Genomic DNA, 144,179 nt, shown 5'->3' with positions numbered 1-144,179 from the left:
AATTCTTTATCACTCTCTCTCACTCTCTCAGTCTCTCTGCGATAACAGTAGCAGTCTATATGTGCTGCTGACATGAAGTGAAGTGGCAGAAAATAGCACAACAGTCGGACAACACATACTCAGAACCTGAACAAGCCACAAAAGAATGTCTTTATTCACTGAAAGTCATGGAAAAGGAAGGACGCACAAGGGGTTCGAAACACAGGAAAAAACGAGAGAAAAAAGCCACACTTTTCAAATGTAGAATGCCATGTTAGCTTAAGTGACATTTATGCATCTTTATGTCTTTTTTCACGCTGACCCTAGTAACATAATAGCGACAGGTGACTGAACAGATGAAATATGCCCTAGACTAAATGCTCTCTCACATATATTGGCACTCCGCCTTCATTAGTCCAAGTTTTCATATCTGATCAAGACGGTTTAAGACTAAAAGACTTTTGTTTCTTTGAAGGACCTAGTCTTCAAAGGCAGACATTAAATGTGCTTTTGCCTGCTTAATACAAAAGAAACGCTGCATGAGAAACCAGCCTTAGTGTCATCAGAAAGATGCCAGGGATAAAAAATCGTATTAGTTTGACAAGATCTGAGACAACCGGGAAAGAGCATCCAGAGTATCTCAGTCTCGTCAGACAACACCTAAGGGGTGAAGGTAGATGTGGTGTTCCTTATACTGATTAAAAATTCAGGGAACATGTAAAAGATTAATTTAAACTGACATGGCGTGGTTTAAAGAAAAAAGCCTTCTACAACAAATACTCTAGACAAACCTTGATACAAAAATACCTGACAGGAGTTTGAGGCAACACAGAAAAAAACATGCTATGTATTATTCTCTGAAGTCATTAATCTACATCTATAGATCACTTGGCAGGTTACAATACTGTAACACTTTACATTAAGAACCCCTGGACTAACATTAATGAAATGCAGTAGTTAACATAAATGAAGCATTAACTACAGCAAAAAAGACCAACTTGATGTTTTACCGTCAGAGATAATGGTTTGTTCCTGTAAACTCATGCACTGAATCATGTTAGTTTAAGAGATCTAGGATGTAAAGAGTAATGCATTTGTTAGCCTTAACAACAATAAACTTAAGTATTTAAAATCGATTAGGGTCTCGTAACACTGAAGTTAACAGTTTGTTTGTGTTAATTAATGCATTTATTATGTTAGTAATGTAACTAATGTGTAGTGTTACCACAATATTCACATTTTGGATAGCTGGCATGTTAAGAGTGGTTTGAGGCAGATATATTCTTATATTCTGATCTGATTAGCCTTTCTTTTTGCTATTTAATATTTGGCTAATATATCCATATCTATTTCCTATACAACATTTCAACTATGTTTCAGATATGTGGATCTACTGTTTTATCTCTCTATTGGCTTCCAAAGGGTCTGTACATTGAGTATAAGTTACTTCTCAGTATTAATGTCCCCTAGAATAACACAAGTGAGTATCTGGCTGCTACATTTCTTGGATTTTTATTTTTTTACTGCTCTTTCAAATGCTTTTTTTTTTGCCTAATAACCAGGAGTTAACTCAATGTCTCGAGATGCAACAGTCACAAACACTGTCAGCATCACCAATAAAAGAACTGGAACAAGATATTCCAATACTTCTGGTCATTATAACCTGTAGTCAGCATTATCTAGTATTTACAGTGTTTCACATTAATGGAGCATTTTCTTTTTCACAGTTATGAATTTCTGCCAAAGTAGATGGCTCTGCTCGCTACCATCAGAGTCTGCTAGCACTTGTGTACCACCCCATCCATTTGATGAATAGAATCATTTCATGTGTACATCGGCCAACTAACAGGCTGATACAGGTTTAAATCCGAACTCTTGAAACTTTTACCCACATTCAGATCCACATAGTAACAACACAGACTTGAACACATACATGCACCAAACTCATCTGTTTCATTTCAGCGACTTCCTCAACCACATCTGGAAACCAATGCAGTTTAACCTCACTGAGACACACACAACCACACTTAAAAAAATAAATATCCTTACTGACAGATCAACACTTCAGTAGTGCATTATTATACACAAATACTTGTACGATTTATGATTAAATAAACTGTTCCTAATGTGTTCCATATTTTACTCATTAAAATGGAATGGCAACATCTACATAGCCTCACAACTTCACAGTGGATTACAGCATTTGCCCTTAAGGATTTTACATGAGATTAATTTGCCTATTTCATTGGCCCTACCCACTGCTGAAGGTTTTTCAACCTTGTTACTGTATAAAAATGCATATCGGATATATAACTGTAGATGAGTATCATAAATACATGTACAATGTACTCCAATACAAATATATTCCTTTAAGTACATCCCTCCATGTAGTCTGAACACTAGCTGATAGCACGTTTCATTTGAGATAGCCACCCACAACAAAGGGCAAACACTAATGTTGCACTTAAAAATGGAAACTTACCACCAGAGGTCATAGACAGAAAGGAACAGATTGTCGTGCAATGAACTAGTCTTGATGCATCATGAAATCCTGTGCTGCACAACACATTGAGATGCACTTGATGTTAAATATTGTTTTCTCTGCTACTCAGATGGGAAAGAAAGTCATACTTTGACAGTATCACAGTACATAAAAAAAAAACCTCTTGTGTCCTGATGCGTGAGAGGTGTTGAATGAAAGCTACATTAATCTACTGGATGCCTCCAGCTTCCAATCTCCTTTATGGCTATGCAGAAAAAAACACCTCTATTCGAATGGCAAATAAGTCATTCGCTGTGTGATTTTTTTTTGTAATCTCTTTCCAGTTGGGTTTCATCATCACTACACTTGAGTTAAATGCACAGTAACACACTCTCGTCTCGTTGCTTTGAAACTAACACTACATTTAGCCACTGGTGTTACACTTTTGAACACAGATTCTCTCTCTTGTCACCTACCTGTAAAGTACATGCAGTAACATGAATAAGTAACACTGTCTTTTTGTACATCAAATCCCAATGTTTTTAAACCAAAAGATATTTGAATGACACGGATAGCGACAGCTGACAACAAAACTGACCTACCATAGTAAGGTTAAACACTACAAAGTCAATAAGACACTATATTACGCTAAAAATCACACTGATAAAAACATTCAAAAAGAGAACAGGAAATGTAACTATAGGGTTCGTGGGAGTATCAGATAAATGAATATGCAGTGGTTGCCAAATTATGCTGTGTAATGAGAGACACTAGCCGGGCTACTGCATCTGCACTGGTGTTTCTGGGTATTTTTGGGGGGGGCTTATATTTCTCAAACACCACACTGCTAAGGCAAGGCAGGGCACTAGACCCAGGACAACACACGTGTAAGCTGGAGAGGATCAGCAGCGCCCAAAGACTGATTTCTGGAGCACACATTCAAAAAGGCACACCGTTTTGTCCCCTGAAACCACCTTTCTCTTTTAAAGTGGGGTTATACTTTTTTTTAAGAGGTGACTGAACAATGGAATACGTGGACAGAGCCACAGGATTCCAATGTGCGATCGTGTTAGGTCAGTTAAATGCAGACAGCAGGAATTGAAACGGATGATAATGAGGGGCTATGAATTCAAAATCCATGCAGCAGACAGTATGTAAGTGGAAGTAAATGTGACGATCAAGGATGATGGAAAAAACTGAGGGGTGAATAAGGACACACATTTTGAAATGCACTGAACGACACTGAAGGGAGTATCTAACTCAACTAAACTGTACAAATCCTCATGAGCTACTGTCTGCAAAGTGCAGAGTTCAAATCATACCTGCATGAGAATATCTGGAGTGCTACTGTACACACATGTATGCAATGAATGCACACAGACACACATTGTGCGTAAGCATACATATGCACATCCCTCCCTGTATGTATATACTGTATATATACAACTGTGTATATACAATGTTTGCCTGAAACACAATTCTATGTAAATGGGTTTGGCTACAAGAGATTTTCCTGGCAGTGTGAGTTTGATCTCCTCTGTGGTCATTGAGCTGCCACATCAGGTCATTTCTGGGGGTTGGTCTTCATAATGGGGTTCCTGTTCACATAAGTAGCCCAGTATGCCAAGTTGAAAACAAAAAAAAGTACAGGGAAGATTATTCTGGAAATTTTGTCAACTTTGCTGACTCGGTTGTACGATTTAATGCCTCCCTCTTCGGGGACATATTCACCATCCATCCTGGGGAGCCGCAGTGGTACCGGTGTTGGCCCAGGTGGCGTCACTGCACTCTTAGTTATGGTGGTCAACACGGGGTCCTTGTCCACATTCATTGTGTACGTGGTCCCCACAATGTTGAATGTGTTGTTTGTCTTCTTAGCAAGGGAGGATGACTCTCTTCTCTGAAAAAAAGAAGCCATAAATAGGAACAGTATCAGTAAAATGTCTTAAGAAGGTCATTATTCAGATCACATCCACAGGGGGAATGTCAGAAAAAAAATGTCCAATGTCCTGGAAAAACCTAAAATGCCCTGAAAATACAAGTTGTTCCAAAAAGGCCAGCTTAGTAGGCGGAAGTTGCCGTGTCAAGCAGCTCTGTGTAACACAGTGTTAAATTATCTATTCATATCCTTTCGTGTTTCAGCTTCAAGCCTTTGAGCTAACAATTGTTCCCTCAATTGTTGTGGCCAACCAAGCAAAACGCAACAACTTAACATCTTGTCTAAAGCTGTGATCAAATGTGAGATGTGGTTACTTGAGTCGACTTGAAGTTTCATTAGGCTTTTAAACTTTTTGCAAAAATAAGCCAGTTTGGACAGACAATATCATGGCTTTATTTGTTCACCATGTTAGAAGAATTTCCTTTATTGTTTCCCTGTCAAAACCCTTTCTACGGTTCTTTGTGAAAACTACAAAAAGTCATCTCCTGCAGACTTATATTGGCCTCACATTGGCAGTAGATGTATGAAATCTGTGAATGTGTGAATGCTTTACAGTTGTCCCTGTAATATAGCATTCATAATTTTGCCAGTTTCTTAATTCAAATCAAAGCGTTTTAGCATATTCTCAGCTGTGATGTGACTGACAAATTAGTCAGTCGGGATAATTGTACATCCTCCATGAAACATATTCATAACTTCAACACCGAGAGAAATACAAACGAAGAAGACTTAATTAAGAATTATACAACTAAAATGTAAGGTTTCTACATAGTCTGTGCACTCCACTTCTGTGTATCTCTTAAGGGCTGTCACCAAAATGTCAATAATGCAGAACAAATGAATGACAGAAATCATGTTTCATTTTTGGTTTCTTTTCATAAGCGTGTTGACAAGAAGCAACAAAACTATTTACAAGCAAAACATGTCACATACAAGTCTAAAACGTTTCAATGCAAAAGGAAAAACTGAAAGACCAACAGTGAACCAAAAAGAACAACCAAAAAAGAGAATGCAGTGTTTCATCTAAAATATATAAATGTCAAATAAAACCATGATTAGAGTAAAAGTATTCTGACAGATGGATGTAGAAGACATGGGTATAAGTGTGCCGATTGTGTCTAGCACAATTTCTGAGTCTCTACAGATGTTGTCTGTACCAAGTTCCAAAAATAGCCTCTGATTGATGTGACACTCAGAACATTCCACAGGTACCACAGTAGAGGAGCGTCCTTTTAGAACCGAGTTTGGAGTGCACTAGTCCTGCACCGGCCAGCATTCAGGAAGTACAGTCTACCCAGCAGAAACTGTGCTGACAGATGGGCCAAGTGTTATTCAGATGACCCTGAGAGAGCCGAGGACCACTTACAGGTATATGCAGAGTGGTGAAGCTACATCAGACATGCTGTGTCATGTGGGGGCTCTTCTTTTATAACTACCATCATTTTGGTGTAGAATAAATGTTATGGCAAAAGCAAAGTGAAATGTTAACACATTCTTGTACCATTTCACGGCTCATCTCATAGTAACCTGACATTGTATCTGTGATGGGTCATCTCTACCTCTGTGGGAGATGTAGTTCTTCACTGCGGCAGGGAAAGGGGAATTTCAGTTGGTCAATGCCCCATTAGCAGCCTTCACACGCATGCATATGCCTGTGACATGCGTTCTACCCTGCATGCTAAATGCAGCAAGCTTGGTAGGGGACACCTCTCTGGTGTCAATCTAGTACAAGTTGTCATTGCTGAAATTGTCCTTGATGATCCTTGCTTGATCTGAATGTCTAGACATGCCATTGTCCAAAGTATGTGGGGAACCATGTCTATTGGGTGGAATGATGCCACGTGCAGTGGTTTTCAATTCCAATGAAAAGAGATGTGCCTGTATTGAAATCCTTCACAAAGAGTCTGTATCCCATCCCCACCAAAGATTTGTACATCAGTGGCATGGCAGTATCATTAATTAGCTCCCTTTCCAGTTGCTTTACCCTAATTAAAAAAAGATGCATTACGACACAAATCATTTTGATAGAACAGTTTGTACCCCATATTATTGGTTTCGCTTGCATATACTGACTCAGTCCAATTATTGACTAAGATGCTAGCATTCATTCATCAATGATTTTAGGTTGTATAAAAGTCGGTGTGCATCAAGTCCAAGTAACAAGGTTTGATCTTGCGGCGTCTTTAAGTTGTAGTACCTTTCTCCTCATTGTCTGGAGGGTCAGTGAGGTTGGGTGTGTGAGAGATGCTCGGAAATCTTTCCCTATGTTTCGCACAGCAAGGGAATGACAGATGGTACAGATCGGAGGTTCTCCAGTGATCTGTGAAGTCTCTTGACCAAACCAAAGGTCAATGACAAATGCCACGTGCTAAACTGGGGGGCGACAGTGGTACAGGAGGTAGAGAAGTCGTTTAGTAACCAGAAGGTTGCTAGTACGATTCCCTGTTGAAGCGTCCTTGAGCAAGATACTGAACCCCTAATTGCTCCTGATGATGTGCAGTGTGCCATCAGTGTAAATGTAAAATGTGTATACATCCTTGTAAGTCGCTTTGGATAAAAGCGTCTGCTAAATGACTAAATGTAAATGTAAATATGCTAAATGACTAAATGTAAATGTAAATATGTCACCGAAATTCTGTGCCAGAGATCCCTCTTCTTATTCTCCTTCTCAGCGGCATAATGGTTGGTGTTTACTTTCGAGAGTGCGCAGCGCCGAGACCGTAATTAAGAGTTGGATAAGCTGAAACATGTTACATGGAGCTGCGGTCCTGCTGTGTCTTAAGTCTGGATGAAAGCTAAGGTGGTTCTATGTCTCTCATTAGCACCGTGTTCTACTTCTCTGCATCATGTGGCACCTTTGATGTTTGCGTCCCGTCTGTGCCCCTTGACACACTTACTTTCTATTAATAATCCACAAGGTCCACTACGGATGTATGTACATGTATCAAAGGGCGGAATTAATTGGACATGCCATCATCTTTTTTTGAGAACCAATAATTGTTTCTGAAAAGATAGGCCTATATAAATGCTCAAAGGCTTGCTGATGCTTCAGATTTGTAAACAGTCTGTCACTCATCTTGTCAAAGTCAGTGAACAGTCTATTTGGACAAAACAGGGCTTATTTTAAGAACGCTTTGTTTTGAGAAAACGTTGCTCATATGATATTCTAGCTTTCTTTTAAAAGAAGTAGAATGGTAAGATATTGCACAATAGGACAGCAGTCGAGACTCAAGCCTTCTTTTGGCATGTGGTCCCACTTGTTGAGAGACTGCTTCTTGTTTTCTATTAATAATCGGCTAAATTCTCCGAAGACCAGTTATCGGAAATGCCATAATCACATTTTCAGAGGCAGTACACTAAACATGTCTAGAAATGATGAAAAGAAACAATGTTCTGAATGCTGGAATATCATATATAACCTTTTATACACCAGTCTGCTGTAGTAAGATGAAGAACAGACTCCAACTCTCCTATATAATACAACTTCAAACTGTCCTGTACAATATGGCGTGGACAATTTCAGCAATTTTTTTATACAAAACAGCGTAATCTCTATTTTCAAAAAACTGACATTACTGTTGCTATGGTCTCTTAAAGAAATATGCAAAAGATACACAGACTTACTCGCATCTCTTGGGCCTCTTTCTGGCCATCCCAGGCCCAACTGCGCTTGGTGAAGTAGTTTACAGTGGCAAATTCGATGAGTGCAGAGAAGACAAAAGCATAACAGACAGCCATGAACCAGTCCATGGCAGTGGCGTAGGCTACTTTGGGCAGTGAGTTTCTGGCACTGATGCTCAGTGTAGTCATGGTCAAGACAGTGGTTACACCTAGACAGGACATTTGGAAAAAATCTGTCATGTGTGAAGGTAACACAAACATTGAAGTTGCTTTGTAACTATTTATTTGCAGGACCCGTTTGTAAATGAAAATGACCATTGGAAGGGGCTAGTGCATGTGCATGTTGCCAAAGTGAAAAAAAAACTGGCTTAGGTGAGAATAAAGAAATTAAATTTGTTTGGCTATTATAAATCCATTATCTTGAGGAGAAATGTTCGGTACTGTATATCCAGTGGGATAATTTCCAGTTCCTTTGCCTGTACCATTTAAAAAAAAATGACAAAAGTGATATAGTTCACACTATAATTAAATTCCTTTCTTGAATAACCTCTGCAGAGAAACCCACAGGACAAAGTGTCACATTGAAACAGTCTGCACATGTGTCAGTGCATGAGTGTGTGTTCATGTGAGGCTTTCAGTCTGAGTGTGGGTGTGTGTGTGTGTCAGTGCATGAGTGTGTGTTTATGTGAGGCTTTCAGTATGAGTGTGTGTGTGTGTCAGTGCATGAGTGTGTGTTTATGTGAGGCTTTCAGTATGAGTGTGTGTGTGTGTCAGTGCATGATTGTGTGTTCATGTGAGGCTTTCAGTCTGAGTGTGGGTGTGTGTGTGTGTCAGTGCATGAGTGTGTGTTTATGTGAGGCTTTCAGTATGAGTGTGTGTGTGTGTCAGTGCATGATTGTGTGTTTATGTGAGGCTTTCAGTATGAGTGTGTGTGTGTCAGTGCATGAGTGTGTGTTCATGTGAGGCTTTCAGTATGAGTGTGTGTGTGTCAGTGCATGATGGTGTGCGTTTATGTGAGGCTTTCAGTATGAGTGTGTGTGTGTGTGTGTCAGAGTGTGTGTCTGTTTCCGTTTGTGTCAGAAAAGGACCAAATGAGACTCACCAAAAACCGTCCGTGCCGGAACAGACTCCCGATTAAGCCAGAAAGAGACTTGAGAGAGAATGACCGTCATAATGCATGGTAGGTATGTCTGGATCACAAAATAACCGATTTTTCTTTTCAAGTGGAAATAGGCTGTCATGACAACATACTCTCCTGGAAGAGAACAAGAAGAGGAGCATCATGGAAACACTGCGCACTGCTTTAAGCACATCATACTTGAGTGAATATCCCCTCTGTAGAAGTATGCTTAATATACAAAATAAAATATCAGGAAATGTAGAAAGAAAGCACAACTGAACAACCAACCTGAAGCAGCGTCTCATAAATCAACAGTTAAAATGCCAATGGACCAAAGTAGCGCTTTGTGAAGTGAGTTTGAGTATGTGTGTCTGTGTTCCAGTACACTTACAAGTAGTGTGTTGATGGCCTAAATATTAGGATTGTTGTCAAGTTCAGATTGTGTTTGGTGGACGGGATTTTTAAGAAATTCAAATCGGACAATTTGACTGGTGAGATCTAATATTTTCGGACTTTTACATTTTTGGCAATTACACTACCTCGTTTGCTGCAGTGTGTTGGTGGGCTACCTGTACTGGAGCTGATGATCTCATTCCCGATGACGTGTCCCAGCAAGTCATACTGATTGAGCCTTGAGCAATCCTCTGCCACGGATAGAGACTGAGTGTCACGGTTCCAGGTGTAAATCACCTCATCATTGGTGTAGGCATCTGAAATTAAACAGTAAAACATTTTTTTTGTTCAACCTTAACTCTCCCTCTGAACATCAAATCTGCTCTGTTCAATGGTGTATTTTAGGCTGCTTTCTCACTTGTTAGTATTTTTATCCAATCGTGAATCTACGGAGCACTAGGAACCCAAATTCATTAATTGATTGAGTACTGTAATTTATTTATCAATTCATTATATAAATGCATATCAGATTGTATGACTCATTAATTGTATACACAGCAGATTAATACATGTGATAAAAAATATGAAATTGCATATTATTAAACAATATATTAAAAGGTCATGAGGTTTACATCTAAAACTAGCAAGCTGATAAGCTAATAGAAAAACACTCAGTTCAGTTGACACTAATGAAATCTAGTTATAAAGGCTATTCATACACATACATGCTAATGTAAAGTTTGCTCTACTGGACAACAATTTGTTTGCTGTGCTGTAAAAGGGCTATAAACCAAACTTTCCACAACGCAACAGTTTTACCCTATGAAAAGCCCAAAACAAACATGGACGCCTGCTGGCATATTCACTGCACCTTTCCCAAGAAACTCAATTTAAAACTCACAGCTCCCAAATTTTAGGGGACAGGCATGGGCATCCATGGGGAAGTCCTCCAGGTGCATGGGACACTCTGCATGAATGGTTAATCTGTACGGAATTTCATTTTTAGAAACATAAAACATTCTGAGTCCATTTATTTTGAATAAATCAACAAATACTGTAGATAAGAATCCAAATCAACCTGTGATGCACTACTCGAGATAACATGGTTTGAGTGTGTTTTTTTCTGTATTCATTTTTCAAGGCAATCTGTTAACTTTTTTGTGATAAAGGTTTGACTGACCAAATGTCTGATAAAATAATTGGTGAATTACGAGAAGAGAATAAATGTAGCACTATTCTCAATTTTGTGAAAACAAATAGAACAGACTCACCTCATGGTGTAGAGCAAGGTGCCATTGTCCACCAACCGTAACAGTTTATTAGGAGTGGTCATGTTGTGAGCTACTGACTTCTTGCCATTGTGGAAGAATGTGTCTGGTGTCCATATTTTACTGGCTAAAAGGTTGTTCAGGGGCAGAACCTGCATTGGTCCATCAAATTTGAGTCTGTCGTCCCTCCAGCTCTGGCGGAAGAAAACATCAATGGTATACTCCTGAAAAAAGAGAAGAAGAAAACATCAATGGTATACTCCTGAAAAAAGAGAAGAAGAAAACATCAATGGTATACTCATGGAGAAAGAGAAGAAGAAAACATCAATGGTATACTCCTGGAGAAAGAGAAGAAGAAAACATCAATGGTATACTCCTGGAGAAAGAGAAGAAGAAAACATCAATGGTATACTCATGGAGAAAGAGAAGAAGAAAACATCAATGGTATACTCCTGGAGAAAGAGAAGAAGAAAACATCAATGGTATACTCCTGGAGAAAGAGAAGAAGAAAACATCAATGGTCTATCCTGGAGAAAGAGAAGAAGAAAACATCAATGGTATACTCCTGGAGAAAGAGAAGAAGAACACATCAATGGTATACTCCTGGAGAAAGAGAAGAAGAAAACATCAATGGTCTATCCTGGAGAAAGAGAAGAAGAACACATCAATGGTATACTCCTGGAGAAAGAGAAGAAGAAAACATCAATGGTCTATCCTGGAGAAAGAGAAGAAGAAAACATCAATGGTATACTCCTGGAGAAAGAGAAGAAGAAAACATCCATGATATATCCTGGAGAAAGAAAAGAAGAAAACATCAATGGTCTATCCTGGAGAAAGAAAAGAAGAAAACATCAATGGTCTATCCTGGAGAAAGAGAAGAAGAAAACATCAATGGTCTATCCTGGAGAAAGAGAAGAAGAAAACATCAATGGTCTATCCTGGAGAAAGAAAAGAAGAAAACATCAATGGTCTATCCTGGAGAAAGAGAAGAAGAAAACATCAATGGTCTATCCTGGAGAAAGAGAAGAAGAAAACATCAATGGTATACTCCTGGAGAAAGAGAAGAAGAAAACATCCATGATATATCCTGGAGAAAGAAAAGAAGAAAACATCAATGGTCTATCCTGGAGAAAGAGAAGAAGAAAACATCAATGGTATACTCCTGGAGAAAGAGAAGAAGAACACATCAATGGTATACTCCTGGAGAAAGAGAAGAAGAAAACATCAATGGTCTATCCTGGAGAAAGAGAAGAAGAAAACATCAATGGTATACTCCTGGAGAAAGAGAAGAAGAAAACATCCATGATATATCCTGGAGAAAGAAAAGAAGAAAACATCAATGGTATACTCCTGGAGAAAGAGAAGAAGTAAAAAGAAAAAGCACAACATGACTGCAAGTACACTGTCTAATGCTGAGCCTTCTCCCTGCCACCTCACAAGCCACTCTGTCATCTAAACCTGTCAATTAAAAGTTTATAATTATAATTCTTATCATTCATCTCTAAGGTACTATCATTGATTTTGAAATCTTGTTCTAGCCGAATGTTAAATGCATTACTTCCTTATTGAGTAGTCTATGCTTGAAAACCTTTACACCGATAACATTTCATACATTTATCTTGGCAAATGCCAAGCACAGCTCATATACATAATCTAAAGTAGCATTTTACATGATGTCATTATATATTCGCTGTGGCCTAAGTACTTTTATTTGCAGCAGCCTCTCCACTTTGCCTTGGGTTCCAGTTTATTACCTTAGTGTGCATTTTTTCTACCTCATCAACTCTATGGTGTCAATTAACATTAACACACTCACTATCAGCCATGTCCATACGAAGGGCTGTTTTTCATTATGCTTCTAAGTATTCATTGCAAATGCAGCCTACACTGTTGTTGGAAAGCAATTGTAAAAAAAAAAAAAAAAGCTCTTGCATTTTTTTATGGATATTACTTTGTTGTTTATATGGCTTTGTTACTTGGTATAACTCATGTTTAATTGTCTTTGCTGCACAGACATCCATTTAAACCCTGGATCCAGTGGTTTGGTGGGTAGGCGGGGGAGGGGGGGGGGGGGCAGGCGGGGGAGGGGAGGGGGGGGGGGTGCTTCTCTGACAGCTGTCTCTCAGCTAGGTCAGGCTGACTAATGCGCTCGGTGTCGCAGCAACCGCAGAGGTGAGCAGGCACCCATAATGACTGGCAATCAACCTCAGGGATGTTCGTGCATGACCCTGCTGTTGCTAAGGAAACAATCCCACCCTGAGCTCCAATAATGGGATATGTAAGAGCCCTCCCCCCCCCCCCCCTCATGCCCATTGAGATGCTGCAGCTCTTCCTTTCTGTGTCTGCACTGAAAGTGAGCAAACAGCCAGCCTCACAGTGTGCGCCCCTACAGCACATCCAATCCATCCCCATACAGCTAAACCAGGGGGGACTCTCTGCTATTGATCCCCAGCTTCTGGAGCTGCTGAGCAGACCCTGCATTGAGCGAGCAGCTCCACAGAGGAATGGCCATCTGTGTGTGTGTTGTGAACGGAGGCGGTCCTTCTTACCCCCCTGACCTCTGACCTGCCCAATCCAAGTAAGTAATGGAATATCGAATACCGAGAAGCGGGAGGTGACAGGGGTTTTACAGCAGGCAGCTGCATCTGAGTCGATGAACACTCTCTTCATGCATGCTAATTCCTATAGAGCCAATCTGTGAAAGCCCTTAGCATCAGCCACTGTTGACCACAGCATTCATACCTCAGATAGCCTCACGCCTTTCCATCCCAACCGAAGTAAACCTAATTTTTGCCCAATTAATCTGGAGTACAAATGACCTATTAGGATGATACAGGCTGCAACACCAATCTATCATCTATGTAAATAGCCAAGTAATGAATCTGTGGTATTGGTATAAACACTTATTTCATCTGGTAATTTATTGGTCTATTTTTTAAGTAGTGCTATTGCTGTGTTTGTAGTAGTTGACCTGTTGTTTTGTATGAGTACTATAGATTTTTGGACTGTTACTAGCCCTGTTTTGTTTGATAGGTTTGGAGACCCCGGAGAATATTGGTCACATGGGTATGATTTCATATTGGCTAAAGTGATATAAAATGACACTTACCATGTCTGTGTCTGACACTGGTCCAAAGCTAGTGACAAAAATGTTGGTTCCCACCTCAGTGACAGTTTCTGTTGGGACAAAATAAGAATGTAAAAACCCAATTAGATGACAACGACCTAGGGTGAAATGTCACACTCTTCATTATATCCAACTTATCCAGCAAACAGTTTAATAGACTTAACAAGGCTGCTTGCATTCGTGGCTGAATGTTATGTTAGGGACTGGATGATTCACTGGGAGGTAATAACCATCAACTAGTATAACTCCATCAAAGACTTTAGATATAAGAGGGGAGTACCGATGATGACGTAAAGAGGAAAGGTTTCTAACCTCCAAGACCAGGTCGAAGCCGGTTGTCATAGCCATCCAACAGCCTGTCCAAGATCCTGGTAAAAATTGTGATATTGTCCTTGCTGTCATCGTGGAGGGGCTCTCTATGCCCAGGCACAACTCTGTTTGAGAAATGAGATGGCAATGATGGGATGGCGATGAAGGACGCAGAGACAGGCTGTAGTTAAGCATCGTGCCCTCTAGCCTTGTTTAATAATTAGCTTCCTAACTTTGTCCTCTCGTGAGTTAGCTCATGCAACAATCCCTTTAGGGGGAAAGGCCTCTACCCCTCTTACGAAATGTTCTATATGTCATATTTTTAGCAATTCCCCCTTTCTCCCCTCCCTTCTTCCCCTGTGAGCGGTCATGATTCTTGAGTTCATTTTTTTTTTTTTTTATAAATCTCAAGGATTTATGCTTACAGAGAAACCATGCTTTGCTCTGACTAAGGTCCTTATTAAGCGACCTCACATGGGACTGTGCATCTCACTGCGCACACAGGGCCCATGCAGGGATTCTGTTTGCACAATTGCACCCCCATGCATCCCTTTGGTGGAGGAAGATCAGGGGGCAAAAGGAGAGTAAGTGAGCCTGAAGAGCGTGCTATGGCTGTTCTGCACAAACAGACGGAAATGCAACGATGAATCCCAACATTTCAACACACTATAAGCCATTCCGCATAAACAGTGCGCCATCCAATGTAGTATACGTATAAGCATAGTTTTTGGTTAGTATAATATCCCATCCAACCCCATCGCAAGCTCTGAGGCAAAAAATTATTCAAATGAATGCATTTGAGTTCTAAACAAGAAAACATTCCTAGCAGAACTGAGAACAAAGAATGAGGCTTGTTTTCTTTGCTGAAAACATTTCCATTAAACATCATTTTAAACGGGACTATTTAATGAATCAAATGTTCTTGCAAAGGTGAATATAGGAGACTATGGTGTAATCATTGTGGGTTGTGATCAAATAAGCCTATTCGGTCAGTCAGTAAAGCAAGCCAGGCAGCCAACCAAAGCCTCTGGGTGCTCTCTGGGTGCTCTCTGGGTGCTCGAGGGTGCTGGCAGACAGGACTACAGCTGCTGACACAGGAGTGTCAGAATCAATTGCCATGCTAAATACCCACTGACAGAAGGGTACTGTGGCTCATTTGCGATAATGAGGCTGAGGAACAAATACTCTGTGTTGGAGGCTCCAGTGAAATCTGCCAGAAGCACGCATACCATAAGCCAGATGTTATTAAAGTAAGCTGTAGAAGGCACTACAGATTGGTATGGGATGTCAAATCTTATCCTGCATTTTTTCTCAGCCTCCTCAATAATTTGGATGAAAAGTGTAATTAGAAATGCAGACCACTGTAACCTGAAAGCCGGTGTTTGTTGGACATTTTGTAAATTGTGTCATAGGTTTATTATAATGACTGTATAGAGTACATACTGCATGGCGTCATACCCTGATGTTATGTAGAAATGAAGCTCAAATTAATCAAAATGTTGGTCACTATATTTTTTAACATGAAGTTGTCTAGACATAGCCTGCCAATTTGACTGGGTTTGTTCCAGGACCATAAACAATGACACCGTCAGGAGTTAATAAGTCAATATTTGGCATCTATCCTGGCAAACACAACGCAAACAAATTACTTTGGGCATTTGTCCTGGCATTGTTGTGGTATGGCTACAGCAATCACATAATCAAATCTGAAAGCTGAACCAGACTTACTCATAATCTGAAATATGTAAGGTCTTTTTAAATCACTTATTCACAATAGGCTCGGTGCTGTCTCCCACCTTGGGTATGTGAAGGCATTCCAGACCCCCCCGCCCACCCCTTCTACACCCACACCTGTAAAGTCCTTTAACACTACTCTTAGTGACCAAACCCCCAAACCTAAATCCACAGGAGGCATTGCAGTACATTTAATTGCAAAACCTCTACCCCCAATTTCTGCTGTTTTTAAGTTTGCTTGTCAATCCGATCCCCTTGCTTAAGCAACCAATGCAGCGTGTGGCAGTTTCTTCCTTCAATGGCTCCTCAAATGATCAGTCAAATTCAAAAGTCTTGACATGCTTGATTTTAAAATGTAACATGACGACATAAAAAGGCAGTTGATGAATCGTTCTAGGTAGAAAAAACACAAGACCTGGGGAGTGTTGACAGAATGTTCTATCGTTTCCCCCATTTGAACAGCACTGATGGACAGTTTGATTCAATCCATCATTTAAACAGGTGAGGAAAGTGAGGTGGGTCTAACCTGTCTAACATTACTTATTGTGGTTCTACTGTATGGAAAGGAAACAAGGAGCATTAACTGAATGGCGACCAATGACATGCCAAACTGCCTTACAAGAAAAATGTATTCAAACCAATTTACAACAACGTAGTGTTTGTTACTTTACAGATTTCAATGACACTGTTCAATTTATTTGAAAGGATAGTTCAAGAAAACAGTGGTATATGAGGCTTTTATATGGAGCATAGGAGATGAACAAAGAGGTTTATTGGAAGTAAATAACTCACCGAGTTTGAATGCTTGGGTCAAGGAGCATCAGAGAGAACCACACTCCTGGAATGACTTTCACAACAAGCATTTGCAGCCAGCCAGCCATAGCACTAGGCTTGTATGCACCCTGCAAACACACTGATGGGAAAGACAAAGTGTGAGTGTTGGGGGGAAGTGGCTAGTGTGTGGTTTTGGTTCAAGTGTCATTCCATATTGAGAGGCTCAATGTTAACCAGTGTTGTTAAAATGCCTTATAAAGCTTTCTGGAAATTGACTCAAAAGTGACTCAAGTAAATAGTCAAGTTAACTAAAATAAAGTAAAGGTATAAGTAAATGGCATGAACCATGGAAAGCAACTGGGTGTTGTTTGGTCTAAAAGTCCTTCTTACAAACTGTGAACAAAGAATGTTATAACATTAAATCTGAACAATAATTCAAACAAAACATACTTTTTAAACCCATTTCAAAGTTAATTCTGTCCGTCCCTGACATTCCTCCATCACTATGACTAGACACTAGACAATTTGATTGTTTTGGTGGTATATAAATCTAATTGAATTGACTACCATCTATTCTCCCTCTTGCCATCTTTCAATCCACCCTATCTTCTTCCATCTTCTTCCCTTTGATCCTCTTTTCTCATATATTTCTGTCCTTATGTAAACCTGGAGAGTTATGTTAATTTGGAGGGAGATGGTTTCAAAGAACTTCTGACTGTCAACAAAATGAATGCTTTCTTTGTGCCTAAACAAAATAGGTTGCAAATTAAAACATAAGCAATAAGCATTTGTAAAATGCCTCGGTTGCAAATACCATCTCTGTCAGTTTCCTTTGACCCTAAATCATTCTCCGTCTTAACCGGCATCTCTTCCTTTCTCGCTCCATTCATTTTAGGGTCATCCTCCTATATTCTTTGTCTTATTTCTCTTATTCCTTAGCCCTTTTGAAAAAATTGAATCTGTTTTAAAACAAATATACATATATATCAATAGTTGTAATCAAAATTGTTTAGACATAGTTTAATATATATACATAACCTTTACTGTCATTAGGATGCTGTTTCTATGATCTTAGCCCTTGACTTATTTACAGATAAAATCAAGGCGCCGGTAAGAGAGTGAAGCCTGAAACCAAACAACAGAGGGGCACCACAGCGCTAACCAAGCATTGAGGTCAAGACAAAATGATTCAGAGTTGATCAAAGGAGGAAGTAAAGGATACTGCTTAGTTTGGGAGTTTTGAAAGCGTAACAACAGATTGTAGGAGGTTTTCTAGTGTTATGGAGCAGCTAAAATTGAGGCAAAAGTAGGCCAGTGTCTAAGTGAGGAAAATGGATGGAGGAGAAGGAGGTGATATTCTAGGGTTAGGGAGCCAGACTGGAGATGGCTTTGGAGGTTTGGAAAAAGAGATTAGCTTTATATTGGATGACTGGCTTTATATTGGATATGAAAGCGTAAAAGTAGCCATTGCAGTTCAAGAGGCTGATCTGTTGGTGTGTATGAGGACTATGTTTGGCTTGTATAAGACCATCTTGATATTGTGCCATACAGTTTACTGCAAGTAAGATCTGATTTGTGAATTAAAAATGATGCAAATATTGGATGGTATTGCATGGGGGAAGCATAACCAGAATTTCATCAGTTCAAAACCAATCAAACCAATGTGACACTATATGAGTTTTATGCCCATTTACACCATCTGTTTTAGCAGTGTTGAGTGTCTCTAGAAATGAGTGCTCAACCAGGCAGTTAGCGAGGGAGGAGGCAGGGGAGTAGAAATGATAGTGCTGATAGGAATTAGCATCTCATCTGCATAAGGATAGAAGACCATGATGATGAATTATACCACCAAGTGGGAGTATATATGAGGACGAGTGGGCCAGGACCCTGGGGCACACCTCGGTTTGAAAGGCGCAATTGAGAATAAGTGTAATATGTGATGTAATGCTGCCTCGCTGAAGGGGTAGGAGTGGATCACACAGAGGAAATCCAAACGGGTCAGTAACAGGCAAGTGGGTTGTGAGTTCATCATAGGTGTCTTAGGAGTTCCTGAAGAGTAAAGGGAACCATTATAGACATAACTAGATGTTAAACTGGTCTGCATTTTAGATGCAAAACATCTTCAAATGAAGGTTGGGTTGAGGAAAGCTAGATCAGCTGTATCCACATATGAATATTTTTTTTTGAATGAAAGGGCACATAGCCAGAGGTGAGAGATCTGTTTATCACGAGAGGAATGACAACAGATGAATCAGAGAGACGGTTTTTAGATTGTGAAGTGGGGGAAGTGTCTGAGCTGGCACTATACTGAGTGTGAGTTTTTGATTGATTCTGTAATAATGAATGGAGTCGGGCGGAAGTCGGGGGATAAGTCAGCTATAGTGCAAACAGAATGTTCAGGGAGTTAGAGATTCATGTCATAGTTTGAGAGATGGTTTGAAAGAACAGAAAGAATCAGGATTTAGCTGAATGAGATGCAGGGGATTAATTAAGTTGTTGACAGCTCTTGGCCTACACCTAGCACAACAAGTTATCATTACTGACAAGAAAAGGGAAAAACTTGTTTTGTTGATAGCAGATCTATAGTTCCGCCAAGAGTTAGTAAAGGCCATATAAGAGATAGTTGGGCCAATTTTGATAAGGCCTCAAGGCAAAAGTCGTACTTTATACTCTTGCAGTGCTCAGGAGTAAACCAGTGAGATAAGACAGAGAGGGGGGAACATACCACGCATCCAATATATGGGCTTTTACAACTCATAGCTTATGTGTCGTTCAAATGATATTACGTGCTGGTCACTTGTTATGTCATGGCTTTGGTGTGAAGTCCAACCTTAAAACTGAGAGTGATGGAGGACTGTCACTTCCACTCTGTGTGAAGTGCTTGGCTAACAGTCATACAATAACTTGATTAGCATGAGAGCTAAAGGAGCACATGTTGTAAATAGATTTTAAGATCATGTCCAACACTGGTTGTCCTATCATATCCCAAAAGTGTAATACAGTTCAGGGAAATCCCATCCCAGCCAGGGGACTGACACCTCTTTCTGTTCGCTATAAGTGCTCTTGTCTCGTACCGTCTGCCAGGCTTAAAGTCATTTGGTCTCCTCCTCTGAAAATCTAATTATAATGGTGAAAGGTGTGGCAAGTCCTTTTATTAGAAGTGATGCTTGATTTATACAAGGACGAATACAGGGCTCTAAATTCAGCATTGATTTTCCTTGCCTATGACATGAGTTAACTGGCAAAACGTGGGTATTATCACATCTGAGCCTCAAAGTTATGAAATGATTATTACCAATTTCACCTATTTATTTTTTATATTAATGTTTGAAAAGTCCTTTCATAGCATTCCACCTCAACATGGGTATCTGACACAACCTGTGTTTGACGCCATTAACTGTGAGAGATTTTCTCAGAGGAAAAAGCAGAAGTCTAGACCCTTCAGTGTGTTAAAGCACCTCTATGTGGCTTTGTCCCCCAGAAAGTAACTTTAACTACAGACACTGTTGATCTGATAACACACACTGCTGGATATTCATGCTGTGTGTTTTAGGGGTATGGTGCAGACACATAGTCTGCATATAACAAATAGTCTTTCATGTCCAGCTGAGAAAAAGCCTGAATATATGATTGCAATCACAGTACATTGATGATGAAGGTAGAGCACACCTCCATTAGGGCAGAGCAATGCAGTGTGGTCTCCAAACCTACATGGAGTTGATGAATTGCACTTCAGTAAGGGTTAACTGGCCTGGTAATTGTCAATCTTACAAAGGTTGCCTAATGAACAAGTGGTTTTGCACTGTGCACTGTGGTGCAATGGCTCTAGAATCCACCGTTTCTTCCTCAAAATGAAACTAGGATGTATCAAGCTTGAATAAAGATTGAAGATGAATCATCCCACTTAGCTATTATGCGGTACACAATTACTGTGATGTCTTAGCTGGTATAGATTGCTACAGTGACTATCACAGTCTTAAATTGCTGCCTATGTATTTATATATTTTACCCCATTCCAGTTGTGTGAATTCACTTTCATCCCTTCAATGGTCCTTTATTGCCTTACAGACACCTACAGCCTTATAGACAATGTAACCATTTTTGAGGAAAACCTTTATTTAATAAAGAGAGTCATTACTTTTTTCTTGGTACACTTTTTCCTCTTCTCTGTTTTTGTAAATCTTCTCATTTGTCTATTAAGCATCTATGTTGTTCACCGCTCAAGTGTCCTACTTCACATGAACTGTTTGGCTGAATAGCTCTGAGTTAGCTGTGTCTGGTGCAAGTGAGCCTCTGTGCAAAGAGAGCAGGCTCCATTCCCCAAACATCTGTTTAAAGTAGTGATCCTGGCTATGCAATCAATTCCTGACAGTCCTGCAAATCCTGTTAGTAACAGTAGCAGTAGCAGTAGCAGTAGCAGTAGCAGTAGGAGTAGGAGTACCAGCACCAGAAGCAGTAGCAGTAGCAGTAGGAGTAGCAGTAGGAGTAGCAGTAGCAGTAGCAGTAGCAGTAGCAGTACCAGTACCAGTACCAGTAGTAGTAGCAGTAGCAGTAGCAGTAGCAGTAGCAGTATTAGTAGCAGTAGCATAGTCATATGTTCTAAATGTGCATGTTCATGTAAAGTTATAAACTAGTAAAATAGGTCATATCATCAACTGGTATTTACCCATGCCAAGTGTTTGTGTTTGCGTGGTAGTCTACATTGAATAGACTTATTATGCATAAAGCATAATATTGATGCTAAGAAACTGTACCAATAATCTAGCTACTGAAACAGATAAGACAGTCTTGTGAAATCTTATGTTGACATCTCACACACTAAATGACTGTCAAACATGTAGGAAATCATTACAATCACTTACAATAAACTTAGTTTGCTTTTATAGCCAGCCTTGGTGTTGGTCAACTACTTTTTTGGTTGATAGGTGTCCTGATGGTAAATTCATTCATTCAACCATTTACGAGGACCAACCAACTGTACCCCAAGTCTCTAAACACCTCCATGTTACTTCAAGCTGATTCATGAAATGAAGACAAACAAGTCAACAGATGACTTGCTGACTTCCTCAATGACAAATTGTCTTGAAATTCCATGTGTCAGTAGAATTGGACCTTCAGTTGTTGCTGATGAACTGGTTTCATGTGTCAGTAGTATTTGACTGTCAGTCGTTGCTGATGAACTGGTTTCATGTGTCAGTAGTATTTGACTGTCAGTCGTTGCTGATGAACTGGTTTCATGTGTCAGTAGTATTTGACTCTCAGTCGTTGCTGATGACCCCAGTTTTGGTGAGCCTCCCCTTCCTCTTATCCTAATGCTTTGGGCTGGGGTGGCATAATGCCCTGTTCAATGACTGCTGTACTGCTGTGTTTTTGTTTCTTGGGCTTCTTAGGATTCTCAATACCCTCTGGGACACTGCACCGCCTGCCTTCTCTCTCTTTCTGCCAGAGTGTGCTCATCATTGCCACGTTTGATTAGCTGGATACCTGATTACCAAACTCAGGGTAATTACACAGACTTTAAATAATGTGAGGGGAACAGTGAATTAAATAACCTGAGAATGGTGAAGACCCAAATGTTGAGAATATTGTCAAAATGCATATATTAAAAAGATCTGTGTCTATCTATGATCATCAAGTGACCTTTTCTGCCTAACAGTGCTGTGCAGATACATGCATTTAAAGCATCCTGTTTAACATGCTAACACTCCATGGCATGGTGTTGCCATCTGGCAATAATTCATTTTTGGCTTTAACATTACCCTAGGTTTGGCAATTTTTTAATACTTTTATTTGTAACTGATAAAATATATAACTGATTTGTGTCCATTCAACTGACGGTAATGTAATAGGACACTAAATAGAATATATTTACAACTTTTGGTAATAATTTTAATTAAAAAGCGTTACTTATATTTGTAATTTCAGGCATATTGCAACCTTATAACATATTGTCATTGTTTACCAGTTTGCAAATAATCTGTGAAACATGGTCCAGATAATATGATAATTGGAACTGTTGGCTGTAGGCTGTAGGCTGTATTCTGTGTTATTGTTCTTTAAATAGACAGCTTAGACATGCTGTTTTCATACTAAGAAGATGCCTGCATAATCTTTGAATGGGAAAGGGAAAGATAAAAGCACTGTGTAAACTCTTCCACCACAGTAGGGTAAGGATGAGGATGAGTGAGTCGGCAGTGATGAGGATAAGGACATTAACAGTGTGCAGTGGATGGAGACAGCAGTTACCTGGCTGGGCTCTTTGGCTGCAGCTTTATTACCTCGGAGACCTGGGGGTTTATTACCTTCGAGGCCCGGGTGGGGTGGGGTGGGGTGAATGCTCTCTCCCTTTACTGCACACATGGTGTGGGAAGTGGGATGGCATGCCCAATGTGTGCCCCGTACGAACCACAGGGAGCCCCAGGAGAGCGTGACCCGTCTGTGAGGGACCCCACAGATGGTGAAGCACTAGTGGATGGGGCACCCTGGGATGGTAGATGTATGGCAGGGAGATGTGTGAGCAGCGGTGCAGATGGGATTTTTAAACTGGGGGGGGGGTCGCTAACATCGCCTAATCAGCTGTGCAGAGTTATTAACTGATGATTGTTGCCTTACGTAGGGAGAGTGGGGGGGACAGATCGGGCCCACTATAAATCCCCCCCGTCCCCAGTGCTATCTGCGCCCCTGCGTGTGAGTGATGCCTGTGTGTCCCTGCCTGTGTAAAGGGCCGAGGTGCGCCTCCTGATGGCAAGGGCTGTTGATTGTGTGGCATCACTACGGTTGAGTCACTTTGACACTTTTGAAAGGAAAGTGAAAACAGACATGAATGACATCTGAATGATGACAATCTTCAGTATAAACTTCTGATCAGGAAAATTATGTCCCTGTATGTCTTTTTTGGCACAAAATGACCATGTGATCATTACTGTACAGCACAAATGACAATTACATTATTATTTTAGATTTCTCAGAGTATAAGTAAGACTTTATTTAGTTAGATTTTATGGTACTTTCCACCATTGCACACTGTTGCTATGTGGAAACGTTCCCTAAGGTAATAAAACACATAGAACATAAACACTTTTTGTAAGTAGGCTTAATCATTTATGCAATAGAGGGCTATTCAATATTATCTTTTCTGCTCTGAATTTGGCTTGTTCGATAGTTTGGGAGGGACGTTTTCAGATGGTATTATAAAATTGCAGTTATCACACATTTTGCATTTGTGCAAAGGCACCTGAGGCTGTCTTTACAATCCACTCTGGCAAATGAGACATATGCAGGAGGGGGAGGAAAATCATTATGGTTCTCCTTTATCATTTAGATTTAGCACCAGAGGGCTGCACTTAGAAACACACTTTCGACTTTGTTAGTACAATGATAAAACTACTTTTTCCTTCTCAATTTAACTAATGCCACCCCAAAACCTACTATTTCCTGTCAGTGACTTCAAATAGGCTACCCATACTGCCAGTAGGCTTCAGCCTATAAATTGATTTGCATGCTTTGAGTCTAAATCATGACGTAATTTTATCTAATGTTTTATAGGCAGATCAACCATGCAACATTTCAAAGGGACTAGATGGTTACATTACGTTATTGTTTTTTTTATTTTTAGATCAGTCTCCTAGAAGGTGAACGACTGCAGGACTGTTTGTTTTTTTGACGGTGAATGGGCAATGGCATTACACGCAATGTGAAATCAATGGTCGGGACTAGATAATACCTTGATAGAAAAACACGTTTTCATTGACCTCGTAGACAACGGTGTTTCAATCAAAGAATGCTACCAAATGATTCAGGATTTACACTTCAGCGTTGGCTTGATATGAATGTTTCAGACATTGAGAGAAGATGGGCTAGAAGCACGCGTTCACTAGGCTGGGTTCCAAGATGAGTCAGCTGCGATCTGGTTTATTTGGAGCAACAGATAGCCTAATAATGAAAACATCCACAATTACATAGCCTACGATTAATGATCCAATGCTTTTTGAGGGGAAGATGTGTAACTGTGTTATAGGCGAGTAGCGTACCTATGGGGAGCACTGGACTCACAATAGCGTTACTTGGATGTAAAACTGTGCAGTCAATCACGGTAATACAAATGCAGATGCTTCCCATGTAAAACAAATGGGAGCGTAAATATTTATAGCATTGCAAAACAGCGTTCCAAATAGTGATTTAAGACAGAGCAGTCTAAGAAAGGACCTAATTACATCTAATACAACTTGTCTTACAGCAAACGACAGCCATTGTCAAAACGCACTATTCTAGTCTGTATGATGAGGGGTCAGTACATGATGAATGAAACCAAATGTGGATATAGTAAGTTCTTATATGCTGCATTTCCATATAAATATAGCGAAAGAGACATTAGAGACACATTATTCGAATAGAAGTTTCCCCCATTTTCAAGGTTATTCACCTATGTGTTAACAAACATGTGCCCCTCTATGACAGATGTGAGTGAACCGCATATTATTCGCCAAGTATACAACATATATGATCTAGCATAGTCAATTCCGTACAAGTAGCTACCCTATATTACATGTCGCATTGGCAAGCGCATAGCTAAATAGCGCACAGACAGGTCGGTAACGCATTTCTTTCATTTACTTTAATTTATTCCAATCTCATGTTCAATTCCATTCTCTCTGTATCAAGGATCAAGCTAGCGCAAATAAGATTGTCAGTCATTTCCACCAAAAAACAATTCATATTGGCGCAGAACATGGTGCCGATTATGGCAATGACAACACTGCATTCTCCGCCAGAGCGGACTGTAAGCATCGATGCACTTTCCCCAGCTGCCATAGCCTCCTGCGAGGAAACCTGTTAAACCCCATGTGAGCCTAAGCTACATGCGGAAAAAAACACTGTAACCGTCCTGTTAGAAACATGACATTATGCATAACCTGTTTTAACCTTCCTCAACACCGAATAACCTGATAACCTGCAATGTTATTTATGAACTTGCTAATGTGAAATACTGAATCAATGAAATCTCACCAAATCCTGATGCTTCGGTTCTCCTTGGGTTTCCTCCTCAGCGCTTGAGCTACTTTCTATTTGTAGCAGTGGCTGGATGTTTCAATTAGCCAGTATATGTTGCTTTACTTAATCGTCTTTATTTTTGCGCCGTTTCCTTCATTTTAAAAAGGTTTAATGATCCAGAAGAGCTGGCAGACTGAATTAAGGAGCAGTGGAGGAACGTTAGTTAAAGCCTGCCCTCTCCAACCTAACCTTCCCTCCCCCGTTGTTCCCGTTTAGTTTGAAAATGTCAATCGGTTCAATATTTTCTGTAGAAAAGTATAAAAACCCCGTAACTATAAATACAACACGCACAATCAGGTAAACCCCCTCAATGGTCGCTGTCACGGTAGTCTAAATCAATCATTGCGCTTCGGTTTGTCTCATTTCATGCCATATTTCCCTTCCACAGGCTCCACCAAAATGATGAAGGAAATAACCTAGCCTACCGACCATATAGAAGATTCTGAACTCTAATCAATTCAACAAAGAGACTGAAAAATAATTGTGTTTTGCTCCCTTTTTTAATCAACAGTATCAAAAATAATATCTCTTGATTGATTTGACTGACTGATTGGACCTGTAGCCTCCCAACTGTTCCGGAGCTGACGTGGCTTTAAAAGCCCGTATTCAAATATCTACATGAATGTGTATGTCTGGTTTGAAATAGTCAGCTTTCCTTCAGAATACCTTCTTGGTATGGTAGTTGATTTACAAACAGGATTTCTAACCACAGTAGTGTTATATTGTGCTACTCCTTTTGGAATGTTGAAAATCTTCCGAAATTCCTACCTCCTTAATTTTCTAAAATGTCTTACCTGGTACCTTGGTTTGTATGGTATGCAGAATCTTGCAATATGTGGCATGTTTAGTCGTTTATTCCTGATACATTGTATACTGATTTTGCCTTGTTTGCTTTATAATGCATGGTTTGCTAATTTATGAAGATAGACCTTACAGACAAAGTAATGTTTAGTAATCTTATGCTTGTTTTAGCTACATTTCATTCAATACAATTCAATTCAATTCAATTGTATTTATATAGTGTCAAAACAATAACATTTTCTCAAGGTTAGAGCAAGCACAATCGTGACAGGGGCAAGGAAAAACACTCTGCTAATCATGAAGAAACCTTAAGCAGAACCATGGCACATAAGGGGGGGCCCATCTGCTTGAAGCCAGCCGGGTAGAGATAGAAAAATAAGGGGGAGGCTTGTGGCAGAAGGGAGGGGTCAAGAAGGGGAAGGGAAACAATCAGAAACATAGCAGAAGACATCATACATGTATCATGGTGAGCATGTTAGCATGGTAAATGTACACAGCATACATGGGGTAAGTGTACACAGCATACATGGGGTAAATGTACATAAGACATACAAACATAATATAGTATGTACATGATACATACAAAATTGGCAGTGGAAAAGGTGTGGAGATAGCATTTGTGTATTGTAGAACAGCTTCGTGGGTAAACAGTGTGCGCATAAGGTCACTATTACAATGGTAGACCAAAGGAACAGAAAACTATGTCGATGGTCGCAGTTATTTACAGAGTATGGGATAGAATAAGTGTATTGCAGTGTGGTGGGGGTGGGTTCGTGTAGGAAGAGGGTTTCTACAAGTAGATCAGATGGAAAGATTACAGCAGCATCCCACAGTGAAGATAGTCTAGACTAGGAGGGGAAGAAAGAAACAAAGTGAGTGGGTAGAGTTTGGCTGCCAACACGCATAAATGTACTTAATGGATATGGTGTTGAGGAGCAATGTTTCCACACCCATCAGCATTTACAAGCAAAGGTCACACAATATGAGAGAAAAAATGTGGGTAGAAGATATCAATTTAATAACAGATAAGGAGATGTATTCAGGTAAGCAATTAACAGTAGGTAATATGGCCACTTTATCAGTGTTAGCATTAACAATATAATATAGAAGAAGAGGGAGAAAGAGAGAGGCTGCCTGGAAAGGTGTATGGCCATTTTATTTGTGTCGTTTTGATGAGTCATGTTTAGTTATGGTTGGCTGATATGGTGCATGATGTCATATAGAGGCACAGTTCTTATGTTGAGGCCATATTTTTCTTTTATAGAGAATACAATAATTATGGAAATAATTATTAACTAATCATTATATAAATGCTTATGTTGAAATCTAACGATGAATCTGTAAAAAAAAAAAAGTATGTGGTGTTACAGGTATTTGTGTGGAGCAAGTCCTATAAATGTTCCACGTAGGTTCCAATGTATGTTACTTTACTATCAATTGACATTTCTCTCTTTTTGTTGACCTCCTGGATATTTTTTTCCTTGTTTCTTTTTTGGTTTACTTCCCCTGAGGATTCAGTGAAAGGTAAGATTGATGTGTTCATATCCGTGTGTGTGTGTGTGTGTGTGTGTGTGTGTGTGTGTGTGTGTGTGTGTGTGTGTGTGTGTGTGTGTGTGTGTGTGTGTGTGTGTGTGTGTGTGTGTGTGCTGTAGAGGTCTTCTGAAACCAGGTATCCATTTCCCAAGATCATGCAGACAGTACCTGTTTTCTTTGATTCTGATTGTATTGATTTGGAATATTGATTCGAATGTTTTGCCCAGTGGAATTCTACATTATAAAAAGCACAGTCCCTCACTGGACTTCAACCTTGAGGAAGCTAAAACCCATCAGGGGTCAAATCTGTCACACTTAAAGCTCTAGATAGTGGGGTTTATAGGGTGATCTGTCTTAACCTCTCGTAAACTTACCTGTCTAAATCACACTCTCGGTCTGGACCATGACTCCAATGTAATCTGTGTTGTGAGAAGCACGACCCGATTGAGCCTGCAGTAGAGACCAGACGAGACAAAGTAGAGCTGCCAGTTGCCCTTTCTTTTTCTCACAGCTGGTATGTTGCTGAGTGGAGAGAACTATAAGTGGGGAGAACCTGTCTCTACTGAGCCATGCGCTGCTTTAAGAGATGTACTGCCCTACCTGGCACAGGGCCTCTTCAGGGACAACCTGGCTTGCAGCCAGAGGTGTCAGGTGAGAAAAAAGGGCCACAATCCCCTTGTGTGTCTTGTTAGGAACTTCTAATCTTGAAGGTGGCTGGTTGCCAATATTGATAGACCCTTCAAGCAGTAAGTCGTCAGCCACTGAAATCGAGACAGTGTGCAAAAACTAGGCAGCCTACCACAAGCTATGTCCATCTTACTACAGAGTGATTGTAAAGTCTTACCTTTTCAACACATTATTAGAACTGTCTGCTTGCTTGTGCTACCATCTTTGAAGTACATGTGGATGCAGATGTTTGGCAAGGGCACAGCCATTTTGAGCCCCATGTGAGAAGTTGCTGTGCTGCTGGGCTTTCCATTTCCCCTTCTGCAGCGGCATATTTAGTTTGCATTCATATTTTATGCCCATAATTGCCATTTCTCTCCCTCTCTGAAGGAGTGTTTGAGTGTGTGCATGCTGTGTATATAGAAGTGTATTTTGGCAAAACATATCTCCTGAGTCTTAGATGTATTCAGATATGTTCATATGTCTTATCTTTTATATGTATATATTTTAAATTATTAAGGGTAATAAGGGTATCGTTACTTGCCAGCCCCTGTGAATGCTGTAAGGCCACTGGAGATGGCCACTATAGCTTTAGTCTTTGATGGCAATGGTTGAAATGTTTACCCCATTTCATATCACTAAGTCCAGATTGTGCCTCCATGTGCTGCTTTGTCATCTTAGAATTGTCAATATGAACATAAGAATGACATCAAAAATAGATCAAACCTCTGGAGGTAAGTGACATTTTTCTGCCGGTGGTATTCATCTTTAAATAAAGCAGCTGCAGCACCTCCTTTATTGACAGCTCTGGAGACGGTTATAAATTGAAGATGATTAAGTTGCAGTTATGACCGCAAAGTCCAATTTGTGTGCAGCAACATCGATTACTTATAATGATTTATTTGTATGAGATCTGGTCTTTGCAAGCGGAAGCTTTATGGTGCTAATGGTAGCCCAGGGGCTGTTTGAGGTTGGAGTGGAACATAGTACTGTATATTAGATAAGTTTGCTATGTGAGCCAAGTAAACATGTTTTTTTCAACATCCAATCAAAGTAGGCGCCCAGAGCCTAGTCCCTTATTGGAACAATCAAGAGTCGAATCCCTTCTGGAGTAGAGACGAATAAATGCTAGATGTACTTTGTTTTTCTGTGAATTAAAAAAAGACAACATCAACAACAACAACGAGGGGAGAGTAACTTCATTAATCACATCAAGATACACACATAATGGGCCCTTAAAAGATTATAGCAGGAATAAATCACTTCATAAACAATTCAGATATGAATACATAGGAGAAAGACAAAAAGAAAAAACATTCTGTGTTGATCAGTATAGAAAGTTTATCATCATTGGATAAACACAGGGCGGGGTTAGGGTCAGTCATTTTAAACCCATTAAAGATTTTGAAGACAGTGCCCCGTGTGCCTGGCTTAGTATCCCTGCAGTCTGCCAGGGGTATACTCAGTAAGTCGACACTATGTGTATGCAGTGAAGGTCCTAATTGCAAAATCTACAACATGGATTTCCCATCCATCCTGATTTCAGTGATTGAAATTGATTTTTTTCGGAATGTACTGAACTGTCCTTCGATTGTACCAGCAGGAGAGCTGGTTGTTTGTTTTATCCAAGACACATCTACAAGGTGAGCTGTATGCATCAGTGACCTGTGGTGGACTAAGGAGGAGGTGAAATAACCAAAACATTCCCAATCCCAGCTAGAACAAAGATGCTAGTATGCTACCTTGGCCCTTCGGACCGGCACGTTCTCCTGGGTCTAATGCTCCTGATGTGGAGCAGCAGAAGAGTGCCTTACACCTCCATCAGGAACTAAAGAGTGCCTTACACCTCCCTCATGAACTAAAGAGTGCCTTACACCTCCCTCATGAACTAAAGGGTGCCTGGCACCTCCCTCAGGAACTAAAGAGTGCCTGGCACCTCCCTCATGAACTAAAGAGTGCCTGCCACCTCCCTCAGGAACTAAAGAGTGCCTGCACCTCCATCATGAACTAAAGAGTGCCTGCCACCTCCCTCAGGGACTAAAGAGTGCCTTACACCTCCTTCATGAACTAAAGAGTGCCTTACACCTCCCCTCATGAACTAAAGAGTGCCTGCCACCTCCCTCAGGAACTAAAGAGTGCCTTACACCTCCCTCAGGAATTAAAGAGTGCCTGCACCTCCATCATGAACTAAAGAGTGCCTGCCACCTCCCTCAGGAACTAAAGAGTGCCTTACACCTCCATCATGAACTAATGAGTGCCTGCCACCTCCCTCAGGAACTAAAGAGTGCCTGCACCTCCCTCATGAACTAAAGAGTGCCTGCCATCTCCCTCAGAAACTAAAGAGTGCCTTCCACCTCAGGAACTAAAGAGTGCCTGCCACCTCCTTCATGAACTAAAGAGTGCCTGCCACCTCCCTCAGGAACTAAAGAGTGCCTGCCACCTCCCTCATGAACTAAAGAGTGCCTTACACCTCCCTCATGAACTAAAGAGTGCCTGATCCTGGGGAGTCCTGGGGAGAACACGTGACACCCACACTTTTACACACACATAAACAGACAAACACTGCATGTGTAATATGAGGTTGTTGGTTTTGTTTACATTATGAGGACAATATACCTGAATCCTCCTCTATTAAACCATATAAGCAGCTAGAGTGTCATCTAGTGGCTGTGCTCTGTGTCTGTATTCTCCAGTGAAGAACACCTGGCTTAGACTTAAACCTCTGCTGCAGGTGGTGTCCCAGGTGTGTATTGAAACATACCCCGATAGTCAGGGTTTATCAGAGAATTGAGCAATGGCCATTAAACATGAGGAACGCAGTTCTGATTCAATATAGCCTACTTTTTGTTGGAGGCAGTGAATGCTTCTCCCGGTTTCACTGTCCGTTCTGAGAAAAAACTTATTTGTACACAGTCCTAACTCGTTTAATGGGAAATAAATAAAGTGGCACAGACTGAGCCATGAACAATTTAAGCCAATGAACACATTGCTTCAAGAGCACTGAGGGGAGAAATGTCATTTGATTGGCCGAAATATCAATAACCTTAAGCCAGAATCGCAGACTGTGCCTTTAATCTACACCCCATTTGGGCCCACTGTGGAGTTAGTAGTGCCTAGTAGTACTAATGTAGAAACTCATTTCAAACATGTCATGCATGGAGCCTTTAAGTCATCAATTCTTGATTAATAGGTCTTGTGGTCATGGAATCTTGATGTATTTGTAGTTTGACGTTAACACTTTACTGTTTGAAGCACTTCATTAAAATCATACATTTTGAAGCGTATTGGAATGGACAAGATCATTAGTGACCTTATGTTTCCTGTTTCCTGTATACACAATATCTTGAAAGTGTTTTCATGTAGATGAAATCCATCTTTGTGTTGCTTTCCCTCACAAAAGTGTCTTAGAATACAGTGGTCTGTGACTTGTTTATTAACTAAATTTCAATTCCAGTATCAAGTGGCAAAATGACTGAGAAATATTTGAGTATATATGTTATTAACAGTGTTCTTTTTAGTCATAAATTGTCCAACATATCTTGTATCCTAGTTCATTCAACGTATGCAGACCTATCCAGTTTGGATTCTCAATGTTTGATTAATGTGCTGAGAAGAAAAGACCATAAATAATGTCCAACTAATTATACAAAATTTGGAATGTTATCATTACTACAAAATCCGCTACTTACAAATTGGGGACTGACCAATTATAAAGGCAAAAACACCACTGGCTGCTTTATTTAGCAGTTATTTGAGCTATGGTTATGTTTAGACTTGATGTGGACCATATCTATGGCCACCCATAGTCCTCTGTGCCCATCATCATTTAAAGAAAATACAATGCACTCAAAGGGCAATGGAAACAAACTTTGCCAATACCATTTTTTACTCAGTAAGCCTTTATTTGTAAAAATCAGTTGGTTTAATTATAACCTTTTGTACCACGTAATGTTAACACTTTGTATTGGTAGAAAAAAAAACATTTTGCTCAAACACATAGAAAAACTCATTGACACTCTTACATTAATTGGCACTGACAAAAATACAACCTTGTACTTTACAAATGTGTGAATTCATAAAGACAAATTAAACCAGAATCACATTATATCAAAAATAATATAACAAGCACAAATGAAAAACCTAATGAAAACAAATTTCACAGTAGAAAAAAGATAAATAGTACTTTTAGGGCATGATTTACTGCAAATATAAATATGTCATTTTGATGAGAAAACAACAGAAGTTACAATTACTAAAATAATACAAGAAATACAGGCAACTAGAAGTGAAATAGAACCATACTCAGTGATGATTGAATTTTCAGTTCATTTTTTCCCCTTACATGTGCTTGACTCTCCCTGCTGAGTGAGAGTGAAGGTCCCTTGTCTGTCTTGAAGGGGCAACTGATCTCAACCTCACTGAGAAAAAGGGTTTCCTTTTTTATTCTTTTACAAGGAAAGTCAGCTACTTCACTGAGACATGTTTTTCTTCTGTATTCTTGTACAATAAATCACCTACTTCACTTGGACATAGGTTTCCACTTGTATTCTTTCACATGAAAAGTCACCTACATCCTGACATACCAATACCATTGCAAGACATGTATATTAATGACCCACATTTGAACCCATAGCCTTAATTAAAACTGTTGTTATCACTATGCTACACCTTGCGAAAGGGTTGGTGAACCAGAGTAATTCCATACATGTCTGTCATTTCCATGACAAATGGGATTCATTGCCTCCTTTTGTAATAGTTTTGCAGTGCTTGCCTCCTTTTTTTAATGTCTGTCTGTGATGCAAAGTAGCCTACATTGAGAGGAAACGGTTCCCCCACTTTGTCTTCATACTGATGTCAGGTGATACAGAGGTTCAAGATAGAAAAATATCAAAATAAACCTGTCCATGAAGGCATGCAAAACAAAACCGATATCTTAACTTTAGCCACTCGCCCCTTTTTTCATAGGTTTTGTTTTCTGAAGGATTCTGGTGCTGCAAAAGCTGTTCATGCCATTATCAGTGAATCTAGCTCCTATTACAAACTGTTTTGTTTGGTTCATGCAGTAAGAAATATAAGTGAAAGATATATATTTACAGTACAATACACATGTAATTACACATATACACAAAAGGCAAGAAAATTCACATTGAAATCAATCATTCAACACATTTTGCACCACCTACTCCCACGTCATAAAATGAATGCTGTCAAGGAGAAACACAGTTAAATGTAAACAAAGCCTCTTGCATCATGAAACAAGTTATGCAGGTAGTTCATTTTGCACAGTGTTGACATATGACCCAGTTATGTAAATTCAAATGTGAGAGGACAGAGAAGAGAAATGGTTCTACTGACTGCGAGCTTGAATTCCCATTGAAGACCACTGCTTTGCCCCCTCCCAGGGCAAAAACAAACAAATAAACAACTCAATACATATCTACCCACCTATCTTCACATACATAAATAGAAATATTAATGATACTGACAAAATGGACCAGATATAGTACATTTGTTCATTACAATTTAACCCAAAATACCACAAATATCACTTAAAATAAATTCTTAAATCATTTTTAATGGCCCGTCCACTGGCGTTGCTTTGGTCTCCTTCAAGAGAATCTAGATCACGCTTCATCACGGCTTTCTGAGTCATATTTTGGGTAAGAAATTACACCAAACTCACAGAATAGAACCCTACTATTCCCAATGTTCCTGAAGACATTCCTGCATTCTTACTCCAAAGAAGTTTCACAGTCTAAGTTGAAAATCACGAGTGCATTCAGCACTTTCTTTCCTCCAACAGCATATAGAAATACATTATTCTAACCATTGGAAAGTGTGGCGTTTCCCATACAGCATCAGTCTGATTCTACATGCACTGCTGTTTCATATTACTATCTGAAAGACGATTTATTTTGTCAATGAGACAGGGCTTACTTGGGTTACCTTCTCCTCACAAAACTCCTGTCAAATGTTTTTTACAAAGGGACGTGACAATAAAGTCATGAATTTGTTCTACAAAAATGTTATGTCCACAATCCAATTCAAGTTGTCTAGGAGACAGTGGCAGCTCTTGGGATCAATAAACCAAGACAACTGGTTGTTTGTAGCAACAGCTTACCCAGGTGAACACCCAAATTGTGAACACCTTACAGTGAATGTACGGTGAACACCAAAATAGTGGTTTCTTTGATTTGGTTCAGCAGCCAAATTTGTAAACACACATTTTATGTAAGTAAATACATATCTTCATTTGTTGTGTCAAATGGCCAGGCTATGCGCGGTTATGTTTACACAGTTATGGTACCCTGATCTTATCAGCAAGGCTGCTTGCAGGTGTTTTCAAAACTTTGTACCAAATAACCTTCAACTCGACAAAAGTACATTAATACCAATGACAACACTGAAATGTAATTTTTGTGGGTCTCATCAAGTATAAAAGGTCCTTAACACTACAACATTCACTTTTTTTAGTACAACCAACTCTCTGATTTCCTTTATGTAATTCACTTGAAATAAGGTGCACACCTCTACACACACACTCGGCAGCTGTTAAAAGCAGTGTGTTAGGCGGTTTTGGAAACACAGAGTGGTGAGGAGAGATCGCTAGGCAAATTTTTGCTGCACACACGTGTTCCAAATGTCACAGTATGTCCGATTTCAATAAAAGCTTGTAAGTCTATTAAGTCCCTACAGGTGTAATGAATTACAAGTTTATTGGTCAGCTCAGTGTTCGACAGGAAGTCGTGTTAGTTGGAGGACACAACTATCTAAGTCATAGGTGCATTCAGTCTCTGCTAGAGGTTGCACATCTCTCCTGTTCATTATCTCAATACCACAGTCATCAGTATTCTGCTACATGGGTGGAGGAGGCCATGTATATATGAAGGGTATTCATTTATATGACCTAGTGAGTGGACACCAGCCACACTCATTAACACAGTTCCATACTGATTTATCCATTAGAAAGAAGCTTAGAAAGAAGCATACAATGCTTGATAAATCAGATAAAAAATTTCCCACGCATGGAAATGCAGAAACATACTGTATATAATGATTTGATCAGAATCAGAATCCGAAACATACTGTATATAACGATTTGATGAAGGTTCTACACCAATTCCCTAAATAGGCCCCTCGTTTTTCTTTATCTTTTGCCAAGGATGTGAAACGTAATAACTAAAAAGTAATAACTAAAAAGTAAAAAACTAAAAAGTAGCATCTTATCAGTTCATGTTAGTTTTCTTTCTACAATGCTAGTGACAATGAGCACTCTAAAGTTGCTGATACACTGGTCCTTTCTTGACTCTTTTCGATTGTGTAAAATCCACAGCTGACAGAGACTAAAACCTAGACGGATGAAATACTGAAAAAAGCATTAGGTAAGCACATGGGTGTGGCAATGCTGAGCCCAAGGGGCCATTAAAACACATGAGACTAGCGGAGTGAGACCTGAGATTAGCTTGGCACTTGGATTGGGTGGGAATATAGCTTTGCTCAAGAGCTCCATACCATGTCCTCTGAAAGTCCCTGCGTTTCCTTCTTTCAGTGGCTAACAATCTCGTGTGTTCCGCCCAGATATTCTAAGATAGCTCATTGAACTGCTCTATATGGCAGACTACAAGAAGAAGAAAAGAGCCGCTCGGATGGGGGCTGTCATGGATGCTGAGATTATCTCTTTCATGAAACAGCAGCAGTCTGATGAAATGAAGATAAAAGTGGTCAGGTGCCAATTATTGGTGAGTCACAAAGTACGGTTGAGGCTGAGAACGAAAATACAACACCACAGGCACCACATCAAACATGTATTGTAGGCTTTTTGGTACTTAGTTCATGGCTTGTATTGTATGCTTTCTGTTGCCAGGTAAAATCTAGCTTCCTGATTATTCTGCTGTCACTTTTTTTGGGACACTATCCAGTGGTGTAGTCCAGGGTATACGCAGGTATACGGAGTATACCCACTTATTTTTCAGTCAGCATTGCGTATACCCACTTCTCAAAGCAGGGCGTTTATCCTGTGCTGTATGGGCTGCTTAAAAAAAATTAAGAGTATACCCACTTCTCCAGGGACCACTACACCACTGACACTATCCACAGAGTTGTGACATCAGGGGGATGGGTGTATTGTTGATTCTTGTGTGTGAGAGGGTGTCAGCGGGCAAAGTTAAGTGACCTACCACTACCTCTTTCTAAACCTACTGAAGGACAAAGTAAGGACACCTCTCTTAAATTTCAGTTTCAGGCACATTTAACAGGGACTATACCACCACCTAACATTCTTAAGGTATGAAAGTATGTTAAGAGTGTCACATAAAAACAGCATTTATATTCCCTGTTTTGAACTGCAATTTTTTTTTTTGATACACCTTTTTCGGGTTGATTACGGAATTTCTGGCCAAAGGTCCAAGAAAATCTTTCTTCCACTGTCGTCCGAAATACCAAGTACACTTCCCTGAACTTTCCAATCAGGTAAATAAAAAACAGACAAATACTGTTACAGGCGATACTGCGTTGGGTCGATAGTTCCAGGATCCAGTACAGAGTACGGCAATATGTGTGCCTACCATGATACCAAAAAGGATACTGACACAAAACAAACTTAAAACCTAGCTATGTATGGTTTGGTAACAAATCGGTTAAATGAATAGAATGTTTAAGGTCTCATTAATGCTACTGAAGGTTTCCATGACTGTTTTCTAAGCACAGAAATTAATGGTTCATGAAAACGTACTCAAACACAGCCAGAGGCACTGGTCCATGGAAATTTCAAACCTCAAAAATTAAATATTAAGAAAAGAAATAAAGGTCAAATTAAGGAAACCTTTCATCAACCGGCTTAGCGTTACCAGACTTATTCAATAGTCTATGTCACTTTTTTTTTTAGAATAGTTGCAAGGACATTGTTGACCTAATTATAACTCTTTGGAAAAAAACTACCAAACAAACAAATAAAGACAAAGCAAACAAATATGTAATCCATATGACGTTTGCTGTACAGAGTGGGGAGTACAGATGTAGAACTCCATGTCTTTTTCCATAGGAAATGGGATTGGCTGAGGGCTTGAGGTCTGAGTTTACTTTTGAAAGAACGGGGGAAAGGATTCTGCAAACATTTTTTTTTTTTTGATTTCATGAGCCACAGTCAGGACTGCAGATTACTTTGAATATTAATAAAAGCCAGCCTTACTCTTCAACATGTCCTTTTTAGTTTGTTTCATATTTTTCTCAAGATCTTTCTTTTCTTTTAGCAAAAATACCATGCAGTCGAAAGTTCCCAGGCTCCTGAAAGGGACTGTATCTTTTTCAGTTTTATCCCAGAAATAAAAATAAAAAAAACACTCAAATTTTTTTTTTTCATTATTATTCTTAAACATTCAAGTCGTTATATTAATAGTTTTACACAAGTCTTTCTGACACACAAATGTGTGTATATATATAGAAATATATAGAAATATGCATATACATATGTATCAATGTTTTATGTGTATACACATTTTTCCAATTGTATCAAACCCAATTATATGTGCTCTCAAAATATCACCCATGTTTCCTTGAAGGATGCATATCAATTCACATAGTACAACCAGTAGACTAGGTTGAATAATCCAAAGACGACGGGGAATATTACCCGGGACCACTTATCGATCGTGCTGACATCTGCCAGGTTTGGAATTTTGAGCTTCAGCTTTGATGAGCGCCTGCGTAGTCGACAATTAGCTCGGCTCCGCATGGCGGAGCGATCCAAGGAATGGGGACTGTATCCATCCCTCGATGCAATGGGCTTGCGGAACTGCACACCAGTACTCTCAAATGACATGACAGAGTTGCGGGAGTCGCATAGTACACTACTCCCTAGATCTGATGGCATCACCTCGTTGTTCATATCAAGAGAGGTGAGAAGAATATTTCCATATGCGTCAACCTTTGGAAAAAAAGAACCAACATAATGATCACAGATGATCTAAACAAAAGTAACTAAAAGTCATGTTTGGTTTATAATACACCAAAAAAGTCTACTTTTCATTTCTTTAGTAATGTCTTGTTCAGCCACATACCTACACATAAATAGTAACAGTATATTTTCACAACGCGTTCTTTTATGTGATAATGGTTTGCATAAATGTATAGCATTGCACAGCCAAGCCTATAATGATTTATGGCTGAGCGGTTGTAAGTCCTTCAAACACATACCCCAACTTTTCTTTGCTCCTCAATATAGAGATTTCTCCGCTGTGCGTATGACCTGAGGGTGTTGGTTTGAAATGGTGCTGAAATAGAATCCTTTGAGGAGGGAGACAAATAGAGGAGAACATTAAAACCATTATAACAAGACAGACAAGCCTATTGTTTCCTCACTTGTTTTTAAAAATAAATCAATGCATGAACATGAAAAAATATCTGACAGCCAACAGCCCGCCGGTGTGCGCAGCTATTTATACAACAGGCCTTTATGGATGCATACATTTATACTGCACGAGCGCATAAATGATCGGCAACTAGGCTGTAACTGGGTTGGACTGTGTTATAGAGCAGACTTCTGAATTTCATTGTCACCATGCCAAATAAACCATTTTGGAAACTAGGAAACTAATTGGAACTAGGGTACAAAAACGGAAACTAGGGTATAAAAACGTAAACTAGGAGTGCGATCCTGAAAAATTCGGACCCAAGTTATGTGTGCAGCTGAAGTGCTGTAACATATGTAAATATAATAGGTATAGAAATGTGTTTATGTATGTACTCCTACTCATGAGGACAAAACACAAGAGAACTCCTGATCATTCAAATCACAGGGAAAGACCATTTTACATCATTTGGGGGGAAAAAATGCTGATCATGATTGTTGGCCCTTGAGTCTTTCTGAACCTCTTCTATGGCTGACGAAGGAAGGGCGTAAGGTGATTGTCAGGTCTGGTACAGTGGGAGATCATGGTACCACATGGCACTCCACCTGCAACAGCGGGTCACCAGCTGTGCTGAGACAGTCACTGGAGCCAACCTACCACCTCTTGAAGACATCTAGAGCTCCCGCTGTTTCAGTAGACCCTACACACCCCTGGCTACATCTTTCAACTCTCTTGCCCTCCGGACGGCGCTATAGCAGCACCAGAGCCCACACTGCTCAACTGAGGAACAGTTTCTATCCCAGAGCAATAAACCCCCTGAGCCAATCTGCCAAGACACCACCGATTATAAGGCTATAAGAAGCTGCTACATTATCTGCACTCCACTGATATCTTTGCAATTAAATTGCCCATTACACACTGCACTGTGGTTTATGATTTATATTAAATAGTCCCATGACCACAGTAGCACTTTAAAATCAGAGCCTCATGCACAAACGAGGTCCTATACTCAGTTTTACATTCAAAGGATCTAAGGATGAGACCTATGCACTTACACAACATGTGCAATGCCTTCCTTCTTACACATACCTAATTTCCCTTGATATGTTTATATATATTTTATATTTAAATCCTTCTGTGTAGCGTGGTACTGCAGCACAATGAATCTTGGTATACAATGACAATAAAGGTATTTGTATTTGTATCTTCAAGCTCAATAGAACTTTATGTTCTGCCATAAAAAAAATATGCCGTCAAACTCCACAGTAAGCCACTTGAGAGACAAGCCCCTGACCTTGCTTCTGGATCCACAACTATCTTTGAAGCAAGCAAGGAGATCAAAAGGTCAAAGTAAATAATAATAAGCCATCTTCTGACCCTTCTCACAGAAGCTCCTAAAGGCTGCATTCTGTCACCCTGGCTGTTCTGCCTCCCTTTCTCAAAATGTCCCCACCCTTATAACTTGAAAATTCTGACTTACCCATAAACATCACTGACTGATTAAACTCTCGTGGAACTCAAAACGGCAATCAACATAGATAACATCGTCAAAAATGCCCTGCATTCAGTCATCTAGGGTTTCTCAAGAAACCTCCCAGGGATAACACATCTTCTCCTAACGAAGCATGTTTGGCAGGATCTTCTGCCGTGGATTCTGAAGGAATTCACTGTGCATGCACGGTTAATGTTGTCTGGGAAGTCCCGCCCCTCTTCTTCCGGCCAATTTGATTTTGCCTCCAGAGTCGGTCTGGCAAGGCGTCTATGCCAGGTTAGTTCGGAATTGTAAGGATCCTTGGAGCCAATCACAAACTGGCTATTGGCTACCTGGCGCGCCATTGGCGAATTTAAACTAACCACGACTACGTAACAAAATAGTGTGTTAAACGGGTTTTTCAAAAACCTATAACTAATATCAGTTTATTCCGTTTACATGAGCACTAGAATAACCAGATAGTCTAACTACGAAACCCGAAAATAATCTGTTTTTATAGTGTGCATCTAAACGCTCTCAATGATTCAATTGATAACGGGATGCAAAGTATGTCACCTGTATCGCTGGTCTGATTGGTTAAAGGAGTGTCCAATTACGTGACTGAAGTGGACCGGCATTGCGTACTTCGCCAGACTAACTATATGAAATGCAAAGAAGGTGGCGGGGAATTCCCAGACAATGGTTAATGCAATGCAGCCATGAAAATCTCCCAATGTTTCCCCCACTAAGAAGGATGGCATCAGGCAGTAGGGAAATATGGACGATGAGTGTGCATGCAGAGAGCCAAACACAATTGTCCTGGCCACCAGAGACTCATCACCCACACACACTTTATTTTAAAAAAAAAATTCTTGGGGAGCTGTGGCGCAAGCAGCAGCCCCGACCATGAACGGGCTTGAATGCCCACTGGGACCCGGGTTCAATCCGACCCGCGGTCATTTCCCGATCCCACTCCCCACCTGTTCACTCCAGCTTATTTCCTGTCAAAACCTTCACTATCCTATCTGATTAAAGGTAAAATGTTGTTCAGGATCAGAATGAGTAGGACTGATACTGTCAAGTTGTTGGCAAGATCTCTGGTTGAGGACCTGAAACACCTTGCAGGGGTTCTGTGAAGAAATTCATGCAAATGCAGGGATCATACAATAATACCATGTGAAGACCCCCAAAAAATGCAGATGGTTGAATATCCTGTTCAGACTGCTGACTGATTACATTTTCCAGGCAATAAATGATGTCAACAAACAATCTAATTAGGTTGGTCAATGTCTTAATGTTCGAACAAGTCATAATATCTGCACGTCTGGGGGTTGCTGGTGAAACAGACACCAGATGAATGCAGGACCTGGAACCAATGAGTAGCTAGCAAAAATGTTTCTCTGCAGAAAAGTGGTTGGGACAGGGCAAACAATGAAGAGTTGAGCTGGTTGAAGCCAGAGCACATTCCAACCTTTTAAAAGCCACTGGTTGGGTGGGTTCTGACGTTTATTCTGATATTTTGAACTATTACTCCCTGAAGAAAACACCAGATCAGATCAACTTTTTAAGGGTTGGTATGAACTGAGTGTGGAAGTAGGACTGTATGGAACTGCAGTCACTGTCCTTATCTATTTCCATGGAAAAGGACCCAAAGAGGCTCAAAGTGTCGGTCAAGATTCTTATATATTTTGCCAGAAAAGATCACTGCCATCAGTGGAGCAGCCATGAGACCCAGAGCCTGGATGCTAGAGCTAGGGTTTGAACCTTTAACAAGCATTGGTGTTATAACATAAGCCATGAAAACATCTGCTGCCAAGACAGTCCAGAATGCACCTACAGCTTGTTGGGAACTAAGAATGTATAGTATGTGCATAAATGGCGTATTCTGATGAAATGGGAAAGGTGGATCTCAGCAAATTGCTCAGTTGAAAATATATTCTTACTATATTTGTTAATGCACACTACTGGAAAAAATACCATCGACTTATTCTAGTGCTAAAATGTACTATAATTAAAAAAAAAAACAGAAAATAGGCAGAAATCTCAGAAGTGTGTTAACAGTAAAAGAGGGTGACAGATTGGCAATAGATTATAGGTAAGCTTTTGCATTGTAGTGTAAGTTTGCAGAAGGATGGTCTACAGATATATCTGTGTAAAAATCCCTTAAAGCAAAAGTAAAAAGTGCGATCAAAATCCAGTCTTCTAGATTGACTGTCTGCATTAGGCTATATTACAAGTGATTAGATCCAATCTGTGTGTCCATGCGACAATCCTCATTTTCGGTCTTATCTACATTGGTTGCGTTAGTAATGATACTGTGCCTGGAAGTAGGGGATTGGCATAACAGCCAACATATGGGGAAATGAAATGCGCCTGCTAATTTACCCTACAAATTCACCTTGTGGCCTTGGAGTCTAATCAGAGTGATCAGACCTAAACAAAGTAGTATTTCAAACCACATACAAAAGTCCTCTATCCACAAGACTAGCTTGATCGAATGTCCTCTATCCACAAGACTAGCTTGATACAAAACAAAAGTCCTCTATCCACAAGACTAGCTTGATAGAATGTCCTCTATCCACAAGACTAGCTCCATACAAAACAAATGTCCTCTATCCACAAGACTAGCTTGATAGAATGTCCTCTATCCATAAGACTAGCTCGATACAAAACAAATGTCCTCTATCCACAAGACTAGTACGAATGTCCTCCATGCACAAGACTAGCTCCATGGAATGTCCTCTATCCACAAGACTAGCTTGATAGAAACAAATGTCTTCGTTCCACAAGACTGGCTTGAAGAAACCCTGTCACTCTTTGCCATTGTGCACAATTCTGCAATCCTCCTAAACAGGTTTAACTTCAGCTGAACATTGAATTCATTCTCCCCTCTCTGTAGTTGTCCTACGACATGTCCTCTGGACCCTATTCTAACTAGCCGTCTCCAGTCTGTCCTGCCTACAATTCTACCTGCTGTTACACATGTAGTCAATACTTCACTCAATTTGGTAAACATCATTTAAATAAGCTTGGGTTACTGCTTTGATAAAGAAAGTTTCCCCTTAAATGGGAACTTTATGATTATTCAACCTTTACTATTGCCTTAACTACGATCAAAATCAGTTTTAATGTTCTAAATTGGATTGGTGTTTCCCTCTTTCTGTTAATGTCTACATGTATTTTTAGTGAGTGATTTACAGCTTCTAAAAAGTCTTCCCTAGTGTAATTCTGTCCGCATATATAAGCCACACACTGAGAGATTGCTACAATCTAGTCAAGACATTGGCAAGGTTGGAAATAATATATATATTTTTTTTAAAGATTTGTTTTTGGCCTTTTATGCCTTTAATGGATAGATCAGTGCAGAGTTGGACAGGAAATGAGAGAGAGAAGAGGTGGGGAGTGGACAGGAGAAATGGCATCGGGCCGGATTCGAACCCGTGACCTCCTTGAGCTTCAAGCCCATACGTGGTCGAGGCTACTGTGTGAGCTACAGTGCCCCCCAGAAATAATAATTTCTGCTTACATTTTGGTTAAAATGTGCAGAAATTATAGCCAGGCAGATTATAGCCCCCTGGCCCTCAGACTGCCAACCCAGTGGGTTGAAGCAATGCTTTCCAGCACAAACATCTTTAACAGATATAGAATGTATAACCCATATAAAATGATATCCCTGCTACAGACCTGTTCTCTCATGCGTTTCTCCTCATAGCGTGGGCGTTCGTTGTTGGCTTTATTGAAGCGTTCATTGATCTTCTTCTGTGTCTGAGGACCCCGGCCAAAAAAGACGTAATTGACGAAAGCGTACTCAAGAAGTGCCAGGAATACAAAGACAAAGCAGCCCATGAGGTAGACATCGATGGCTTTCACATATGGGATCTTTGGAAGTGTCTCCCGCAGGTGCGTGTTGATGGTTGTCATGGTGAGCACCGTAGTAACACCTATAGTGGAACCAAAAAAATGGATCTTAGCAGTTTCAAATCATTTGATTTATTATGGATTGTAAACTGTTGGTCAAGACCATTCCAGACAATGTTCTAAGGTTTATGCTTTGATCCTTAAATCCGTCTCCCCCTGCATAACACCTTAACCTTTGAATCTATTGTCCATACTTAAGTTAGTGACAGAAGGTCACCATGATCTAAATGGCATAATTATAAAAACCCTGTCTCATACTCTCTCTGTGAATTTGGTTTGGTGTCATTTGGGGATATCTGTTCACGTGACTTCTGTTCATGCCTATATTAAAATGCAGATGATAGAACACTATGATGTACAGTACCAGTCAAAAGTTTGGACACACCTTACATTTTTTGGAGAAGTGTTTTCTTTACTTTTAGTTTTTTCTACATTGTAGATTTATACTGAAGACGTTTAAATGACGATAGAACACATATGGAATGATGTATTAAACAAAAAAAGAGTTTTCTACAATGTAGAAAATAATAAAAGTTAAGAAAAAACATCTAAAAAAATGAGAAGGTGTGTCCAAACTTTTGACTGGTACTGTATGTCAATAATATAAGGCATTTTGTTTCTCATTAAACTTCACATATACCAGCAAACAATTGAATGAGAGGTACAAATCACAGCAATCACACGGATGCTTTATGAATGTGTGTACTTGTGTTCTTTTGTCTTCATTTCATGCACTCATTTTAGGTATGTACCTAATTTCACAAACTTTTTATAGAACTTTCACAACCTTACTCATATGGTCACTTCTAGAATGGCCCTAGTCACTAGAACTAAGCCCAACCTTTTCAAAAATCACTAGTTCTTGTTATTTTTCAGAACGGTACATACGTATATACGGAAATTTAACAGAAAACGTGATTGTTCAAAATCAAATTTGACCATAACTGGCCTTACGTCATTAATATTTCCACGAATACCCCTTCAATATACATATAGGAAGGGACTTTTATTTTTTAATTCCACCGCTGTGCAAGTCGATCGGCTCAATAAACAGTTGAAAGCCACAATATACATTAAGTTTAATTTCATGTTCGAGCGCTATTTAGAATTTCACAGGATAGCATAATGTGATTTATTTAACTTTTGCTGAAAGACACTAAACAATTGCGATATGAAGTAGTGTCAGAGTGTGAGTGCCACCAGAAGGCCAGAGGAAGCGGAAATAATGATGTATGCAATTTATGCAGTAAATGAACAAAATATACAAGATCGTAAAAAAATATTGGCTAATTTAGTTTTGAATCGCTGGGGGCCTGCTGAATGTCACTTGATTTCAGCCTGATTGTCCAAAGCAAAAATACTCATGTGCCAGGAAATAGGTCGTTGTTGAAAAAAATGTTTTTAAAAAAATGAACATAAAACAAATCTTATAACTATTGTTATATTTAAGAAGTGGATTATAGACAGTTGTGTCATCATCTCAGTTCTGGGACTGCATGCAGAGACCTTGTGCAGTGACCAGTGATAACCCTATGTTCTATGAGATCTTCCTTAGTGAACATTTTTTAATTCCATGCTGTGGATACATTTAAAGTGAAAAACTGTCCTTAAAGCAAGGCATGAAGTCCGTAAGAGTCTTGCTAAACTGAGAACCAATCAACATATCTAAGACAAGAAAGAGGATGTTGGAAAGATCCAGTTGGGAAGTGCCACTCCCCAGACCTAGATCTCCAAAGCCCAGATCTCAAATGCAGCAAACGTGCCCAATAGGGCTGTGAAGGGGGAGTTTGTGGCAGCACTCATGCTTCATCAAGTCAGTGTGGGGGCTATGCACACTCTCCCTTTACCTGTTCCTCACTGGTCTTGCCATCATACACAGAATTGCATTGTCTGGTAGACCACATTAACAGGGAAGACAAAGCATGTATCAATCACTGGCCCCATGAAGTTTGTCCAAAGCAATACAATTAATAAAAAAAAACGACTTCTTCGACTTTTTCTTCCTTTTTTGTACAGCAGCACTGAAGACTTTAAGTGAAGCCATTAACAATGCCATATCCTACGTATGCATCTCTCCTTGTTTGCATACGGGCAAAATAGTATTAACACTACCTAGTACAATAAGTGCCACATAGTGAAATCACTCTGGCTACAACAGTGGTGCAAAGCACATTACCTAGGGCCACACGAGCAGCGGACGCATCATAATTGATCCAAAAGGAGACCCAAGAAAGGATGGTGATCAGAATTGAGGGCATGTATGTTTGCAGGATGAAGTAGCCAATGTTCCTCTTGATCCTGAAACTCAGCGAGAGTCTGGGATAAGAACCTATAGAGACAGAGAAAAGGGAGGCCATTTTAAGAGGAATAATGGGCAGATAAAAAAACAATTCAATTCAATTCAATTCAATTCAATTCAATTCAATTCAATTCAATTAAATTCAATTCAATTCAATTCAATTAAATTCAATTCAATTGTATTTATGTAGCGCCAAAACAAAATAGTTTTTCTCAATTCAAATACATTCTGGACATTTTGAGGTATGTTTTTGCATGTGAACACTTTAGGTATGATCTTCAAATAAACGTTGATGGTATATGGTCATGTGAAGGACAGATATACAGATATGACTGCGTTTCCCACTAGCCATCCATGCTATGCACTATGTAGTGTTGTGGTCCTGTGGTGCGCACAGCATGCCTTCACAGCATGACATCAACAACAATATTGCAAAATGAGGCCAGTTAGCATAATAGCCAGCTTTAATCAGTGCTAAATGGGCTGTTAGTGGTGTTTTCAAGGTTTTGGCGTGCTTTTAAGGTGGTTACTTTGCAAAGTGTGAACCATAACTCCTGATGCTGCTTTAAAGATGCTTTAGTTTAAATAGTAAGCATGTTTGCCATCAAATGTTGGTAGCCTGATACATAAGCTACCCTAGCTACCATGTTAATGAACAGGGCTATAGAACATACACAACAAAGATTTAGTGTACTTTTAAGCATCTGTTTGTAAATGCCTCATCTGATCCTGCTTTGAAGGTAGGATGCATAATGCCTCCTTGCAAATTAAAATCATCAAACACCTGCCAGGCTGTTAGCTTGGTCAGCAATATACAGTAACAATTCTCATTCTCTTTGCTATCTTTGGGTAAATCCTTTCGAATCTACATCATTTCAGCTCACAGAAACCTAGATATACTTAATCACTAAAGCAGAAAGCCTCTAATGTTTTTTATTTTTTATTGGGCGTGACGTAACATCCATTGCACAAACAATTTGGAAAATTATTTAACGTTTGTTTTTCAATGTAAAAAGACAAATTGATTCATTTATTGAAATATGTGCATTTCAGTGGTCTTTGCAATGGCTTCCTAGGCTTCATAGGCTAGTATAGGATGCTGCTGTGGCATAGTGCCTGTTTACAGTAGCAGCAGGAAACTGACATTAGTACAACTCAGTCTTTTGTACTCGTGCTAACTGAACCATACAAGAGGACAATGCTAACTGCAATCATAATATGATAATGATTATTATTTGTATTATATTTCATTATTATTTATACTTCTTATGTTGTGAAACAGCCTCCGAATGCTTAGTCATAATTTGAGTGAATATGTTTAGCTTGAGCTATGAATTGTAGATCAGGATGCATCTAATGTATGGGGTTTTCAACTGGTTTTGTCCCAGGGACCACCATTCTGACTAGAAAGTAATTCACAGCCCACTGATGTGCCTGCACGCACGTGCGTGTTTGTAACCGCCGCTGCCACGCCCCCTCCACCTGCGCAGATATTCTGCCTACAACACGATATTTGAACCATATTCAAGTGTAATCTGGAAATGTGTTAAAATATCAAAGCGAATTCATAAAAATAAATAAATTCAATGGTGAACTGATAAATATAGGCTCATGTCGCCATGGACCCCCTGTTGAAAACCCCTGATCTAATATATGCTAATGAACACCATCTTACTAGCATCTAAACAGTAGACTCTGGAATCCTGTGTTGAGCAACTGAGGTAGCTGCTCCAGTACAGAGTGTGTGCAGGGAATAACTGAGCAGAGCGGACACACATTTTAGACCCTGTTAATAAAAACTTCCCTAATCGCTTTCAGGTCAAAGCATGTCGGAAGTTCAGGAATTTTCCCAGTGGGACCGTCTTGCGAGGGTCGGTATTTTTTTTTCTTCTCTTTCTCCATCCCAATCCCTTAGACATTATACTATATCCTATACAGATATTCAATAGGTCATCTTAGCCACAGTGACACCGATGGTGCAACCTGCAATAGCAGTGAGGCTTTTGCCATCGCAACTGCAAAGTATCGAGCCCTCTGGCAGTTTAAAGTCGAAACATGGAAAGAAAGTAGAGGCAGAATATGAAAAAAAAACTTTGCTGGCTTACACCACAAAGTGCGCCAAAATACCTGACTTATTTAAGCAATCTGCTGCCCGTAATAAGGAGAGTAATGAACAGGAACTAGCATCAGGGAGTAGGTGCTGTGAACTAGCTAAATTAACTAAATAAAGAAAAAAATGTTTTTGTGCAAGGTTTAACTAGTCAGTGCACAAACATTTAGAAAAGTTAACATTACATTTCTATTACAGTTCTTCAACTTAGGAGAAACCCCGGTATCACTTTTGTTTTCCTGACTATGAAAGGGTGAAATAAACTGTTAATTTGTTACATTGATGAACTATCCCTGGGGAATGGACTGATAATATCGCTATCACTATATTTTGAGAGTGAATAATGTGGAAAGGAGTAGGAACCAGTGCAGATCCAATTAGAGAAGTACTATTGAATATTATTGACTGTGAATTAAATTAGAACACATCAGTGCATATGATCAGATTGGACAATTTGCCAGTCAGCATTGGAAAATAAATCCCTTTAGGATGAAACCAGTCCTGTTCGTCCAGTTGGGATATAATATCCGATACTGACCTATGGGCTATACATATATAAATATACATATACATACTGTATACACATACATATACAAATATAACTTGAAAGTTTCAGGTGTTAAAATGAATTTTAAATTACGAAAAGTGAGTGGACTACTTGCGGCATGGTATGAAATATGTGATTTAGAAGCACATTACCCGTTGCTAATGGCAGCGGCCATTATTTTTTTGCAGCGGCCCATAAAAATAAATGTCAGGATGTTGGGATAGCCCATTCAATTCAATGGAACATTCGGAGGAGCCGTACAATAAAATGTATATACCACTGCTTGGTTGAATTTCCTACTCTGACGCATTCTTTAGAAAGTCAGTTAACTTCTGATGTTTGCACACCAATTAGGTAGCTCAAAAAGGCTTTCAGTACCGCTACACTACATTTGGTGTAAGTGATTTTAGAAAGCTAAGCCTTACAAAAAACCTTACAAAATGAGGTTAGTTTATAGTAGTTTTTTATCCTAACACAAACAGTACAAATAAATAAGTAATTCATTGATTGATAAAACTACAACTACTTTTTGTTTCCCGTCTGTTCCTGTGTCAAAGGTTTTCTGTATGGGGAAATTAATGATGGGATTCTTGAAACCTGAGGTCATAGTTTGAGTTATTTCATCAGAGACACGGATGGAAAAAGGGACCTTACAGTCTATAAATGATGCTGGTGTGACCAAAAGACAGCACATTGCGAAAAACTGCTTCAAGATGATATATGATGTGAGATGACCATGGTTATAGGTCACGCTTGGTCTGAGAGGCAATTTATAATGTTATATTCTATTTTGTGGAAGGCATTTAATGGTAAAGGTTTGAGATGCTTAGATAGTCTGGTTTGCTGCATATGTTCATAAAATAGACCTCAAATGTTTTGTGATAGAGGATTTTAAAGAGTACATGTAAAACAATGATCCAAAAACTGGGTAAACACACAAGGACATGACAGGATATAGAGATGAAGCGGAACCATAGGTGGTGAGAGTTCTCATGAGAGATGGAGGGGGGGGGGGGTATTCTAGCAGAAGATCAGAAAAAGAGAGAGGAAAAGAGGGAAAGAGAGAGAGAAAGAGAGAGGGAAAGAGAGAGGGAAAGAGAGGTACTGGAAATTAGCTGGCGGGTAATGGGTAGTGAAGGGTAACGCAGGCTAGACTCCTGCAAGCAAGAATGAGAGTGCATTAGCATTAGCGATAGCATTTGAATAACAAGGGATACATACAGCAGGCAAGATGAAATTACAGTTGACGCTGCCAGGTCAAACGTCTCATGATTGACATAATTAAGAAAGAAGATGACCGTCCTTTGTTAATTATTACCACAGCAGTGGCACTATCAGAGAAAACAGTGATGCATTTCGGCAAGTGCCCCAAAAAAATCACGCTGGATGACTTGATCTACTGTAGCGTTATAAAGTGAAAACAGTTTCTGAAGGAAGCATTCTATCTCCCAAACTCAAGTTACAGAATATGCAGCAGACAACCAGTCATAAATCAATGTTTCCTTTTACAGAATACTAGCAAGTGGCTACAGCAATGGGATTAACTTGAAAACAGGAGAAAGGAGGGAAGCCAACCATTTCAACGGTTAGCCCTCTTGCAATGCCTTTTCAAATACACTTATGCCACGACATGACATGACAACATTTCAGAGCTGACTGCTTATTCCGTGACTCATTTGTGTTGGACACGGGAGAAAGGAAACGGACCCAAAAATTCAGCGTCCGGCCTGTTATGACATGATTAACAGAATAGGGATCAGGATGAGATCAGACATAATGTGTGTGTGTGTGTGTGTGTGTGTGTGTGTGTGTGTGTGTGTGTGTGTGTGTGTGTGTGTGTGTGTGAGAGAGAGAGAGAGAGATGGAGAGATGGAAAGAGAGAGGGGGAGAGAAAGAGAGAGAGAGAGGGAGAGAGAGCGAGAGCGAGAGAGAGGGAGAGAGAGAGCACAGAAACATAAACGGGGGCAGGGTGTTGTTGAAGGACGGAGGGTTGAAATTTCTCTGAGGGAGGTACAATGGTGGAAGAACTCTCAGAAAATCTCTCAGAAATGTGGCTGTGACTCATCTTTCAATAATCTGACACATCAGACAACGCTGTCATTGCCTCTAGGGATTTAATGTCCTTCCTTTAGTCACTGAAGTACTCCTACAAAAGTCATCTCTAAACAATGTTCCTAATGTTAAAGACCCCACAGAGTTCATTTCATTTTCAGAATGTGATTTTAAACCCAAACAGAAAGTTTAGGTGAGAAAAGATGAGAGAATTAACATGAAATTTAAATTAGCCAGTAGCATTCACAACTTTTCCAGTGGGAACTTGTTCCTTAGCTGTAAGCTATCTAAGTTACATTACAGCAACAGTTACTCGTGGTGGACAACTGCTTGTCACCCTAGCCATCTGGAAATGAACACCTTTGGTTCATCGAAATGAGTTATCAAGGTGACCGCGTGACCTCTTCACCATGGTGAAACGGGCCCTGGACAACCATTTTGTAGCAGCATGATATTTAAGCAATATAGCACGAGTGGGAGTGGGGTAGGTAAGGGATAATCCCACGGGTGGTGTTCGGCCGTAGCCACCGAGGCCGCCAGGTCGAGTGGCATAGGCAACAACACCCGTGGGATTATCCCCTACCTACCCCACTCCCACGAGTGCTATATTGCTTTTATAAAACAATTCTACAGTCAACAAATTAACATTTCAACACGAAGTTATTGATTAAAAATGGTTTATTTCGCCATTGTTTCTCCACAACAAAAAATAGTTCCATTGTCAACGTCTTGGTTTGGAATTTTAAAAACTTTGAATTAACGGTTATCATCAATGCGAATGTTTCATCGCGGAGTGATGTATTTTTAGCTGTGAAAAGTCCCGTAACTGTAGGTATGTTGACGAATAACCTATAGCATGAAACGTCTCTCGTCCAATCAGAAACAGCTAAATTACGCGCTAGAACCCAATTGTTTTATAATAACCAATAAATAAGTCTCCTTACACAAAATTACAAAGTAGTTGACATGACTACTGTGGGAAAAACGTATGTCAACGCAGCAGTTTAAACCCAAACAGAAAGTTTAGGTGAGAAAAGATGAGAGAAAACTAGCAATCTAATTACTGAAAGGCAAGCAGAAAGTGTATCCTTCCTAGCATGTTAACTCATGTCTTTTGCCGATATAGTTTGCAATGTTATGCCGTGTGATGTGATGTCATAGAGCTTAGCCTCGGCGGCTTATTGAAATGACAGGTGTGTTTATCTGTCCTTTACATGACCATATACCATGAAAATGTATTTGAAGACGATACCAATTCTAGCTGCCAATAAAAACATGCTACAAAAATCAGTGGCGTAACATAGTTACGACGGGCCCAGTGCAGGCTTTTATGACGGGCCCTAGTCAGTGGCGTAAGGCAGTGGTTCCCAAACATTTTACAGTCCCGTACCCCATGTTTGTAACCATTGCCGCCCCCTGCACAGATATTTTTTTGACTACCCAAATCCCCCAATATTTACTCAAACAACATATAAACAAAAGAAAATACTGTCAATACAAATCTTATGTCAAAATTTCAATCACAAGTGTCCTGATGTGCATAGATTCCTTGTTAGCAAAACAGGGAGAGCACTCCAAAAAAATCCACAAACACAAAAACTAAATTGTAGGCCCATTAAAATATCAAAAAAGAGGGGGAAAAACTCTGCTGTCTTACCACTGCAAAGTACCTGGAATCCATCCAGTGTCCGCTTTCACGGGTATTCCAAAATGAACAGTCCAAAATACTCACACATAATGAGTTATACTGCAGTCATGTTTTAGGAAATGATTTTCCTTCACACAAGCTCTCTCTCCCCCTCCCTCTCTCTCTCTCTCTCTTTATTTCTCTCTGTGGCCTCTTCCCCCCCTTTACTTCATAAAAAAACCTTCCAACGTACAGAACTGGTGGCCTCCTTGCCCCATGTGATCAATACATGCAAAAAAAAAAAGCATCCTTTACCTTCTATTAACATCCAGGGCCTTTATGTATTATTGTCTATTTGGTAGCACATCTCAATATCCATCAACATTTTACATCCATAAACATATGTCAGGGTTAGATGTTCATCATGTTCCCCACCCCCACCCCATAGGTTAGGGCTAGGCCTGAAATATGAGTTTAAATTGACCACATCTATTCTTTTCGTCTTACCACCTAATTTGGTAATTGAAAGGCCTTTTATCACCTCTGCCAAGCAGGTTATATTTTCATTCCCATTTGTTGGTTGTTTTGTTTGTTTATCTATAAACAGGATTACGCAAATATTCCTCTGGCCAGTTTTCATGACACTTGGTGGAGCAGTGGAGCATAGACCAAGAAAGAACCTGTTAAATTTTGGAGCAGATCCAAGAGAGATCAGCACAGTCTTTAGTCTTCCCAAGTGTGCACCTAGGGAGCTATCATGGAAGTATGTCAGCACTGTGGGTAGCAGTCTCTCAGGTACCACTAGTTGGTACTGAGTACAATGTTCTTGAGACAGTAAACAGTGGTACAGTACATCTTGAATTTTTTTAAAGCATCTCTGTCTGTGCATTGTGAGTTCATTTCTTACAGTATCGACTATAATTCTGTATGTATCATGTATAGTGCTCATCCTGGTATGTGTATGAATACATCTGCCATGTTTCTGATCCCCCCCCCCTTGCCTTGAGACAATTTTATTGATTTGACACTACATAGATGTAATGCAATTGATTTGCATTGAATTTCTGCAGCCAGTTCCCCGCATTTGAACAGAGCCTCATCCTCCATCTGAGAGTGTCAGGCCAATTTGTGGAGGCACCCCTTTCTGTAAGTCTAGAGTTGAACGCTTGAGTCTTAATTTCCCGCAGAGGAGACGTAACATGATTTTAGGAGCATTGAATATCCAGGACAGTGCTGTGTGGTCAGTTTACACTGTAAAGGCAGGCCCCTTCAGGTGGTGCCTCCATTTTTTTAACACCCAGACCAATGCCAGACACGGAGTAATTCAGCTCTGCCTCTCTTCAAGCTCTGGAGGCATCTGTAGTAGCATACTCTGATCCATTGACCTCTATGGAGTTGTTCATCTTTTGTATAATGTGTAGTAGGCGTTCACAGTCTATCAATATAGCTGTAGGCTGCCACACATACTGAATGTGCACCAGCAAACCTGACTTGTGTTTACTGAATGTGACTGCAGTTGAAGTACATCAGTGTAAAAAAAATCAAGGGGGAGGCTCAAAAGACCGAATTAATAGGCTCAAGATGTGATGTCAGGCACGACCAAACGATAACTACTACACTACATACACAATCCCTTTAAAACCTTAAATTGTGATTTTCATGACATCCTTCTACAACATTCTGGACTGCTTGTCAGAGCAACATCCCCACAAAGGTTACATTCTTCAAATAGCCCTATTAGTCATCAACTTACAACTCATTACAGGAGATTATGACAACTTTAACATTAGAACGTCCAGCTCTATTCTCTCAAAGTTAGCCAAGTGACAAAGACATAATGCACTAAGCTGTGGACTTACTGCACAGTTCAAACCTTTAAATAATTAATATAGAAAAACATATAGCCTGTCAAACCACAAAGACTGTTTAGGCCTTACTTGAACACACTGCACAACATCGTATTAAATGCGACCAAGATCTGTCTAAGAGGTTCTCTAAATAAAGAGTGTGACCATTACTTGATGGTTAAAACTGGAATAGGCACTATAGTTGGTTGGCTTATTAAAACATGCAACAAGGCTTTATTGCACATATCACAATGGTATGACCCTATGTAAGAAATACATTGTACTTAATGATTAGGATTCTTATTACTAAGCGGGGTCAATCAACCTTCTATGACCATTCACCCCAGATCTATGCTGCCCTACAAAGCCAAAGAGCAGTAAGTGCAAAAACCCCAAACTGAGAAAAACAGCTTTTTGTGTTTTTTTTTCACCAAGTAAAAGTTTTAAATTATATTTAACAACAAAATGTATAATTAGATAGATTAAAGTGAGGTGAACACCACCCTTTAAGTTTTTTTTACATTTTTGCAAAATCTGGTAATTTTATAGGCTATACTGCGTTTTGCCTTTGTATTACTGCTTAAAATTACACACACATACATTAAGGTATTGCAGTAAGATGACCATAATCACTCTTTTTATGGAAAAAAACTCACAATATTTTTGATGTAAAAATGTTCCTTGATGCCTAAGCAATGGAACAAATGTGTATTTTATGAACATTAGTGTAAAAATGAAGCAAAATTATATTTTTGCATCATAATGTCAGAGATTATTTAAATATAATAAAACCAAGGCAGACCGCAGCAAGGGCAAGTTGAACCAAGGCAGACTGCAGCAAATATGACTGGAACCAAGGCAAACTGCAGTAAAAGCATGTAAAAGCATGTAGAACCAAGCATGTAGAACCAAGGCAAACTGCAGTAAAGACATATACTGCACTTGGCTTGGTTTTACTCTACTTTTCTATACACACTGCAAATTTAAATTGCAAATATTTACATGAAACAGTTTATTGATCAACATAACATTTTCACAGATTGAAGAGCTGACCCTGCACTTTCAATTTCTGCAAAAAAAATGTTTTGGAAAAAATGCACATACTGCTCTCTGCCTTTGTAGGGCAGCATGGACTGCTTGTCTTATCGATTCATGAAACAAGACCAGACTTACCAGTGGTGAACAGCACCTCTCTGGATACCAGCCGTAGATCCGTGATGGAAAACTGCGGGAGCTCCAACTTATCCACCCCTGTAACGGCTCCATTCCCCCCTTGCCAGAAGAACACAATATCATCTGTAGTGTATCCATCTGCAAAGTAAATACATATCGATGTCTCATTAGTGTAGTAAAGACAGTGTTTAGTATAGTATTTCTGTCAGTGGCGGTCCGTCAGGGCCTTCAAGGCCTTCTCTGCTGGCCTAAACATCATCAGAAAATAAATGTAATAAAATAAATTTAATTTTAATATTTTCTTTTCATAAATATGTATTAAATGATTCCCCATAGTCCATTATCTTAATTTCATGCTTCCAGCGTTGTTCATTTATGTTAGAGCTTTCATCCAATCGTATTTCCGCTATCATGTGTTGCCACGCTCCTTGAAATCTTCCCCGAGAACAGAAATCTTCCCTGAGGCCTTCAGAATTCACATTGAAGGCCCGTGTACATCTGATTGGCTATCACAACTTGCTGTTTCAGTTCATTTAAGTTGAATGAACTGAAACAGACAGTTGTGACAACCAATCAGATTTCGAGTTGGCGACACTGGGCCTTCTAGAAGGCCCGGAAGATTTATTTCCTCGCGTTGAACGTGACACGTAAACGTCCTTTGATTGGATACTGAGGCAGACCGGTGCAGTGCTTCAGTGCTCAGTTTAGCTGGCTAAAACGACGTACATCGGTTTCAATGCTTATTCTTCTAGTTGTTTCAATTGGTAAGACTAAATATAATTACATTAACCAACTCAAATCAATTAGTTTACACAAACTTGATAATTCCAGTTTTTGATACAATTACAACGCCATTTTCAAGACGGAACTTTCAAGAAAAACTGGATATCGTGAGGATGGGAAGTTTAATGAAACTGCTTTGCAGGTGGGACAATGCGATGTTACTTGTTAAACTTGTTAAACTTAACATTGAGTCACATAGGCTACTTTTGGTGGACTTAATAAAACTTTGTAGACTAATCCCTGAAAATCGCCTTTTATTTTTAAGTTGTGACAGTAATATCCAAGCGATCATATAACTTAGAGTTTACTACTCTTAATGTATTGGGTGTATTGATTTGAAATGCTCCGGAAATATTAATAAAGTCTGTTGTACTCGACTATGTTAAGGTGATGCAATGCTCACTTATACTGCCTTTCTGTATAAAATATACTGGTTCGAGAGCCATGGCGTCATAATGATGGTATTAGGAGGTGGATTCACTCAGTTTAACATCGTGTAGGTACACTGTAGGACATCGCTGAAGGCCTAGTCGTGAAATGCACGGACCGCCACTGATTTCTGTAAATACTGGATTAGTAATGAATGTGTTTTTTCCCCCTGAGGCAGATGCTTGAACTCCATAGGTAGCGCCCACAAAGTACCGTAAACATGAAAACTTGGATTCTCAATGTGATGAATGAAGGGAGATCCAGCATTTTTTCGCGTTGCATATTACATAAAACTTCCATTTCTTCTTCAAAGCATTCTATCCAATTGTGCATTTATACAGGGCAATGCAAATTACAGGTAGAGGGCGCTGGCTTATGTGACATACTTCAATTATGCAATCAGCCACAAGTTTAGTTATTTCAGGGTTAAAATGAAAATGTATCTTTTGCGGATTGGGCAATTGGCTGTTTGTTGAAATTGAATGTAGTGTATCCAGTGAAATAAATGGTTGATGAGATAAGAGAACACAGCCAAACACATAAAGACACCAATAAACTGCCCCTTGTATAAAGTCTGAAGCCATTCAACTCATTCACATCTTAAGCACATTCATAGGAAATGCTAGTCTACACACGTTTCCATCAGTTGTGTCATGTGAATTCAAAATGGACAATATCCTTATCATGGCAGGAATTCTAAACAGCTGTAGGTAAAAAACACAAGGTTGTCTAGGGCCACTTTAATGAAAACACGTAATAAAATTGCCACAAACCTCATACTGAGACAAATAAACCGGTTTCCTTCAACCTTAGATGCATCTTATTGTGAAATTCAGGAGTTAATCCTCCCCCTCAAAGTGAATAAATGTCTCAGTCAATTTAAAAGACCACACCTATATTCCCCAAATCACTTTCAGGCTTGTAAAATCAGGAAGTCTGTGTCAAAAGGAATGTATTTGCAGTTACTCTCCCTAATGCTTTGCCTTTGTAGAGAGAAATACCCCAATTTACAAATAACATTTAAAAAAACTGAAAAAATTGTGTAATTATTTGAAATGTCGTCCTCTTTCTTTTGCAGGTCGCATCAAATTCATACTGTGTCATCAGTTAGCAATCACGACACAATTGCCCTGCAGTATCCTAAAAGTATACAATGTCCTTGGAAGCCTTGGAAATGTAATCAAATAAAGCCATGATCAAGAATGACCAGATGGCCACAAAGGTTATGTCTTATAAGTGCTTTCTTCGCTGATATGATTGACAAAACGCACCTAATGAATTTAAATAGATGGCTATCAGGACTGCACAGGCTGTGTCCTGTTCTGAGTCATTGCAGATTGGATGGAGATGAGGAGAGTGGGGATGGAAAAACAGTGATGTGGAAGCTCATTGTTTTTAGTACCTTAGGCCATCCATGCAGGAAACTCACAAGAATAGTTAATGTCAAGGAACGGTTATGCCACACATCCAATTGTACTAGTGAACTCAGAGAAAGCATCTGCCACAGCCGAGATGATGAAATGTTAAAGATTTATGTAATGGCACTCAGTAAAGAAGCCATGCATACACTGGGGACAGTATATACAGCCATGTGCTGTTTAAACACTCACAAAACATAGATTAAATGTACAGAACCATATTTGAGGTTTGGGTTTTGCGGAAAGGACACATAGATTACTTCGAAAAATAAATGAATATTAGCTGAACTCAACAAATGTGTTTTCATTCAAAAGACATATGATTTAGTCTTTGGAATGTCCCTGAGACTGAGAGGCAGAGGGTAATGTGAATATGGCTATGACTTGAATTAATATCAACTCAATTAGCAAGATAAAAAGAGATTCAGATATATATGTGTATGGACTCAGACAACACACGAGATGTACTCAGCCGCTGGTTCAAAAGGATGTCAGACCACTTGTGCCAGAAACCTCTTGGTGCTGATCAGCAGTAAAAGTGCCTGCCTAAGACCCCACCTGCTCTCGGATTACGTTTTTTCAGATCAGAGTGATTAGAACGGCTTAGACGGGACTGAACTGCATTGATAGATCCAACACCCCACAGGGAGCAGTTCAGACGAGTTTGGCACGGAGCAAGAAGATGAACTCGGACAACTTCACGTTCAATCTACAAGAGAGAGAGACGTGCGGCCAGACAACAGCAGCATAATGCGTTCCAAGATGAATCACTGTCTGGCCCTGCAAGGCCCAAGTGGACATTGCACCTCTGAAACAAGCTTCTCCCATTCTGCCAGAGCAATGCTGACCAACAAGAAAGCTAATTACACTGCCAACACTGTCAAATATGTCTCGGACACCTACCAGGAATCTCATACTGTCCAGCCTTTGCAGACTCAGAGCTGCAGAAAAGCTTCTGTATGCTTTTGTTACTTGCAGACAGGAATGCTGCAACTGCCTTTTTGACTGTATGTAGTCGTTGATACAAAATGGGTCTTCTTGTGTGCTGACCAGAAAATGAGAACTAAATTCTTTATGCTGGATTTCTGTATGGATTTAAAAAAAAAAAAAATTGTCTCCTAAACTTGATTTAGCTTCCAACAAGACCTATTGTGCTCATTTTCAATGTTCATAATTTTATTTTTGGGGTCTACTAAAAAAGATTTACATGCTTCAATATTCCCAAAACGCATTATTTTCTCACACATCATTTTCCTCATCTCTATTCACCCTGTCTTTGAAACGCTCTGTTAGAGTTCCTGTGTCTTTAACCATTGCATTATCTCTAAATGGACAAAAATGTGTATTATATGTTTAGCAGATGGTATTGTATATTTATATTTATTTTGTAGATTTTGTAGATTTATTATATGTTTATTATACGTGGAATTTATGTTCAGATTACTTATATGTTATGTTATATTATGTTATTTTATGTTATGCTATGGTAGGTTGTTGTGCGGTGTCTTGTCCCAAGAATTTCAATGCACAGTCTGACTCTGTTTTTCTGTGTATATGACAAATAAATACTTGAAATGTGGAAACGAAGAGCAGAGCGCTCCCTCATTGCCCACTATGGTGTATATGTTCGGGGAATAGATTTACACAGCACTTTCCAGTTTCACAACGGAGGGTCAACTACACGGGTTGAACTTGGCCTTGGTCCCTTTTTATTACATGACACAAATGATGCCCTTTGGTGATGAAGCAAGGCTGCAGATAGAAAATAATGTCCAAACGGTTCGACTACGGTTCGATTTCGAACGGACTTAAGGCTGCCTGCCGGTGTGAAAGCACCCTTAATGTGTCAGTTAGAAAGCAAGGTACTCACAGCTTTCGATCTCCAAGGTACAGTTCTGTTCATCAAGAGGGTATCTCCTCAGGTCCATCATACAAGCAGCCGTGGTTGTTATTCTGGAGGTCACAGAAAAGACAGAGAAAAAGACATGCTATATCATTAATAACAATTGTGAAATTATAGTTTGATATTCAATAACTGAGACTGATATGTGGTGAAGGGACAGGCAAAGTGAATGAAAAAAGGGAGACACCTACAAAAGTAATGACTAAAATTGTTTTATTTATATGGTGAGGTTCCTGTTAGCTTTGTAAAATGTAAAGCTGGCCATATTCTTCATTAACCTAACACTGCTAACTCACAATCACTACTGTCATTTTTGTCTGGAACATTCCATCTGATTCCAGATTAGCTTGGGGTGTAGCTTAACAGCACTGAACCAAATTACATCGAAAGTCATTGAATCAGCATAGCTCATGTCATAAACAGTAGCACATGACAGTACTAGGCTACATACAGAGACTAAGCAAATGTAATCTACTGAACCGTGAGGGAGCTCTTACCCTGCCTGAATGAAAACCTTGCTCAGACCGTGGCTTCATCATCAGTACTACAGTAAAACTGTGAGTGAATCTAAGTGTTAAATCAGTAAATTGGTGAAACAGTGAATCAGTAGCATGTCAAAAATTGAACATTGACATTCAAGCCCGGTCTTGTATTTAATCTTTGGTGTCCTTACTAGGTGTTTGGTCCTCACCCTCTGTCCCCTCTGGATGTCCTGACTTGTTTTCCAAAAGATTTCCACATGTGCATATGTCACTGGCATACTGTGTGTTAATGCCATATGGTCTTGTAACTATCAGAGGTAGCTATGGAATGTTTACAGTCAATGTAGAAGTATCTATCTGTGCGAGCTAAGAAACACAAATGTGCAAATGCATCCCATGCGACTATCTGATTACAGTAGCTTTAGTCTTAAATTTACTGGCTGTCCGTGAAACACACATAACTCATCTCTTTCTCGCTGACGCAGTTGCAAAGTCAGCTGCAGTTGGAATCGACAGACCTTTCAGATCTGCTTCGACCAGTGACTTGAAAGCATAAATTAAGTAAGTACAATATTACAATCCCACTGTGGAATGTACAAAATTGAGCCCATGGACACGTTGTAGAAGACAAAATGAGGATTTAAAAAAAAAAAAGCATGATTGTATCCTTGAGCAGGAATATATGTCTGTCCAGTTTCTGCACATGAAAATGCTGATGCGGGAGATGCTTTGCACACAAGTCAAGACTATTGATTTGTTCAGAGAGCATGATGCGTGGTACATCAGACACCACTCCAACCCTGTTCCATGGTGCATCAGACACCACTCCAGCCATGGTCCATGATGTCACAGACATCACTCCAGCCATGGTCCATGGTGTCACAGACACCACTCCAGCCAAGTTAGCTGGCATCTGTGACTGTCACGTCTCTCCACTAGTGGGGTGCAGACATAAGCATTCCGTAAGAACAATTCCCGGCGGTGCCAAGGTGCTTTGGGAGTGTGCCCCTGAGCAAGTTATTATAACATAAACCTGTTTTGAATAATGGCAGACAGCCAGTAACCACATAGCCATCATTAAAAGGGCCATAGATGTAACAAGCCAAGTTTGATCACTTTTGACTTGAGACATTGCTGCCAGAAAGCCTGTCAGGAGTAGTAGCCAGACATAATTGACAAGTGTCCCTGTATTTGCTTGTGCCAATGCGTCTGAAATCATTTAAGGTGATTTGAAGAAACTCTTTCACCTGTGTCAAGTTGTCTACATGTGTTTGAATGCAATTCTTTTTGTTTTGAGATGGCACCAAGGCTGTGTGAACACATGCTTTTAAAATGCCATTAAACGTTCAGTAACATTTTAAACTGTTAGGGCCGCCTAAAACGTGAAAAATTAGGGAACACATTATATGACTGATGGATTGGAATATGAAGGTAAAAAGCCTCAGGCTGTACGGCAAGGAAACCATCTAACAAATTCAATATGCGGAAGGAAAACACTACAAAATATGAATCAACTTCAGTTAATCCAGAAGTTGATGTTTATAAAACATCCAGGGCTCAGAAACTGCATAAGATGAAGGATAGTAGATGAAGATACATACCTTTACCTGTATCAGGTAAAGGCTGTTTAAATGATATATATGTGGAGCTGCAATGTCTCTGGTCACTGTACCTGCCTAGTGGCTTTTATCCAGCTGGCAAATACCCACATTTACATTAACACAACGCTCAATGGTGCTACATTTTCACTCAACAGAAGTGGTGCAATTGCACCTTTAGGCAACCCTATCAGCAGGGCAATGAAGTATTCTAGATAAGAGATGAGTGCTTGCATGAGAGAGCGTAGCTGGTCATCCATGATGCCCCACAGATTTCTCTTCAGATGTTGTATTTTATGGATGAACTGACCAAGAAGACCAGCACTTCAGTCTAGGAAAGATTCAGTTGAAAATACCATTGACGCATCCATGTGGATATTTCTGTAAGACAAGTTGCTTGTTGAGACCTCAGGTGGGAAGGACAGAAAACATTGTGTTATCAGCATGTGGTCGGAGAAGCCATTCAAGAGCGTCATAGAGCCCAAGGAGGGGGTACATAGAGAAGAGGAACAGGACCAAGGATGGGGCCTTGCAGTACCCCAGTGTAAAGACAGCACCCTGCCAAGACACACTCTTAATTGCACACTAGTCCTGCATTTTCCATGTTATATATTCTGTACATTTTTAAATATATTTTATATTTAGTTTTTCCTATAATTAATAACTTAATATGTGTATAATAACTAATATTTGTATAGTTTATTGTGTATGTTTATTGTTTGCACCAACGTCCCACAAAAAATTCCTGGTAGGTGAAAACCTACTAGGCAGTAAAAACCTTTCTGATTCTGATTCCGATTCTGATTCTGATTGAAGGTTTGCTCAGAGAGGTAGGACTTCAGCTAGCTGAGCGCTATTCAATGCTAGCATTCTTGTGTTTTTTTCCAGGGACAAGATACTACAGTACATGATTTTCTAATAGATTTGCACGTTTTGAAGTACAGAAGGCATTCTGTCTTCAAAAAAGGTCTGTTACACCTGGCATCCAATACTCTTGTATTGCTACTATTGTCTGCTTTGGAAGGAATTGACCACACGTCTGCTAGTTTTTAGGTTTTTTGTCAATTAGCATTTCCAAACATTCATGTTGTAGCTAGGTGTTCATGGTTCTGGTTACATTAACTGATGCCCATTCTGAGATCTGTGAAATGTCACAGATGCTTGTGTAGAACCAAATTTGTGGATTTTGAACTAGCCAATAAGATGACATAGCAGGTTCCAATCCCTCACCTTGTCAATAACTGCACTTGCACCCCAAAACACTAGGGGCCGCTAGGGGCCTTTTGTCGATATGGGTCAGTATCGTAACAGCAAATGAAACGGCAGATGATTAGAAGGCTTTAAATTAAGCTACAGAAAAGTGTGAAGTCAGAATATGTCTGAATTCAAAGAAGACTTTATATCAGCTGAATTAATACTTATGTGATATCTTACCTTAGGCCATATAAGACGGTACCATCTGGATGGAGACGTATCATACGATTCTTTACTGTCACCCCATGGAGAAAGGACTTCTTGTCATTGAGGAAATAGGTGTCCGGGAGCCAAAGTTGGTCTGCCACACGGTTATCCAAAGTCAAGTTTAGGTCCATCTCTGTATAGGCAAGACGCTTATCTCGCCAGCTTTGTTGAAAATACATTGTGATGGTGTAATCCTGAGAGGGAGCAGAAGAGGTCACAAATTATTTATAAAGCACATCACTAATGACCTTTTGACGAAAAAACTCAAGATTACAAATAGTTTTGATGATCTAAATCTGTGGGGATGTTTAAATTTGTCAAAATGTCAATAGCCTTGCCAGCCGTGACACATAGCTAGTTAAGGGTACCATAGCTAAGCTAAAATACACAAAACATCATTGTAGCCTATGATGAAATCATAACATTAATACATTGCATAAATAACTAATTTAGTTTCTTTTCCATGGTTTGATGGTACACTACAAACGTTACATGAATGTGTTAAAATTCACATAAATATTCTATCAGTGTGTTCAGCCTATAGATAAATCATTTTTTTTGTGTCTTATTGGAGTCACGCCTCTAGTGCTAGAACAACACAATTTTAAGTCAGCCTACATCCATGAAACTATGCCAGGACCCTTGCTAATTCTAAGAATTTAAGGGAATCAATCAGAATGTGAAGGTGAAGAATCAATCAATTCCAATTTATGATATTTGAAAAATATATATATATACATGTATATAATGTATCTTTATTTAAGTCATGGAAATTGATAAAGAAAGGCAGAATCTTTATTAATTGTACTTATTTACTAATGTATAAGCTTTCTCATACTAAGGTAATTTGTTATTTATTATGTTGGATAATTCCTATAAGGTCAATAAAGGAATAAGTAAGTTATTGTATAAAATTGTCAGTGTTAAGTAATTGATGAGTTAACGCAATAATAACGCGTTAACTTGCCCAGCCCTAGTAAGTACACAACCTTTTGTGTTGTTGCCATGGAGTGTGGTACCATGTCAACCTAATGTGCTCCTGTCATTTCTTTATCATTCAACTTGCATATGATACACTTTGGCAGTGTGGCAGTTTGGACTGAGCTTGGCTGTTGTCATTCAAAATATGTCACAAAATATTCAAAAATGTCACAGTAACTGTAACAGTTTAATATTTGTGGAATATACATTGCGGTCATTTCTGGGTAAAGGTTGTTCACGTTGCGTTTTGCCCCATGAAATTAGGACCCCCATACTTCATAACATTAAATGCTTGGCAATCTAGCTAGATAGTCTTTAAAACGTATCTTATAAAGCAACCATTGTACGTCATTTTATGATGAAATACAGCTCAGAGGAAAATTTCTATGCAACATGACCAAAAAGAACACTACCTACTAAAAATGAATTAATGTTTGTATTTCTGAAATATTTATTGCAACAAAACACTATATAAAAACAGGACCTTTCATTAAAGTGCTTTTATACTCACCATGTTGACTTCTGAGATTGAGTCAATACTGGCAATATTGATGCTCATTCCAACAACAACTGGAGCTCCTGTGGTAAGACAAAGAAAGAGCAAGAGAAGTTGAGTAAAAGAAAAGAAAAGAAAAAAACGCAGAACACAAAGTTTTTCATATAATGATGATGTAGACTAGAAGTACAGAGGACTGAAGACTGAACCATGTGGGACCCCATTTAAGAAATTGACCAGGCCAGATTTAAAGTTGCCTACGAATAAAAAGATTTCAAGAACAAATAAGTAAAACTAGCTTTAATCTGAGCCATTAGGGCAAAAAAATACTTTTCCGTCTGTGTTAAAATATTTTATTACCAATAGAATCAAAAGAGGTCCTTAGGTCTAGTAATATGTCTGGACACTATTCACACATTAATGACTATATTTTTGGAGGAGGGCTGGATTTTGAACCTAGATGGCAATCCTGCAGATTTGCCACTCTAGTAAAAGACAAGGAATCACCTTGAAGAATGACTGCAACTGCTCAGAGTAATAGCATTTCATGTCTTATTTATTCTATGTCAAGTATTTTTCACTACAGTTAAATTAACAATAAGATTCAAAAGTCAGAGACCAAATAAGCACATCAACCCCATTTAAGACACCTGAGTACAACCAAAGGTAAAACAAATGCAGTAAGAGTGCCACAATGTTGAAACACAAATGTACATTCACAGCAGAAAATCCCAGGTTTTGACCTGGTTGAAATCCATCAGAAGCAGAATGTTTAACATCCAAAACTGGCATTTATGTATCTGTATCGAATCATGAGCTCCACAAACCACAGACTGTCAGCAAGGGAGAGAGTGTGTGAACAAAACGATACATTTATTGGTGTACATATTGTAATTATTTTCTAGTTTGGGTTTATTGTTTATCTTTTTATCCCATCTTTGCAAGAGTTATCTCAAGCCGGCAAGGTTAACTTGAGATAGCCTATCACCACTAATTAGCTCAATCTTCCATTTCAGCAAGCTTATTTACAATTTTACAATATGGATTAAATTCATATGTGTTATTAATATTGTTGTATATATTACAAAGCATTTCTTTCTCATATTATGAAAAAAATTACAATTCCCTACCATACCGTTTCCATGTGTTGGTCATGACCATAATATGAAATAGAAATATCTGGGGCAGATTGCCAGGTCACTATTTTTTAAATGGGTCTGGTGATAGATTAAATCAAATTGATTTGCCTCTGTATGGTTAAATAGCAGCAACACAAGACTAATGTTTCAATATCAAGTAGGCTAATACATTTATTCCACAGCAGTAGGGAAGCCAGTTTAAACCTGATTGACAAATTTACAATTTAGGGAATCAGAGCACTCTGAACGTAGGTCTAAAAGACGCAAATTAATGGAATTTAAGAATAATTCTAACCACTGATAGATGGCTGCTTAAATCAACAAAATAATAGCGTCAGGGTCATTAAGCTAAAAAGACCTGGGGGCCTGTGGGCCTATTTAGACTTTTCTTGCCACCAGGGCAACATCTTCTGAAGCTGGTGATGCAAGTAGATTAAAGGAGCAATCCATTTTTTTTTTACTTGGGCTGTAATTTCCCATCTATTTGGGTCCAAATCTTTACTAGGGAGCAAAATGATCAAGATCAGTACTGCATTGAGTTAGAATGCTGTAACCTCCAATACAGTGTTATCCTATGGGGCCATCTTCTGTGTCAAAGTAAGCTGCTTGTTTTCGCCACTGACAGGTTCAGTGTTATTATAAGTGTAGGAAATAACTAAGAGTGTTTTTTTCAGAACCATGTTTGAATGCTGTTTATGCAGTGGGAAAAGAGACTGGGTCAACTGGAAAACTTCTCTATGACTATGTATTAAAGTCTCTTGCTCTTGGCACCTGTCCTGTATGATGAAGAACCATCCTTGCAAAGATGGACAGAGATAAACTGAGTGTTTACTCAACATAAAACTAGTTTTAAACGTTAATTAATGTTAAATTATGCCAGAATAATAACAAGGTACCTATTTATTTCACTTCACTCATTGCCTTTTTAGGCCTAGTTGATAATCTACCTAAAATGCAATGATCACCAGATAACTAACAGACACTTGGTCAAGGTCTAGCTGATAACACCAGAACACTGCCATTCATTTAGGCCAGGTAATCCCCAGTACAAGATTGTAGATATTTTTCAGGACATGTTGCAAGGTGTAGTGATCAGAAATGACAGTAGTCATTCCTTTAGCTCTAACCAGTTTAGGAATGCTTTGCTGTGGGCATGGTAGAGCTCTGCTCTGAAATGACCTTTGGAAAGAAAATCTGGTTTGAAGCCCTGATACAAAGTGAATCCAAAATGTCATACAATATGTGGAACCAAATATTTAATTAATGAAATATCTTAACCTTCAAAACTAGTTCAAACTACAACGTAGGAAGTCTCAAAGATGAGAGCATGACAAACCTCATAACCATGCTCCCATTATTCCACCATTATATGATCCATTTAAGAAGTGTTAAATCAGTGCACAGCCTTTTTGAAAAGAAGACTTAACTGGCAAAATAGTAAAGAGACTTTAATGTAGATACTGCCCAGCAGCTCCACCTCATTTAAAACATGTTAATATAAATTAAAAAAATATAAAAGAATAAACAAAAAGACCATTCTTCTATTGTGTGCAGAGCCCACCCTTCCCCTGGTAGCCATGTTAAGTGTCCTCTCTGGGCCTGGTCTCCTCTCATTTCCTCTTGAGCTGTATCTAGGCTAGCCTCCTGTCTCTCTCACTTGTGTTTGCTTCATCTGTTCTTTCTGTCTTGCAGCTCCCCTTGTTGTCTTACTTGCAACCCAGTTGCTCACTTTGTCTGCCTACTGTCCTGGCTGGATGTGACGGCATTAATTCAAGTTACGCAGGCTCTGCTTACCACTGGGTTCCATACCCTGCTTATCTCTTGGATATTATATTCAAGATTCAACTTTATTGTCATTGCACAGAGTACAGGTACTGAGACAACGAACTGCAGTTTAGCATCCAACCAGAAGTGCAAAATAGCAATAAAAGTGCAGAGTATGTGCATATGTAAAGTGGAATAAGTGAATAAATAAGATATATACAGTAAGAGTTAGGTATGAAATATGAACAGAATGATAAATAATGATAAATGGATATACGTATATACCAACGTGTGATGTCAGTCATCAAACTATAGAATGCCTCTGTTCCATTAACAAGATGCATATAGTCACATACATATACTGCATACATAGCTCAATATACACCATATCCACACCATTCCCATCTCCAACATTAATGCAACATTCATTATCTAATCAATTATATAAATCATAACGTAGATAGTAGCTGAATAGAAAGTAAAACATTTTCCTCTGAAATGTAGTGGAGTAGAAGTAGCATAGAATGGAAATACTCAAGTAGAAGTACCTTAAAATTGTACTTAAGTATAGTAATTGAGTAGTTACTTTCCACCACTGCTGTTCCTATATAGGCTAGGAAACATTTGCTATCGACAAGTGCTTGACTTAAAGTCTGGAATGTTCTTTTGACATTTTCTGGCATGCAGCCACATTGTAGACTAATAAACTGTCTGTAGTATAAATATATATACAGTGCAAGTTCAAGTTTTCCACGTTTTGTTATGTTTCAGACCTAAATTCACCGTACTGGGTTCAGGTCCACATTATGAATGGGCCACTCCATGATTTTGAAGAGTTTGTCTAAAGCCACTCCTGTGTTTTCTTGGTGGTATGCTTCGGGTTATTGTCTTGTTGAAATGTCAACCTTCACCCCAGCCTGAGCCCTCTGGGAGAGGTTTTCACTCAGAATTGCTTTATATTTTTCTGCATACCTCTCTCCCTCTATCCTGACTAGTCTCCCCGTTTCTTTCACAGAAAAACATCCCCATATCATGATGCTTCCACCACCCTGTTTGACTGTAGGGAGGGTATTAATGAGGTGATACTCAGTGCCTGGTTTTCTCTACACACGCCATTGGGAATTGTGGCCAAATAGATCAATCTTCGTTTCATCAGACCTGAGGGTTTTGCTTCTCATGGTCTGAGAGTCGTTTAGGTGCTTTTAGGCAAACTCCCAGTGGGCTGTCATGTGCCTTTTAGTGAGGAAAAGCTTCTGTCTAGCCACTCGACCAGAAAGGCCGGATTGGTGGAGTGCTACACTGATGGTGGTCCTTCTGGAAGGTTCCCCCATGTCTGCCATGGAACTCTGGATCTGATTCATAGTGGGTTCTTGGTTACCTGTCTGACCACGGCCCTTCATTCTAGATTGCTCGTTGTGGATGAACGGCCATCTATAGGAATACTGTTGTTAGTTATTATTTTTTTTAAATGTAACCAGCAAAAATGTCCTTTGTCCTGATCCTGTTTAAAGAAAACCTCAGCTGGTTTAATATAGATGTGGTTGGATTTCCATGTCTAGAAACAAATTGTCCATAAGACATTTTGGTCAAAATCTTACTTTCAAATAGGCATGCAAATCCCACCAACAGCACAGGCAGTACTGATAAACCGCTTGCTAGCATGCTGACTGTTTTTTGGTGATAATGTTGGCGATGTCTTGCTGTGAAAGCATTTTTTGACATTTTTACAGGGTGATCTGGCCTGGACCACAGTGCTGGAAAGTGCACCGTCAGTTAGTTTGAATGATAAATGTGTTTATCTGTCCTTCACACGACTCACATGATGATACCAGTAGCCTTCTAGTTGCCTATAAAAATATGGTTCTAAAAGTGGCAAATTGCAAGTTGCTCTTTAAGTGCTATGTAAAAAACATACGAAAATCTAATTTCACCAAATCTTTTTTCATGTCTAGACTACATACAGTATGTCATCTAAGCTATGTTTGTGGCTCTATGAAACTACAGTTTGGTCCCTTTGGTCCCTATGCTTCATAAGAACCATACTTATGTGTATTATTATAACAAATAACCTTACATTTTCAAAGGTTCTCATGGATGAGATATAGAAATGTTATTAAATGTACCTGTAAACCTACTTTAAATAACGTTCTACTTGAAGGTAAAAAACATAAACATTTTTTTTTTAAAAGATTGTACCGCTCTCTCCAATTCCCAGTGACCCATGAACCTCTTGTATCATAGCAACAGGAAAGGTTAACTAAAATATCACTGGGTCCCATATTTTACCAAGCCAGGTAGGTGTACAAAATAGATCCACATTCTATTGGTCTATGTAGCTGACACAGACCAAATTGAAACTGAAAATCTAAATCCCATCCCATGTTTTTTTTCATTGTCTGTTTGAACTGTATGTATAGTGCCTCGGAAAAGCATTCAACCCCTCTGAGAGTCATCCTCATTTTCTCAATTACATAAGATACCTGCACATATTTTCCCATACATTTTTTTTGTTTGAAAACATTAATGCTGTTGAAAGCAAAAAAAGTTATTTATTTCCAAAACATTAAAAAAAGTATTAATTAAAAACTGAAAACTGTGCTTAACTTGTCAAACCTCTGTGCCTTTGAGTTTCACATTAGAACAAATGATACAGAGAGGCTTATTTGACTATAACTGATCATAATTTGGTACTTTCCTTGAGAGTGGGTAAAGCAGAGATCTATATATATAAATATAAAAATCTCGGGTCATTAGCCAGTCTGTGAAAAAAAAGAGTAAATTAAGACTAAAGAGACAAGGTGATTTGAATGCGTGGGTAAAAGACACCAAGAAATATATCCAAGTATTTAGATGTCCAATTGGGTATCATTGGATCCAAAAGAAGAAAGCAGAAGTTTCATCACCCCAGTCCAGCCATCAGCCCAACACATCTGAGGCACATATCAACTGGTGATGGAGTCCAGCCATCACCCCAACATACCCAAGGCTCATATCAACTGGTGATGGAGGTCACCAGAGTCCAGCCATCACCCCAACACACATATGAGGCTCACATCCACTGGTGATGGAGGTCACCAGAGTTCAGCCATCACCCCAACACATCTGAGGCTCACATCCACTGGTGAGGGAGGTCACCAGAGTCCAGCCATCACCCCAACTCATTTGAGGCTCATATCAACTGGTGAGGGAGGTCACCAGAGTCCAGCCATCACCCCAACTCATCTAAGGCTCACATCCACTGGTGAGGGAGGTCACCAGAGTTCAGCCATCACCCCAACACATCTGCCAGGTTTAGTGGCTGGAGGTGGAGTGCAGGTGTAGAAGTCCACAATGTTAAGAGCTCTCCATAAAATAGGCCTCTATTGGGAGGGTGGCAAGAAGATGCCATTGTTCGTGAAGAGCCACCTTAAATCATGTTTAGAGGTTGCTTAAAAATGTAGGGAAAGGTTTCTATGGTCAGATGAGAGCAATACAGAGCTCTTTGGCCAATTCTCAAAGCACTACATATGGCATAAATCTAACACTGTCCATGCCTCATAAAACACCATCCTTATAGTGAAAAACGGCAGCAGTATAACATCATGGTGTGGGGACACTTCTCATCAGTAGGGACCGGGAAGCTTTTTAAAACAGAAGGAGAATGAATGGGAGAAGTTCTACACAATATCACAAGAGAACCTGTTGCAGCCTGTTGTAAAGCTAAGGTTGGGAAGAGGGTTTTCACACCAGCAGGACAATGTATCAAGGCACAAGGGTAAAGCACTATACATGGGTTTCTTGGCTACGTCATCACTGGTTGTGTGCGCAATCTCGCGGCAGAAAGAAGCAAGATAACGTTGAAGTGGATGAGAAAGCTGTGGAGGAAGGCAACATGACAGGGAGTTGTTGTGTGGTGAACTGCTCTAACAGAGTTGGTAAAATGTTCAGTATACCTAGGAGAGTGACCTAGTGTAACAATAAATACTATTTCACACGTGAAATAAAATATAGAAAAAGGCTCAACAATGTACAAGGTTATGTTTGGGAATATGTTGAGGGTGTGTGCAAACATTCATGGCAACAGAATAGGGATCGGTAGGCTAAATAAGTAATAAACAATACATTTAAACTGGGCTTTCTGTATTCATTTGTATTAGGGTAGATGGCTTTCTGCCGCGGATTTGCGCGCGCAGCCTTCAATGTTTGTATACAAGAAACCCATGTATGGAAAAGGCCCATTCAAAGCCCTGATCAAATCCTACGTGTTGGAAGTATATGCTTTGTACAGACAGCTACAGGTGGGGAGGCTGGAAGAGAACTATAGTCCACCACTGTTCTCACTGGACATTGCTACACTCACATGTAGAATATGGGAATATGGTTCCTTTTGCACCCATAAAATAACTGTGATTAATCTGTATAAACTGTAAACAATACATCATAGTTCACAAGACTTATTGCAGCCTCTTTTTTACGCATGGAACGATTTTAAGGCTTATATCAAACATAGTCGGTATTGTTTTTTTTAGAGGAGGCACTTTTCCAAATGGTAGATCTAGCAAAAAATGATCCCAGTTATAATAATTTAATTTAATTTGAATTACTGTCATCTAATTTGATCCTGTTCTAAAACACTTATAAGTAAAGTGGACCACCTGTAGTCATATAAAATTACAATAGTGTATAAGTCATGAACACTGGGGCAGACGACCCAAAGGGGTGTAAGATGTGCCCCCTCTCCAGTTATATGTGTACTTGTAGCTCTAATGAATAACAACTGTTAAACACGGCATTAATATGTTCATTTCATCTGAATAGCACAAATAACATACAATGCTAATATCATCACAGCTAACTGTATCAGCTAAATTGAGTACTCTGTAGTTCAGCTTCAAGCACAGATTTCCTAAATTCCCAGTGGCCAAAAATCGGAAGGTCTGTGGTGTTTAAGCTTTAGGCAGTAATGTCCAAATGATAAAACATGTTTCTGATCCAAATATACTCATTCAGACACAGTAAAAAAAAACAAAAAAAAACATAAAAAGTTCCAATGTATGTTGACTGGGTGACCTACCTCCAAAGTCTGGTCTTAGGCGGATGTCATATCCTTTCAGCAATTTGTCCACTGTCTTCTTTGCCACAGATATTCCAGACTTTTCAGTAGAGGAACTGGTAGGAGCAGGGGGAGACCTGTTTGAGTGCGACACCAAGTTAACAATATTTCAGTTTTCAAACACCTCTGAGGAGGGCAGTGTGGAACTCGGAGCACACCCATTTGAGAGCACCTGCATTTGTGCCTGCATAGATTTCCAGCTTCTCACATCAAACATCTTTTGCGTAAAACAGAACTAAATCAGCTCAGTCGGCAACACCTGTTTCAGTAGGCTATGCATGGTGTAGGCTATTAGGAAGGAAAATAAGGATATCTCGTTGATCCTACTGCAGATAGCAGTGACCAATGAGAACAGTGAAGAAAATGATTTCAATATCAGCCCCTGCCTTCTAAAATCAGTTCAACAATTCGCAATGGCGTGCGCACGCTACGCATTTTTCATTACTGAATGTAAAAGTCTGTTTATTAGGACGACACACATCCTTAATGGTTCGCTGGATTTCGCACTGGGGTCTTAACCACCCCGTTGTGATTTCAGTTACAATAATTGTCAACTAGTTGATCATTGTCATTTCGGCCACTCATCACTATATAAACTGATTTAAATCTACCAGATTAACACAGTATCACAAGCGTCCAAATCCGGTTCCAGAAGTCTTCACTTATAAGTCAAAATGGAAGACACATGCTTTTTTGTGCTCCATCACTGACCATCATAAAAAATGTCAGTACAACTGCATGTGTCGTGACAAAGTTTCTCTCATGATTCATAAGCATATTCAGTTTATCTTGAGAATCGGCAGCGGGAAAAAACAGGTTTAGACGGCCGCCTAATAATGACGAATAATTCTCCACGTGTGTGCGCGCGCGAGCGCCAGTGTGCGAGCAAACGCGCGTACCCTGTAATTTAGTGAAGTCTATTTTTTTAATCAATTTAGCACTAATGAATCTCTAACAGGTTAGATATCGACATTACGAAGGCTGTACACATATGACTATTCACCACCACACACGTTAGAGTGTGGGCAACGTGTGTGGCATTTGTAGACATAGGCCTTAATGTCTTGTGTCTACAAACACACACAAACACAAACACACACACACACACAAACACACACACACACACACACACACACACACACACACACACACACACACACACACACACACACACACACACAATGGCCTAGAGAGACCGAGAGAGAGAGGCCTATGTCAAAAAGCTGACAGAAAAAGATGAGACATTTAAGCCAACATTTTATGGGCAAATACTAGGCTATTAAGTGAGACATTTCCTAGTAATCAGATATGGTGAAACAATGAGGTTCTTGAAAGCGTATGAGGTTAAACATTCTGATAGGAAGCATAAATAGGCTTACTTTAACCTTTGAGGATATCATAAATATGTTGCCTATACCGATGTACGTGCGTATATTTCACTATCGTTAGCGCGTGCACATCCCCCAAACCACATACACACACATACACACTGACATACATAAGCGGGCACGCACGCACGCACGCACGCACACACACACACACACACACAGAGAGAGACACACACACACACACACACACAGAGACACACACATACACTCGCACACCGCTATCCCATGGACACATGTAACTGGGTGTTTGAGAAAGGATATCTAATGCTGATGACACGTTTGCAAATGTTTTCTTTTCCCCTTCTTGCGCCTAGACTCGGTGCCACAAGTATATTCACGGTGTCAAGCTTTTAGGTATCTGTTGCCATGGCATGATGCTTTCTATTATGGTATCTTACCTTTGTGCGAAGCAGACAAAGGACAAAGCTGCCAGAGCAGAAATAATTCCACATAATTTATCTTCTTGAAGACCCAGCATTTCCACAAATCTTTCTATTCAGTTTCTGTAATCCAAACGTGTATGGTACACGTAGAAAAAGAAAAAAAGGAATGGAGATAGGGGGTAGAGGGATGAAAAAATCAATAATTGTAATGAGGCACTGGGCAAGGGACTGATATATATATACATAGATAGATTTGCTATCTGTCAGTATCTATAGATACATATATGCAGGATGTATTTACAAAAGAGGTATGTTTAAAATGTTGTTGTTCCCAGATGTTCCAATCCGCTTCCAGTCTAAGGATGTCCATGCAAATCCCAGATCCCATGGACCAACACCAGGAGATGAGACATTTTGATTAAAACCGACGCTGGTAATTATCTTCAGAAGGTGAAAGATAAACGCACGTCGAAAACTGAAAAGTAGACCAAAGAAACCAGCCGTGTCGCTTTTATGTTGGCTGTTGTAATCTCCCAGTCCAAACCTCCATAAGAATCATAACTCCAGCGCGGCTCCTGCGTGGGGATTGCTGTACAATCTAAAACCGATTGTCGACTGTAGACATCGGACACTGAGAAGTAAATTTACTGAAAATGTAATGACCAGAAATGTTCATAACCCATTTATTCCAGCTGATCGAGTAGATTGTAAGTCTCCCTTGGCGAAGCGAATTGTCTCAAGGAAACATGTCACACTGGGGAGAAAAATACAGCTGCGATATCTCATCCAGACGTTCGAGAAGCAAATCTTACTTATTTCTGAGAGAGAATGAAAAAAAAAAAAAAAATGACAGAAATAAAACTTAACAAAAACGAAAAATATTGTCAGACCGTCAAAAATCCAAGATGTATGGTTCACAACAACCCAATAAATGTCCAAGATGCATATCGGGAATCCCAACCGTCTTCCAGCCGTGATCTCCCGACTGAATACCCTAGCATGTTCCTTCGGTCTTCCTTGAAAGTAGGAGACAGTGTTCAAATGGTGACACCGTCCGATTCACTTACCAACATGAAAGAAACGACCACATAACGACTAAATATACAGTTTTAAACTAAGGGTTTGGTGCTTTGAAAGAATGCATGGTCATTTTTTTGTAAAGGAAACTAGAGGTGTTCTTTTCTATTTATCTAAAAAAAAGAGGCAAAGGAAAAAAAACGCTAAGCCATGTGAAACTGGAACCTTTCACGCGCTGAGGGGATGAAGAGAAATGATGTCTGCAAGAGTCGATTTTCCTCGCAACCCATTAGAATGCTGTGAGAGTGTTCTCATGGATTTCCATGTATTTCAACCACATCTCAACACAGAAGGGCGCGCACAAACACACAGAGCCACACATACGCGTAAAAACACATTGGTAGGAGGGGGTAACACTATAATGTGCAATGCATAGAATGAGAGGTTAGGGTTTTAAATGTTCTTGTATGAACGAATATACATAAAAAAAGCACTCCATCCAGCTTTTGTTATACGTAGCCTACATAGCCTACATATATATGAAGGCAAGGAATCTTGACAGACACACAAACATTATATATTTATATTATATTATATATATAAAAATATATATATATATATCAGTCAAGATGCTTTGCGCAAAAGATGAGGATTTCCGTGGGGATCTATGTGCCACCTAGTTGCTAAGCAACCTTGGCGAGCAGTGATGCAGAGCAGTAGTGTTTGAAAGGCTACAAGCAAAGGCACATTTAAAGGGGCCATGGCACCTGATGTGTTCACCGGACTTCAGTGCAACAGATTGCAACATGTGAAGATTGAAAGGCAAGGGTATTGACTAATATTGCCGTGATGGCTGCAATGCAAGAAATACGAATTTGTATTATCATTGTAGCTGTACAGGAAATGCTTTTAAAATGGCCCATGCAACAAATAGTTTGTGCAATGCTTTCATCCATGTGAAAATTATTCTGGTAGTAGCATGAGGAGTGTGTCCAGGGACTTTTTTTTGCAATCATTTTGATTTCACTTAATTTATGTAAAGACTTATAGATCACTACATCCGAACGACACAACACACTTGATTGTGTTTTAGTGACATACTATATTCCTGTCAATGTCATTATCCAGAGTGTATAAGTTGAAAGAGCACTAGTTAAAGAAAATCCAGTTCCATAGTTGTTGTGTAAAGCTGTAAAAGAGGAAACATGTTGACTCAAAGCACAATTAATGTTTAATGGGCACTTCCAGTAATAACTAGGATGCTGCTAGTAGAGTGCAATTTCAGAGATGTGTACGAATTGGTTCAATGTACCATGTAGATCTATGTACTATAAAAGCCATTTCATACATGAATCACTCGTATCAAAATAACTGAAGCACAGATACTGCACAACCTGACGAAAGGAATTCTAATAACTTGGATGCAGGCCTGGATTGTACTGGACTTTGTCTCCAGGGTTTGTTTTTTTATTTCAGAACTTGGGGCAGCTGTGGCCTACTGGTTCGGGTTTCAGGCTGGTAACCGGAGGGTGGCCGGTTCAATCCCCGACCAGTATGAAAAATGTGGCCGGGGGAAGTGGTAGACCACTGCTCTCCCATGCCCACATCCGCGGCTCAGGCGCCCTGGAGCAAGGCACCTAACCCTGATCACTGCTCCCCTGGCGCAGCCAAAGGCAGCTCACTGCTCCGGGTTAGTGTGCATCACTGTGTGTATCACTACCCTGGATGGGTAAAATGCAGACATAGAATTCAGAGTGTGTGTGTCACTATCTCTGCCATAAACATAGTCACTAGGGCTCATTTCCGTAATGCAAAGGGGTAGAAGAGGCCATTACACATTTCCCATCATCTCTATTCCCCTTATGCACTCTGATGTTGTGCAGGTTATCTTTCTGCAGTCTTTTTTTGTATAATGTATTTCAGAAATCCCTTGGTTTTAGTGTGTCGGTTGATTCCTGTGTTGTTTGGAAAGGGCATATGTATTGACACTGTAAACTATCATCAGCGTACAACTATCAGTGATAAATTACATCTCTAAGGTTAGACATATTCAACTACAACTTTTAAAAGTGTAATATTACCAATTTTATATAATTGATTTTATTTTTCTCTATACTAAAGACATTCATTCACTGTAAAATGAATAACTTACTTTTAATTCCCAGGAGGGTAAATCATTATTTAACCTGTCATGAAACATACTGTACGTAGATATATGTTGAGCTAAAAATGTAAAAGTATTTTATATTGCATGCCTGCTCTTGAGTGGGTTTGAGGCAATGGAATTTGTGCATGTTTTGCTTTGTCAACCATCCGATTCAAAGGTGCCAATACAAAACACTCACAATTACGACGAAAATCCAACAGATTTCCGGTCAGTGAAATAATGTGCTTTGATTGACAGTATCAAAAGTGGCGCCAAGATAGCTAACTAGCAACTGGCACAGGTTCTGGTTACAAAAGAATGAGCCTGTTCTTTTATAAAATCTTTCTTCTTTGTTTTTTAAAGAGATACAGTAAATAATGATTAAAAAGAGAAGAATGAGTTTAACATTCAAATAGAACAAGTCAACCTCGCAAAATTGCTAAAACATTTACATCTAGTGGGACTCAGTCTCATGCTTCATGAAATGAAGAGAACCTATTGTAACAAGTAAACCCATGTTAGTTTGTTTACTATATCTTATACCTGCCAGTTTATTATTTATTATAATGTAATGTTCTGATTGAACATGAACATTTATGTTTCAGTCAGTCAACTTGTTCTCTCCTTGGTTGTTTCTTACTTTTGGTGATTTAATTCAAATAAAAACAGAACTGCATTTTGAACAGCAACGGTTATGAACTCCCACCTTCAAATTAAGCAAACAAATCTGTGCAAATAGAAACTCCAAGTTGTACCAGTTAGTGCCTTGTAATAATGGCATGATGTGTTCTCAGTGGGTGTTTTCCCTCAGGACCATTAGTGATAAGCAACAGATTACAGAAAAGGTCTGAGTATTGAAATCTAGGCGTCAGGTGTGCTGAGACTCTGGTAGCAAGGGGACAATCAATTGGTTATATTGGTTATATAATTTATGAACATGCCAGACTTGGCTAAAATCATCCTCTTGTGCAACATATTAGGTGAGTACAGATATCTTACCATTACGAAACATTACAGATGGAAAAACAGAGTCAGGCTTCTTTTTGTGTGGATTGAAAGTCATCTTCAAAGAAAACAATGTAAAATTACATGTACATTTTCCTGAGGGAACACTAGAGTTTTGTAAATGACAATATTTCAAAACAATACTTTTCCATGCAAGCACTGTGATCACATAAGAATACAGTATTTTGCTTTGTAAATACAGTAATGAAAATACTGGGTGCAATCAGTGTCATTTAAACGTATAGAGAATTCCAGTAGTCTCTATTGAGTTTGATTTTTTTTATTTTGTACTTCTTAATCGTTACATCAAATGTGTACTTTAGTTGTGCTACCAGTTTGGATAAAAGAGAGTTCAAGTAAATCGTATCATTTATGAAACATATAAGTGTACATGTGTCCAATCTAAATGTATGCATTCACAAGTCTAGTAAAAAGGGATCTCAACTAATGTTTTGATTTCCTTTCTCAGGCTTTGTTCATTCAATTACTGTGAGCATTCCAGAGCGTTCAGTCAATGTTACAGAGGGAGGGACTGTGTTTCTTGCTTGTTCATTTACTACCACATCCCCAACTACAAACCTTGTTGTCCAGTGGACCTTAGTTGAAAAAAATGGAGCTGGTCAGCCTGAACAGGTCAGTTACATAGATCTGCAGCCTAATGTGAAAGTATATCTTTACCTGAGGGGAAAATTTATTTTGCTGTACATAATACTGGGGCCACCTATGAACGTTGTGAGAGCAGTGAGTCATCTCCACAAAAGTCCCCTCAACAAGGAAATTAAAAAAACAATTTGGCCATTTCCTCTCTAACAATTGGTTTACAGACAGCATTATATATAAATATAAAACATTTAAATGACCAACCTCATCAATTTTATTGTTTTCTTATCATTAACTTTTATTATGTATCACTCAAGCACCTCCCTTACTACCCCCATTACAAAAGCTTAACTAATACTATTGTATACATTGTATATATTGGATATTGTATACTATTGTAGACAGTATGGGATGCAACTGTGAAAGTGTAGCTTGGCCATTAGTTACATAGGCCTGGCATCCTGTTCTAAAAGGAAAAAGATAGTAAGTGTGAGTCATAGCCAATGTCACCTAAATGCACAGTGACAAATGCTATATCCGACTGGAGTAGTTGTTTTTCACACTGGGTATGCTCTCCATGGTCAGAACCCGGGTTTATATTAAGCTATTCTAGCCTACTTGTCCTACATCTCAGTGTGATTGCGTCATCATCGTTATTAATTATAACTGTTGCTTATTAAATTCCTTATTAAGTTGCTTATTCCTGAATATAATACATATATAAAGTAGAGACCTGTTTTGTTGGTCTGTGTAATATTAACAGAATAATACTGACCAGTTACTTGGTATAATGTTAACTTTATTCTATTGTAATTCATATCTTTATATAATTCTCCAGGTTTTCTACTATCAAGGTGGGACCAGTGTCATTGGTTCAAAGTTCAAAGACAGGGTGAAGATGCTCTCTAACCCAGCAGATACAAAGAACGCCTCCATATCCATAGCCAACATGCAGCACGCCGACATCGGGGTGTACACATGTGAAGTGGATAATATTCCTGATATTGAGGGCACAAATGAGAGGAACATCCTTGTCAATGTTCTGGGTAAGTCAAAAAAAGATTTGCTTGAAAGATGACTGTTTGAACAGGCTGTGACGCAAGCAATATGACACATTTGATTTAACCCACAATCATTTAAATATATGTATTTTATAAACCCCACTCAAACTACTTTTCTCAACGTTTTTTTTTTATGCAAACAGGAAATTAGAACAGCAACCATCTAACAGTAGGCCACCATCTGAAACAGAGTTAGCATAAGGCACACAGGCTAAAGTCATCAAAAACATACTGATGGTTTACCTGGTAGCATGCAGCATGCTTAAGATAGACTACATAACTACAGACTGAACTACAGTACTTTACACAATTTGTGTTAAAAAATTTAGCAAATTACATTGGGCTGCTATAATACAGCCAACTGTCAACAACGTAGCAAATATTGTTAGTTTGCGGCTTTTTGATACATGCAGGCTGACATGTTTGTGATCTATGTGGGCACATGTGCCAATGGTAACTCAGCTCTGATTGGTTTGGAGGCAGGTACTTTCCTGTAACCGTACCAATAAGCCACCTTCGTCATCTCCATCGCTATAGTGACAGCTAATGTCCAAACATGGCACATTCCTCATCTCCAAATACTGCCATCAAGAGGTGTAACCACTTCTGTGATCATTATCTCATTATCATAAAAAATGTGCTTTAATAAGCCTTTGTTACAGCATCAGGGACTGTAAGTAATCACCTTTCACAACAAGTCACGGTGCCAAAACCATTAGAAATGCCCTCAGGGTGCTGTGCATATCTCTGCCATCCTTAAGTCCTGTATGTATATGCCAAATCATATTGCTTTGCTCCAAATACACTGAAAATCTTTGATTTCTATGTTGATTAGATTTTCTCTCCCTGGCAACTTGATTTCTGTAGGTAAAAAATGCCTTGCCCGCCACACCTCTCATGAGTTGTTCTTTCTTCAGTACTGCTGCCAATGCAGTCTTGATATGATTCAAAGCATCAGACACACCCTTATAGCCATGATAAAAGACCAAGTCAGGTTCAACTTCAGGCCAGGTGACCTTTACGCAACCTGCTGTCATCCACCTGCCATTCTGTCTCTGCAACTAAAGGACTAAGATCACAATGACAAGCAAACATCATGCCCCCCCTCCCTCCTTGTTCATGCTCCACTACTACTCACATGTATTTAGCTGGCAAACAAGGTAGTACTTAAAATCAGTCATAGGTAGGTTTATCTAATACACTGTTTCCAAAACTCAGGGGTATTTGTCAGAGTCACTAGAGTGCAAAAGTAATTAATTTAAAAATACTAATTACTAGACTAATTATCTATCTGGTGTGCTGGATAGCCTGACACAACTTAGCGAAGTAGACCAATCTCCTGAACAGCGACACAAGCAGGCTGCTTGTCTAGTAAATATGAAACCCACCAGGTACTACCCCAATCTCTTACATGCTCCATCAAGCTCCCCTTGCTTGTCCAGCAATAAAACTGGTGACCGGACACGATAGACCAACCTTCAATGATACCAACAGTGACAATCAGCAGTATCAGTATGTTGTGACTTGTGATTTGCTCTCCTCTACCATTCCTGCATGTCTCCATAGAGAATGAGTAGAATACATACTGTAACTTTGCTTAGCTTGCATGTTATTCATCATTAGGGAACTGTTGCTGTGATACAAGGTAAATCTAAACTGTTAACATTCTTGGAACAGAAAAACCTTTCTCTCATCATAAAATGACACATTAATCCAGTGAACTGAGCCGACCACTGAGGCGACTCTCTATGTGAAACATGCCTTAGAGATGATGGATGTCTTTGAATGTTTGAATGTTTTCTTTTTTTCTAACATAACTATCCAGTGAAGCCTTCAGCTCCTTACTGTGGCAAGCATGGAGATGTAGAAGCTGGTCATCGCGTCACACTCACCTGCCATAGTGTAAAGGGGAATCCAGCACCTACCTACACCTGGAAACACCTGGAGCAGGGCGACACTCTTGGTGTTCAAGGTCACCATACTCTCTGTTTGTTAAATATTCTAATATATATAACATCATATTATTGTATAAGTATATTCTAGTCTGTCAGTCTACTGCATGAAGCTAGCATTTGTTAATGATCCTAAAATACTTGACAATTACAATAACTCGAAAAAGTGTCCTTTTTTCTATAATGTATTCAACAGATATTAAGATAGGGACCATGGTTATCCAGAACATCACAGAGGTTCAGTTTGGAGAGTACCAGTGTGTGGCATCTAATGGTGTTGGTTCATCTACCTGCATGATAGACCTGAGTGAAGGTAAATGAGTGCAGAAAACCACATGTCTGACAAAGGCAAATGTGTGGCCATATTTAAAATGGCACATCTAACCGATACTGTATACACACAGCCAAAACTAAAATAACATATGAAGATATGGCGAACAAAGCCAAACTACCAAACAGTGTCTTCAAATTAATAATTTTTCCATGGCCACTGCATAAATAAATAATACAATTTTTTTTTTTACATTTGTCATTTACCAAAAAGCTTGCAATATTAACCTGGACTACTCTTTTTGTATGTAATTTGAATTGCATGAAGCATATAGTTTAGTTTTAAAAATGTAACATTTGGAAAGTAATTCCTCACAAATTCCTCATCTTAACAGAAGTTCACGGGGGAGTCATCGCTGGCGCCATCATCGGAGCACTGTTATGCTGTGGTGTCATCGTCCTCTTGGTCTGGTTCATAACCCACCAAATGAAGAAGCAAAAACTGAAAGGGACCAAGACTAATACAGCCAGCGAGATGCAGTGAGTTCTTAAACACCCTTGACATGCTTGGCATTTATTCTGAAGAGAAAAGTGACCCTTTCATAGTTTAACACTGCAGGCGAAACCCTATATTGTCAAGTTAGCCTCTTTACTCCAAAAACATTTGCATAGCCATATAGCAACTGACTTTGGAAATGATCCAGACCTTCTCTGGTATGACAACCCCTGTGTTTCCCCAAAAACTGCAAAGTGACTGAGAAACTATGATTTGAAATGCTCACTTTTACTTTAAGCTGGTTTGATTTGAAATGCTCTTTCAGTTAAGTTGGTATGATTTTAAATGCTCTTTTAGTTAAGCTGGTATGATTTTAAATGCTATTTTAGTTAAGCTGGTATAATTTTAAATGCTCTTTTAGTTAAGCTGGTATGATTTTAAATGCTCTTTTAGTTAAGCTGGTATGAATGTAAGTCCTATTTTTTTTAGTTAAGTTGGTCGTAGTGCAGATCTGGACCAGATTCATCTCAGTGTCAGCCTGACCTGTTTACCACAATTAAGAATAAATAAATTAAATATTCTCTTTAAAAAAAAATATATACAGTACTGTGCAAAAGTTTTAGGCAGGTGTGAAAAAATGCTATGAACTAAGAATGCTTTGAAAAATGTAAACAATAAATGTTTATTTTTTATCCATTTACATGGTAAGACTGAGCACAGCAACAAGACACAACGTAGTTATACTGCATCAGCAGGGTCTCTCCCAGACAAAGATTTCAAAGCAGACAGGGGTTTCAAAATGTGCAGTTCCAGCTCTTTTGAAGAAGACGTTGAGGATCGTAGACGCAGTGTTCAGCCAAGGAAACTTAATGCAGCTGATGAAAAACACATCAAGCTTATTTACCTTCGAAATCGGAAGATTTCAAGCAGTGGCATCAGCTCAGAACTGGCAGAAACCAGTGGTACCCAGGTACAGACATTTACTGTCCGGGGAAGTCTGGCCAGAAGTGGTCTTCATGGAAGAGTTGCAGCCAAAAAGCTCTACCCCGACAAGGAAACAAGGCCAAGTGACTGAACTAAGCACGTAAACATAGAAACTAGGGTGCAGAAACATGGCAGAAGGTGCTCTGGACTGATGAGTCAAAATTAGAAATATTTGGCTGTAGAAGAAGGCAGTTTGTTCGCTGGAGGCTGGAGAGAGGTACAATAATGAGAGTCTGCAGGCAACAGTGAAGCATGGTAGAGGTTCCTTTCCAGTTTGGGGCTGCATTTCTGCAAGTGGAGTTGGAGGTTTGGTCAGGATGAATGGTGTCCTCAATGCTGAGAAATACAGGCAGATACTAATCCATCATGCAATACCATCAGGGAGGCGTATGATTGGCACCAAATGTATTCTGCAGCAGGAACATAACCCCAAACATACAGCCAATGACATTAACAACTATCTTCAGCTTAAAGAAGAACAGAAAGTCCTGCAAGTGATGGTATGACCCCCACAGAGCCCTAATCTCTACATCATCGAGTCTGTCTGGGTTTACATGAAGAGACAGAAGAATTTTAGGAAGCCTACATCCACAGAAGATCTGTGGTTAGTTCTCTAAGATGTTTGGAACAATTTACCAGCCGTGTTCCTTCAAAAACTGCGCAAGTGTATCTGGAAGAATTGATGCTATTTTGAAGGCAAAGGGTTGTCACACCAAATATTGATTTAATTTAGAATTTTCTTCTGTTCCTTCACTGCATTTTGTTAATTTATGAAGAATTGATGAAAATAAACTGTTAACACTTCCATTTTTGAAAGCATTCTTAGTTTACAGCATTTTTTCACACCTGCCTAAAACTTTTGCACAGTACTGTATATTATCTGATATAGTTTCCTTTGGACTGGCAGTTAAATTTGTCTCTCGATTGCAATTTCAGGCCTATGAAAGCAAGCACACACCTGGCAGCACAGGACATAAAAGGGGAAGAGGACGAGCACCCAGCTGTTTAGGAGTATACCCTCAATAATACAAACACCTACTTAATTTGTCATCAAATTGACTGTTTTTTTTTACTGTGTTCTGTGGGATGTTTATGTTACCAAAATAAAATTTACAATAAAGAATGTAATTCAGAATTGAGAAGTACAGCATGTCTGAAGGTTTGTATTATTTATTTTCTGTATGGACAGAAAAATGTACCAGTAAAATATAACAAATGTAAAGTACAAAGAACATCAAGTCATGCAAAGTCTTTCCATTGAATGAGTGTTTCTGTGCACTGGCAATGCTGTATTAATTATGGGTTAATATTGCCTCTTATAGTTCTTTCTAGACAATTAAAAGAATAAATAATTGTCTTTGTTTTCTTACATTAAAGTAGTGGAGGGTAATACAGATATTAAATATCTTTTTTATGACAGACGTTAGTGTGAAACTGATTTCTTTTATTTTTATTCTTCAATACTTCCATCATTTTCGGTGGTTAATGTTCTGCATTGTAGTCAGTATGACCATTTCTGAACTGGTTATGACATGGCGTACGTAGGCCATTAACTGTGAATGAAGTTGCCATTTCGGAGGTGGAGGAATTTGAGAAAGTCATGAATAAGGCAACTAGGAAATGGCTTGGGGTGCCATGTTATCTTCGTACTGTAGCTTTGTATGGAAAAGGAATATTAGGGTTACCAATGACCATCTTGATAGAGGAGTTCAGATGTGCTAATACCAGCATGGAGATGACTCACAGTCTGGGGAACAAACGGTAAACACAGTGTAACCTAGTGGTCTACTAAGGTCTTGGCTCTGTATGACGACTACGCCACCTGGTGACTTGCACACCAAGATATAAGGTTGGGTATGATGTGTACCTTTTGTTAGAGACTGCTCCCTCAGTTCCCGTAGCTCATTATCCGGTTACAACAGGGAGGAAGAGGAAACCATGCCCAGCGGTTCAACATGCAAAAGGAGCATGACAGCACAGGGATCTCATTGGGCAGGTACAGAGTGGAACAGCAAGGTTTGGGCTAGGTGACAGTTGGAAAGCGTGGGGTAAGGCTACATTGCCGGAGAGGAGGCAGATGGTAATAAGCTTTGTTTGCGAGCAAAAAGGACGAGCAGCAGCTTCTCAAGCAAAGCAAGGGCAATGGATGAACTGGTATGATCAGTGGTGTAGTGGTCCCTGAAGAAGTGGGTATACTCTTAATTTTTGTAAGCAGCCCATACAGAACGAGATAAACGCCCTGTTTTGAGAAGTGGGTATATGCAATGCTGACTGAAAAAGAAGTGGGTATACTCCGTATACCTGCGTATACCCTGGACTACACCACTGGGTATGATGGTGGTGAGAAGAGAAAGATCAGCTGGAGAGAACTTTGGGCTGTGGACACCAATCACATTAAAGTCATTGCTGGAGCCACTCATGATGTCCTCCCAGCTCCACAGAACCTCTTTTGGTGGGTGGGTGCAGACAAAAGCTGCAAGTTGTGTTTGGCCATTGGCTTATTAAAACATACAGCCGCGGAAAAAATTAAGATACCACTTCAAAATGATCAGTTTCGCTGGTTTTAAAGTAAAATGTACATTTTTGTTTTATTCTATAACCTACTGGCAACATTCCTACCAAATTTCAAAAAAAAAAAAAAAATTGAACCAAAGCGGACTGGAGGTTCTTCTAAGTTCGTCTTCTCTGATGAGTCCAATTTTCAGCTTTGCCCAACACATGGTCGTCTGATGGTTAGACGGAGACCTGGAGAGGCCTACAAGCCACAGAGTCATGCACCTACTGTGAAATTGGACTCATCAGAGAAGACGAACTTAGAAGAACCTCCAGTCCGCTTTGGTTCAATTCTTATGGTCTTTTACAAACCTCAGCCAGGCAAAGTACAACGTTGTCCCGGAAGAAAAACTTGCTTCCTTTTGCTCTGACAATGTTCCCCAATTCTGAGAAGTGTTTTTTCCAGCAGGGCAATGCTCCATGCCACACAGCCAGGCCAGTAAAGGTGTGGATGGAGTACCACCAGATCAGGACCCTGTCATGGCCAACCCAATTCCGAGACCTGAATCCCATAAAAAACCTCTGAACTGTGATCAAGAGGAAGATGGATGGTCACAAGCCATGAAAAGAAGCCGAGCTGCTTGAATTCTTGCGCCAGGAGTAGCATAAAGTCACCCAACGGCAATGTGAAAGACTGGTGGAGAGCATGCCAAGACACATGAAAGTTGTGATTTTAAATCAAGGTTATTCCACCAAATATTGATTTCTGAACTCTTCCTAAGTTAAAGGATTAGTATTGTGTAGTTTAAAAATGAATATGAGCTTGTTTTCTTTGCATTATTCGAGATCTGAAGACACTGCATCTTTTTTGCTATTTTGACCTATTGTCATTTTTCTGCAAATAAATGATCTAAATGACAATATTTTTATTTGAAATTTGGTAGGAATGTTGCCAGTAGGTTATAGAATAAAACAAAAATGTACATTTTACTTTAACACATACCAATAAATAGTAAAACCAGAGAAACTGATAATTTTGAAGTGGTCTCTTAATTTTTTCCGCGGCTGTATTTTGTCTGTATAGAGCCTAGCCTGACCCAGGGTTGCTACACGTGGAGACATAATCATGTTTTAACATCATTTTGGTTCCTTTTTGAGAATAGATGAGTTGAGGTTAACTCTTTGCCAGTTAAAGACATTGGACAATAGAATTTTGTGCGATGTGGGCAAAAAATTGGACACCAGACATGTTTAAACAGTACTGGCAAATCGGGCAAAGTGCGGTATTCAAGATTGCTGGCTGGTAGGTAGACAATTTTCAAAAATGTCCAGCAAAGTTCAAAAATGTATTATTGTGCCTGCTATGAGACCAGACATGGTGTTGTATTCAGGAGTGTGAGCACATTGTTTGCTTTAAGATACGATTGAGGAAGTTTAAGCATGCGGTTGAAGCAAAGCAAAGAGGTTGGCAAGCACACAAAAAACTAGTGGAGATAGGATTTAAAGGCTTTGGTACCAAATCAACCACAACATCTCAAAGGAGCTTTAAATGAATTGTCTGAGGGTGCTGAAAAAGCAAGCCAGTGGTTGTGGTTGAGGTGCTTGCTGATTACTTGAGGTTGTTAAGTAACATGAACTAAAACTAGGGTTAGCCCAGTGATATCCTCAGGAAGGCAGCTTTGTTGTTGCTGCTGTATCTTCCTGCGTAGGTTCTATGGTTGGGAAGTCATGTTGTTGTGATAAGCACTTGTGGGCTACAGACAGCGCATGCTGTACAGTGAAGGAGGGCCGGGTAGAAAAATGTGGCACGTATTGCAGCAGTCTCCAGCCAGCTGTACATTGTTGTTGTATCTATGGTTGGGCCGTGTATTGGTTAGATTGCCGGCTAGGGGCTTGCATGTGACAGTGAGAGGATTGGCCGATGTGGGAAGTCCCCAACCAATAGCACAAGGAATTTACCATCTTTTCCTGTGTAGAAATAAAATAAAATGATAATGTGAATTCCAATACTAGCCTGTTGTGAGTGATGTATTAATCATACTGTACTGTATGTGTAGTAGCTGCTATGAGATTGCGTGAGAATCAGGAGTTTGCTGTGTTGATAGCTGGTGAAATAGCTCCTGAGGATTAATGGAAGTTTCAAGAGAATTGACATGGCTACTCTGCACTCTGTTTTAAGCACTTCCTGTACACACAAACATTGTACAATTCTGGAAAAAATGTAATAAGGATCCTATCAGCTATAGTAAAATTACTTTTTGTATAAGTTGACAATAAGGGTCCGTCAGCAACGTCAACGATAACTATAACAATAACTGTAAATACTATAGTTATGAATATAGTATTATGTAGCAATATTATATTACAATGGCAAAGTCCACACTACACACCATAACAGGAACGACATGAAGAACAATCATTGGGTATCACTTTCAGAACAATTGAACCGATAACAAACTGAGAGACAATCAGAATCCATCACATTTTCAAGGCACAGGTTATCCCTATAGTTGTTCAGTGTGGCACTCATATTGTTATAGTTACAGTTTCCATTATAGTTATTGTGACAGTGTGGACAGCCCTTATGATTTGTAGAGAATCACTTTTCTGAATCAAACAGAATCCAGTCAAATTAAAAAAGGAAAAGAAGAGTCTGGGTAAAAAGAAAAATTATTTCTGTGTCTGCCTCTTCAGTCGTTCTGGTCAGAAGCATAAAGTCCGTCTGTCAAACTCACATGTTCATTGTGAAGCCTCCAGGCTGGCTTCAAGACACTGAGGCCTTGTCTGAACATCATATATGCAAATAAGGCTCCCTGCTCTCTTCAAAAACAAACTTTGGAATTCTTGCCCTTTTGTACATATCATGCATTCTGGTAGTCTTAGACCTTTATGAGAGCAAGTGTGTCATTGGGGTCATTCACTTAAAGACACTGTTAATGAAACCTTTTCTTTGTTTATTTCCATACTTAACCACAAATTAGGAAAGAGATTAACGTTTCGTGTGGTGGTCTAATGACTGGATGATTGATAACACAGCTATTTCCTTGTTGCATGAGAGTTACTTGATGTGTTTTGTGTAAAGTAACCACACCTACACCAGTCTTCTCTTAGAGTTTGCAATGATGGAGTCAACTTGGGTGAAAGACTCAGAACTGTACATACTGTAACAACAACTGTAAAAAGAGCAATATACATTGTGATACATTTTTGTGAATATGTAGTATAGTAGCTCTATACTGTCAAAGTATCTCTTTTTATCTCTATAGCCAAAGACATGAAATCATACAAAAAATCTACCAATATGAAAGACATCCTGTAATCACCACCTCCACTGATACGTATATCCGTTGTACAGTGAATGGTGGAATTGGGGAATCTATCTATCTCAGAAATGGTCATAGTTTGAACTCACCTCTGTTACACATTTGATTTATAACAATGACTTTGTATCACCCCATAAGCAAACCTATCTGTTCTTTGTTTCACCTTCTCTCTGCTAAAATGATAGGTGCTAGACAGATGCTGATACTGGATAACCCCTTTGTGAAACTGTCATGCTCACGATTATTGTGTTATTGTATGTGTATGTAGTTATTATAATAAGAACAATAGCTTGAGATGTATGTTGTGACACACCACAAGATCAAATCTAGAAAGAGGGCAGGTTTTAAACTAGTCTGCTTACAACTGGAAACATGGATGCCAAATAGTGCATAGCAACAGAGGTGAATTTTAGGTGAATTACAAATGAAGAGTTCAGTAGCCTACACTTGCAGACCTACACAGATTCAGTGGTTGGTTAGAATAGCCTATATGCTACCACGTTACGTGACATTAAAGTCATGCTAAGGATTTTGAGTTTCACAGCAACTCTTGTCAACAAGTGTGTATGGCGTGTTTTGAAGACGTTTTCATTACAGATCTTTGTTTCACTTGTCACATCGCTCCGAGCAACCAATGGCACATCGGGAACACAAAGGGGCGTTTTTTGACAACATCAAAACATCTCCGAAGATTGTTCATAGGCGAAAATCTCTGTTGACTTGCAAGAGCGGCAACCGCTAGAGGACGCTGAAAAAGAGAACTATATTCTTGTAGCCTATTAATTGAGCTCTCCACAAGGATTATTTGTTAATATCTTCTCGTTCATACTATATTTGACAGCCATATAAAGGTCTTTTGAATGACCAGCAATGTGGCTGTCATTTTGATGTTGACAAGTTTATTTTGCTGAAGAGCTTATTTTGTGCTGCATTGTCAAGACAATATTTTATGGATCAACATTGGCATGAGCCAGCGTTTACTCCGTTTTTTTAATTTAGTGCCAATGATATTTCAGATAACTCCTTGCAATCACTAGTCTATAGCCTATATCCTGCAGTCAACACGGCAGGCATTGGGATATTTTATTGCCTGTATTCTAGTTTGTTGTCTTCGATGAATTGCTCAAACAAGGAGTAGGCTACTGAGTATTGGTTACGCGTTGAAGACTCTCCCCGCCTCTAACGGAAGGTTATTTGCTTTGTCAGCTCATGACTAACGTTACCACCAGGAACCTTGTGCGTCAGATAGATCTCGCACTTTAACCGGTGAAGGAACCCTTTTATCGCTGCCTTTTATCGCTCCTTTGCACCAACCAGACAACACTCTTCCAGTGTCCTTCGGACTTTGAGCAAGGGCGTCTTGGGTTCTGTGCCCCCTCCCTCTCTAAGCGTTGAAGATGACATTAAAGTCCAACAAAAATGAACCAGCTGTCATATTCGAGCAAGTACACAGCGTTCGAACAGCTCTCTCTGATCTGTATCTAGAACAACTGCTTCATAATAAACCACGAACAGATAAGGTAAGGTATTTATCAGATATGTCTTATGTGAGTAGTCCTGTTTGTAATACATTTTCCTGTGCATTTGGATGTCGATTATTTGTGCATTGTTTACGAAGGATAGCTGCAACCCTGATATAGCATTACATTGAATACTTCCGCTACTTCTGTTTTGAAATCCGAGAGGCTATACTCTGGCCACCGCCGGTATTGCCTGGATAGATCTGCCTTCTGTAGGGCAGTGAAGCACGAGATATAACGTAGCCTAACATGAGCGCAAATTGTATGGGGCTGTAGCTAAGAGTTGCTATCCTGTTTCCTTATGCAGGCTAGCGTCAAATCACTTGGTGGAGGTGCAGAACTATTTCAAAACAATGCTCATTATCATTAGCCTCAAGGAAAACAGCTCAGAACAGACCTTTTAGAACCGGTACGCACTTCATTTGTGCCTTTTCACTAAGAATTACAACAAAATGAACCTTATTCACACACCAGTGGTCCTCACTGCCACAGTGTTGTTATGTCCAAGCCATTTTGCATTTGCCGTTGCGGGCATCACATAGTGTTCTCGTCGGATCATGCCGGTAAAAACATCAACCTATTTTATGAGTAGCCTAGCCATGGCTAAGTATCTCTCACTTGGACACAGATCAATAGGCTTTGAGTGCGGGTCGCTACCTGTCAACATCCTGTATGGGGGCATAAACAAGTTTAGAGTCCCTTGAAAATTTAGAAAGCCAAGTCTAAGCAATTTTAAAAGACTTAGCTTTATGGAATTGGTTGTTTCACTCTTCACTGAACAACATCTGTATCCTATAGTGTTGATGTAGACCCTGCCTTTTATTCAGTGCATTTGCATCATAGTGGAATTACATTTCTTATTTCTGAATACATGAATGTTGTAGTCCAAAGGGCCCTACACACAGAAAAACACACACACACACACACACACACACACACACACACACACACACACACACACACACACACACACACACACTCGTTCACTCACTCATAGATAACAATTATCGGGTAGGCCTAACACAATTCAAATCAGTTCACCAGTGTAATTCTGAAATAAATCAGTAAAGCAACAACCAATGACTGAGATATTGCCACTTTGGAGTCCTTCCCTTGTCAGAGTGCTGTGGCCCTTTGGATGAGTCCTGCCCAGATAGCAAGCACATGGGCTGTGTAGGTAGATCCGCCTGTAGTTTAATTGGGCGTGGATATTAAGAAAATAACATAAAATGTTAGCAATTCCTGGCATTTTTTAAATCATATTCCTGGCACAGTCTATTTAAAAAATTTCAACCACTAAACAGAAGTAGTTCATGATGCTAGAAATCGTTCAAGGTGAAAAATGAATTAAGTATAAATGAATACATTGATAAATAAAGAAGTGTAGAAGTAATAAGTATAAATGAATATACATTTCTGTGGCAAAACGGTGGGCCATTGGTCTGTCCTCACCAGTGGACCACTGTAAAATCGATGTGAAAAAAGACCAGCGGACTGCCAGCACTGCCCCCAGTCGACCGACAGTGGCCCACTGGCCTTTTGCTATCTGGGTGGTTTAGTACACTGCCGCTGATAACAAAGCTCACGTGTGTCCCTGAGACATCTGTTCTCACAAAGTTGTTGGATCGTAAAGACAGTGTCAATGAAGCATCTTAAATCTAAAGCATTTTTTTTCTCCAACTTGCCCAGTCCCAACATTAATTTCTTCGGGCAGTGGCAATCTAGCAGCCCTAATAAGCTAGCTGCCCTTTTCACTGCCTTTTACACGACATGAGACAGTCATGGCGGTTTTGAAAAAGAGTTACAGCCCACAGTAAAAGACCTAGTTTTGTCTTCCTTCTGTGAATATGCTTTATAAATGGTGCAAATTGTTTTTAAGACAGTTGCTTTCAAGTCTGTTCATGAAAACCTTCCCATTATGGCAAAAGGTTTTGTCCTCTAACTCTTAGCTGATACTGATTTAGGCTACATCAAATGTCGTTAGGTTAGTCAAGATGACTGAACACTGACAGCGTTTAAAAGGGGTACTGCAGTCAAATTCAAAATATTGGATACAGTTGCCTCCCCTGACTCAAAGCTGATGCGTTTTGCCAGGTTAAGGACACTGAACCTACATGGATGAGCGTAGGATGAGCGCAACATTATATTTTGACAATGGCAGGCAATGACGAGGCCTACACTGTCGATCACATTCTACGTTTGACGTTAGAGCACATGTGTCAAACTCAAGGCCCGCGGGCGGGATCAGGCCCGACAAGCCATTTCATCTGGCCCGCCAGCTCCTCAGAATGTTGCAAAAAGTTCCATTGATTTGAATGAGCAACGGTGAAATTTCATTTGGCTTGCCTAATTTCCCCTAAGGATTAATAAATATCCATCTATCTCCTATTAATCTATCTATCTGATATAGCTGAGAGTTGGTAGCATACGTTAATTTAGGCCCGCAAGCGCAAGTGCTTGGCCCACTGTCCAGCCCTCGACTTTGACCCATTGTTTATTTCTGCCCTCTGTGTATTTGAGTTTGACACCCCTGCGTTAGAGTATACCCCACCTAAAAAAGTCCTTGTAAAAAGTTCCATGACCAGAGACATCGTAAAACGTGAGTAAATATTGGAAATACATGCGAATGTTGGAGACATTTCCAATATTTACTCACGTTTTACCAGGCCAAAACACTTGGCTCCGTAATGGAAATGGAATTGGTTGTTTCACTTTTCACTGAACAACATCTGTATCCTATAGTGTTGATGTAGACCCTGCCTTTTATTTCTGAATACATGAATCCTAAGGGTCTTACACACACACACGCGCGCACACACACACTCGTTCACTCACTCACTCAAGTCTGTTCATGAAAACCTTCCCATTATGGCAAAAGGTTTTGTCCTCTAACTCTTAGCTGATACTGATTTAGGCTACATCAAATGTCGCTTTGGGGGTTAGTCTAGATAAATGAACACTGACAGCGTTTAAAAGGGGTACTGCAGTCCAAATTCAAAATATTCGAGACAGTTGCCTCCCCCTGCCCCCTCCTCCCCAGACTCGAAGCTGATGCGGTTTGCCAGGTGAAGGACACTGAACCTACATGGATGAGCGTAAGATGAGCGCAACATTATATTATGACAATGGCAGGCAATGACGAGGCCTACACTGTTGATCACATTCTACGTTAGACATAAGAGTAAACCCAACCTAAAAAAGTTCTTGTAAAAAGTTCCATGACCAGAGACACTTCGTAAGACGTGAGTAAATATTGGAAATACATGCGAAAGTTTAAGACGTTTCCAATATTTACTCAAATTCTACCAGGCCAAAACACTTGGCTCTGTAATGGAAATGGAATTAAGTCATGAGATTCCTGCTGTATCAGCACTCTCTGGTAGAATGTGGGCACCATCGTCTGGCGCTGTATGTACAGTCATGGGAATTCCATGACTGTACATAAAATGTTTAGTTTAAATGAGCCATAAATCAATTAGTTAGCACATTGTAAGCATTTATACACATTCATTCTTGAACACTTAAATAATCCCATCAACAAAGGCAGTCTAGAAAAGGCAAGTTATAAGGTGGGCCATGGATTTAGCCATTGTATTGCTATGGGGTAATTCTGTCTTTCGCCATGGGTTTAAAAAGCAAGACATTTCAAGATAAATGTGTGGATGAGTTAGGACAAGTTCACATCGTGTCTCTTAGATGTCAGGGAACTTTGTGTTACTAACTTTCTTACTGACTCAGGAAATCTTAGATTAGATTTACTGACTCAGTAGTGGAAAAAAAAAAGTTTTTTTGCCAACTATGATGTTATCCACTAAAATGAGTGCTCAGTAATGCGTTTAAGCTTATCTTAACACTTTTCAGTGTTCTTGTTCTCGTTTATTAACTTGAGGAAACCAGCTGGCTCTCAGCCCATTTCTCTGACTACTTCCTCTGTTCATGTGACTGACCAAGTCGCTGACTTGCGTTTTTGGTGAGGATGAAAGCAGACTGGTGTAGTGTCAAAGTGGGAGAGATTTTTAGTGGCACGCAAGTGTATATTTCATGTGATTTTGCAAATCAGCAGTAATGACCCTTATATGTTGTTTTTTGCAGGCTACGATGCTGGCCCATGAGGACAAAGGCCAGGCGGTGTGCCTTAATGGCAGTGCTGCCTATCAGAATGGCAAAGACCTGAACCCACGTGAAGTGGCTTTTGAAAAGAACCCCTCTGAGCCAATGGTATGGACAACACACTAAATCAATTCTAGATATGTCTCATTGGCATTTTGGGTTTGAAGTTAAATCATATGAATTTGTTTTAAATTGTTTCCTTAGGGAGTGACTCTTAAGTTGAATGCGAAGCAGAAATGTACAGTTGCAAGAATATTACATGGTGGAATGATACACAGGCAAGGTAAGGATATCACTATCTAGCTATTTCACTGCCAAGAGAAAATTATTAAAATTGTGGTCTTGCTGGAGTCTTTCTCAATTGAATGTCTTTTATTTGTTATTCTCTCAGTTACTATAATCTGTCATCTTATTAGATCAGAAAAAAATGAATATATTCATTTGAGACTAACACATTTACAATGATGTCTTGTTTTAACAATGATAAAGTTCAGGATTGTGTTTTTACTTTGCTACAGGGTCGCTACACGAAGGTGATGAAATAGCTGAGATAAATGGACAGAGTGTAGACAACCAGTCTGTGGATCAGCTGCAGAAGATTCTGGTATGCCCTCTGGCTCTGTTCAGTTGGTTGATCTTGAGTGCAGTCTTAGGCCATCTGTCTCGTCTCTAAAACTAAAGTTCTTAACAGCTGCTATGATCTCAGTTTGTCTACATATTCAGTGATCATGCATACAATTATACAACAAAATGTTTTAGTTTCACTTCAGAATCTTTAGACCCCTCTCATAGCCACACGTGTGCATTGTGACATGTTTAAAACCATGGTTCCATAGTCAGAGTACTGGATCAAAAATGAGAACACTTGTGCATTGCGCAACCTAACCTAAATATGTCTTACTCCATTTGTTTTGCATACCTCTTTATTTAAACTTGTGCTATTTGCATCTTGTGGTCTCACAGTGCCAGACTACAGCTATATTATGTATGAAGACATCCATTAGGGGGCTTTGGTCTAAATATGAGTGGGGGACTGTGGGAGTTGTAGTGTGTTGGCAGCAATCCAATTCCCCATAGAAGAAGACCCCAAAGTACTGGTGCAGATTCAAATAGAAACAAGTTGAAAGCCAGTTCTGTTAGCATTCATCCACTACAATTTCATATACAAATTTGAATTGGCATGTTTTTCTTATTGGGTCAAATCCGGGCGAGCTAGTGTGTGCCAAGACCAGTTGTGTTTTCATTGTCACTTCAAGGGCTTGATCGTGCCACCTCAGGGCTTGATCGTGCCTCCTCTGGGCTAGCAGCCAGTGGCGTTGGGCCAAGCAGGGCTAACTGGTGCTTGAGGAGGTGTCAAGGTGAACGGTCGGGTTAGCACTAGCAGAGTGCTGGTATCTGCCAATACCATGTATCTGTACTCTGTACCAATAGCATACCAAGGTACGAGTACAATAAAAAGAAAAAATCTGATTTCTACGATGTCAGGTAGCAACCAAACTGCATGTCAAAATAGAGAATTATCTTAGACTGGATATCAAGCTATGAGCTATTCTATCTACTGTTTGACACTCCAATGGGTTTTTTTCCAACAAATGAACATACTGAGCTGTCAGCGAAGCCTTTGGTAATTCTGAAAGGAAAGAGAGGAATGAAAGATGGCAGAAGTCAAGGAGTATTTCGTTATTTACAAAAAAGAAATCAGGTTGGCAGACAGAAATCTGCCGTATGAGTTTATTTGCAGGCGGCAGAAAGTCAGATATTTTTAATACCAGCAACTTAAACATATTAAGAGCGCCATAGTAACAGAACATGGATTTCGCTTTCATCATGTGATAGGTGTGTCATTTATTCTGTACATTTAGCCTTGATTTTTCCTTATAATTGTGCAAGCTTAATAGTTTACTTATACTACCCACACAGCTTTCTTAATATATAAGATTATTGAGTGTTTTTCAAACATAATTAGCATCACATCACCTAGTTGCTCACGGTTGGTGTAACTGAGTTGTCATTAGTAATATGCTGCTAGACCAAAGGGTGGGATCGTCAGGCTGTAGCATTTCATCTTGGTTGCAAATTGCCTTGCCTTGATGGCCTGAACATATTAAGTATGGGCCCCTTACACTTTGAGTAAGTGTGGCCCCTGTGCCTTTAGTGTTCTTACTCCGGCCCTGGTGCCAATGTTGTCTGACTCTGCCAAGTTATGCCTCTAGGAATGGTCCAACACACACGTGATTTGACAGATAAGAAGATAAACTACTAATACTTCTAGGTCTGAAGGTCAACGAGAGTTTCATTTTTATTTCAGTGGAGTTCTGTGCGCTAGGCCATGAACTGCTAATCTTGAAGAATTCTGCAACTGTACCCTAATGGTGATGTTTTATCTTTATTACTAATACCTTTTCTGGAAAGGTCATTATGGCAGTTTCACAAGTTCTGTGTGGTAGAGGGATTATTTGTTGAACAGCCACAAAGTGAGTTAAAAATGTATATGAATGACAAAAAGATGGATTGTTTTTGAAACATTTGAAATGAACGAAGACTGATTCGATGTTATTGCTATGTTTTTGCAGAAAGACACAAATGGAGTTGTCAAACTTAAGGTCATCCCAAAACAACAGAGCCGCTCTCTTCCCTGTGAGGTAAGGTAATGAAAAGAGACAAGTCACCACCCTCACAGATATTGGGTTTTACACAGTGTAAATATTAGCAAAAATGGGCAGCCTCATCTGAACCTTTGAAGGATGTCAAGGGACAAAATGACATTCATTAAATAAATAATTGAACAAATAATTTATATTCCCATTAATGTTACAGTGGTATACTTCACCAGTGACAGGAAGCACAATTTTTTTATGACTCTTTCAGTGTGGCTGGTATTTTATACATTAGGTAGATGTCTAATCATAGCCTTTCATAAAAAGTTTGTTCACATTTTCCTTTCCTTTCTTAATATTTTATTGTCCCACAATTTCTACAGTAATAGGGCTAGATCTTATGGCCAAGTGCAACTTTTAAAATAAGTAAGTTGGATTTTTCCCTCCACAGATGTTCATGCGGGCTCAGTTTGATTATAACCCTGCTGAGGATGACCTCATTCCATGCAAAGAGGCGGGACTGAAGTTCAGCACTGGCGACATCATCCAGATTATAGAGAAGAAGGACCCAAACTGGTGGCAAGGCAGGGTGGAAAGCTCGGCTGCTGACTTCGCAGGGCTCATCCCTTCCCCTGAGCTGCAAGAATGGTACTTACCTACTTACTAACTTAATGACCATTCTATTAATGAAAAGCCATGGGCAGCCATGGGCAGTCTCACTGTTCTCATCTTCATACTGTTCTGTATAAAGGAATGGGCTAAAAAATTCTTCCAAGCCGATGTGCACGACTGATCAACAGCTGCCAGAAGCAAATTTTTCGTTTATGCAGTTATTACTGCACAAGGGGGTCACACTAGATACTCAAAGCAAAGGTTCACTTACTTTTACCCCTCACAGATATGTAGTATTGGATCATTGACCTCCATTTTTCATCATTCATTTTCCTTAATTGTGTATTGCCAATTGAAATCAGCGAGACAGAGGGTCGGTGAGCTAGTGTCGATGAGTCTATTGAATCAGTTGCTGTTAAAATGACACCGTTGCGGTTTGGCCCTCATATGCTAATCAGACTGTGTTGCAAACTATGTGTGTGTTTTTGCAGGCGTCATGCAAGCAAAAGCAAGAAGGCAGGAGACAGCAGCCAAAGCTGTAGCCCCTTTGGTAAGAAGAAGAAATGCAAAGACAAGTACCTGGCCAAGCACAGTTCAGGTGAGACGGCACGATGACACATCATGCTAATCCAGCCAATGCTGCCTGTGGTGTTATGGTCACACTGGTCTAACTTTGCTGTTTTGTAACAGTTTTTGACCAGCTTGATGTCTTCTCCTATGAGGAAGTTGTACGTCTCCCAGCATGTACCAGAAAGACTCTTATCCTCATTGGTAAGGCCTGCTTCTGAAGCTCTGTGTCTCCCAAGTTGTCACACATCAGTTTTTCTAGCGAGAACCATCAACATCACTGCAAGCAACAACGTTCTGCATGTTCTGTTCTACAGGTGCCCCTGGGGTAGGGCGAAGTCACATCAAAAGCTCGTTGCTGTCTAAATATCCAGAGAAGTTTGCCTATCCAGCCCCACGTAAGTTCTCATTGTCTCATTAATATGAAAAGCAACGCAATGACAGCAGTTGAATAAGCTGTTTGAGAAGACATTTTTGAAAGAGCAAGACATTACTGTATTTACACTTATACGCCCTTGACCCCCAGTCAGGCAGCTGCTAAGGATATCCTCTATGCCTGTTACCTTCCAAGGAAGACACAATGAAAATTATGCATTTCTTGGTGTGGCAAATTTGGTGTGGCAAATTTGCAATAAAAATGTCAGCAGTGAGTTGTTTGCCTGTTTGCCTGCTGTATCAATTCACGATAAATAAATACAGCCGCGGAAAAAATTAAGAGACCACTTCAAAATTATCAGTTTCTCTGGTTTTACTATTTATTGGTATGTGTTAAAGTAAAATGTACATTTTAGTTTTATTCTATAACCTACTGGCAACATTCCTACCAAATTTCAAATAAAAATATTGTCATTTAGATCATTTATTTGCAGAAAAATGACAATTGGTCAAAATAGCAAAAAATATGCAGTGTCTTCAGATCTCGAATAATGCAAAGAAAACAAGCTCATATTAATTTTTAAACTACACAATACTAATGCTTTAACTTAGGAAGAGTTCAGAAATCAATATTTGGTGGAATAACCTTGATTTAAAATCACAACTTTCATGTGTCTTGGCATGCTCTCCACCAGTCTTTCACATTGCCGTTGGGTGACTTTATGCTACTCCTGGCGCAAGAATTCAAGCAGCTCGGCTTCTTTTCATGGCTTGTGACCATCCATCTTCCTCTTGATCACATTTCAGAGTTTTTTTTATGGGATTCAGGTCTCGAAATTGGGCTGGCCATGACAGGGTCCTGATCTGGTGATACTCCATCCACACCTTAACTGGCCTGGCTGTGTGGCATGGAGCATTGCCCTGCTGGAAAAAACACTTCTCAGAGTTGGGGAAAATTGTCAGAGCAAAAGGAAGCAAGTTTTTCTTCCGGGACAACGTTGTACTTTGCCTGGCTGAGGTTTGTAAAAGACCATAAGGATTGAACCAAAGAGGACTGGAGGGTCTCCTAGTTCGTCTTCTCTGATGAGTCCAATTTTCAGCTTTGCCCAACACATGGTCGTCTGATGGTTAGACGGAGACCTGGAGAGGCCTACAAGCCACAGAGTCTTGCACCTACTGTGAAATTGGACTCATCAGAGAAGACGAACTTAGAAGAACCTCCAGTCAGCTTTGGTTCAATCCTTATGGTCTTTTACAAACCTCAGCCAGGCAAAGTACAACGTTGTCCCGGAAGAAAAACTTGCTTCCTTTTGCTCTGACAATGTTCCCCAACTCTGAGAAGTGTTTTTTCCAGCAGGGCAATGCTCCATGCCACACAGCCAGGCCAGTAAAGGTGTGGATGGAGTATCACCAGATCAGGACCCTGTCATGGCCAGTCCAATTTCGAGACCTGAATCCCATAAAAAAAACTCTGAAATGTGATCAAGAGGCAGATGGATGGTCACAAGCCATGAAAAGAAGCCGAGCTGCTTGAATTCTTGCGCCAGGAGTAGCATAAAGTCACCCAACGGCAATGTGAAAGACTGGTGGAGAGCATGCCAAGACACATGAAAGTTGTGATTTTAAATCAAGGTTATTCCACCAAATATTGATTTCTGAACTCTTCCTAAGTTAAAGCATTAGTATTGTGTAGTTTAAAAATGAATATGAGCTTGTTTTCTTTGCATTATTCGAGATCTGAAGACACTGCATCTTTTTTGCTATTTTGACCAATTGTCACTTTTCTGCAAATAAATGATCTAAATGACAATATTTTTATTTGAAATTTGGTAGGAATGTTGCCAGTAGGTTATAGAATAAAACTCAAATGTACATTTTACTTTAACACATACCAATAAATAGTAAAACCAGAGAAACTGATAATTTTGAAGTGGTCTCTTAATTTTTTCCGCGGCTGTAGAATTAAGTTTATGCTATTTTCTTTTTTAAATAATGATGATGCTGGTATGATACCATAGTAAAGATGATGATAATGAGGAGGAGGCAAGAGAGCAACGAATGAGTTTAGCCATTTTATAAAGATTTTGGGCAGCCCATTTTACTTTTGCTATCTTTTTTATAAATAGATACAACTCGACCCCAAAAGAAGGATGAGGAAAATGGGAAGGAGTACTTCTTCATCTCGAGTGATGCAATGACCAAGTGTATCGTACAGAATGAGCTCCTTGAATATGGGAGCTTTCAGGGAAATATGTACGGCACCAAAATGGACACCATCCAGAAGATTCACGAACAAGGCAAAACTGCGCTGCTCGATGTGGAAGCTCAGGTAGGTTTTATCAGACTTTTATTACACACCATTACGTTAGTAAAAACATTAATGACCGCTCCCATTGACATCTAATCGTTTTGGCAAGTAACCGTATAATACCTGCACGTCAGGGTCCTGGACATCCTGTTGGGATTTATGTTCCGATACTAATCGGCGGATACATTATCCCTTGTAAAAATGACAGAGCCAGGGAAGCATATTTGATTATCTGGGATTTTCTACGTGTATCCCAAACATAAACCCCATGGTTTCGTCTCCTTCCTTGTGAGAGGGATAATCTAGTTGACTGTATCTGGCAAGCCAGCATAGCAGTTAGTTCAATTAAAGGAAAGACTTGAGGCACGTGTTACTGTAGAGTGCAAAAGAATAAAGGCGAATGACTCTCAATGATCTCAATGATGACTTTTCCATGATAACATGAAACACATCTATACATCATTTTAAACATTTTAATCATTTGAAAAATGCTTGTAATCAAAAGCTGACATGTTAACATACATTTAAATGAATTTTTCTCTGATACACAGACACTGAAACTTCTGAGAACTCCTGAATTTGCCCCTCTTGTTGTGTTCATTGCACCAACCAATGGAAACCAGGTATGCTCAATTTCTTGTTTCTTCTGTCATAAAACACATTGCATAAAAACAAAACGAAAATATTTAAAAAACGCACAGTTCATTGTCTATGAAATGACTGCAAAACTTGCAGCATACGGTGACCTTTGACCTTCTACCCCATCTCTCTGCTTCGCATTCTCTAGTCTGACGCTGTGAAAGCTATCCAAAGAGAGTCTGACTCGATCCTGGCCACCTACAAACCCTTCTTTGACGTGGTTCTGGTGAACAATGACGTGGATGAGAGTGTCAAGGCAGTGGAGGAGGCCATCGAGTCGGCCAGCTCCAACCCGCAGTGGGTGCCCGTCTCCTGGGTCTACTGAGATAACTCGCTGTACCATTCTGTCCAATCAGTGTGTACTGTATACAAAAGACGTCTGATCCCATGTCATAAGCCATAACAGAACACTCTTCTGCAGCATTTTTTTGGTGATCAAGGCTGTTTTATCTTTTAAACCAAACATATTCTGTTCAAAGAGATTATATATAAAAAATAGTATAAGAATTCAAAGGGAGATATATATATAGGGAGGACATATTTATGGTGAATGATGTAGCAATATAAATAGTTTTCTTTATGTTGTTGGGAGGACCGTAATGTTCTTGTTTTGTCTTTTGAGTTATTTTTTAAAATTACCACATTTATTGAGATGGCATAGCCAAAAGGAGGGATATAAACTTGTAGCTACTGTCTACTTCTAAATGCCATTTCTACAGCCAGTCACGTCTTCCCTCATGGCAACTCCAAACGTGTGTATCCCTATGCTGTAATGGCCTATACAATATTAAAACACCTCCCTTGTATTAAAACAGGACTCTGACCGGACTCATTGTTCCCTCAACCCACTGTAACACACAACTCAAGTGGCTAATAATTGCCTGGTACACAGACTCTGAATGTTATGGGTGGCTTCAGACCTTGTTGTGTGAGTGTGTGTGCGTGTGCGTGTGTGCGTGTGTGCGTGTGTGCGCATGTGTGTGTGTATGAGTCTAGCTTCCCTTAATGCCTCATATTTTTCCTCAGCTAAACTGAAACGCAAAATCAATTTAATCTATTAACCAGCTCGTTAATTGTTAAAGTCATGTTATTGCCCTGCATCAGAAGTTAGCATATATGGGGCTAAAATCCCCCAAAATCCTTTTGACTCCATCACCATATACACATATTAAATCCATATGGGTTTATGCATTTGGCATATACTGTACAGTACATGTATCCACAGAAATGTAAAGAAGGGGTAGAGAGTATAGCTAAATCAAACAGCTGCTTGGGAGTAAACATTGGTTTTATAATAAAGGTGAGCTGTAACAAGCTGTCAGTCTCACATGTCTGACAGCTGTCAGGAAAGGAATTGCAAAGTCAGAAGTTCAAAAAGTCAGAAGTTGAAAAGAATGTGCACACAAGGACTGTGTTTGACATGCATACCACTTTCAGGGGTGGTGTCAGGGGCAAGATTTCCATTGAAGATTCCATGACAGACAACAGTCTGATGTAACCCACCGATATAGGGCCACAGAAGAGTCTACATGGTTACCTCATGCCACGTACTGGTGACAAAAGCAGACCCTGTTCATTATGAAATGAATGCTTTGTTGTATGGGGAGATTGAATGGGTGGACTTCAGTCTGAAAGGCTAATCTGAAGGGGGTCTATCATCCACACCAAGATATCCAGAAGGCAGAGAGGTCGATGCCAGGACTGGATGAAGACTCGCAAGATGGACAGGTTCAGGTGGGTGTTATTTGCATGAGAAAAAAATTGAGAATGGATGGTTGGACCCAAAAGGAACTGTTATTTGAGAGATGTGCAGACATGTGGGGTCTCCACAACAGATAAGGGGTCCTAGTCATTGGAGTGGTACTCCTTGAAATCTGATTAGATTAGACTAAACCGATTCAGAGAAATGCAGGTATTGTTTTTTAGAGCAGTAGCATTTTGGACTGAAAAGGAAGAAGTGTGACCTGCCTGCACGTGGGATGACCGGAGTCATTTCCTTAATCTGACCACAGAAACACTCACATGAGGAAAGGCAACCAGTCAGTCAGTTAGCAATTTACAGTTGCCATACTATTCCAAGGGAACTGTGCCATGATGGAAATGTCATTAAATAAAATGTTTAGCTCCCTGTACTCTATTTGTCTATTTGTCCTCCTTTTGAAGGTAATAAATACATTAATTTTTTTCATTCACTTCATGGAATTGAAAGAAGGCCCCTATTTTAGAACCGCTAGGTGCACACGTATTATTACTCTATATAAAAGTAAATTATACCCTTATTACTCATTGTCTAATCCTTCAGCAGTGAAACTACAGCATCAGGACATGAGGGGGTTCTATTGTGGGGAGGCATCACTGATTGTTGGTACATTTGGTTTCAAAAGCAGTGAGCCGATCAGTACGAGTCACAATAAAAGGGTGCCTGTGCAACCAGGTGTTCATTTCTTTCTCAACATCTTTTCTTCAACTGTGAGATTTAGGTCTGTTAGCTTAAAGGCTTTTTAGATATTGTTTTAAACAATAATATAAATAGAACTGTACAATTTTAACCATAAGCTAATCTTTAACACTAAAAAGCCCCAACAGACCTGCCTTTCAAATACCAAACACACTGTTGGCATTGATTCAAAGTGAGCAAGTGAGTATTTTGGCAATATTTTTGGCAAGGCTGTGCTGAGAAAGCTGAACTAACATTTTCACTGGGTTTTGGACTTGGATAAGAACATCACAAAGTGAATCTCCTGGGTGGCTCCTAGGAATGACAGGTGTGTTTAACCATCCTTCACATGGCCATACACCATTAAAATGAATATAAGCATGATACAAAAACCTGAATACTATGCTCTTCTGTTGCTTTAAAATGTTTTTATTTACACACAATTTACTTGAATTGAATCAGTGTGGGGAACAAAGGCAAGTTTAAAGGATACTTAATTACTAAATCAATCTCAGTGCAAATCAGAATGTAGAAAGTTGCAGTTTTATGACAATGTAGTGAATTGTGCAAAAGAGTATAAATACTGACAAAAACTATTGTAATTAATGTAAACAATGTGAGGAAAAGTACCGATTCAGTTATTGACTCAACTTTTTCCGTGACAGAAATGTCTTCACAAACTGCAATGTGCCCAGTGCCATTTGATTTAATAGGAAACATTCTATGATCTATACACCCATCTGTGTGAGCTGCTTTGGTTTGGAGTGGAGAGCTGATGTGTTCAAGCGCGGAGCCCCAGTGAGCGGGCAGTGTTGAGGACATCGTCACGGGTCAGATAGCAGCCGCACAACTCCCTCAGGCCCGTAAACGACTCTCGCCCATGCAGAACACGCCAGTTGTCAATAAAGATGACCTAATGGGATAAGTCCATTTAGAATCAAATTGAATTTAGAATGAAAATCAAACTCAATTAAATACATTGACATAGTTCTATTCTAGGAGGGAGTGTACTGTGTCAGCATAATCAATATCGTTATCATGAGTGAGCCAGGAAACCTGGGAGATATTTGGGCAGTCCACAAGTGTGCCGAGACAGTAACAGTTACTGAGATTTAGCCTTTGAGAGCATGAGGCTAATGGGTAAAGCAGTTCACTTTAATCAGTTATGTTAGGGTGGCAGAAAAGAAGACAGTTAGCTACTTAACTTCAGAGTGGAAATGACAATCTTATGTGCATGTTCTGAAGATTTTACACAACAATTGCATGAATTACTGCACTAGTGAATGATTTAGCAGAGACTTCATTTTGTCTTTAGAATAATCACTCCAGCTAAGTTGATTGTAGGGCTTAAATACATAACGTTGGTGAGATTGATAGATTGAGAGAGACTAATGGATCTCCATAGGGAGAAAGGGAAATGGGTGGAAGCACAGATGACTGGATGAACAGCTGGATAGATGGATGCTTTGTGACATCACTTAGTCTTAGATCATATTTCCCTTTTTGATGTGACACATTGTTGCATTCACATACGGGCGTGTTACTTTGGGTTTAGTCCTTAGCAGTATGTTTAAATCAATATGTCCATAGGAATATGATCCAGATCCTGCATCCACATCTGTCTCCTTTAACATCTGTGCATTAATGTCATTCTATTTTCCAAAACTTACCAGTAAATAATAACTTTGTCTGTTTGTACTGTGTGTTGTTGTTTAATGTTCCAGTTGACCTTGATTCTATACATATGTGATTTTATGTTAATACGAGTGTCTAGCGTTGGCTATGCCTCCCAGATGGATTCAGGTAGAAAAAAAATGTGTGGACAACACAACCAAAATCAAACTGAAAGCCTACAATACTTCAATGATGATCATGACATGGTTGTTGTTATGACTGAAGAAGTACTTCTGTTTCAAATTAACTTGCCTCTTCTCTTTTGATGGATTTAGACTGAAAAATGTATGAGGTCATTTTAGATATGGATTATTATCTGACAGCCATCTGTTGAGCTTGGCTGCTTATAAGCAGGGAACATGAAGATGTTTTTTAAATAAATATGCCCAGGGTTGAGAAAAACACAACATTAAGTGAGAGGTTGATAAAAACAGTGAAAATGCAAGTGTACCTTCCCAGGCGTCAGCTTCACCCAGAGCTCGTTCTCGGGATCTCTCAGCGCTGAGGTCAGCTCCCGATGAGCCCTGTACCAACGCTGAACCACATCCTGGGAGACCGTGTTGATCACTGCACGGTCATAATTATTATACCTGCAGGACGACATTACACAAGGGGACTCAAATTCTACTGAGAATCGGTTGCTTTTTACCTGGTTTTAGCCAAACTGTTTAGAAACATCTAAAAGTGAACAACCCTATTAGTCCAGGCAAAGTAGCGTTTTTCGACAGACTAATTGTAATAGAATTTTTTTCAGCATAGATCATTTCTATGAGGTGTCCAGAACAACATACTAAAAGTCCTAAGAAATCCTAGTTGAGGAAATATGTTAAATTCTCATCAATCCGAGATGTTTACCATAAGGCCAGGTAACATAACAGCCTAATGGGGCTATTTTTTTCCTTTACTCCTATCAAAATGAAACTTTACACAATGAAACTACCCATGAAAAGTAAACAAATTTGTATTACAAGTTTCTTTGAAAATGAATTTGAATATGCAAATGAGCTATACACCGCCTCCACCTGTCAGTGGATAACGAACTTCCTGACAGACAGGAAGCAGCAGGTAAGGCTGGGAGAAATAACATCCAGTACCAGGACAGTCAGCACTGGTGCTCCCCAGGGTTGCGTGCTCTCCCCGCTGCTCTTTTCCCTGTACACAAATGACTGCACCTCAGGAGACCCGTCTGTTCAGCTCCTGAAATTTGCAGACGACACTACAATCATCGGCCTCATCCGAGATGGAGATGAGTCTGCATACCGGAGGGAAGTTGAACAGCTCGCCCTGTGGTGCAGTCGCTACAACCTGGAGTTGAACTCGCTCAAAACTGTTGAAATGATAGTGGACTTCAGGAGGAACCCCCCATCACTGCCCCCCCTCACCATACTGAACTGCACTGTGTCTGCCGTGGAATCCTTCAGGTTTCTGGGTTCCACAATCTCCCAGAACCTGAAGTGGGAGCCAAACATTAGATCAGTCACCAAAAAGGCCCAGCAGCGGATGTTCTTCCTGCGCCAGCTCAGGAAGTACAACCTGCCTCAGGAGCTGCTGATCCAGTTTTACACTGCAGTCATTGAGTCTGTTCTCTGCTCATCTATCACTGTCTGGTTTGGATCGGCCACTAAACTGGACAGGAACAGACTACAACGGACAGTCAGATCAGCAGAAATCATCATCGGTGCCGACCTGCCCACCATCCAGGACCTGTACACCACTAGAGCCAGGAAACGGGCAGGGAAAATTATTGCAGACCCCTCACACCCTGGACATAATCTGTTTCAGCTCCTCCCCTCTGGCAGGCGCTACAGATCCCTGCACACCAAAACCACCAGACACAGGAACAGTTTTTTTCCCCTTGTCGTCACCTTAATGAACACTTGAAAATGTATTATATTTATTATTATATTTATATTACATTATATTTATTTATTTGATCCTAAACTGTTGTGATACATTGCACATTTTCAGTTAAAGTACATTGAGAGCAACTAAACACCACAACAAATTCCTTGTATATGAAAATGTACTTGGCCAATAAACATGATTCTGATTCTGATTCTGATTCTGATTCTGATTCTGAATATGCCCAAAATACACCCAAATAGGCTTAATTTTTTCCTTTACTCCTACCACAATAAAACTTTACATAGTAAAAGTATACATCAAAAGTAACTTCTTTTGTATTACAAGTTTCTTTTGAAATGAATTTGAATATGCATATGAGCTCCACACTTATTGAATATGTCCTCATTCTTACCCAGACTCAAGTGTATATTGTTACAACACAGTGTCAGGCAGATTACCATGGTGACAATGTATCTACTTTACCTCCACAAACAAATAACAGACATTAACAAAATTGTGCTTAAAAGTCACATGAGTACTATTGGATGGGCTGTGAAGGAAAGAAGCTTCCAATATGGCCGATGTGATGACAAACTGTATGAGTAATGAATGTGAGCGTACCGAATCATGTAGACTTCATTGTTCCATGGGTACACGTTTAGCACTGGCCCAATACCGATCATGTGGTTGCTGTGATCACTGAGATTCTCGATGTACTCGTGCTTTATGGGCACTTGTGAGAGGATCTCAAAGAGCTCGGGTGACCTCTGAAGAACTTGGCCTGCCGCATGAAAGCCATCCACGAGCAGCGTCCTGCCGCCCGTGCCCTCGTGTCGAAGGCAGTGGAACACTTGGATCCTGTGACAAAAAAAAAAAACCACTCAAAGGGTGATCATCAACAAAGAAACTGGCTACAAGATAATGTATTCATGTTGGAGGGTTGCAACTAAAAGTCTTTACACATTTGTGTTCCAGTCAACAATGATTTCTAATCTAAAATGTTAAATAAAGATGTTACATTTAAATAAAATGTTCCTAATGTCATATATTTCATAGGAAATTACTATTACTTAAATGACTTATTCTCAATGGCTTCTGCTTAACCTTGCTTGCTTGCTTGTTAGAGTGAGTAAGTGTTTGCAAAATGATTGCAAAATACTCATGAGAGCAGATGAAGCTGAATGGCCATAGATGGGAACTCACCCACAAGGCTCCTGAAAATATGCAGTGTCGGTGTGGCGGTCTAATGCCAGTTTCGTATAGGCTGTGTCTCCTCGGGAATAGTCAGAGGTAAAACTCCACATTCGACCGTACATGGTCTCCCTGGGTAAAGGGTTTCACAAAATCAGGCACAATATTTGGTTGTCTGGTATGATGACGGTGACAACAGTAATTATCTATCAAAATCAAAAACTGTAAACTTGCAATTCCTCTCCAGCACAAACATACATATGCCTGACTTCATTCATTTAATTTAGCTAATCTGGAAGGGTAACATATGAAGATATCAACAATTATCCTGCTATACCACGATTGACCACGAGAGGGCAAGTATTTTCCACCACTTATTCTACTAAGAAAATGCTAAAGAATCAGCTGGACGCAACAGCATGCAAACCAACCCTCGGCCACGAGGAACATTTTACCCACCTGGCCTTCCAAGGACAGGTGACAGTAATGAGCAGAGATGATTTACAAACAATTAACAATGCAACATTAGATTTTGCCAGACCACGTTTGATTTATTTATTATCAAAAATTGTATTGTGTCTTCCTGTATTTCTATTGAGTCTATATATTGAGTTGCATGTTGTGAGCTCAGCACACTTGTATAAAGGTCATATTCTGTACATAATGTGTCTCTAATGGTAAGTATTGCTTGAGCATCGATTTTTCTCTCATATTTCAGTATCTGAATTAGCATGTTCTCTTTCCAGTATTTACTCTTTTTGTCACATGTGTGCAGTCATGACAGATGGAGAACTTTCATTGGACAACAGATGGTGAGTGGGCGGGGGAAATGACGTTAGAAGTGAAAAACTTGGGCCAACTAAGACAACTATAAGTGAATATTTCCTTGAAAAGCTTTAGTTGTGTTTGCCACAGTTTTCCTTAGTGCTATGTGGATATATGAACATTCGCCAAGAGTGCTTCTCATTGGAGGAGACCACTGCTCACAGAAAGCCCAATAACGCCCAAAGACCATTTAGGAAAATGGAAAGATAATTTTTTTACTGAAACAGTGCAAAAGGGTGCGGGGAACCCAAATGATGACTGTTGTAATCGTATTACATACCATCATGACCATTCTTCCTGGGTTTTTGTCGAAATTTGCTAAACCATCGTTTATCCACTGTATCATTAATTAGGATGAGGTAAGCATATTACCATTTTATGTGTCTGAGTAGACTGGGCAAAAGAGTGGGTCACATATGAGAGTGACAGGGTCATTCAGATGATGATGTATCAGACAGAAGTGTGTTTGGGCATGTATCAGATATACAGCATGTGTGTGGTGTATGTTCAGACAAAATGTGCTTCTTGGGTACTGCTTCTAACCAAAAAAACCAAACATGTTGATTATTTTTGAACACACCTACACCATCATCTATATCTCCTTCCCCCTTTACACAGCAGGGAGAATGGAGGCATTGTTTAAGCTGAGACACCACCTAGTGGCCAGGAGACAGGACAATAATACTCCTTTGATTCAGATTGGCAAAGGAAACTCTAAGTAAATGCTAACACAAAATGGAAGGATAAGATATGCCAAAACAGTTCAAATACAGTAAAGGAGAAATATCAGGAGATATTGCTCACCTAATGAGACTGACTCTCTGCGTCAACCTTTCCGTGGCCTCCACTGTCGCAGGCACATCCTCCACGAAGGCAATGCCGTACAGCAAGAAATTGCTGAGAAAGAGTTTCAGCTCTTGGTCACAGCTCAGGAACTTGTCCCATTTGGCAGAGCGCACATCGGCACGTGTGTAGCTGCTGGCCTTCCATGGGCTCCGCGGGTGCATGGCACTGTGTTTCTGCCCCTCATAGCTGTTCTGCACCAGCCAATCCAGCTTATACTGTGTAGTGTGACCATCTGGCCCTGAAAGGGTCATTCAAATGAAGATCCAGTGACTAAAACGACCTTTTATATTTTACTACCACACAGGATAGATGATCAACATTTATATAATATAAAAATTAAAGGCAACACGATCCTCAGCCGTAAGCTTACAATATAATATATTGCCTGATGATACTTTTAAAGGCTGAATGGAGTTACTGTGTAACCTCTTCACCATCTCTGTGGCTGATGGTGTCTGAGGTTTATGCAACGTCGCCATTCCTTCATGTATTTTATGAGACTCAAAGTCTTTCCTGCCTTATCTTTTGCTTTAGATATTCAACATATTGGCACAGGGTCAGAAGAGGTCAAAGTAGTGGAGCTGCAAATTTCAAACAATAAAATAGGTCCACAACAAAAGTGATTTTCACTTCCAAAAAATTGTCAGTGTAAATGATCAACCTTATGATCAATCTTTTTAGACCTTCAGTTATGCCATCTCACAGACACGACATTAAACTAATTTTCTTCAATGTACAGTATATACATATGTATGTGTACAGACTATGATTTGTCTTCAGTTTAGGGTTGCTGTCTGGGTCGTGGGAGGGGGAAGGGAGATTTTTTTGTAAAACTTGAATCCGTCTCATTTTATGTTTTCATGTGTTGTTACTTCAAGAAAACAATAAAAACTAATTTGAAAAAAAAAAAAAAAAAACATTAAACTCACATGTGAAGAAAAGGCTCTCATCGTCAACCCTGGTCTTTTCTGGGCGTATGCTGAGTTCAATGCTGGCAGTGTCCAGGCTTCGTTGATTGGTCTTGCTGTTATAACAGGAAGAAGAGCGGCAGTGGTCCCTTAGCCACACGTAGTCAAACTGCATGACCAGTCCGCCATATTTAAGCTCTGCCACATAAAGTTGAAAAACAGTTAAATATCAATACCGACACAATTATTTCAACACAAACTTTGACAGGATAGGGTACACAGAACCAGTATAATATTAGTACTGACTTCTTGATCAATGAATGAAGACACACTGGTCTTAACTTAACTGTGAGAGGGAGTTTGCATTATAATTGGGTGCAGTTGACCAGACCCTGGCAAAAGATCCCAGCAGTGGACTAGCTTAAAGCCAGGCCATACCAGGTCAAAGCACTGCTCATTTATTGGAGGGTAAAGATAATATGTATACCTTACTACGCCCTCCACTAATAATGGGACAATTTGTGAATCTGAAATCATCCTTACCCATTACGAATCTTTTAGAGACACTACATATGTTAGTCAACATGGAAGTTTCTCCAAACTGCACTAATTGCAATTTACACACATGAACACCTGATTAATTTAATGAAATTCCTCATGTTCATCAAAGTCAGAAGATATAATGTACAAGTGTACATCCAGTTTTATTGATAACACTGAAATTCCTCAACTGTCACCAGCATAACCTGCCTAACAAACTGAACCTGGACTACTGACTGAGTGACACCAGCTGTAGAGTGTGGTATTTTGAGGACCAGGCGGGGGACACTCAAACTGCTAAGATTTGCCATTGACTGAGGCAACAGTGGTACAGGATGTAGAAAAGTAATTTAGTAATCAGAAGGTTGTTAGTTCGATTCCCTGTCGAAGTGTCCTTGAGCAAGACACTGAACCCCTAATTGCTCCTGATGTGCAGTGGGCCATCAGTGTAAATGTAAAAAATGTGTATACATCCTTGTAAATCGCTTTAGATAAAAGCGTCTGCTAAATGACTAAATGTACAGTGGGGAAAATAAGTATTTGAACCCCTTGCGATTTCACAAGTTTGGCCACTTGCAAAGAAATGTGTGATCTATAATTGTAATGGTAGGTGTATATTAACAGTGAGAAACAGAATATCAACAAAAAAATCCAGAAAAATGCATTTTATAAGAATTATGACTTTATTTGCATTTGATGCAAAAAATAAGTATTTGAACCCCCAAAACTGACTGACAAAAATGACTTAGTACTTGGTGGAATAACCCTTATTGGCAAGCACAGACGTCAGACGTTTCTTGTAGTTGGTCACCAGGTTTACAAACATCTCAGGAGGGATTTTGGTCCACTCCTCTTTCCAGATCCTCTCCAAATCTTTAAGGTTGTGTTTTCAATGGGAGGGAATGAGGGAATGAGGTTCAAGCCCAATATTCCACGTTACATGGCCCCATCCATAGTCCCCTTGATGCGGTGGAGTCGTCCTGTACCCTTGGCAGAGAAACAGCCCAAAAGCATAATGTTTCCACCTCCATGCTTGATGGTGGGTATGATGTACTCTTGGGGTCATATTCAGCATCCCCCCCCCTGTCAAACACGGCAAGTCGAGTTGATGCCAAAGAGCTTGATTTTGGATTCATCTGACCATATTCTGTCTCCCAATCCTCCCTAGAATCATTCAACTGTGCAATGGTAAACTTCAGATGGCCCTGTACATGCGCTTCCTTGAGCAGGGGGACCTTGCGAGTGCTGCAGTACTTCAAAAAATTACGACGTGGTGTGTTGCCAATGGTTTTCTTGGTGACTCTGGTCCCAGCTGCCTTGAGATCATTCACAAGCTCCCCCTGTGTAGTTCTGGGGTTATTCTGCACCTTTCGAATGATCACTGATTCCGCACGAGGGGATATCTTGCATGGAGCCCCAGACCTAGAGCGGGTGACAGTTGTTTGGTGTTGCTTCCATTTATGAATAATCGCACCAATAGTTATCTGCTTCGCACCAAGCTGCTTGCCGGTGGTTTTGTAGCCCATTCCAGCCTTGTCCAGGTCTACAATCTTATCTCTGACGTCCTTGGACAGCTCTTTGGTCTTGCCCATGGTGGTGAGGTTGAAGGTGTGAAGTACGATTCTTTGGACAGGTTTCTTTTATACAGGTCACCAGTTGAGATCAGGTATACCTTGTTAGACCTAATGAGGACTAATCTGTGTGCTTTTTGGGCACATAACTGGCCATTGGGAGCCAGAATTATTGCTGTTTGCTTGGGGGTTCAAATACTTATTTTTTGCATCAAATGCAAATAAAGTCATAAATCTTTCAGTTTTCTGGATTTTTTTGTTGATATTCTGTTTCTCACTGTTAAAATACACCTACCATTGAAATTCTAGATCACACATTTCTTTGCAAGTGGCCAAACTTGCGAAGTCGGCAGGGGTTCAAATACTTATTTTCCCCACTGTAAATATAATATAAACAATACTGTATATGCAACATGGCTGATCTGGGATGAGCTCAGCAAAAACAAATAACATTTCATGCACAAGTTTTAGAAATGGTGTTCCAGGGATGTATATGAAAACCTAGCCAGATTAGACAGCCTTGTCTGGCTTACTTCCACCACTGTACTGTATATGTACATCTGATGTGTGTCAATATTTAAATAGTTGAAGGCAAAATCAGAAATATATGATGATTTAATTATAGACATCAATAAATCAATACATTCAGTGCACTCCACAATTATTGGCACCCCTAGTGAATATGAGCAAAACAGGCTATGAAATAATATGTCTTTGCTGTTTATCCTCTTGTTCTTTGACTCAAAATATTCACAAAAATCTTTCCTTTTCATTGAAGTAAAATTATTGAAAGAAATAAAACTCTTGACATTAAATAAATATTTTCCCCCAAAACATGTGTGCCACAATTATGGGCACCCCTAGTTTCTGTGTATAGAAAGTTGAGTATTTTGACTTCTTTGCTGAAAGTATTCCAGCCACATCTTGGTTACAGAGCTGTGGAATGTCTGTTTTTTCTGGTGGTGCTGGCTTTGTGTCTTTGTGTCTGAAGATGATGTTAGATCCCGTTGGTGAGATACCTATTCACACATCTTTGACAAGAGAGGAAACTGGCTACTGGAGGCCACTCGTAATCCAAATACTTAATAAATACCACAAAGCACATTATGAGTGAATAACCTACCTTGGGTCGAGATTCATATAGCTTATGCTTGGTTGTGAGACCCCCTCCAATTATTGACACTGCAGTGAGAAATGCAGCCTTGTATATGGCCTCACCCTCAGGTTCAGTTTCAGAATGACACATGATAGTTAAGCTAAGCTCATCAGTAAATCCAGCAGTGTTCTTCATCCATTGCGTAGGCCCCATTTATGAGGGTGATACATTTTTTTCGTATTCTCTAAAACTGAAATCCATTCGTAGCAATGTAGTAGACCATTAATCCTAGCATGCCAGGTCCTCTAAGCATCTTAAACCTTCCCTTATGCCCTGTTCATACAGGCTCTGAGCAACGCCAAATCCTGCAGGGTTCTTTCAGTTCTTTCTCACGCTCCGTTGATGTAGGCTCTAAGCATCTTCTAAATCTTCAGGCATCTCCAATTATCTCAACTAACTCATGCCACATTCCAATGCATCATGAGAGGACAGGTGTACAGGCTTTTTTCAGGTACTGTGGGTTACGGCACATGTCCCCAACTAGAGTGTAAACACCATAGACATGACCACCAGCTAGCACTTTCATCAGCCTGTGATAGACTTCATCAGTTGCATCTTCAAAATGAATACTGTGCAGTGTGCAGATGTAGAAAAAGGTAAAACGTAAATAAAGTGACAGTGTCAGAAAAGATGTTCATTTCATGAAGTCATGAACATTATTTTGCCTTCAGCCAGTAAAATACCGCTCAAACTAGTGACGAGGGAAACTCAGGAGAGCATTGGCGCCTCCTCCTTTGACAGTCCACATAAAGCTGTTCAAAGCATGTCCATTTTCAAGATCATAGTCAAATGTTCCACAACATTCCTCAAGATATTACAATGGTTTGTTCAGACTAATTATCATTCATTTTACAATCCAGCACATACTGGATGTCAATCTTCCATTTTTCTGTCTCTGTTTTTAATGAAAATGGATATAAAATGAATGAAATTGTTAAATTATATAATTACTATTATTCTACTAATATTCTAATATATGAAGGATGGTCCATACAATAAATACCATAATTATGCCTATGTTACATTTCTGCTGATTGTGCATACAGACTTTTAGGGTAAATGTGACCCAGTAGACCTTCTGAAACTAGTGGTGTCACCAACGTGCTTATCCTTATCTAACCCCTATATTTGAGTATAAGGTCCAGTCATCATTACCAGAGAGGCCAAGTACAATTTTAACAACAAGTGCTAGGGTCTAAACATATCTTTAAAAGAACCAAGTGAGTCGTCAAAACATTGTGTGCAAGTGTGTGTGTGTGTGTGAGAATATGTGGTTTTGATGCACAGAACAACACAATGTATTACCAGTAAGCTTTTTTGTAATTGAATTTGAGGGGAAGGGCTGACTAGTTTATAGCACACTGAGTGAGAAAGAACAGCTCATCTAGTTTATTGGACACCAAATGTTATTTCAGGTCATATTGACCCAAAGACAACAGGCATTGAATTTGAGTATAGCAGTTAAACTGAAAGTTTTGTTTTGTTTTCAATAAATATGTTTGGGGGTCATTTTAAGAAGCTAGATGGAAAGCCATGGAGTTTCATCACTGATTTCTATCAATTGTAATGTTTGTATATAATTTAGGACCACTATGACCCAAGGACAATAGGGTTAAAAGTTTGAGGCATCCACATTCTACAGACAATCTTCTGAGTTTATCATTATCCCGACTGTTTTCACACTAATTTAGGGTCAGTAGTCCTTTAACATCTATGGGTAAGGGAAGGAAATCTGCATGGGTCACAAAATGTCCCGCAGCTTCTGCTTATCCTTATAGTTTGGCTTCCTCGATCTGTCTGACTCGCCTCATCAAATTCAGTTGTTTGGTTGTTGTAACAGCCTATCTATAACTCACCAAAACAGTCCTCTTTGGCCTTCCATGTGCACGGGCTGGGATTTGGAGTTGTGTGCTGCCAGCGTTTACTGGCCAGAGGTGCGCACGAACGTTGCAAGCGAGTAGGTGTAACCTGAGCCTTAAACACAGAAAACCATGGCAGGCGAATTCGTGACAGCAACATATTCTGCAAAACATAAAATCAGAATTCTTGTTAAAATGAATAAGCTTTCTAACCGGTTCACCAAACTAGTTATGCCTCCGTGCTACTGTAAACTATCTTGCACGTCATGCCCCATTTCGCTGAGCAACGATGCTGTTTGTTATCAAACGAAATAAGAAGAGTAAATCACGACGATTGGGCACTGTCGACTTGTTAACCATCTGACTTTTCGTCTACTCTGTCAAATTCTGGTTACAAGATTGCCGCTCATACATACGCTGTACTTACTATCGGTTATCGCCGGGCGACTCGGCAAGATTGTGTGTGTTCTTACGAGAGAAGTAGACTTCCCTTATGTCTTGACTGTCATAAAATATGTGCAAATGAATGATTGAACCAAGCTCTCACTGTCTGTGAAAGAGTTTACGGTAGGCGGCCAACATAAGACTGGACTTGTTCAGGGGGGTCAAGCCTGCGCAGACTCGAACAACCTTGGTTCAACCATCGATTGTATACAGTCACTGGATTCAACAGCAATGCCTGCTGGTGACTGTGAGACATACCATAGACATATATACGACCCAACATAGCCTACTATACGTTATAAGCCGGGACATGAAAGGGGTAACTGAATATTCCAACTACTTAGCAGTCTGAACCGACCAATTAGCATTAAGCATGTGGTATACTTCTGCGGACACACCTGCGTATGGTCTCCACCTGGTGCTTCCGACGCAAATTTCGTCACCCGCACAGTCCATATGGACAGTCCTTGCTGCAGTATATGGACCGTCCTTGCTGCAGTAAAATGTTGTTGGGCAAGACAGCATAATTCACCCAGGCTTCCCTGCTGCTAACACCCAGGAAGCTTTTTTTTAAATGCTGATAGCACAAATTAACTTCACTTTTGTCACATTTGTAATGAGATGTCTAGTGTTTTTTTCTTCTTCTGTTTTTTTTTTTAAACTGATTTTTGGTTGACGATATACAGTTACACTTCACAAATCCACAGTAAACTTGACATGACTGTAGCCCCCTATGGCTAATACGAAATAAGGTTTGTGTCCCTAGGTGGGCGTGTCCCTTTGTACTAGCGTCCCTTGAAGTGAGGTATAGGCACAAAGCACTTTTTTTAGGGAATAGATCGACAATGGTTTCACCAAAAATTGAAAAAACAATTATGGCAAGTTGGCCTCTATCTAGCTCATTAGGACTGTGGAGTAGCGTCACCTAGTGAATCATATTAAATGCAAAAATCAATCGCTTCACTAGCCAGTGTCTTATGATATAAACGTTCACAGAAGTTGCATAGCTACCACATTTTTTTGGACACACAATGCATTTTGTGAATTGTATCACAAAATGCATTGTGAGTGCTACAACTGACTTATTTCACTAACAATTTGGTAACAGGATTAATGGATCTACAGTGTTAATTCATTTAAATAATGGAAAAAACATTTTATTAGAATTGTATTTTTTAATCAACTAAAGTTAATTTCATTCAGTTATTCATTTAGGTTCTCCATTCTATTCAAATGTGGGGTCCTCAGGGAACAAACAGTCCTTGCCATTGTCTACTGCATGGTTTATGATGCCGAAGGCTACAGAGTGCACAGGAAAACTACTCCCCTGTGCTTTTGGGATTGTCTCTGTCCCCATGGTGGCAGATGGTGCATGGCCCCTCCTTCATCCGAAGGCTTGCTCTTCTTGGGATGTGGCTTTGGCCCTTTCCCCTTGCACTTTTGGTGAAATGATCATCACTTGGGAAGTTCATGGACGGCAGTTTTGATCACTTTCAGATAGCGGTTGTCTGCCTGCAAAAGACACTGCGGAGGGTGATGGGGGGTTGGTGGAGCATTAGAAGTTCTCTTGATGCTATTTCTCCGTTGTTTCACTTGCCGCAAAGAGGGCAGTGTGTCAATGTGGGCTGGGTCCAACGGGTAGGTCCCACTGCCCTGAAAGTTGCTGCTGTGCTCTAGACGTTTAAAAAGACTGCTAAAAACAAGTTCCAAATGTGGTCCAACGGTGAGTGTGTGGTTTATTCTATAGTTGTCAAAAAATGATTAACCCATACTGTCCGTTTGAGTCTATCCTTCTTCAGATGTACAGTAACTTTAGAGTATCATCTGGTCTGCCATTCCTCAAAAATATCTTGACTAATTGCACACCTAAACTCAACAGAGACACAGCTCCATTTGGTTAAGTGCAACATTAAATGGGCATAGTCTCAGGTTCACCTGATATGGCCTAAACCAAATATCTTAAATTGACAATACAACGTCAATTAATACATGAAGTTGGCTTCATTCCTTTGAATTTTTAAAAACAGATACAGATAACTTAGCCTGTAAGGTATAGGCTTAGGAAGGATGAACATATTTGTATGCTTTTGTTTTATTCACATTTGTGCAACTTGTTTTTGTGTCATTGGTATGACTATGTCTGAGTTGTTCAGAAAGTTGGGCAATGATGGCTTTTTTAGTAATGAAAGGGCAGTTGTTCTTTAAGGAGGTGGAGGGATGAGGAGAGTTTAGAAAATGTAAAATAATTTGTCTTTCTTTCATGAATACAGCTATGTTATCAACCTTAACAGACAGAATTTCCCCTATTTGTAGAGCCAAAGGATGTGTTATCAGTGTATAGTGCATACAAGAACCAACTCAACACTAATATTTCCTTGTTTAAAATGGATACAATCACTACAAACACTAATTTTTATATATATATCTAAACCTCACTCTACCAATCAAAGGATCGTGCTTTGGTTTTTTGACACCTCCAACAACCTTTCCCAACCTAAAAAACTTAAAAGAAAGGATACCCCCTGAGCTTAGCTACCATAGCATACATTTAGTTCTGTTAGTTCATGTTAGTTCTGTTAGTTTAGTTAGTTCATACATTAGTTCTGTTCTTATAGTGACTAGCTGACTGAAGGTAATGGGTGGTATATGGTAGGTTTTGTCAGTTTGTCAGTGTAAATGTCAGTTAATTTCACTTGAATTAAAAACTACCCCTTGGGTGTCCCCAGATGTATACTGTAAAATGTATAACTACCTTTCTATACCCTTTGTTGTATGCCCTGCCTAATGTACGAGGTCCTGCTGTGTTTTGTACGGTGTTTATACCTCAGGATTTTGGCTACTTGATGGAAGGGTTATTACCATATAACATGTTATCTCAATCAACTTGTGAGACTGGCTTCTCAGTACAGCCAAAGTGCACTCACAACACAGTAAATAAGAGTTTCATGTGGCAAGGCTTGGTTGGTCCCAACTCTGCCGAAGTGAATAGTCGATAACAAAGAGCCAGACAACATTAGCTTAATAGGAGACGGGCCCATCAGCTGTAGCAGCCTTTGTGACATTTACTGTACTTTTACAGCTGCCTCCTATAGGAGACAATGGAGTCTGCCTGGAGTACACTTTAAATAATTCAACAAATAAACACATATAAATAAATAAATAATTATGCATGACTTCAAAGTATCGTGTGACACACCAAGGAGGGAAAGGAGGGGTGGCCACAATTAACAATCCACCAGTCTCAGACTAGTCTCGGGTGATGGCAGAGCAAAAGGGAAAATGAGGGAGACCTAAATTAACTTAAAAAATATGGCCAATTAAAATCTTCAACATATAGCCCATCGATGTCCTTGAAGAACACAGGCATAACACTAGGGGTGCTATGTATGAGTGGAGCTTCACATCTATGACATGCAATAAAAAGGCCACACCATAATCTGCAGTGTTTTTCCTTTTTTTTTTTTAAAGTGGATGATCTAGTGGGGACAGACTTTATAAATGCACACCCACTACAATGATTCGCTGAAGAACAACATATGATGGTCACGTCAATAGACATACACAATGTACAAATGATAAAACATAGGAATAAATTAATAGAAATTCTGTGCACAAAACAACTGTACCAAATCAAATCTTTGGGCAAAACATAAACGAAGACTTAAGTAAGTAATTTGAACGTAAATGTGATGGATAAATCATATAGAATAAATCTAACTTAATAAATAAAGATTCCCCAGGGCTCTCTTAAAACGTTAAAAAAATTACTTTCAGTTTCAGTATGACGAAAATATTTCCGTTACATGATGTTAATTTACTATTACAAAAGGATAGGTCACAGAAGATCATCACCTTCCCAACCTTTATACATGAAATGGTTAAGCAATTAAACATCCAAAACAATGTCACTTTCATACAGTCATTGGCTGGTGATCACTGTAGATGTTGAGGACTGTCCAAGTCCTACTTGATTGTGATCAGAATAGTGCTACGGAAACAAAGTCCAGATACAGTAAGTGTCAACCTATACCTGGTTGGTGAAGTTCAGAAAAAGCTGCAATCTAATGTTTGTCGACTTGGTCCTCCTGCCTGCCATGCTAGTCATGCTGCAGTCGTGAACTGTGAGCTAGCATGAGTGGATATAGCATGCCTTGCTTGGCATCCATGGGTTTGTGTCTGTATGGATGAATCCTTGACTAACAGTTCAAGAACTCTCATCTTAGTCCCATTCCAACTGGTGCGCCGCTCCATATGAACTCAGGTCCAGCTCTGTCGGACATACCGGGGCACAGGGAGAGGCTGAGTCGGCCATCGTTATTGCTCATCTTCCCATGGCTGCTGCCACCTCCAATCAGCCCAAGAAAGTTCCCCCTCTCATCTGGATAGCTGGAGACAAGGCTGTTGGCGGTTTCTGTCTCCAGATCGTTAAAGACCGAGTCGCAAAGCTGCTGCCTCTTGATCTGCCTGACCCTTTTTCGACGATGCAGAATCACCGCACAGACAGCCAGGCCGAAGGCCATAATGCCCAGGATGATCGAAGTGGCCAGAGCCGCTGGGGAGAGTCCAGAGGATGGAGGACTTCTCCAGTAGGCCCTCTCAAAGCTTGGGCGCACTGGGAACTCGCAGCTAGGGCCCATGAAACCTGGGGGACACTGGCAGACAGGACCACTGAAGTGGGTATAACACGTGCCTCCATTCTGACACTGATGCACCAAGCAGGCATCGGCACGAGTGCTGCAATTCTTGCCGGAGAAACCCAATGTGCATCTGCATGTATAGTCATTGACACCATCAATACATGTGCCAGCGTTGTAGCAGGGGACTGGAGCACAGTCATCCACGTTGGTGGTACAGTCGGGTCCGGTGAAGCCTGGACGACAACGACAGAGGACACTCTGGCCCAAATCTACACAGTCGCCCCCTGAAGGAAAACAGAGCCATAATGATTACACATTTGTGAAATTAGTCAACCATCACCATGCAAACACTAAACCGTGATACAATAACTACTAAGAACATTGAAAAAGGTCAATTCAATGTTTTAATTTAGTGTAGTATTTCAAGGCGTTCAGAGTGAATCCCTGCAGATATAGATTAATGGGTAATTTATTGATAAACCCCATGACTGATACAAGCAATTTTGATGATGTATTAACTACTGTCGCTTAATACCAAATGACTAGACTTAACACCAATTCCTACCACTGAAGACAGCCATATTGATGGCTCTTATTCTCTGAAACAACCAAACATATTGGTATTGGTCTGGCAAAATACATGACTATTCATTAGCTTATACTGAGGGAGTAATTCAGATGTTCAAAAAGTGTTCCTGTTTTAAGTGCCATGTTTCTGTGGAGCATTGTTATGCCAGTTCTGGTCAACTGAATGAAAACTCCCAAATGGTGTGAGAACAAAAAAAAAGGAGCCCTCCAATATGACCCCAACACACTTCTTTGTGTCTGCCCCCCTTTAAGGCCCCTGTGTGCAAGTGTGTGTGTGTGTGTGTGTGTGTGTGTGTGTGTGTGTGTGTGTGTGTGTGTGTGTGTGTGTGTGTGTGTGTGTGTGTGCGCGCGTGTGTGTGTGTGTGTGTGAGTGAGAGAGAGAGAGAGAGAAAGAGAAAGAGAAAGAGAAAAAGAGAGATTGTGTGTGTGTGAAATCCTGTGTGTGTTGCAGAGCCTCATTTTGAACACTCCCATCTGGTTAGCCGAACTATCATTCTTTATAAGCAGTTCTCGCGCAAATTCACAAATCTAGTCCTAAAGATGATTTTTCAGTTAGCAAACCTACCATTGGCACAGGGCTTGTGGCCGCAACGATCAAGTCTCTTCTCACAGTTGGAGCCGGTAAAGCCTTGGAGGCATTGGCACGAATAACCTCCTGACTGCTTTTCCATACAGGTGCCACCATTGAAGCAAGGGTCGTCGGCGCAAGTCATAGCAATGATCTCGCAGTTTTTACCGTAAAAACCCTGAGGGCAGGTGCACGAGTAGTCATTCTCTAGGTCCTACATGGGGAGAGAAAAACATTTATTATAACCTTGTTTCATGGACGATATTCGCAAAAATAATTATAATTATATAACATCGTATCGAATTTTGCTTATAGTAATCCTAGTTTTAAAACATTAAAGATTTAAGATGTTGACGCACGTTGCAGCTGCCGCCGTTCTTGCATGGGTTGCAGTCACACTCGTTGATCTCCAGTTCGCAGTTGGTGCCCCCGAATCCTGGCCGGCAGGTGCACGTGTAACTGCCCTGGCCTGTGTTGGTGCAGGTGGCCCCATTGGCGCATGGCTTGTGGTTGGTGCAGTAGTTCAGGTCCTGATTGCAGAACAGCCCTCCCCAGCCTTCCTTGCAGATGCACTGCCATGGCTGACTGCATGTTCCATGGAGGCAGCCTGGGTACCGCACACACTCATTGCAGCCGGGCCCCTGCCACCCCAAGCGGCACTTGCAGTCCCCAGGGGCCTCGCAGTAGCCATGTGTCTCGCTGCAGTCAGATGAGCAGATGGCTGTGGTGAAGAAGGGGTGGGGATGGAGAGGGAGGGGGGGTGACAAATAGCAGAGGAGAGCTGGGGTTACAAAGGGAATTCCAATATTTCTGTCTCGCCCACTCACACACACACACACACACACTTCCCCAGCCGTACCCCCTGCCTCTGCAGATCAATAGCTGAGTTAAGTGTGCGGGCAGCAGCTGGTGAGCACACAGAGGTAACTAATGCAATCCTTTGTCTACGCTCCTCCGCCTCAGCCTCAACATGTGTCTCTTAGGGCTGATGTCTGCTCCTTCTATTGTCCCTCCCAGACAAAGGGAGCTGGGGGAGCAGGAAGGCAGTTGAACACACACACACACTCACACACACACACATATATATATCTATACATCTATCTATCTATCTCTTTATATATATATATCTATATATATAGAGAGAGAGAGAGAGAGAGAGAGAAGGAGAGAGACTGAGAGATGTTTAAAGCATTCGCAATGGTCCACAGTGTTTATATGTTTTATATGTCTATGGTGTTTGTGATAATGACACTATAATTAAAGAATTGCAGAGAAGCAACTCACAGGCAACAAATACATACAACAAAAACAATGATTTGTTGTTTGTACAGCTGCTTGTTTGATGCAAAGAACAAACATGAATTGGTCCTCCAGAAAACCTAGAGTTCTTCTCTACTTCTGAAATACAATTCGACCTTAGCAACCAGTTAGAAGTGGACAAAACACTTACGCTCAGAGCAGTATGGGCCCTTCCATCCCACCAGGCACTCCTTGGATCCAGTTTCATCATCACACGTGTAGTGGCCTAAAGTATCATCACGAGGTCTGCAATAATCGGCGCAATCTTCGCCATGGTAGTTGTCATCACAGGAGACGTGGTAGGAGTATCGCAACTCACTCTGTTCACCATAGTGGATATCTTGGGACCAGTTCTCACCTATTGCCAATCTTCTTCTGGTTGCTAAACGGCTGATAAGATTATTCTGATTTTCTGTAATGAAAAAAGAGTAAATGGAAATTGAATATTGAATTAGACAATGTGTGGTTGAATTGAAATGTTTAACACATTGCCTTAATGGCAATTCACAAATATCCTGAATTGGACAAATAGGGTACCTGTGTTATCAGTAGTGGATTCGGCGTTCCATGCTTCAATTATGAGAGAAAATGTTCCCTAAATAAAAGAAGATATATAGACATACATTAACATATATTTGATCGTTTAGGTGTACTGTAAGTAAAAAGAGAGTGTCCCCCTCCCCCTTTAAAGATATAAAATGAAATTTACCGGCCACTTGAAATGGAAAGGCACTCGTATGGGCACACTGTTCGCAATTGAGCTTTGATCAGCATTTAGAATATTAGTTTGTCCTGTTCCAAAAGTGCATGGCGGTTCGGGAGATATAACATCTTCGGCATGTTTCAAGCAAATTCGGAAAAAAATGTTACATTCTCTCGACCGTCTGCAATAACGTCGGCTTGTGGTGAATGAATGGATTTTCAACTCAAACAGCCCAGACGACGCTACCTGTGAAGTTTAGAGACACATATCAGGGGATGTTTCAATCGTATAAGTTATAGGCTAGGTCTCGTTGCATCTATAATACATGTATTTAACACTGCAGAAATGATACTTACCATCTGAACCAGCGATACAGTTAAAAGACATCTGAGATAATCCATTGTGTAGGCTGTAAAGCCCCGTTTTGCAATTTGGAAAGTGAGGAGAAAGTATCCGGTGGGTCGGGGGAAAAACAATTATAGATACATACGTAAAAGTACTTCTAAAGCTAGACTTAATTATTTCTATCCTAAAAACTGGAGTGGCGTCAGCCACGTCCGTATAATCTAAAGAAACTTGGACAATGTCCTTGAGTTCACTGCGTCTCTACTACCGTGCACAACTCTGGAGGCTGGTTAAATACGGCAGATGCAGATGCATCTGGCCAAGCGTCAGAGGGCGGGACAGCGACAGGTGGAGAAGCCATATGGAGTGCATTCTTGACATCAGCCATCACGTTCTTTGTTGTCCATCTCGAGCTATTGTACAAGCCTACACACGCAAACGCGTGCACGCACAGCCCCCCCACACACGTACACACACACACACACACACACACACACAAACACACTAGATAGATGGCAAGATTGATATGAAAATAAGATGCGGGTATTTGTTTGAGCCACTTAGTTGTTTTGAGGATAGTCACAACAGAATGATTTAGTATGTATGTCTGTAGTCTTTCTGATTTGTTTTCTTAATAAGATAAAGGTTGAAGTCATTGTAGACCTAATGACATATTTTAAACACTAGTAGATAAAAACCCTGTCCTATGTTTCGATATGAATAATCATCTGGATCTCTTTTCTTGACTATAATGCTGTTCTCTTAATTTTGTTCAGATATGCCTAGATTGTGCAACTAAAAGTTGTAACTAAAAGAGTAAAATTGTAACTAAAAGTAAGGACTTTTACTTTTTGTACTTAAAGTGAATGAATTAATTTTAATTTAAGTAAATGCCGTAGAAGAGAAATATATCAAGTTGATGGAGCAATTTGTTGTTATCAAGTCATCAACTCAAAAAGGCATATTTCTATAATAATAAACTTCCATAAAACAAACATGAGTCTGCTGAGTGATCATTGTTGTGACATTTGGTGCACAGTGTAAGCCTTTTTGCACAAATGTTAACTGACTATAGCTTCTAGCTATAGCTTGTAGTGGTTATATCTATTGCAGTGCAGCTAATGTAGATACTATTTGATGACAAACATCCCTTCCTCTAGCTTCATGTGTTTCTTGCTGCCTTTGTGTGGCTGTGGCCTGCGGGGGGTTGTCATTGCTGACTCAGGGAAATCATGGTAATCGTCTTTGTTCAGCCTCTTGCCAACAGCTGTATGATAATGTATAAATACACCGGGTGAGCTATTGTCTGTCTGAACCTGACTTTTGCAATATATCACTAATGTAACACAGACACAGATACTGCTTGAGTAGAAATGTTATCTGGTTAGAGACTGTGCAAGACTTTTTAGGGTCCTTATACTCCTAAACTATACGCACACACAGACACACACACACACACACACACACACACACACATGCACATACATATACGCGCGCTCTCTCTCTCACATACACATACACACACACACTCAGACACACATGCGCGCACACACACGCACACGCACACACACACACACACACACACACACACACACACACACACACACACACACACACACACACACACACACACACACACACACACACACTCAGACACACACACACACACACACACACACACACACACACACACACACACACACACACACTCAGACACACAGTTGTCTGTGTGTGTTCAGGGCAACATGTGGTGTGTGGAAGAGGCAGGCTCGCGTCTTTCATGAAGGCTATTGTCATTGTAATCACTGAAGTGTGCCACCACGGGCCGTGGGTGCCCCACCCCACCCCGCCCCACCCTCTGATTAAATCACAAGTGCTGTGTAGAAAGGGATTCTTCCCCTTGTTTTTTGTATATAGAGAAAACATATACTTTGTTTTCACTACATGGTTTGCTGAAGCCAAAATTCGTTTAGGTCTTCTTTTACAATCTATATATATAGTATATGATTATATGATGTTTATGTCCACAAACATTCCTGCACTTCTTTTCTTTTTAAATTTTTCTTATCTAATCTTGTTCTTGAAATCTGTATAGAGCTCATTTTTTTAGTTTCTTTTGAGCAAACCTTCATCTTCTTATTTTTACTGAGTAGCAATGTCCTACGGTATGTATTGATCTGCGGCCATATTGGGTTGGCAGATGGACAGTATATCTGATTTGTCACAGGGAGCTGAAGGGTCCCTATGGGGGTGACCGGGCGTATTGCAGGGCATGAGAAGCAGTGACCACCTTCATTATGCACCCGTCTGTGAGGCTTATGTGTGGAGCGCACACCCCCACGCAGAGGCACGCACACTTATGACTTACCATTCAAAAGAGACTATAACAAAGACTTTGCTCGAACCGGAAAACTATACAAAGTGATCTGGCAAAGTTACAAGTTAATTGCAGTAGATTATTGGAACTAAAACAATGCTGTGGTCCACAGAGGTATTTGGTCTTCATTGCTGCACCCACATACATGCATACATTCTGTGACTTTGTCACTGCGCCGTCAACTTAAAAAAAAAAGGGCAGCAAAGCAGAACAAGTAAAACACACCGGTCACATAACTCTCCACAACTTTATAAACAAACATGCTGAAAACTCCTTTATGTGAAAAGACAAGTGCTACCGTTTGAAAAATGAGCTGTGAATGTGATATGCTTCCCTGAAAGAAGCGTTCCTTCTTTATTATTTTGACCTGCGTGATTTTGCCCTTCTTTCTCCTGCGTGTCCCTCTCTGATTACAGTGCTCCTCCCTGTGCTCACAAATCAGGCACTGGGACTGACCGAGGCATCTACTGCAATAAAACACACAAAGAGGAGACAGCAGGCTGTGTAGCCACTTGTAAATTTCCATTTTCGTAGACTATTATTAAAGGAATTATCAGGCAACTGAGAGGGCTATTCAGTGCTTTTCACTTCTAGGAAACTCTACGTATAGAGGTGATGGCTTTCTAGCTTTTGTTGTCATCAAAATAAACTCCCTAATAGTGTTTGTGGTGTAACACGTGGCCACTGGTACATTAATTGGCTGAGGTACATGGTAGTTGTTCTCCCTAGTCAACCTGCTATTTAGTTGTTATTTCCACGTAGAATTAAATATCTCAATTATATGTTCATCCTGATAATAGTATGGTGTTTAGAAAATAGTATGGTGTTTAGAAAGTAGTATGTTGTTTAGAAAGTAATGTGGTGTTTAGAAAATAGTATGTGCTTTCCTTATCTCTGTCAGTGTATGACGATGTTACATTTCTTGTGTTAGTATTTTAGCAGGGCAAACACAGATCTCTCTACCTCGGATGCATATCCCTGTCCTTAAGAGAACAGCTGCCTTCTAATCTGATCATGCACGTCTAATAACCCTTTCCTATGACATGCGATGGGCTACACAGGGGCTGAGGCATGTGTGGAGGGGGAAGGACGGCCCCCTGGGAGGAGAGAGCCCACACTAGGATAAGGGCTGACATTAGGTATGAATGGACCTAGGGTAGGGGAAGGGGTTAGGGGTGAGATGGTCCCTCAGGGCTAACTCCCCCTGGACTGGCCTTAAAGGAACAGGCTGGGATACAAACCTGCATCTGCCTGTAGGCAGCCTAAAAGAACAAGACAATCAATGTACCAGTGGCCACGTGTTACACCACAAACACTAATAGGGAGTTTATTTTGATGACAACAAAAACTAGAAAGCCATCACCTCTATACCTAGAGTTTCCTAGAAGTGAAAAGCACTGAATAGCCTTCTCAGTTGCCTGATAATTCCTTTAATAAAAGTCTACGAAAATAGAAATGTACAAGTGGCTACATAGCCTTGCACTCTTGAGTTTGAAGCTGTCTACCAACACCTGCTAACTATTAGTTAGTGAAAAACGAATGGTCATGTAAGATTTAAAGTGGGTTAATTTTACTCAATGACAAGATGGCCAGGGGGTTGGGGAAACCCTGAGGGTCACTGGTCCTTTGAGCATGTTCAAAATGACACATTCAAACTTGCTCTGTGATACTTAATGTCACAAAACAGACTTGAAACACAACCCTGGCGTCTTGATGAGGTTAAAAAATGTATTTTAGGTTTAATTAACCGACCAGCAACAATAGAATTGTCAATAATGTCATTGTTTTAGACTCAGGCTACACTCCCTCGCCTAAAGCCTTGATTGCAAACCTTCATTGGATTTCATTTTTGAAACGATGAAAGTCTATGAGTCCTGTTTTTCTCTGTGGCTGGTGTCAAATCCCTCTTTTGTTGCATTGTTGTACTGGCTGTATCTAATGACACCAATAGGTGATGTAGTATCTAATTACACCAGTAGATGGTGTAGTGTTTTTACAGTAAGTTGGTACTGAGAATGAAATATCTCATTCCTGATCATATGTGTCTCTCTGGATAAAGAACCAGTTAGTGCATGGAAGTGTATTGTTCACATCAAAGATTAGCTAAAAAGTGAACAAGCTGATCATGAATGACACTCTTACTTCACAGTCACAATGAAGGGAAGTGAAGCACCCACTCACCCCTAGCATATATCCTTATCTCCCTCTGGAACGAAATACTGTTTTCTGATTGGCTAATGGGGTGTACATTAAGTTCGTGGAACCGCACACCTTGGACGTAGTCCCAGTAGCAAAGTTAAATCGCCGTTCCATATCAATGCTCTTGAATGGTTACCATTGACAACCAACGTAACGTTTTTTTTTTTTTGAAAAACAGCCGGTTCCAGGCACTGCTTTCTCTAACGGGAGCACTAGGCTTCAAATCAAGAATTCATCAGGTTATTATGCATATTAAATTTCCTAAAGATAAAGGACATTCTAAATAATAATACTACTAATAATAAAAACATTTTTGGATGTTGTAAACGGGAGATAAGCGGGATAACGGCCTCCGAGCTGTGCAGTTCTACAAAGTTAATGGACTTCGCGGACCAACACCACTCTGCTGCGCGTCGTGGAGTTCTTTGCCCCGCAGCGTCCATTAACTTTGTAGAACTGCACAGCTCGTCGGCCGTTATCCCTTACTTTAAAGGCACCCAGTGCAACTTTCGAGGCTTAAAAATAAACATTCAATTTCTAGTCTTTTTTACACGTAGTAAGTTTCAATAACTCAATACCATTACATACCGACATTCAAGCAGCAAAGATGAGACGTCGTTGTGTGGTGAGAACTGATAGAAAATCGATAACAACAACAATCGCCGCCATTTTCTTTACTTTTTGTAACCTACAATAAATAAAGCAGGCTTCCAGTCAATGGAAAAATGGCTTCTCCCCACCGGCGATTGTTGTTGTTTACGATTTTCTATCAGTTCTCACCACACAACGACGTCTCATCTTTGCTCCTTGAATGTCGATATGTAATGGTATGGAGTTATTGAAACTTACTACGTGTAAAAAAGACTAGAAATTGAATGTTTATTTTTCATTGAATGTTTACATAAAGTTGCACTTGGTGCCTTTAATGACACTAAGGTTGAAGAGTAAATGCAGGAAATCCATCAGCTCCATTTTGTTGGTCATTTTATACCACAGGAAAGGAGACCCCCGTCAGACAATGGTAGAAAAATCAGGAACAAGGTTTTATTAAGAATGATGCGCTTCAAGGGTGAGAGAGCATGGCTACACACAAACATTCACCAGCTTCTCTGTCTAGCACAGAGAAAGTCTCTGTTTAAGTATCCTAGGTCTGACAAGAGAGGGGTGTTAATCACAGAGCTTGGATAAGGTGGGGCACCTTAGATCCAGCTCTGACGTCTGATATAGAACTGCTACCAACTGATGCAGGATATGCACTCAGGAGTCAGAGCGACCCTAGGGCCTTCGAGACATAACCAAAACACCCCACTCATTATCACTGAGATACACAGAGGCACACACTCACTGCTCACTGCTCAGGGTTAGTGTAACTTCACTTCACTGTGTGTGTCACTACCCTGGATGGGTCCAATGCAAAGGTGGAATTCAGAGTGTGTGTGTCTACACCACCTCTGCCATAGAGTCACCTTCACTTTCACACATATAGAAATGGCACACGTATGGAAATGGCACACTCAGGAACACATTGATATTTGCTTATCTCCCTCTGGAACAAAATACTGTTTTCTGATTGGCTAATGGGGTGTACATTAAGTTCGTGGAACCGCACACCTTGGACGTAGTCCCAGTAGAAAAGTTAAATCGCCGTTCCATATCAATGCTCTTGAATGGTTACCATTGACAACCAACGTAACGTTTTTTTTTTTTTGAAAAACAGCCGGTTCCAGGCACTACTTTCTCTAACGGGAGCACTAGGCTTCAAATCAAGAATTCAACAGGTTATTATGCATATTACATTTCCTAAAGATAAAGGAAATTCTAAATAATAATAATAATAATAAAAACATTTTTGGATGTTGTAAACGGGAGATAAGCGGGATAACGGCCTCCGAGCTGTGCAGTTCTACGAAGTTAATGGACTTCGCGGACCAACACTCCGCTCCGCGTCGTGGTGTTCTTTGCCCCGCAGCGTCCATTAACTTCGTAGAACTGCACAGCTCGTCGGCCGTTATCCCTTACTTACTCTACTTCTAACTCGAATAAACATAAAGGCATAATAAAACATTGAAATCCTAAAATTCTGACCGGAATCTCTCTCAATTTGTTGGCGCTGGAATTAGCTGTGTATAATTCACTTCCAGGAGACCATCTGTGTCTGTTGGTGAAAAACCTGACTCAGGTGTATGTGACAGTAAGATATTTTATTCAATTCAATTTTATTTATATAGCGCCAAAACAATCAAATTGTCTCAAGGCGCTTTACAGAGCCAAGAGCCTGGACCCCCGTAGACCAAGCACAATGGTGACAGGGGCAAGGAAAAACTCCCTGTTAATCAGGAAGGAACCTTAAGCAGAACCACGGCACATAAGGGGGGGCCCATCTGCTTGAGGTCAGCCAGGAGGAGATAGGAAGGGGGGTGGGGGGGTTGTGGCAGAAGGGGAAGGGAAACAACAAGTGGTAGATGTGTACACAGCATGAATTTGGTAGATGTACATAATATATTTACAAACATCATATGGTATATTCATAATACATACAAAAACAGCTTAGTGGGTATACAGTGTGCTCATAGGGTTATTGTTACAGGGGTAAGGAGAGTAGGAACAGAGAAACATGTCGGTGGTGGTAATAATATATATTGCATATAAATGCTAGAATAGGGTATAAGGTAGAGTAAGAGTACGGCAGTACGGTGGTGATTGGTGCATGTGGGCCGGGTTTTTAAACAGGTAGATCGGGTGGAGAGACTACAGCAGGGTCCCATAGCGAAGATAGTCTATAGGAGAGGAAGAAAGAGACAGAGTGAGTGGGTAACATTGGCTCCATCAGCATTTGGATCATGCAATACGTGAGAGAAAAAGTTTGTCATTAGACATCAATTTGATAAACAGATAAGGAGATACTTTTAGGGTTAGGGTTACAGTAGGTAATATGGCCATTTCATCAGTATCAATACAGCCATTAGCAATAAGATATAAAAGGAAAGGGAGAGAGAGAGGCTGCCTGGGTAGGAGTATTGGAATATTATTAGCATTTAGTTTTGTTATGTTAAGTTTAATAATGGTTGGCTGACATGGTGCATTCAGATTTGAGTTAGGATGGCAGGAAACACATTAGTGCCTAACTGGCTGGAGACAGCTGCAACACACTCTGTATGCTGTAACTGGGATCTGTAAAGGCCCTCCCTCACAATACAATATGCGCTGTCTGTAGCCCAGTTTTATTGATTTGGGGGATTTGGCATGCTGTTTTCAGAATTTGGGTGTTTGAAAGCACTGTTCTAAAGGAAGGAAGTTGTGATGAGTTATGTTGGCTTGTTTGGGCCAGGGGAGTTTTAGCCATAAAAGCATGTATGCATTACATGCATAAATAAAAACTGCCCTTGAAAATCATACTAACTGATGAAGACATACCATTTGCGTACGTTTTTTAAGACTTACTGTGTTTTGCTCCAATATGAATGAGCTGAACAGGTCCTTTCACTAATGCTGTTGAATTTCAGGCACATTTGTGTGACTTTTTGATAATTTTGTTTAGTAGTCTTGTATCATCTGTCATTTCTGTCTTTCAAATGCGGTGCTACACATGCTGAAAGGTCACCAACAACAGCTCTTTTGTTTTCCGAACACTAAGAAAACTAAAGTTTTATAAAAAAAGTCCTGTTCCTCATCATTCCATTGTATGATAGTGCCAGGAGGGTTAATGCACTATAATGAATATCGTCATATAGGTCTTCCTCTTTCTCAGCACTGAGAACAGTGGTGTAGTGGTCCCTGGAGAAGTGGGTATACTCTTAATTTCGCAATTTTTAAAAGCAGCACATACAGCACAGGATAAACGCTCTGTTTTAAGAAGTGGGTATACGCAATGCTGACTGAAAAATATTTTGGTATACTCCGTATACCTGCGTATACCCTGGACTACACCACTGACTGAGACCCTTATCATTTTACCCATGGTGAATAGGACAGGTGAGAGCTAGACAAAAAAAGCTAGCAGTCACCCCGCTGTAAAAACTTGACCCATTTGCTGAGAAATAATTGTTAGTCTGCTGCCAGCCCATCTACTCTGCTCTACTCCAGTGCTTCTCATCTGTCACATGATACATTTGAGGGCTTGTAGGATGAATACAATTTCATATTTTAATGTTATATTTACAATGTATCTTTAAAGATTAAATCCCCACACCAGTACTCATAACTGTACTGACAGAAACAGAAACATGTGATACTGATTCATTTTATGGTCAATGCAGTGCTTTAAAACTACGAATATAAATAATTATAATTCAATAAAATAATAATTGAATTTAAAAAAATATTACAAAACATAACAGTGCTAGGAATGGATTTATGTTGCAATGTGTAAAACCACATTTTTATGCAGTTTTAATTAGCTCCTTATCACCCCATTGCTCTCTTTTGAGACACTTTAATAATTCAAAGCTCCTTTGAAAAAAGTTTACCACAACCTTTCCTATTTTGCACATGTGATGCTATTGTCATGTTGAAAGACACCAAGCAGATTGAGGAGTGAGAAGTCAGAAAAACAGGTCATGGTGATCTTGTCACAATGGGAAGGGACAAAACTGTCAGGCAAAACTAAAGGATGGTGGGGTAAGATCTAATGATCTTTCCGTCATTTTGGATCTTGAAACAGTAAAGAAATGCTCCGGAAACCATCCATAATCATTGAAACGTATTCCTTGTAGTACTAGCTATGTAAGAGCAGACAGAGTGTAAGTTGGAAAGAAAGGGCATTGCCGTTGCCCCCTCATGTCCGATCTGATTTATTGTAACATCATTCACCCAACAGATGGCAACATAGAGGCCTATTCAGGACACATGTCTAGATTCTACCATCATCATTTTGTGGTATGTGGATAGGAATTATCCATTTACATTTTTGTGAGGAACTGACTCATAATCAGATAGACCAGACTTATGCTGGATAGCAAGAAATGTGATTAAAAAAACTATATGAATAATGCTGATTATCGTCTGAAATCGTCTTTTGATGCCTTATTTTCTTTCTTACAATCTTCAAATATTGTGTAAATCATTTGTCTTGTGCTATGCTCAATGCATGTTTACATTATTGAGTATTGAGTATTCATTTTCAGTTTTTAGATTTCTAAAGAGACCTTCACAGCTCTCATCTAGAATCATCTCCGATATACAGTGTGTTTGCATTGCTGAGGCTATATGATCTTGTCATTCAGGACTCTGTCTTAAGACAGCTTTGCTGTATTGCTTTATTTCTGCTGTCATTTTAACATGCTTGTGATGACTTAGTGATAATAAGATGGAAATATACTAATATTTCATTTTGTTTTTCAAGGTATAGTCCACGATTCTAATCCAACACAGAAAATTGCTTCTCACAGTCCTTTAGCTGTTAGTTCAGTGTGTGCACTCAAAAAAACGAATTGTGGTGTACGGTCACAGTCCTGGTTCTGCTAATGGGAATCAAACATAATAGCTCGGACCGAGCCATAAACACTTCCAGCCAATCAGAACCTTGCCACAGGAGCACAGAAGGGAGGGGTATAATTTGATTGACGGTTGAGCTTGAATATCAACAACCTTTTGCCAGAATAGTTGAGTGAATCCTTAAGGTTAAAAGTAAAAAAAAAAAAAAACCTACTTGGCATGCAAACCTGACAGATACAAATACATTTGTTTGTGATACATGTGCTATAGACACAGTTATCACAAAATATAGAACATATAAACTTGGGTAATCACAGAAAATATGATCTTGAGCAAACACAGTAGACAAAACACTGCAATGTCTAACAATCTTCTACTTCTATCGGATCTTATGGGGATGATATAAGCTATTTTCAAAAACCCAAACGTAATCAACCGGATGTCAACAACTATAAAAAACAATTCATCATACAGCTTTGCACACTCTGTAATAAACTTCACTGTCATCATGAACCATGCTGGCATGCTGTGACCCGAAGTCCAGGTTTGTGTTTCCTGCAACACCTCTTCCTTCTTGAGCAGGCCAGCCGTATGCTCTCAGCTCTCTTGTGTAAACAGTACCTCCACGGCCCACCAAAGGCCAAAGGTGAGACTCCCACTTCTGTATTTCACTTAGACGCCATTGTTCTCCATAGACACTTACTTCTACCATGCAAAACAGTTTCCTTTCCGGGGCATTAAGTTGTGCCAATAAATTTGTTGCAGCTATTTGCTTTGACAAAGATTACTGCTTAGCTGCCAGGAGATTCAGGTAGAACACAGTTGCAAAATAAATTATGTCCACTGCAGGGCTGTAATTCATGACCTGGAAAACGGGCTAATGAATCATATGTGCTAACATTATAGCATAATATCTACATGACTCAATAGTTTTCATTTAACACAAGAGACACCCAGTAGGCTAAGAGAAAGTTGTTTTTGCATAAGTGAAATATTTGTAAAGTCAACACTAGATGAATAAACCAGAGCCTTAGCCAAATTTTGTTTTTCACGACATTTGTGATGAAACATTTAGATTTAGAGCATTACTGTTTTTGTTTACCTCACTTCATTGTTTGTTCTTAGCTATGTCGGTAGCAACCTGGGTAGCCCCTGTGTTTGTTAAGAAGCCTCCAGGAATTCTCTGACACCTTGCAGTGTCACATCCACATAGAAAAGTGTTTACCACTAACTGCTGACGTGAAGCAGGAAGGGAAGGAAAGGGAGGCACAAGAAGTCTGTCTCTACATAAAGCAAAGTTTAAAAATATTGTTTAGGGAAATCTCCCAAGATCTACAAGATGTCAAGCAGGATCATATAGGGCAGCCTCTTAAGGCATTTATAATATTCTGATATTTATCAGTGGGTTTAGTCACTCAGCTAACAGGGGCACTACAGGAAAGCATTTTTAAGGTTTTGCAGGCTGCATCTTTCCAACATAATATGCATACTGTTAATGCTTCTCCCATGTAGACTTAAATTAATTCCAAGTTAACACACTAGGGGCTATGTAGGTTGGCTATCTCAAGAATACCAACACAGACTGCGCCACAGGGGCTTGAAGAACAACCAGCATGCACCATGAAACCAATTTCACAATTTACTTTTATATCACCTTCATATTCACTATACCAGCAAAGCTCTTGGGTGTGGACATTTGTATTTATAGTTCAGCAGTTGTTGTTATGGTTTGCTGGACAGGTTGGAGTGGAGGGGTTGAGACCTGGGGATGTGTTTTTATAAATAAACCAGCCATGAATGCCCTATAGATACAGACACGATTCCTGCCTGTTTCTCCTACCTGTTATTCAGACATTCAGTCATGGTTTACACTAAGGAAAATACATTTCCTTCTCCCCATGGATGTTTACTTTAGTGACATCATAGCCTATGTCATGACTGCAAATATTTACAGAGGTATTTATTCTTTACTCTGTCGTTTCTGAAAGGACAGAGGTTTCATTGTCACGAAAAATCAGATAAGTGATTGGAGAAGATAATTATATGATGTAATGTGAAGAGGCATGAACTGTTACTTTGTGATTCTTGTACACCAGTACATCAGTAAAAAAATATAAAAAGGAAAAAAAGCTTCAGGAAACAAGGAAATTAATACTACCACAATCTAGCCACATAACTCTTCCTTAGTCTCTTAGCTGACAGATTTATATCAAGCCCCTGAGAGCAACTGTTTTGGAAATGTGCCATATCCAGAGCTAAATCAACACTTGTGTACGGTGATACTGTTTGAGGGGATTATGGGGTCACCTGGTTCATTGTACATCTGGGTGTACCCTTTAAAGGGGTAAGTCAGATGCAACACCTTCTCTCCTTCACTTTCAAAACTGTTGCAATGTCAAGGAAAGATCCCATTTGATTGTAAAGTCAAATTAGATAGATTTCACAGTATCTGTGTGTATGGTTAGAACTTAGATGAAAAATAATACCTCTCCAAAGTCAGTTGTCAGTGTGTGTGTGTGTGTGTGTGTGGGGGGTTGTCTGTGTGTGTGTGTGTGTGTGTGTGTGTGTGTGTGTGTATCTGTGTGTGTGTGTGTGTGTGTGTGTGTGTGTGTGTGTGTGTGTGTGTGTGTGTGTGTGTGTGTGTGTGTGTGTGTGTGTGTGTGTGTGTGTGTGTGTGTGCGCGTGTGTGTGTGTGTACAATGTGTGTAAGTCTCCAAGGCAATCAAACTAACTGTAGGAAGAACATGCTGGAGTGGGAGTCAGCACACAAACAAAGGACACCGCCTCACATGGTTCCTAAAATAAACATCAGGCAGGTGATTAACAACAATCTGTTTTTTTCCAGCCACACTGTTCTTTAATTAGAGGAAGTATTGAAAAAACAAATTCCTGGAAATCTTTCCAAGAGCATTCATATTTTCCAAGAGATTTGATTTATGATTAAGATTTCTTCTGGTGGCAGATTAACAACAACTATCAGCAGATGTGAAAAGCACCAAATGGGAAAGACTGTTCCAATATCCCAACTTTTATTTGGTGATGGGCCGAGATTCAAATAGTTTTAAGGCAGTAACTTCTGGAAAGAAGTCCAAGATGTTTCTGTTCGTAATGCGAATATTGTTGACAATCACAGCGTTCACAGTGGGGGGAAAATATTTCAGCTGTTGGTGGCCATTTGGATGTCAGATGGATCAGTTTGTTTGTGTAATTTCACACTTAAATTCGGTTTTCTCAGAAATATATTAATGTGTAACAGTGCCCCCTTTTGGAGGACATGGATAGACGGAAGGTCCAGTAGAACTCTACAGCTACAGAGGGAAAGGAAGGTGCTAATCTACAAGGCAATTATTCGATTAGGTAAATACAGTTCCCCAACCAGACCAACACATGTAGCCAAAATGTGTGCAGGGATTGGGAATTTACAAAGATGAGTGTCTGTATTTTGACCGCACATACACATACACTTTGAGCCATGATCCAGAGCAATTCAACAGGTTTTAAACTCATTCTTAAACAGTTTTTTATTTTCACTGAAACATAAATGACAAAACTGATGGAATTATCATTTGATAACTGAACGTCTGAGTTTGCAACCATATTTTATTAATTTAACTGTGAACCACATAATATCCATATTGTGTGAAAACAGCACGATAAATAGTTATAAATGCATAAATACACAGTATTGCAAGTATAGACCAGTTTATGGCCAGAAGATAAATGAAATCAGTTTGTATAATCATGACTGTGTTGATATTTAGGTTTATTTAAACCAACATTTTTACAAAATAGCCCTTCGTCTACAGATTTTGTACAATTTTATTTTTCGTTTTACAAACTCATTGTATCGATAACCTTATGAAACACTGGGAGTGTATACTGAATTCCATGAAATCACTGCAAAAAATTGAATCCTAAAGCAGCTTCGGAGATGACTCATCTATGACCACGGCGATGACGATTTCTATGTCTACGGTGGGGCCACATGGTTGAGACCCATGAAGATACAGTCAGGGCAACGCGGATCACCACCAGCCCAAGACAAGAGACCTCACTGGTCACGGGGATCTCCGAGAAGAGGGCATGGTCCCGGGGCACCTCCACAGGACTCTCGCTGTTCTCCAGGTCACACACTATGCCCAGGATCACCTGTCTCTGGGTCTGCTGCATCATCCCCCTCATGTTCAGCACGGTGGAGATGTGCCTCCTCCTGAGAGTGAAGAGCAGACGGCCAGGAGTTAGGAGATGAACAGATAACATATAGACAATAGGAGAAGATAGATTAGAGTTAGGATATGAACAGATAACATATAGACAAGACCCATATAGGAGAAGAGAGATTAGAGTTAGGAGATGAACAGATAACATACAGACAAGACCCCTATAGGAGAAGAGAGATTAGATTTAGGAGATGAACAGATAACATACAGACAAGACCCGTATAGGAGAAGAGAGATTAGAGTTAGGAGATAAACAGATAACATAAAGACAATAGGAGAAGAGAGATTAGAGTTAGGAGATGTACAGATAACATAAAGACAAGACCCATATAGGAGAAGAGAGATTAGAGTTAGGAGATGAACAAATAACATAAAGACAATAGGAGAAGAGAGATTAGAGTAAGGAGATGGACAGATATCATATAGACAAGACCTGTATAGGAGAAGAGAGATTAGAGTTAGGAGATGAACAGATAACATAAAGACAATAGGAGAAGAGAGATTGTAAATGTGGTTTGAGAGTGAAATACTCGCACTCAGTTCGGGTGGGATGAGCATATGGCAAAGAAAATAGTTTTCTGTAAATTGTGATGCAGAATTCATGATTGATTAGAGTTGTCTTCAATTCATACGTATGAATTTGGCTTCCATGAAGCAGATTTACAAAAGGATCATTTCAAAATCCTAAACTGTATTATCACTTTTTCCCATACACGTCTGGGGCAGGAAAGTTGCAGAATAGCAGAAAATGTTTTCAACTGGCCAAGCTGCAGAGCATCCTAATGCCTCCTCTAAAATAAGAGATGTTTTGCTTGAGTGACTTAACATATGTCCTGAGCCTGGGGCCCCATTCTTTGATCTCATGTGAGGCACCAGCCAGTCTCCCATTGGGATGGCAGGAACAGGAAGTCCTTGGCGGCTATTTCCTGTCAGCCGCATTGAATTGTGCGTCAGCAGGAGATTTGCCACTCAGCTAATGACCTATTCTCCTGAATTCCACCGCATCTTCATATAAGTACACAAACATGTAGCTCTAAATACTCCTTGGACCATCAATTTTGTCTATCATAAAGGCAACAGGGCAACGTGACTACACTATTTTGCCTTTTTTTTTTCATCACCGTACATATCTATGCCAAGGCACTGGTGCCCTTTGAGCCCGGGGCAGGATGAAGTGGAAAAAAAGGCTAAAATAACATCTACCAGCTAGACTATTTTGGACATCATGACCTTGAAGAAACCTCTGGAATCTGCCAAAAAACAAGTAGGTATATCAAGTGGCATCCTCCTTTGAACGCCTGCTTTTGTCAATGTATTGTTTGAAAAAAATCCACAGAAATGAGTTTCCACAGAAATGAGTGACTAAGCCCACCATAATCTGGAATGTGTGTTGCATTGTTTAATTATGTGTAATGAGTAACCCCCCAATTATGCGTCACATTTGAAGTTGCCCTCTTAAGTTACACCAGTTTTGTAGCAGAACATGTGTGTGGTATGTGTGCTGGTTAGACTGGACTCTTGTCCTCTTTTGCATCCATGGGCTTAATCTTAATTGATCTTAATTTATCTTAATTGATCTTAATTGGTATTAATTGTCTCGATAGAGCAGTAGCATACAGCTTCATGGCCAACTAGTTGATCTGTCTGTGATCTGTTTGCCATTTGACACCGACTCCAAATGAGTCCTGCTGTCCTCTCCATGATGTGTTCTGATGCCTTATAATTGGATATGACATAAAATAGAATTCATTTGAATTGTGCCCCACTGTTAAAACATCTCATTCAATATTGCTGCTACAATGAATATAATGTTGGTTCAGGCAACGATGGATCTACTTATGGTTAATTGTTCAGGGTTCATCTAAGCGCCTTAAACCAATTGTATTGCTCTGGCGCTATATAAGTAAAATAAAATGATATTGAATTAGTTGAATTAAATTGAATTAAATCGAATTGAATTGAATTGAATTGAATTGAATTTAATTGAATTGAATTGAATTGAATTGAATTGAATTGAATTGAATTGAATATCTTACCGTATGTCTGGAAACTCCTTCACCAGTACTCCAACTTCCATTTGTATCGATGGAATGTCCTCTAGCAGAATAATGTCTGCCAAATGTGCAATGAGACTGTCTAACCACGAGCAATCAGATTCCTAATGGAAAGAAAAGATTTCAACATTCCAACTCAAAAATAACTAAACAAATATTCCAAATGGGGAAAATTACTTTCTACTTTACTCTCTTTCTAATACCTTTCTGACTCCTTAATATCTCTTAAGAATAGTTGGAAAGGGTTCTAACAAAAACACATTACTAACCAGATCTTTGAAAAGTGCTTTTATTTGCTTGGCCTCATCCTGAAGTCTGTAAGCCACTGTCTTCCTCATCTTGAGCGATGTGCAGATGATGCGGCCTCTCATGATTGCCCGGACGTACTCAATCAAGACCCTCCTGTGGACCTCATTCACCAGGACCTGTCAATCAGACAGGAAGGATTTCAAAATATGAATATAGTAATTGAAGGGAAAGTATGGTAAGAAGACAAGAATGAGAGGAAGAATGAGACAAGAACGAGAGGTAAAGACAAACAGATATTTACTTGATATGGAGGACAGTCCATTCGACGGAACTTCTTAAAGTGTTGTTTGATGGTAATCTCCATATTTTCAAAGGCCTCAGTGTTATTCAGCCATTTTCGCTTCACAAGCTTGTCGAAAAATGGCTGTAACAGAAATAAAACAAAGTGTTTGAGTGTCTCACAGAATAGGGAACACATATTCTACTTACTACTACCTCTAGTAGTGGTAATCGTACTAGTATGAGATAATTCAATTTGCTATCCAAGTGTTGGCTACCCTAATTCATGGCTATTCATACCCAACAATGCATTCCACCCATCTTAGCTTTGAAGCACATAAAACAGACTAAAT

At 39.8% G+C, this 144,179-nt stretch overlaps 7 protein-coding genes across 7 annotated transcripts in view; 2 read left to right on the top strand and 5 right to left on the bottom strand.

Annotated features, from left to right (window-relative positions):
• Positions 1-4,025: 4,025 nt before the first annotated feature.
• gabra3 (gamma-aminobutyric acid type A receptor subunit alpha3) lies at positions 4,026-16,853 on the bottom strand (the record flags this gene model as incomplete). The annotated part of the gene is made up of 9 exons (XM_080859320.1): positions 4,026-4,361; positions 8,025-8,230; positions 9,124-9,276; positions 9,711-9,851; positions 10,436-10,518; positions 10,806-11,026; positions 13,912-13,979; positions 14,242-14,363; positions 16,765-16,853. The coding sequence occupies 9 exons, from the start codon at positions 16,851-16,853 to the stop codon at positions 4,026-4,028; spliced, it is 1,419 nt and encodes a 472-aa protein (XP_080715446.1).
• Positions 16,854-38,362: 21,509 nt separating this feature from the next.
• Positions 38,363-75,599, bottom strand: gabrb4 (gamma-aminobutyric acid type A receptor subunit beta4; the record flags this gene model as incomplete). The annotated part of the gene is made up of 10 exons (XM_080859008.1): positions 38,363-38,719; positions 38,989-39,078; positions 44,299-44,555; positions 46,709-46,861; positions 56,188-56,325; positions 60,688-60,770; positions 64,235-64,455; positions 65,754-65,821; positions 73,695-73,810; positions 75,520-75,599. The coding sequence occupies 10 exons, from the start codon at positions 75,597-75,599 to the stop codon at positions 38,363-38,365; spliced, it is 1,563 nt and encodes a 520-aa protein (XP_080715134.1).
• Positions 75,600-80,044: 4,445 nt separating this feature from the next.
• On the top strand, positions 80,045-86,044 carry LOC308382085 (V-set and immunoglobulin domain-containing protein 1-like; the record flags this gene model as incomplete). Its single annotated transcript, XM_080859768.1, is given in 7 exon segments — positions 80,045-80,125; positions 80,129-80,305; positions 81,111-81,318; positions 83,159-83,305; positions 83,482-83,598; positions 83,951-84,095; positions 85,972-86,044. Coding segments are annotated over 7 exon segments (948 nt in total).
• A 5,918-nt stretch (positions 86,045-91,962) lies between these two features.
• mpp1 (MAGUK p55 scaffold protein 1) lies at positions 91,963-104,376 on the top strand. Its single transcript, XM_080859506.1, has 12 exons — positions 91,963-92,371; positions 96,464-96,589; positions 96,686-96,764; positions 97,000-97,085; positions 99,055-99,123; positions 99,530-99,726; positions 100,182-100,288; positions 100,381-100,461; positions 100,575-100,655; positions 102,759-102,961; positions 103,492-103,563; positions 103,728-104,376. The coding sequence occupies exons 1-12, from the start codon at positions 92,249-92,251 to the stop codon at positions 103,902-103,904; spliced, it is 1,401 nt and encodes a 466-aa protein (XP_080715632.1). The 5' UTR covers positions 91,963-92,248; the 3' UTR covers positions 103,905-104,376.
• A 2,421-nt stretch (positions 104,377-106,797) lies between these two features.
• Positions 106,798-118,591, bottom strand: tmlhe (trimethyllysine hydroxylase, epsilon; the record flags this gene model as incomplete). Its single annotated transcript, XM_080859735.1, has 7 exons — positions 106,798-106,929; positions 108,142-108,280; positions 110,157-110,393; positions 110,739-110,858; positions 112,356-112,635; positions 113,327-113,503; positions 118,429-118,591. The coding sequence occupies 7 exons, from the start codon at positions 118,589-118,591 to the stop codon at positions 106,798-106,800; spliced, it is 1,248 nt and encodes a 415-aa protein (XP_080715861.1).
• Positions 118,592-123,089: 4,498 nt separating this feature from the next.
• Positions 123,090-127,403, bottom strand: LOC308381571 (delta-like protein B; the record flags this gene model as incomplete). Its single annotated transcript, XM_080859166.1, has 7 exons — positions 123,090-123,796; positions 124,666-124,882; positions 125,028-125,389; positions 126,119-126,379; positions 126,505-126,562; positions 126,677-126,916; positions 127,284-127,403. The coding sequence occupies 7 exons, from the start codon at positions 127,401-127,403 to the stop codon at positions 123,090-123,092; spliced, it is 1,965 nt and encodes a 654-aa protein (XP_080715292.1).
• A 13,338-nt stretch (positions 127,404-140,741) lies between these two features.
• The window catches only part of exoc3l2a (exocyst complex component 3-like 2a), a 12,821-nt gene continuing 9,383 nt past the window's right edge, over positions 140,742-144,179 (bottom strand). The window contains exons 10-13 of the mRNA XM_080859002.1: positions 143,849-143,971; positions 143,568-143,723; positions 143,281-143,402; positions 140,742-141,234 (exon numbers count right to left, since the gene is read on the bottom strand). Of these exons, the coding sequence (XP_080715128.1) occupies positions 140,961-141,234; positions 143,281-143,402; positions 143,568-143,723; positions 143,849-143,971 (675 nt within the window). The 3' untranslated portion in view covers positions 140,742-140,960. The remainder of the gene's footprint in view (positions 141,235-143,280; positions 143,403-143,567; positions 143,724-143,848; positions 143,972-144,179) is intronic.

Source organism: Sprattus sprattus (genome assembly GCF_963457725.1).
Source record: "Sprattus sprattus genome assembly, chromosome: 20".
Lineage (NCBI taxonomy): Eukaryota > Metazoa > Chordata > Actinopteri > Clupeiformes > Clupeidae > Sprattus > Sprattus sprattus.
This window is presented reverse-complemented; position numbering and strand designations above follow the sequence as displayed.

What these genes read in the sequence shown, in the direction of transcription:
- mpp1 (XM_080859506.1), top strand. Translation starts at nt 92,249, where the DNA reads ATGACATTAAAGTCCAACAAAAATGAACCAGCTGTCATATTCGAGCAA. An exon ending in TGGAATGATACACAGGCAAG is followed by an intron (nt 96,765 to 96,999) that starts GTAAGGATATCA and finishes ACTTTGCTACAG; the next exon opens with GGTCGCTACACGAAGGTGAT. An exon ending in ATCAGCTGCAGAAGATTCTG is followed by an intron (nt 97,086 to 99,054) that starts GTATGCCCTCTG and finishes ATGTTTTTGCAG; the next exon opens with AAAGACACAAATGGAGTTGT.